We start from the raw sequence: 144179 nt of genomic DNA, 5'->3' as shown, positions 1-144179 counted from the left end.
GTGGCGTAGCTATCAGGCAGACTGGAAAGAGTATCTAAAAAATGTGTATTTGGGTGAAGAACTGGCCGGAATCTCTATGACTCTCTTGAGGTAGCCAATGCCTCCTCACCAGCAGAATAAAATCAGCTACTTCTAGAAACCCCTGGCAAAAGTAACGATGTTTCTCTTAAGATACACAACTAGTGGCGTATCGCTTCAGGCAGACTGTATCTCAAAATGTGTATTTGGGTGAGCAACTGGCAGGAAGCACTATGACTCTCTCAAAGTAGCCAATGCCTCGTCACCAACATAATCCCATCACTAACTTCAAGAAACCGCTTGCAAAGGTAACGAAGCTTCTCATAAGATACACAGCTAGTGGGGTGTCACTTGAGGCAGACTGGCCAAAGTATCAAAAAAATGTGTATTTGGGTGAGCAACTGGCAGGAATCACTATGACACTCATAGGGTAGCCAATGCCTCGTCACCATCATAATCACATCAGCAACTTCAAGAAACCCCTGGCAAAAGTTACAATGACTCTTAAGATACACAATTAGTGGCGTAGCTATCAGGCAGACTGGAAAGAGTATCTAAAAAATGGGTATTTGGGTGAAGAACTGGCAGGAATCTCCATGACTCTCTTGAGGTAGCCAATGCCTCGTCACCAGCAGAATAAAATCAGTAACTTCTAGAAACCCCTTTCAAAAGTAACGATGTTTCTCTTAAGATACACAACTAGTGGCGTATCGCTTCAGGCACACTGGAAACAGTATCTAAAAAATGTGTATTTGGGTGAGCAACTGGCAGGAAACACTGTGACTCTCTTAGGGTAGCCAATATCTCGTCACCAGTATAATCACATCTTCAAAGTCAAGAAACCGCTGGCAAGAGTAACGATGTTTCTCTTAAGATACACAACTAGTGGCGTATCGCTTTAGGCAGACTGGCAACAGTATCTCAAAATGTGTATTTGGGTGAGCAACTGGCAGGAAGCACTATGCTTCTCTTAAGGTAGCCAATGCCTCGTCAACAACATAATCCCATCACCAACTTCAAGAAACAGCTTGCAAAGGTCACGAAGCTTCTCACAAGATACACAGCTAGTGGGGTGTCACTTGAGGCAGACTGGCCAAAGTATCAAAAAAATGTGTATTTGGGTGATCAACTAGCAGGAATCACTATGACACTCATAGGGTAGCCAATGCCTCGTCACCAGCATAAGCACATCAGCAACTTCAAGAAACCCCTGGCAAAAGTTACAATGACTCTTAAGATACACAACTAGAGGCGTAGCTATCAGGCAGACTGGAAAGAGTATCTAAAAAATGTGTATTTGGTTGAAGAGTTGGCCGGAATCTCTATGACTCTCTTGAGGTAGCCAATGCCTCGTCACCAGCAGAATCAAATCAGCAACTTCTAGAAACCCCTGGCAAAAGTAACGATGTTTCTCTTAAGATACACAACTAGTGGCGTATCGCTTCAGGCAGACTGTATCTCAAAATGTGTATTTGGGTGAGCAACTGGCAGGAAGCACTATGACTCTCTCAAAGTAGCCAATGCCTCGTCACCAACATAATCCCATCACCAACTTCAAGAAACCGCTTGCAAAGGTAACGAAGCTTCTCATAAGATACACAGCTAGTGGGGTGTCACTTGAGGCAGACTGGCCAAAGTATCAAAAAAATGTGTATTTGGGTGAGCAACTAGCAGGAATCACTATGACACTCATAGGGTAGCCAATGCCTCGTCACCAGCATAATCACATCAGCAACTTCAAGAAACCCCTGGCAAAAGTTACAATGACTCTTAAGATACACAACTAGTGGCGTAGCTATCAGGCAGACTGGAAAGAGTATCTAAAAAATGTGTATTTGGGTGAAGAAGTGGCAGGAATCTCTATGACTCTCTTGAGGTAGCCAATGCCTCGTCACCAGCAGAATCAAATCAGCAACTTCTAGAAACCCCTGGCAAAAGTAACGATGTTTCTCTTAAGATACACAACTAGTGGCGTATCGCTTCAGGCACACTGGAAACAGTATCTAAAAAATGTGTATTTGGGTGAGCAACTGGCACGAAACACTGTGATTCTCTTAGGGTAACCAATATCTCGTCACCAGTATAATCACAGCTTCAAAGTCAAGAAACCGCTGGCAAGAGTAACGATGTTTCTCTTAAGATACACAACTAGTGGCGTATCGCTGCAGGCAGACACCCAGGATCTCAAAATGTGTATTTGGGTGAGCAACTGGCAGGAAGCACTATGACTCTCTTAAGGTAGCCAATGCCTCGTCACCAACATAATCCGATCACCAACTTCAAGAAACCGCTTGCAAAGGTAACGAAGCTTCTCATAAGATACACAGCTAGTGGGGTGTCACTTGAGGCAGACTGGCCAAAGTATCAAAAAAATGTGTATTTGGGTGAGCAACTAGCAGGAATCACTGTGACACTCATAGGGTAGCCAATGCCTCGTCACCATCATAATCACATCAGCAACTTCAAGAAACCCCTGGCAAAAGTTACAATGACTCTTAAGATACACAACTAGTGGCGTAGCTATCAGGCAGACTGGAAAGAGTATCTAAAAAATGTGTATTTGGGTGAAGAACTGGCAGGAATCTCTATGACTCTCTTGAGGTAGCCAATGCCTCGTCACCAGCAGAATCAAATCAGCAACTTCTAGAAACCCCTGGCAAAAGTAACGATGTTTCTCTTAAGATACACAACTAGTGGCGTATCGCTTCAGGCACACTGGAAACAGTATCTAAAAAATGTGTATTTGAGTGAGCAACTGGCATGAAACACTGTGACTCTCTTAGGGTAACCAATATCTCGTCACCAGTATAATCACAGCTTCAAAGTCAAGAAACCGCTGGCAAGAGTAACGATGTTTCTCGTAAGATACACAACTAGTGGCGTATCGGCTCAGGCAGACTGGCCACAGTATCTCAAAATGTGTATTTGGGTGAGCAACTGCCAGGAAGCACTATGACTCTCTTAAGGTCACCAATGCCTCGTCACCAACATAATCCCATCACCAACTTCAAGAAACCGCTTGCAAAGGTAACGAAGCTTCTCATAAGATACACAGCTAGTGGGGTGTCACTTGAGGCAGACTGGCCAAAGTATCAAAAAAATGTGTATTTGGGTGAGCAACTAGCAGGAATCACTATGACACTCATAGGGTAGCCAATGCCTCGTCACCAGCATAATCACATCAGCAACTTCAAGAAACCCCTGGCAAAAGTTACAATGACTCTTAAGATACACAACTAGTGGCGTAGCTATCAGGCAGACTGGAAAGAGTATCTAAAAAATGTGTATTTGGGTGAAGAACTGGCAGGAATCTCTATGACTCTCTTGAGGTAGCCAATGCCTCGTCACCAGCAGAATCAAATCAGCAACTTCTAGAAACCCCTTTCAAAAGTAACGATGTTTCTCTTAAGATACACAGCTAGTGGCGTATCGCTTCAGGCAGACTGTATCTCAAAATGTGTATTTGGGTGAGCAACTGGCAGGAAGCACTATGACTCTCTCAAAGTAGCCAATGCCTCGTCACCAACATAATCCCATCACCAACTTCAAGAAACCGCTTGCAAAGGTAACGAAGCTTCTCATAAGATACACAGCTAGTGGGGTGTCACTTGAGGCAGACTGGCCAAAATATCAAAAAAATGTGTATTTGGGTGAGCAACTAGCAGGAATCACTATGACACTCATAGGGTAGCCAATGCCTCGTCACCAGCATAATCACATCAGCAACTTCAAGAAACCCCTGGCAAAAGTTACAATGACTCTTAAGATACACAACTAGTGGCGTAGCTATCAGGCAGACTGGAAAGAGTATCTAAAAAATGTGTATTTGGGTGAAGAACTGGCAGGAATCTCTATGACTCTCTTGAGGTAGCCAATGCCTCGTCACCAGCAGAATCAAATCAGCAACTTCTAGAAACCCCTGGCAAAAGTAACGATGTTTCTCTTAAGATACACAACTAGTGGCGTATCGCTTCAGGCACACTGGAAACAGTATCTAAAAAATGTGTATTTGGGTGAGCAACTGGCACGAAACACTGTGATTCTCTTAGGGTAACCAATATCTCGTCACCAGTATAATCACAGCTTCAAAGTCAAGAAACCGCTGGCAAGAGTAACGATGTTTCTCTTAAGATACACAACTAGTGGCGTATCGCTGCAGGCAGACACCCAGGATCTCAAAATGTGTATTTGGGTGAGCAACTGGCAGGAAGCACTATGACTCTCTTAAGGTAGCCAATGCCTCGTCACCAACATAATCCGATCACCAACTTCAAGAAACCGCTTGCAAAGGTAACGAAGCTTCTCATAAGATACACAGCTAGTGGGGTGTCACTTGAGGCAGACTGGCCAAAGTATCAAAAAAATGTGTATTTGGGTGAGCAACTAGCAGGAATCACTGTGACACTCATAGGGTAGCCAATGCCTCGTCACCATCATAATCACATCAGCAACTTCAAGAAACCCCTGGCAAAAGTTACAATGACTCTTAAGATACACAACTAGTGGCGTAGCTATCAGGCAGACTGGAAAGAGTATCTAAAAAATGTGTATTTGGGTGAAGAACTGGCAGGAATCTCTATGACTCTCTTGAGGTAGCCAATGCCTCGTCACCAGCAGAATCAAATCAGCAACTTCTAGAAACCCCTGGCAAAAGTAACGATGTTTCTCTTAAGATACACAACTAGTGGCGTATCGCTTCAGGCACACTGGAAACAGTATCTAAAAAATGTGTATTTGAGTGAGCAACTGGCATGAAACACTGTGACTCTCTTAGGGTAACCAATATCTCGTCACCAGTATAATCACAGCTTCAAAGTCAAGAAACCGCTGGTAAGAGTAACGATGTTTCTCTTAAGATACACAACTAGTGGCGTATCGGCTCAGGCAGACTGGCCACAGTATCTCAAAATGTGTATTTGGGTGAGCAACTGCCAGGAAGCACTATGACTCTCTTAAGGTCACCAATGCCTCGTCACCAACATAATCCCATCACCAACTTCAAGAAACCGCTTGCAAAGGTAACGAAGCTTCTCATAAGATACACAGCTAGTGGGGTGTCACTTGAGGCAGACTGGCCAAAGTATCAAAAAAATGTGTATTTGGGTGAGCAACTAGCAGGAATCACTATGACACTCATAGGGTAGCCAATGCCTCGTCACCAGCATAATCACATCAGCAACTTCAAGAAACCCCTGGCAAAAGTTAATATGACTCTTAAGATACACAACTAGTGGCGTAGCTATCAGGCAGACTGGAAAGAGTATCTAAAAAATGTGTATTTGGGTGAAGAACTGGCAGGAATCTCTATGACTCTCTTGAGGTAGCCAATGCCTCGTCACCAGCAGAATCAAATCAGCAACTTCTAGAAACCCCTTTCAAAAGTAACGATGTTTCTCTTAAGATACACAGCTAGTGGCGTATCGCTTCAGGCAGACTGTATCTCAAAATGTGTATTTGGGTGAGCAACTGGCAGGAAGCACTATGACTCTCTCAAAGTAGCCAATGCCTCGTCACCAACATAATCCCATCACCAACTTCAAGAAACCGCTTGCAAAGGTAACGAAGCTTCTCATAAGATACACAGCTAGTGGGGTGTCACTTGAGGCAGACTGGCCAAAGTATCAAAAAAATGTGTATTTGGGTGAGCAACTAGCAGGAATCACTATGACACTCATAGGGTAGCCAATGCCTCGTCACCAGCATAATCACATCAGCAACTTCAAGAAACCCCTGGCAAAAGTTACAATGACTCTTAAGATACACAACTAGTGGCGTAGCTATCAGGCAGACTGGAAAGAGTATCTAAAAAATGTGTATTTGGGTGAAGAACTGGCAGGAATCTCTATGACTCTCTTGAGGTAGCCAATGCCTCGTCACCAGCAGAATCAAATCAGCAACTTCTAGAAAACCCTTTCAAAAGTAACGATGTTTCTCTTAAGATGCACAACTAGTGGCGTATCGCTTCAGGCACACTGGAAACAGTATCTAAAAAATGTGTATTTGGGTGAGCAACTGGCACGAAACACTGTGACTCTCTTAGGGTAGCCAATATCTCGTCACCAGTATAATCACATCTTCAAAGTCAAGAAACCGCTGGCAAGAGTAACGATGTTTCTCTTAAGATACACAACTAGTGGCGTATCGCTTCAGGCAGACTGGCCACAGTATCTCAAAATGTGTATTTGGGTGAGCAACTGGCAGGAAGCACTATGACTCTCTTAAGGTAGCCAATGCCTCGTCACCAACATTATCCCATCACCAACTTCAAGAAACTGCTTGCAAAGGTAACGAAGCTTCTCATAAGATACACAGCTAGTGGGGTGTCACTTGAGGCAGACTGGCCAAAGCATCAAAAAAATGTGTATTTGGGTGAGCAACTAGCAGGAATCACTGTGACACTCATAGGGTAGCCAATGCCTCGTCACCATCATAATCACATCAGCAACTTCAAGAAACCCCTGGCAAAAGTTACAATGACTCTTAAGATACACAACTAGTGGCGTAGCTATCAGGCAGACTGGAAAGAGTATCTAAAAAATGTGTATTTGGGTGAAGAACTGGCAGGAATCTCTATGACTCTCTTGAGGTAGCCAATGCCTCGTCACCAGCAGAATCAAATCAGCAACTTCTAGAAACCCCTGGCAAAAGTAACGATGTTTCTCTTAAGATACACAACTAGTGGCGTATCGCTTCAGGCACACTGGAAACAGTATCTAAAAAATGTGTATTTGGGTGAGCAACTGGCATGAAACACTGTGACTCTCTTAGGGTAACCAATATCTCGTCACCAGTATAATCACATCTTCAAAGTCAAGAAACCGCTGGCAAGAGTAACGATGTTTCTCTTAAGATACACAACTAGTGGCGTATCGGCTCAGGCAGACTGGCCACAGTATCTCAAAATGTGTATTTGGGTGAGCAACTGCCAGGAAGCACTATGACTCTCTCAAAGTAGCCAATGCCTCGTCACCAACATAATCCCATCACCAACTTCAAGAAACCGCTTGCAAAGGTAACGAAGCTTCTCATAAGATACACAGCTAGTGGGGTGTCACTTGAGGCAGACTGGCCAAAGTATCAAAAAAATGTGTATTTGGGTGAGCAACTAGCAGGAATCACTATGACACTCATAGGGTAGCCAATGCCTCGTCACCAGCATAATCACATCAGCAACTTCAAGAAACCCCTGGCAAAAGTTACAATGACTCTTAAGATACACAACTAGTGGCGTAGCTATCAGGCAGACTGGAAAGAGTATCTAAAAAATGTGTATTTGGGTGAAGAACTGGCAGGAATCTCTATGACTCTCTTGAGGTAGCCAATGCCTCGTCACCAGCAGAATCAAATCAGCAACTTCTAGAAACCCCTGGCAAAAGTAACGATGTTTCTCTTAAGATACACAACTAGTGGCGTATCGCTTCAGGCACACTGGAAACAGTATCTAAAAAATGTGTATTTGGGTGAGCAACTGGCAGGAAACACTGTGACTCTCTTAGGGTAGCCATTATCTCGTCACCAGTATAATCACAGCTTCAAAGTCAAGAAACCGCTGGCAAGAGTAACGATGTTTCTCTTAAGATACACAACTAGTGGCGTATCGCTTCAGGCAGACTGGCCACAGTATCTCAAAATGTGTATTTGGGTGAGCAACTGGCAGGAAGCACTATGACTCTCTTAAGGTAGCCAATGCCTCGTCACCAACATAATCCCATCACCAACTTCAAGAAACCGCTTGCAAAGGTAACGAAGCTTCTCATAAGATACACAGCTAGTGGGGTGTCACTTGAGGCAGACTGGCCAAAGTATCAAAAAAATGTGTATTTGGGTGAGCAACTAGCAGGAATCACTATGACACTCATAGGGTAGCCAATGCCTCGTCACCAGCATAATCACATCAGCAACTTCAAGAAACCCCTGGCAAAAGTTACAATGACTCTTAAGATACACAACTAGTGGCGTAGCTATCAGGCAGACTGGAAAGAGTATCTAAAAAATGTGTATTTGGTTGAAGAACTGGCAGGAATCTCTATGACTCTCTTGAGGTAGCCAATGCCTCGTCACCAGCAGAATCAAATCAGCAACTTCTAGAAACCCCTGGCAAAAGTAACGATTTTTCTCTTAAGATACACAACTAGTGGCGTATCGCTTCAGGCACACTGGAAACAGTATCCAAAAAATGTGTATTTGGGTGAGCAACTGGCACGAAACACTGTGACTCTCTTAGGGTAGCCAATATCTCGTCACCAGTATAATCACAGCTTCAAAGTCAAGAAACCGCTGGCAAGAGTAACGATGTTTCTCTTAAGATACACAACTAGTGGCGTATCGCTGCAGGCAGACGCCCCAGTATCTCAAAATGTGTATTTGGGTGAGCAACTGGCAAGAAGCACTATGACTCTCTTAAGGTAGCCAATTCCTCGTCACCAACATAATCCCATCACCAACTTCAAGAAACCGCTTGCAAAGGTAACGAAGCTTCTCATAAGATACACAGCTAGTGGGGTGTCACTTGAGGCAGACTGGCCAAAGTATCAAAAAAATGTGTATTTGGGTGAGCAACTAGCAGGAATCACTATGACACTCATAGGGTAGCCAATGCCTCGTCACCAGCATAATCACATCAGCAACTTCAAGAAACCCCTGGCAAAAGTTACAATGACTCTTAAGATACACAACTAGTGGCGTAGCTATCAGGCAGACTGGAAAGAGGATCTAAGAAATGTGTATTTGGGTGAAGAACTGGCAGGAATCTCTATGACTCTCTTGAGGTAGCCAATGCCTCGTCACCAGCAGAATAAAATCAGCAACTTCTAGAAACCCCTTTCAAAAGTAACGATGTTTCTCTTAAGATACACAACTAGTGGCGTATCGCTTCAGGCAGACTGGCCACAGTATCTCAAAATGTGTATTTGGGTGAGCAACTGGCAGGAAGCACTATGACTCTCTTAAGGTAGTCAATGCCTCGTCACCAACATAATCCCATCACCAACTTCAAGAAACCGCTTGCAAAGGTAACGAAGCTTCTCATAAGATACACAGCTAGTGGGGTGTCACTTGAGGCAGACTGGCCAAAGTATCAAAAAAATGTGTATTTGGGTGAGCAACTAGCAGGAATCACTATGACACTCATAGGGTAGCCAATGCCTCGTCACCAGCATAAGCACATCAGCAACTTCAAGAAACCCCTGGCAAAAGTTACAATGACTCTTAAGATACACAACTAGTGGCGTAGCTATCAGGCAGACTGGAAAGAGTATCTAAAAAATGTGTATTTGGGTGAAGAACTGGCAGGAATCTCTATGACTCTCTTGAGGTAGCCAATGCCTCGTCACCAGCACAATCACATCAGCAACTTCTAGAAACCCCTTTCAAAAGTAACGATGTTTCTCTTAAGATACACAACTAGTGGCGTATCGCTTCAGGCACACTGGAAACAGTATCTAAAATATGTGTATTTGGGTGAGCAACTGGCACGAAACACTGTGACTCTCTTAGGGTAGCCAATATCTCGTCACCAGTATAATCACAGCTTCAAAGTCAAGAAACCGCTGGCAAGAGTAACGATGTTTCTCTTAAGATACACAACTAGTGGCGTATCGCTTCAGGCAGACTGGCCACAGTATCTCAAAATGTGTATTTGGGTGAGCAACTGGCAGGAAGCACTATGACTCTCTTAAGGTAGCCAATGCCTCGTCACCAACATAATCCCATCACCAACTTCAAGAAACCGCTTGCAAAGGTAACGAAGCTTCTCATAAGATACACAGCTAGTGGGGTGTCACTTGAGGCAGACTGGCCAAAGTATCAAAAAAATGTGTATTTGGGTGAGCAACTAGCAGGAATCACTATGACACTCATAGGGTAGCCAATGCCTCGTCACCAGCATAATCACATCAGCAACTTCAAGAAACCCCTGGCAAAAGTTACAATGACTCTTAAGATACACAACTAGTGGCGTAGCTATCAGGCAGACTGGAAAGAGTATCTAAAAAATGTGTATTTGGGTGAAGAACTGGCAGGAATCTCTATGACTCTCTTGAGGTAGCCAATGCCCCGTCACCAGCAGAATCAAATCAGCAACTTCTAGAAACCCCTTTCAAAAGTAACGATGTTTCTCTTAAGATACACAACTAGTGGCGTATCGCTTCAGGCAGACTGTATCTCAAAATGTGTATTTGGGTGAGCAACTGGCAGGAAGCACTATGACTCTCTCAAAGTAGCCAATGCCTCGTCACCAACATAATCCCATCACCAACTTCAAGAAACCGCTTGCAAAGGTAACGAAGCTTCTCATAAGATACACAGCTAGTGGGGTGTCACTTGAGGCAGACTGGCCAAAGTATCAAAAAAATGTGTATTTGGGTGAGCAACTAGCAGGAATCACTATGACACTCATAGGGTAGCCAATGCCTCGTCACCAGCATAATCACATCAGCAACTTCAAGAAACCCCTGGCAAAAGTTACAATGACTCTTAAGATACACAACTAGTGGCGTAGCTATCAGGCAGACTGGAAAGAGTATCTAAAAAATGTGTATTTGGGTGAAGAACTGGCAGGAATCTCTATGACTCTCTTGAGGTAGCCAATGCCTCGTCACCAGCAGAATCAAATCAGCAACTTCTAGAAACCCCTGGCAAAAGTAACGATGTTTCTCTTAAGATGCACAACTAGTGGCGTATCGCTTCAGGCACACTGGAAACAGTATCTAAAAAATGTGTATTTGGGTGAGCAACTGGCACGAAACACTGTGACTCTCTTAGGGTAGCCAATATCTCGTCACCAGTATAATCACATCTTCAAAGTCAAGAAACCGCTGGCAAGAGTAACGATGTTTCTCTTAAGATACACAACTAGTGGCGTATCGCTTCAGGCAGACTGCCCACAGTATCTCAAAATGTGTATTTGGGTGAGCAACTGGCAGGAAGCATTATGACTCTCTTAAGGTAGCCAATGCCTCGTCACCAACATAATCCCATCACCAACTTCAAGAAACCGCTTGCAAAGGTAACGAAGCTTCTCATAAGATACACAGCTAGTGGGGTGTCACTTGAGGCAGACTGGCCAAAGTATCAAAAAAATGTGTATTTGGGTGAGCAACTAGCAGGAATCACTATGACACTCATAGGGTAACCAATGCCTCGTCACCAGCATAATCACATCAGCAACTTCAAGAAACCCCTGGCAAAAGTTACAAAGACTCTTAAGATACACAACTAGTGGCGTAGCTATCAGGCAGACTGGAAAGAGTATCTAAAAAATGTGTATTTGGGTGAAGAACTGGCAGGAATCTCTATGACTCTCTTGAGGTAGCCAATGCCTCGTCACCAGCAGAATCAAATCAGCAACTTCTAGAAACCCCTGGCAAAAGTAACGATGTTTCTCTTAAGATACACAACTAGTGGCGTATCGCTTCATGCACACTGGAAACAGTATCTAAAAAATGTGTATTTGGGTGAGCAACTGGCAGGAAACACTGTGACTCTCTTAGGGTAGCCAATATCTCGTCACCAGTATAATCACATCTTCAAAGTCAAGAAACCGCTGGCAAGAGTAACGATGTGTCTCTTAAGATACACAACTAGTGGCGTATCGCTTCAGGCAGACTGGCCACAGTATCTCAAAATGTGTATTTGGGTGAGCAACTGGCAGGAAGCACTATGACTCTCTTAAGGTAGCCAATGCCTCGTCACCAACATAATCCCATCACCAACTTCAAGAAACCGCTTGCAAAGGTAACGAAGCTTCTCATAAGATACACAGCTAGTGGGGTGTCACTTGAGGCAGACTGGCCAAAGTATCAAAAAAATGTGTATTTGGGTGAGCAACTAGCAGGAATCACTATGACACTCATAGGGTAGCCAATGCCTCGTCACCAGCATAATCACATCAGCAACTTCAAGAAACCCCTGGCAAAAGTTACAATGACTCTTAAGATACACAACTAGTGGCGTAGCTATCAGGCAGACTGGAAAGAGTATCTAAAAAATGTGTATTTGGGTGAAGAACTGGCAGGAATCTCTATGACTCTCTTGAGGTAGCCAATGCCTCGTCACCAGCAGAATCAAATCAGCAACTTCTAGAAACCCCTGGCAAAAGTAACGATGTTTCTCTTAAGATACACAACTAGTGGCGTATCGCTTCAGGCACACTGGAAACAGTATCTAAAAAATGTGTATTTGGGTGAGCAACTGGCACGAAACACTGTGGCTCTCTTAGGGTAACCAATATCTCGTCACCAGTATAATCACAGCTTCAAAGTCAAGAAACCGATGGCAAGAGTAACGATGTTTCTCTTAAGATACACAACTAGTGGCGTATCGCTTCAGGCAGACTGGCCAAAGTATCTCAAAATGTGTATTTGGGTGAGCAACTGGCAGGAAGCACTATGACTCTCTTAAGGAAGCCAATGCCTCGTCACCAACATAATCCCATCACCAACTTCAAGAAACCGCTTGCAAAGGTAACGAAGCTTCTCATAAGATACACAGCTAGTGGGGTGTCACTTGAGGCAGACTGGCCAAAGTATCAAAAAAATGTGTATTTGGGTGAGCAACTAGCAGGAATCACTATGACACTCATAGGGTAGCCAATGCTTCGTCACCAGTATAATCACATCAGCAACTTCAAGAAACCCCTGGCAAAAGTTACAATGACTCTTAAGATACACAACTAGTGGCGTAGCTATCAGGCAGACTGGAAAGAGTATCTAAAAAATGTGTATTTGGGTGAAGAACTGGCAGGAATCTCTATGACTCTCTTGAGGTAGCCAATGCCTCGTCACCAGCAGAATCAAATCAGCAACTTCTAGAAACCCCTGGCAAAAGTAACGATGTTTCTCTTAAGATACACAACTAGTGGCGTATCGCTTCAGGCACACTGGAAACAGTATCTAAAAAATGTGTATTTGGGTGAGCAACTGGCAGGAAACACTGTGACTCTCTTAGGGTAGCCATTATCTCGTCACCAGTATAATCACAGCTTCAAAGTCAAGAAACCGCTGGCAAGAGTAACGATGTTTCTCTTAAGATACACAACTAGTGGCGTATCGCTTCAGGCAGACTGGCCACAGTATCTCAAAATGTGTATTTGGGTGAGCAACTGGCAGGAAGCACTATGACTCTCTTAAGGTAGCCAATGCCTCGTCACCAACATAATCCCATCACCAACTTCAAGAAACCGCTTGCAAAGGTAACGAAGCTTCTCATAAGATACACAGCTAGTGGGGTGTCACTTGAGGCAGACTGGCCAAAGTATCAAAAAAATGTGTATTTGGGTGAGCAACTAGCAGGAATCACTATGACACTCATAGGGTAGCCAATGCCTCGTCACCAGCATAATCACATCAGCAACTTCAAGAAACCCCTGGCAAAAGTTACAATGACTCTTAAGATACACAACTAGTGGCGTAGCTATCAGGCAGACTGGAAAGAGTATCTAAAAAATGTGTATTTGGTTGAAGAACTGGCAGGAATCTCTATGACTCTCTTGAGGTAGCCAATGCCTCGTCACCAGCAGAATCAAATCAGCAACTTCTAGAAACCCCTGGCAAAAGTAACGATGTGTCTCTTAAGATACACAACTAGTGGCGTATCGCTTCAGGCACACTGGAAACAGTATCCAAAAAATGTGTATTTGGGTGAGCAACTGGCACGAAACACTGTGACTCTCCTAGGGTAGCCAATATCTCGTCACCAGTATAATCACAGCTTCAAAGTCAAGAAACCGCTGGCAAGAGTAACGATGTTTCTCTTAAGATACACAACTAGTGGCGTATCGCTGCAGGCAGACGCCCCAGTATCTCAAAATGTGTATTTGGGTGAGCAACTGGCAAGAAGCACTATGACTCTCTTAAGGTAGCCAATTACTCGTCACCAACATAATCCCATCACCAACTTCAAGAAACCGCTTGCAAAGGTAACGAAGCTTCTCATAAGATACACAGCTAGTGGGGTGTCACTTGAGGCAGACTGGCCAAAGTATCAAAAAAATGTGTATTTGGGTGAGCAACTAGCAGGAATCACTATGACACTCATAGGGTAGCCAATGCCTCGTCACCAGCATAATCACATCAGCAACTTCAAGAAACCCCTGGCAAAAGTTACAATGACTCTTAAGATACACAACTAGTGGCGTAGCTATCAGGCAGACTGGAAAGAGGATCTAAGAAATGTGTATTTGGGTGAAGAACTGGCAGGAATCTCTATGACTCTCTTGAGGTAGCCAATGCCTCGTCACCAGCAGAATAAAATCAGCAACTTCTAGAAACCCCTTTCAAAAGTAACGATGTTTCTCTTAAGATACACAACTAGTGGCGTATCGCTTCAGGCAGACTGGCCACAGTATCTCAAAATGTGTATTTGGGTGAGCAACTGGCAGGAAGCACTATGACTCTCTTAAGGTAGTCAATGCCTCGTCACCAACATAATCCCATCACCAACTTCAAGAAACCGCTTGCAAAGGTAACGAAGCTTCTCATAAGATACACAGCTAGTGGGGTGTCACTTGAGGCAGACTGGCCAAAGTATCAAAAAAATGTGTATTTGGGTGAGCAACTAGCAGGAATCACTATGACACTCATAGGGTAGCCAATGCCTCGTCACCAGCATAATCACATCAGCAACTTCAAGAAACCCCTGGCAAAAGTTACAATGACTCTTAAGATACACAACTAGTGGCGTAGCTATCAGGCAGACTGGAAAGAGGATCTAAGAAATGTGTATTTGGGTGAAGAACTAGCAGGAATCTCTATGAGTCTCTTGAGGTAGCCAATGCCCCGTCACCAGCAGAATCAAATCAGCAACTTCTAGAAACCCCTTTCAAAAGTAACGATGTTTCTCTTAAGATACACAACTAGTGGCGTATCGCTTCAGGCAGACTGTATCTCAAAATGTGTATTTGGGTGAGCAACTGGCAGGAAGCACTATGACTCTCTCAAAGTAGCCAATGCCTCGTCACCAACATAATCCCATCACCAACTTCAAGAAACCGCTTGCAAAGGTAACGAAGCTTCTCATAAGATACACAGCTAGTGGGGTGTCACTTGAGGCAGACTGGCCAAAGTATCAAAAAAATGTGTATTTGGGTGAGCAACTAGCAGGAATCACTATGACACTCATAGGGTAGCCAATGCCTCGTCACCAGCATAATCACATCAGCAACTTCAAGAAACCCCTGGCAAAAGTTACAATGACTCTTAAGATACACAACTAGTGGCGTAGCTATCAGGCAGACTGGAAAGAGTATCTAAAAAATGTGTATTTGGGTGAAGAACTGGCAGGAATCTCTATGACTCTCTTGAGGTAGCCAATGCCTCGTCACCAGCAGAATCAAATCAGCAACTTCTAGAAACCCCTGGCAAAAGTAACGATGTTTCTCTTAAGATGCACAACTAGTGGCGTATCGCTTCAGGCACACTGGAAACAGTATCTAAAAAATGTGTATTTGGGTGAGCAACTGGCACGAAACACTGTGACTCTCTTAGGGTAGCCAATATCTCGTCACCAGTATAATCACATCTTCAAAGTCAAGAAACCGCTGGCAAGAGTAACGATGTGTCTCTTAAGATACACAACTAGTGGCGTATCGCTTCAGGCAGACTGGCCACAGTATCTCAAAATGTGTATTTGGGTGAGCAACTGGCAGGAAGCACTATGACTCTCTTAAGGTAGCCAATGCCTCGTCACCAACATAATCCCATCACCAACTTCAAGAAACCGCTTGCAAAGGTAACGAAGCTTCTCATAAGATACACAGCTAGTGGGGTGTCACTTGAGGCAGACTGGCCAAAGTATCAAAAAAATGTGTATTTGGGTGAGCAACTAGCAGGAATCACTATGACACTCATAGGGTAGCCAATGCCTCGTCACCAGCATAATCACATCAGCAACTTCAAGAAACCCCTGGGATAAGTTACAATGACTCTTAAGATACACAACTAGTGGCGTAGCTATCAGGCAGACTGGAAAGAGTATCTAAAAAATGTGTATTTGGGTGAAGAACTGGCAGGAATCTCTATGACTCTCTTGAGGTAGCCAATGCCTCGTCACCAGCAGAATCAAATCAGCAACTTCTAGAAACCCCTGGCAAAAGTAACGATGTTTCTCTTAAGATGCACAACTAGTGGCGTATCGCTTCAGGCACACTGGAAACAGTATCTAAAAAATGTGTATTTGGGTGAGCAACTGGCACGAAACACTGTGACTCTCTTAGGGTAGCCAATATCTCGTCACCAGTATAATCACAGCTTCAAAGTCAAGAAACCGATGGCAAGAGTAACGATGTTTCTCTTAAGATACACAACTAGTGGCGTATCGCTTCAGGCAGACTGGCCAAAGTATCTCAAAATGTGTATTTGGGTGAGCAACTGGCAGGAAGCACTATGACTCTCTTAAGGAAGCCAATGCCTCGTCACCAACATAATCCCATCACCAACTTCAAGAAACCGCTTGCAAAGGTAACGAAGCTTCTCATAAGATACACAGCTAGTGGGGTGTCACTTGAGGCAGACTGGCCAAAGTATCAAAAAAATGTGTATTTGGGTGAGCAACTAGCAGGAATCACTATGACACTCATAGGGTAGCCAATGCTTCGTCACCAGTATAATCACATCAGCAACTTCAAGAAACCCCTGGCAAAAGTTACAATGACTCTTAAGATACACAACTAGTGGCGTAGCTATCAGGCAGACTGGAAAGAGTATCTAAAAAATGTGTATTTGGGTGAAGAACTGGCAGGAATCTCTATGACTCTCTTGAGGTAGCCAATGCCTCGTCACCAGCAGAATCAAATCAGCAACTTCTAGAAACCCCTGGCAAAAGTAACGATGTTTCTCTTAAGATACACAACTAGTGGCGTATCGCTTCAGGCACACTGGAAACAGTATCTAAAAAATGTGTATTTGGGTGAGCAACTGGCAGGAAACACTGTGACTCTCTTAGGGTAGCCATTATCTCGTCACCAGTATAATCACAGCTTCAAAGTCAAGAAACCGCTGGCAAGAGTAACGATGTTTCTCTTAAGATACACAACTAGTGGCGTATCGCTTCAGGCAGACTGGCCACAGTATCTCAAAATGTGTATTTGGGTGAGCAACTGGCAGGAAGCACTATGACTCTCTTAAGGTAGCCAATGCCTCGTCACCAACATAATCCCATCACCAACTTCAAGAAACCGCTTGCAAAGGTAACGAAGCTTCTCATAAGATACACAGCTAGTGGGGTGTCACTTGAGGCAGACTGGCCAAAGTATCAAAAAAATGTGTATTTGGGTGAGCAACTAGCAGGAATCACTATGACACTCATAGGGTAGCCAATGCCTCGTCACCAGCATAATCACATCAGCAACTTCAAGAAACCCCTGGCAAAAGTTACAATGACTCTTAAGATACACAACTAGTGGCGTAGCTATCAGGCAGACTGGAAAGAGTATCTAAAAAATGTGTATTTGGTTGAAGAACTGGCAGGAATCTCTATGACTCTCTTGAGGTAGCCAATGCCTCGTCACCAGCAGAATCAAATCAGCAACTTCTAGAAACCCCTGGCAAAAGTAACGATGTGTCTCTTAAGATACACAACTAGTGGCGTATCGCTTCAGGCACACTGGAAACAGTATCCAAAAAATGTGTATTTGGGTGAGCAACTGGCACGAAACACTGTGACTCTCCTAGGGTAGCCAATATCTCGTCACCAGTATAATCACAGCTTCAAAGTCAAGAAACCGCTGGCAAGAGTAACGATGTTTCTCTTAAGATACACAACTAGTGGCGTATCGCTGCAGGCAGACGCCCCAGTATCTCAAAATGTGTATTTGGGTGAGCAACTGGCAAGAAGCACTATGACTCTCTTAAGGTAGCCAATTACTCGTCACCAACATAATCCCATCACCAACTTCAAGAAACCGCTTGCAAAGGTAACGAAGCTTCTCATAAGATACACAGCTAGTGGGGTGTCACTTGAGGCAGACTGGCCAAAGTATCAAAAAAATGTGTATTTGGGTGAGCAAGTAGCAGGAATCACTATGACACTCATAGGGTAGCCAATGCCTCGTCACCAGCATAATCACATCAGCAACTTCAAGAAACCCCTGGCAAAAGTTACAATGACTCTTAAGATACACAACTAGTGGCGTAGCTATCAGGCAGACTGGAAAGAGTATCTAAAAAATGTGTATATGGGTGAAGAACTGGCAGGAATCTCTATGACTCTCTTGAGGTATGCAATGCCTCGTCACCAGCAGAATCAAATCAGCAACTTCTAGAAACCCCTGGCAAAAGTAACGATGTTTCTCTTAAGATACACAACTAGTGGCGTATCGCTTCAGGCACACTGGAAACAGTATCCAAAAAATTTGTATTTGGGTGAGCAACTGGCACGAAACACTGTGACTCTCTTAGGGTAACCAATATCTCGTCACCAGTATAATCACAGCTTCAAAGTCAAGAAACCGCTGGCAAGAGTAACGATGTTTCTCTTAAGATACACAACTAGTGGCGTATCGGCTCAGGCAGACTGGCCACAGTATCTCAAAATGTGTATTTGGGTGAGCAACTGGCAGGAAGCACTATGACTCTCTTAAGATAGCCAATGCCTCGTCACCAACATAATCCCATCACCAACTTCAAGAAACCGCTTGCAAAGGTAACGAAGCTTCTCATAAGATACACAGCTAGTGGGGTGTCACTTGAGGCAGACTGGCCAAAGTATCAAAAAAATGTGTATTTGGGTGAGCAACTAGCAGGAATCACTATGACACTCATAGGGTAGCCAATGCCTCGTCACCAGCATAATCACATCAGCAACTTCAAGAAACCCCTGGCAAAAGTTACAATGACTCTTAAGATACACAACTAGTGGCGTAGCTATCAGGCAGACTGGAAAGAGGATCTAAGAAATGTGTATTTGGGTGAAGAACTGGCAGGAATCTCTATGACTCTCTTGAGGTAGCCAATGCCTCGTCACCAGCAGAATAAAATCAGCAACTTCTAGAAACCCCTTTCAAAAGTAACGATGTTTCTCTTAAGATACACAACTAGTGGCGTATCGCTTCAGGCAGACTGGCCACAGTATCTCAAAATGTGTATTTGGGTGAGCAACTGGCAGGAAGCACTATGACTCTCTTAAGGTAGCCAATGCCTCGTCACCAACATAATCCCATCACCAACTTCAAGAAACCGCTTGCAAAGGTAACGAAGCTTCTCATAAGATACACAGCTAGTGGGGTGTCACTTGAGGCAGACTGGCCAAAGTATCAAAAAAATGTGTATTTGGGTGAGCAACTAGCAGGAATCACTATGACACTCATAGGGTAGCCAATGCCTCGTCACCAGCATAAGCACATCAGCAACTTCAAGAAACCCCTGGCAAAAGTTACAATGACTCTTAAGATACACAACTAGTGGCGTAGCTATCAGGCAGACTGGAAAGAGTATCTAAAAAATGTGTATTTGGGTGAAGAACTGGCAGGAATCTCTATGACTCTCTTGAGGTAGCCAATGCCTCGTCACCAGCACAATCACATCAGCAACTTCTAGAAACCCCTTTCAAAAGTAACGATGTTTCTCTTAAGATACACAACTAGTGGCGTATCGCTTCAGGCACACTGGAAACAGTATCTAAAATATGTGTATTTGGGTGAGCAACTGGCACGAAACACTGTGACTCTCTTAGGGTAGCCAATATCTCGTCACCAGTATAATCACATCTTCAAAGTCAAGAAACCGCTGGCAAGAGTAACGATGTTTCTCTTAAGATACACAACTAGTGGCGTATCGCTTCAGGCAGACTGGCCACAGTATCTCAAAATGTGTATTTGGGTGAGCAACTGGCAGGAAGCACTATGACTCTCTTAAGGTAGCCAATGCCTCGTCACCAACATAATCCCATCACCAACTTCAAGAAACCGCTTGCAAAGGTAACGAAGCTTCTCATAAGATACACAGCTAGTGGGGTGTCACTTGAGGCAGACTGGCCAAAGTATCAAAAAAATGTGTATTTGGGTGAGCAACTAGCAGGAATCACTATGACACTCATAGGGTAGCCAATGCCTCGTCACCAGCATAATCACATCAGCAACTTCAAGAAACCCCTGGCAAAAGTTACAATGACTCTTAAGATACACAACTAGTGGCGTAGCTATCAGGCAGACTGGAAAGAGTATCTAAAAAATGTGTATTTGGGTGAAGAACTGGCGGGAATCTCTATGACTCTCTTGAGGTAGCCAATGCCTCGTCACCAGCAGAATCAAATCAGCAACTTCTAGAAACCCCTGGCAAAAGTAACGATGTTTCTCTTAAGATACACAACTAGTGGCGTATCGCTTCAGGCACACTGGAAACAGTATCTAAAAAATGTGTATTTGGGTGAGCAACTGGCACGAAACACTGTGGCTCTCTTAGGGTAACCAATATCTCGTCACCAGTATAATCACAGCTTCAAAGTCAAGAAACCGATGGCAAGAGTAACGATGTTTCTCTTAAGATACACAACTAGTGGCGTATCGCTTCAGGCAGACTAGCCAAAGTATCTCAAAATGTGTATTTGGGTGAGCAACTGGCAGGAAGCACTATGACTCTCTTAAGGAAGCCAATGCCTCGTCACCAACATAATCCCATCACCAACTTCAAGAAACCGCTTGCAAAGGTAACGAAGCTTATCATAAGATACACAGCTAGTGGGGTGTCACTTGAGGCAGACTGGCCAAAGTATCAAAAAAATGTGTATTTGGGTGAGCAACTAGCAGGAATCACTATGACACTCATAGGGTAGCCAATGCTTCGTCACCAGTATAATCACATCAGCAACTTCAAGAAACCCCTGGCAAAAGTTACAATGACTCTTAAGATACACAACTAGTGGCGTAGCTATCAGGCAGACTGGAAAGAGTATCTAAAAAATGTGTATTTGGGTGAAGAACTGGCAGGAATCTCTATGACTCTCTTGAGGTAGCCAATGCCTCGTCACCAGCAGAATCAAATCAGCAACTTCTAGAAACCCCTGGCAAAAGTAACGATGTTTCTCTTAAGATACACAACTAGTGGCGTATCGCTTCAGGCACACTGGAAACAGTATCTAAAAAATGTGTATTTGGGTGAGCAACTGGCAGGAAACACTGTGACTCTCTTAGGGTAGCCATTATCTCGTCACCAGTATAATCACAGCTTCAAAGTCAAGAAACCGCTGGCAAGAGTAACGATGTTTCTCTTAAGATACACAACTAGTGGCGTATCGCTTCAGGCAGACTGGCCACAGTATCTCAAAATGTGTATTTGGGTGAGCAACTGGCAGGAAGCACTATGACTCTCTTAAGGTAGCCAATGCCTCGTCACCAACATAATCCCATCACCAACTTCAAGAAACCGCTTGCAAAGGTAACGAAGCTTCTCATAAGATACACAGCTAGTGGGGTGTCACTTGAGGCAGACTGGCCAAAGTATCAAAAAAATGTGTATTTGGGTGAGCAACTAGCAGGAATCACTATGACACTCATAGGGTAGCCAATGCCTCGTCACCAGCATAATCACATCAGCAACTTCAAGAAACCCCTGGCAAAAGTTACAATGACTCTTAAGATACACAACTAGTGGCGTAGCTATCAGGCAGACTGGAAAGAGTATCTAAAAAATGTGTATTTATGTGAAGAACTGGCAGGAATCTCTATGACTCTCTTGAGGTATGCAATGCCTCGTCACCAGCAGAATCAAATCAGCAACTTCTAGAAACCCCTGGCAAAAGTAACGATGTTTCTCTTAAGATACACAACTAGTGGCGTATCGCTTCAGGCACACTGGAAACAGTATCCAAAAAATTTGTATTTGGGTGAGCAACTGGCACGAACCACTGTGACTCTCTTAGGGTAACCAATATCTCGTCACCAGTATAATCACAGCTTCAAAGTCAAGAAACCGCTGGCAAGAGTAACGATGTTTCTCTTAAGATACACAACTAGTGGCGTATCGGCTCAGGCAGACTGGCCACAGTATCTCAAAATGTGTATTTGGGTGAGCAACTGGCAGGAAGCACTATGACTCTCTTAAGGTAGCCAATGCCTCGTCACCAACATAATCCCATCACCAACTTCAAGAAACCGCTTGCAAAGGTAACGAAGCTTCTCATAAGATACACAGCTAGTGGGGTGTCACTTGAGGCAGACTGGCCAAAGTATCAAAAAAATGTGTATTTGGGTGAGCAACTAGCAGGAATCACTATGACACTCATAGGGTAGCCAATGCCTCGTCACCAGCATAAGCACATCAGCAACTTCAAGAAACCCCTGGCAAAAGTTACAATGACTCTTAAGATACACAACTAGTGGCGTAGCTATCAGGCAGACTGGAAAGAGTATCTAAAAAATGTGTATTTGGGTGAAGAACTGGCAGGAATCTCTATGACTCTCTTGAGGTAGCCAATGCCTCGTCACCAGCACAATCACATCAGCAACTTCTAGAAACCCCTTTCAAAAGTAACGATGTTTCTCTTAAGATACACAACTAGTGGCGTATCGCTTCAGGCACACTGGAAACAGTATCTAAAATATGTGTATTTGGGTGAGCAACTGGCACGAAACACTGTGACTCTCTTAGGGTAGCCAATATCTCGTCACCAGTATAATCACAGCTTCAAAGTCAAGAAACCGCTGGCAAGAGTAACGATGTTTCTCTTAAGATACACAACTAGTGGCGTATCGCTTCAGGCAGACTGGCCACAGTATCTCAAAATGTGTATTTGGGTGAGCAACTGGCAGGAAGCACTATGACTCTCTTAAGGTAGCCAGTGCCTCGTCACCAACATAATCCCATCACCAACTTCAAGAAACCGCTTGCAAAGGTAACGAAGCTTCTCATAAGATACACAGCTAGTGGGGTGTCACTTGAGGCAGACTGGCCTAAGTATCAAAAAAATGTGTATTTGGGTGAGCAACTAGCAGGAATCACTATGACACTCATAGGGTAGCCAATGCCTCGTCACCAGCATAATCACATCAGCAACTTCAAGAAACCCCTGGCAAAAGTTACAATGACTCTTAAGATAGACAACTAGTGGCGTAGCTATCAGGCAGACTGGAAAGAGTATCTAAAAAATGTGTATTTGGTTGAAGAACTGGCAGGAATCTCTATGACTCTCTTGAGGTAGCAAATGCCTCGTCACTAGCAGAATCAAATCAGCAACTTCTAGAAACCCCTGGCAAAAGTAACGATGTTTCTCTTAAGATACACAACTAGTGGCGTATCGCTTCAGGCACACTGGAAACAGTATCTAAAAAATGTGTATTTGGGTGAGCAACTGGCACGAAACACTGTGACTCTCTTAGGGTAGCCAATATCTCGTCACCAGTATAATCACAGCTTCAAAGTCAAGAAACCGCTGGCAAGAGTAACGATGTTTCTCTTAAGATACACAACTAGTGGCGTATCGCTGCAGGCAGACGCCCCAGTATCTCAAAATGTGTATTTGGGTGAGCAACTGGCAGGAAGCACTATGACTCTCTTAAGGTAGCCAATGCCTCGTCACCAACATAATCCCATCACCAACTTCAAGAAACCGCTTGCAAAGGTAACGAAGCTTCTCATAAGATACACAGCTAGTGGGGTGTCACTTGAGGCAGACTGGCCAAAGTATCAAAAAAATGTGTATTTGGGTGAGCAACTAGCAGGAATCACTATGACACTCATAGGGTAGCCAATGCCTCGTCACCAGCATAATCACATCAGCAACTTCAAGAAACCCCTGGCAAAAGTTACAATGACTCTTAAGATACACAACTAGTGGCGTAGCTATCAGGCAGACTGGAAAGAGTATCTACAAAATGTGTATTTGGGTGAAGAACTGGCAGGAATCTCTAAGACTCTCTTGAGGTAGCCAATGCCTCGTCACCAGCAGAATCAAATCAGCAACTTCTAGAAACCCCTGGCAAAAGTAACGATGTTTCTCTTAAGATACACAACTAGTGGCGTATCGCTTCAGGCACACTGGAAACAGTATCTAAAAAATGTGTATTTGGGTGAGCAACTGGCAGGAAACACTGTGACTCTATTAGGGTAGCCAATATCTCGTCACCAGTATAATCACAGCTTCAAAGTCAAGAAACCGCTGGCAAGAGTAACGATGTTTCTCTTAAGATACACAACTAGTGGCGTATCGCTTCAGGTAGACTGGCCACAGTATCTCAAAATGTGTATTTGGGTGAGCATCTGGCAGGAAGCACTATGACTCTCTTACGGTAGCCAATGCCTCGTCACCAACATAATCCCATCACCAACTTCAAGAAACCGCTTGCAAAGGTAACGAAGCTTCTCATAAGATACACAGCTAGTGGGGTGTCACTTGAGGCAGACTGGCCAAAGTATCAAAAACAATGTGTATTTGGGTGAGCAACTAGCAGGAATCACTATGACACTCATAGGGTAGCCAATGCCTCGTCACCAGCATAATCACATCAGCAACTTCAAGAAATCCCTGGCAAAAGTTACAATGACTCTTAAGATACACAACTAGTGGCGTAGCTATCAGGCAGACTGGAAAGAGTATCTAAAAAATGTGTATTTATGTGAAGAACTGGCAGGAATCTCTATGACTCTCTTGAGGTAGCCAATGCCTCGTCACCAGCAGAATGAAATCAGCAACTTCTAGAAACCCCTGGCAAAAGTAACGATGTTTCTCTTAAGATACACAACTAGTGACGTATCGCTTCAGGCACACTGGAAACAGTATCTAAAAAATGTGTATTTGGGTGAGCAACTGGCACGAAACACTGTGACACTCTTAGGGTAGCCAATATCTCGTCACCAGTGTAATCACAGCTTCAAAGTCAAGAAACCGCTGGCAAGAGTAACGATGTTTCTCTTAAGATACACAACTAGTGGCGTATCGCTTCAGGCAGACTGGCCACAGTATCTCAAAATGTGTATTTGGGTGAGCAACTGGCAGGAAGCACTATGACTCTCTTAAGGTTGCCAATGCCTCGTCACCAACATAATCACATCATCAACTTCAAGAAACCGCTTGCAAGGGTAACGAAGCTTCTCATAAGATACACAGCTAGTGGGGTGTCACTTGAGGCAGACTGGCCAAAGTATCAAAAAAATGTGTATTTGGGTGAGCAACTAGCAGGAATCACTATGACACTCATAGGGTAGCCGATGCCTCGTCACCAGCATAATCACATCAGCAACTTCAAGAAACCCCTGGCAAAAGTTACAATGAATCTTAAGATAGACAACTAGTGGCGTAGCTATCAGGCAGACTGGAAAGAGTATCTAAAAATGTGTATTTGGGTGAAGAACTGGCAGGAATCTCTATGACTCTCTTGAGGTAACCAATGCCTCGTCACCAGCAGAATCAAATCAGCAACTTCTAGAAACCCCTGGCAAAAGTAACGATGTTTCTCTTAAGATACACAACTAGTGGCGTATCGCTTCAGGCACACTGGAAACAGTATCTAAAAATGTGTATTTGGGTGAGCAACTGGCACGAAACACTGTGACTCTCTTAGGGTAGCCAATATCTCGTCACCAGTATAATCACAGCTTCAAAGTCAAGAAACCGCTGGCAAGAGTAACGATGTTTCTCTTAAGATACACAACTAGTGGCGTATCGCTTCAGGTAGACTGGCCACAGTATCTCAAAATGTGTATTTGGGTGAGCAACTGGCAGGAAGCACTATGACTCTCTTACGGTAGCCAATGCCTCGTCACCAACATAATCCCATCACCAACTTCAAGAAACCGCTTGCAAAGGTAACGAAGCTTCTCATAAGATACACAGCTAGTGGGGTGTCACTTGAGGCAGACTGGCCAAAGTATCAAAAAAATGTGTATTTGGGTGAGCAACTAGCAGGAATCACTATGACACTCATAGGGTAGCCAATGCCTCGTCACCAGCATAATCACATCAGCAACTTCAAGAAATCCCTGGCAAAAGTTACAATGACTCTTAAGATACACAACTAGTGGCGTAGCTATCAGGCAGACTGGAAAGAGTATCTAAAAAATGTGTATCTGGGTGAAGAACTGGCAGGAATCTCTATGACTCTCTTGAGGTAGCCAATGCCTCGTCACCAGCAGAATCAAATCAGCAACTTCTAGAAACCCCTGGCAAAAGTAACGATGTTTCTCTTAAGATACACAACTAGTGACGTATCGCTTCAGGCACACTGGAAACAGTATCTAAAAAATGTGTATTTGGGTGAGCAACTGGCACGAAACACTGTGACACTCTTAGGGTAGCCAATATCTCGTCACCAGTGTAATCACAGCTTCAAAGTCAAGAAACCGCTGGCAAGAGTAACGATGTTTCTCTTAAGATACACAACTAGTGGCGTATCGCATCAGGCAGACTGGCCACAGTATCTCAAAATGTGTATTTGGGTGAGCAACTGGCAGGAAGCACTATGACTCTCTTAAGGTAGCCAATGCCTCGTCACCAACATAATCCCATCATCAACTTCAAGAAACCGCTTGCAAAGGTAACGAAGCTTCTCATAAGATACACAGCTAGTGGGGTGTCACTTGAGGCAGACTGGCCAAAGTATCAAAAAAATGTGTATTTGGGTGAGCAACTAGCAGGAATCACTATGACACTCATAGGGTAGCCGATGCCTCTTCACCAGCATAATCACATCAGCAACTTCAAGAAACCCCGGGCAAAAGTTACAATGAATCTTAAGATAGACAACTAGTGGCGTAGCTATCAGGCAGACTGGAAAGAGTATCTAAAAATGTGTATTTGGATGAAGAACTGGCAGGAATCTCTATGACTCTCTTGAGGTAGCCAATGCCTCGTCACCAGCAGAATCAAATCAGCAACTTCTAGAAACCCCTGGCAAAAGTAACGATGTTTCTCTTAAGATACACAACTAGTGGCGTATCGCTTCAGGCACACTGGAAACAGTATCTAAAAATGTGTATTTGAGTGAGCAACTGGCACGAAACACTGTGACTCTCTTAGGGTAGCCAATATCTCGTCACCAGTATAATCACAGCTTCAAAGTCAAGAAACTGCTGGCAAGAGTAACGATGTTTCTCTTAAGATACACAACTAGTGGCGTATCGCTTCAGGTAGACTGGCCACAGTATCTCAAAATGTGTATTTGGGTGAGCAACTGGCAGGAAGCACTATGACTCTCTTAAGGTAGCCAATGCCTCGTCACCAACATAATCCCATCACCAACTTCAAGAAACCGCTTGCAAAGGTAACGAAGCTTCTCATAAGATACACAGCTAGTGGGGTGTCACTTGAGGCAGACTGGCCAAAGTATCAAAAAAATGTGTATTTGGGTGAGCAACTAGCAGGAATCACTATGACACTCATAGGGTAGCCAATGCCTCGTGACCAGCATAATCACATCAGCAACTTCAAGAAACCCCTGGCAAAAGTTACAATGACTGTTAAGATACACAACTAGTGGCGTAGCTTTCAGGCAGACTGGAAAGAGTATCTTAAAAATGTGTATTTGGGTGAAGAACTGGCAGGAATCTCTATGACTCTCTTGAGGTAGCCAATGCCTCGTCACCAGCAGAATCAAATCAGCAACTTCTAGAAACCCCTGGCAAAAGTAACGATGTTTCTCTTAAGATACACAACTAGTGGCGTATCGCTTCAGGCACACTGGAAACAGTATCTAAAAATGTGTATTTGGGTGAGCAACTGGCACGAAACACTGTGACTCTCTTAGGGTAGCCAATATCTCGTCACCAGTATAATCACAGCTTCAAAGTCAAGAAACTGCTGGCAAGAGTAACGATGTTTCTCTTAAGATACACAACTAGTGGCGTATCGCTTCAGGTAGACTGGCCACAGTATCTCAAAATGTGTATTTGGGTGAGCAACTGGCAGGAAGCACTATGACTCTCTTAAGGTTGCCAATGCCTCGTCACCAACATAATCCCATCACCAACTTCAAGAAACCGCTTGCAAAGGTAACGAAGCTTCTCATAAGATACACAGCTAGTGGGGTGTCACTTGAGGCAGACTGGCCAAAGTATCAAAAAAATGAGTATTTGGGTGAGTAACTAGCAGGAATCACTATGACACTCATAGGGTAGCCAATGCCTCGTGACCAGCATAATCACATCAGCAACTTCAAGAAACCCCTGGCAAAAGTTACAATGACTCTTAAGATACACAACTAGTGGCGTAGCTATCAGGCAGACTGGAAACAGTATCTAAAAAATGTGTATTTGGGTGAAGAACTGGCAGGAATCTCTATGACTCTCTTGAGGTAGCCAATGCCTCGTCACCAGCAGAATCAAATCAGCAACTTCTAGAAACCCCTGGCAAAAGTAACGACGTTTCTCTTAAGATACACAACTAGTGGCGTATCGCTTCAGGCACACTAGAAACAGTATCTAAAAAATGTGTATTTGGGTGAGCAACTGACACGAAACACTGTGACTCTCTTAGGGTAGCCAATATCTCGTCACCAGTATAATCACAGCTTCAAAGTCAAGAAACCGCTGGCAAGAGTAACGATGTTTCTCTTAAGATACACAACTAGTGGCGTATCGCTTCAGGCAGACTGGCCACAGTATCTCAAAATGTGTATTTGGGTGAGCAACTGGCAGGAAGCACTATGACTCTCTTAAGGTAGCCAATGCCTCGTCACCAACATAATCCCATCACCAACTTCAAGAAACCGCTTGCAAAGGTAACGAAGCTTCTCATAAGATACACAGCTAGTGGGGTGTCACTTTAGGCAGACTGGCCAAAGTATCAAAAAAATGTGTATTTGGGTGAGCAAGTAGCAGGAATCACTATGACACTCATAGGGTAGCCAATGCCTCGTCACCAGCATAATCACATCAGCAACTTCAAGAAACCCCTGGCAAAAGTTACAATGACTCTTAAGATACACAACTTGTGGCGTAGCTATCAGGCAGACTGGAAAGAGTATCTAAAAATGTGTATTTGGGTGAAGAACTGGCAGGAATCTCTATGACTCTCTTGAGGTAGCCAATGCCTCGTCACCAGCAGAATCAAATCAGCAACTTCTAGAAACCCCTGGCAAAAGTAACGATGTTTCTCTTAAGATACACAACTAGTGGCGTATCGCTTCAGGCACACAGGAAACAGTATCTAAAAAATGTGTATTTGGGTGAGCAACTGGCACGAAACACTGTGACTCTCTTAGGGTAGCCAATATCTCGTCACCAGTATAATCACAGCTTCAAAGTCAAGAAACCGCTGGCAAGAGTAACGATGTTTCTCTTAAGATACACAACTAGTGGCGTATCGCTTCAGGCAGACTGGCCACAGTATCTCAAAATGTGTATTTGGGTGAGCAACTGGCAGGAAGCACTATGACTCTCTTACGGTAGCCAATGCCTCGTCACCAACATAATCCCATCACCAACTTCAAGAAACCGCTTGCAAAGGTAACGAAGCTTCTCATAAGATACACAGCTAGTGGGGTGTCACTTGAGGCAGACTGGCCAAAGTATCAAAAAAATGTGTATTTGGGTGAGCAACTAGCAGGAATCACTATGACACTCATAGGGTAGCCAATGCCTCGTCACCAGCATAATCACATCAGCAACTTCAAGAAATCCCTGGCAAAAGTTACAATGACTCTTAAGATACACAACTAGTGGCGTAGCTATCAGGCAGACTGGAAAGAGTATCTAAAAAATGTGTATTTATGTGAAGAACTGGCAGGAATCTCTATGACTCTCTTGAGGTAGCCAATGCCTCGTCACCAGCAGAATCAAATCAGCAACTTCTAGAAACCCCTGGCAAAAGTAACGATGTTTCTCTTAAGATACACAACTAGTGACGTATCGCTTCAGGCACACTAGAAACAGTATCTAAAAAATGTGTATTTGGGTGAGCAACTGGCACGAAACACTGTGACTCTCTTAGGGTAGCCAATATCTCGTCACCAGTGTAATCACAGCTTCAAAGTCAAGAAACCGCTGGCAAGAGTAACGATGTTTCTCTTAAGATACACAACTAGTGGCGTATCGCTTCAGGCAGACTGGCCACAGTATCTCAAAATGTGTATTTGGGTGAGCAACTGGCAGGAAGCACTATGACTCTCTTAAGGTAGCCAATGCCTCGTCACCAACATAATCACATCAACTTCAAGAAACCGCTTGCAAAGGTAACGAAGCTTCTCATAAGATACACAGCTAGTGGGGTGTCACTTGAGGCAGACTGGCCAAAGTATCAAAAAAATGTGTATTTGGGTGAGCAACTAGCAGGAATCACTATGACACTCATAGGGTAGCCGATGCCTCGTCACCAGCATAATCACATCAGCAACTTCAAGAAACCCCTGGCAAAAGTTACAATGAATCTTAAGATAGACAACTAGTGGCGTAGCTATCAGGCAGACTGGAAAGAGTATCTAAAAATGTGTATTTGGGTGAAGAACTGGCAGGAATCTCTATGACTCTCTTGAGGTAACCAATGCCTCGTCACCAGCAGAATCAGATCAGCAACTTCTAGAAACCCCTGGCAAAAGTAACGATGTTTCTCTTAAGATACACAACTAGTGGCGTATCGCTTCAGGCACACTGGAAACAGTATCTAAAAATGTGTATTTGGGTGAGCAACTGGCACGAAACACTGTGACACTCTTAGGGTAGCCAATATCTCGTCACCAGTGTAATCACAGCTTCAAAGTCAAGAAACCGCTGGCAAGAGTAACGATGTTTCTCTTAAGATACACAACTAGTGGCGTATCGCATCAGGCAGACTGGCCACAGTATCTCAAAATGTGTATTTGGGTGAGCAACTGGCAGGAAGCACTATGACTCTCTTAAGGTAGCCAATACCTCGTCACCAACATAATCCCATCACCAACTTCAAGAAACCGCTTGCAAAGGTAACGAAGCTTCTCATAAGATACACAGCTAGTGGGGTGTCACTTGAGGCAGACTGGCCAAAGTATCAAAAAAATGTGTATTTGGGTGAGCAACTAGCAGGAATCACTATGACACTCATAGGGTAGCCAATGCCTCGTGACCAGCATAATCACATCAGCAACTTCAAGAAACCCCTGGCAAAAGTTACAATGACTCTTAAGATACACAACTAGTGGCGTAGCTCTCAGGCAGACTGGAAAGAGTATCTAAAAAATGTGTATTTGGGTGAAGAACTGGCAGGAATCTCTATGACTCTCTTGAGGTAGCCAATGCCTCGTCACCAGCAGAATCAAATCAGCAACTTCTAGAAACCCCTGGCAAAAGTAACGATGTTTCTCTTAAGATACACAACTAGTGGCGTATCGCTTCAGGCACACTAGAAACAGTATCTAAAAAATGTGTATTTGGGTGAGCAACTGACACGAAACACTGTGACTCTCTTAGGGTAGCCAATATCTCGTCACCAGTATAATCACAGCTTCAAAGTCAAGAAACCGCTGGCAAGAGTAACGATGTTTCTCTTAAGATACACAACTAGTGGCGTATCGCATCAGGCAGACTGGCCACAGTATCTCAAAATGTGTATTTGGGTGAGCAACTGGCAGGAAGCACTATGACTCTCTTAAGGTAGCCAATGCCTCGTCACCAACATAATCACATCATCAACTTCAAGAAACCGCTTGCAAAGGTAACGAAGCTTCTCATAAGATACACAGCTAGTGGGGTGTCACTTGAGGCAGACTGGCCAAAGTATCAAAAAAATGAGTATTTGGGTGAGTAACTAGCAGGAATCACTATGACACTCATAGGGTAGCCAATGCCTCGTGACCAGCATAATCACATCAGCAACTTCAAGAAACCCCTGGCAAAAGTTACAATGACTCTTAAGATACACAACTAGTGGCGTAGCTATCAGGCAGACTGGAAAGAGTATCTAAAAAATGTGTATTTGGGTGAAGAACTGGCAGGAATCTCTATGACTCTCTTGAGGTAGCCAATGCCTCGTCACCAGCAGAATCAAATCAGCAACTTCTAGAAACCCCTGGCAAAAGTAACGACGTTTCTCTTAAGATACACAACTAGTGGCGTATCGCTTCAGGCACACTAGAAACAGTATCTAAAAAATGTGTATTTGGGTGAGCAACTGACACGAAACACTGTGACTCTCTTAGGGTAGCCAATATCTCGTCACCAGTATAATCACAGCTTCAAAGTCAAGAAACCGCTGGCAAGAGTAACGATGTTTCTCTTAAGATACACAACTAGTGGCGTATCGCTTCAGGCAGACTGGCCACAGTATCTCAAAATGTGTATTTGGGTGAGCAACTGGCAGGAAGCACTATGACTCTCTTAAGGTAGCCAATGCCTCGTCACCAACATAATCCCATCACCAACTTCAAGAAACCGCTTGCAAAGGTAACGAAGCTTCTCATAAGATACACAGCTAGTGGGGTGTCACTTGAGGCAGACTGGCCAAAGTATCAAAAAAATGTGTATTTGGGTGAGCAAGTAGCAGGAATCACTATGACACTCATAGGGTAGCCAATGCCTCGTCACCAGCATAATCACATCAGCAACTTCAAGAAACCCCTGGCAAAAGTTACAATGACTCTTAAGATACACAACTTGTGGCGTAGCTATCAGGCAGACTGGAAAGAGTATCTAAAAATGTGTATTTGGGTGAAGAACTGGCAGGAATCTCTATGACTCTCTTGAGGTAGCCAATGCCTAGTCACCAGCAGAATCAAATCAGCAACTTCTAGAAACCCCTGGCAAAAGTAACGATGGTTCTCTTAAGATACACAACTAGTGGCGTATCGCTTCAGGCACACTGGAAACAGTATCTAAAAAATGTGTATTTGGGTGAGCAACTGGCACGAAACACTGTGACTCTCTTAGGGTAGCCAATATCTCGTCACCAGTATAATCACAGCTTCAAAGTCAAGAAACCGCTGGCAAGAGTAACGATGTTTCTCTTAAGATACACAACTAGTGGCGTATCGCTTCAGGCAGACTGGCCACAGTATCTCAAAATGTGTATTTGGGTGAGCAACTGGCAGGAAGCATTATGACTCTCTTAAGGTAGCCAATGCCTCGTCACCAACATAATCCCATCACCAACTTCAAGAAACCGCTTGCAAAGGTAACGAAGCTTCTCATAAGATACACAGCTAGTGGGGTGTCACTTGAGGCAGACTGGCCAAAGTATCAAAAAAATGTGTATTTGGGTGAGCAACTAGCAGGAATCACTATGACACTCATAGGGTAGCCAAAGCCTCGTCACCAGCATAATCACATCAGCAACTTCAAGAAACCCCTGGCAAAAGTTACAATGACTCTTAAGATACACAACTAGTGGCGTAGCTATCAGGCAGACTGGAAAGAGTATCTAAAAAATGTGTACTTGGGTGAAGAACTGGCAGGAATCTCTATGACTCTCTTGAGGTAGCCAATGCCTCGTCACCAGCAGAATCAAATCAGCAACTTCTCGAAACCCCTGGCAAAAGTAACGATGTTTCTCTTAAGATACACAACTAGTGGCGTATCGCTTCAGGCACACTGGAAACAGTATCTAAAAATGTGTATTTGGGTGAGCAACTGGCACGAAACACTGTGACTCTCTTAGGGTAGCCAATATCTCGTCACCAGTATAATCACAGCTTCAAAGTCAAGAAACCGCTGGCAAGAGTAACGATGTTTCTCTTAAGATACACAACTAGTGGCGTATCGCCTCAGGTAGACTGGCCACAGTATCTCAAAATGTGTATTTGGGTGAGCAACTGGCAGGAAGCACTATGACTCTCTTAAGGTAGCCAATGCCTTGTCACCAACATAATCCCATCACCAACTTCAAGAAACCGCTTGCAAAGGTAACGAAGCTTCTCATAAGATACACAGCTAGTGGGGTGTCACTTGAGGCAGACTGGCCAAAGTATCAAAAAAATGTGTATTTGGGTGAGCAAGTAGCAGGAATCACTATGACACTCATAGGGTAGCCAATGCCTCGTCACCAGCATAATCACATCAGCAACTTCAAGAAACCCCTGGCAAAAGTTACAATGACTCTTACGATACACAACTAGTGGCGTAGCTATCAGGCAGACTGGAAAGAGTATCTAAAAATGTGTATTTGGGTGAAGAAGTGGCAGGAATCTCTATGACTCTCTTGAGGTAGCCAATGCCTCGTCACCAGCAGAATCAAATCAGCAACTTCTAGAAACCCCTTTCAAAAGTAACGTTGGTTCTCTTAAGATACACAACTAGTGGCGTATCGCTTCTGGCACACTGGAAACAGTATCTAAAAAATGTGTATTTGGGTGAGCAACTGGCACGAAACACTGTTACTCTCTTAGGGTAGCCAATATCTCGTCACCAGTATAATCACAGCTTCAAAGTCAAGAAACCGCTGGCAAGAGTAACGATGTTTCTCTTAAGATACACAACTATTGGCGTATCGCTTCAGGCAGACGCCACAGTATCTCAAAATGTGTATTTGGGTGAGCAACTGGCAGGAAGCACTATGACTCTCTTAAGGTAGCCAATGCCTCGTCACCAACATAATCCCATCACCAACTTCAAGAAACCGCTTGCAAAGGTAACGAAGCTACTCATAAGATACACAGCTAGTGGGGTGTCACTTGAGGCAGACTGGCCAAAGTATCAAAAAAATGTGTATTTGGGTGAGAAAGTAGCAGGAATCACTATGACACTCATAGGGTAGCCAATGCCTCGTCACCAGCATAATCACATCAGCAACTTCAAGAAACCCCTGGCAAAAGTTACAATGACTCTTAAGATACACAACTAGTGGCGTAGCTATCAGGCAGACTGGAAAGAGTATCTAAAGGATGTGTATTTGGGTGAAGAACTGGCAGGAATCTCTATGACTCTCTTGAGGTAGCCAATACCTCGTCACCAGCAGAATCAAATCAGCAACATCTAGAAACCCCTGGCAAAAGTAACGATGTTTCTCTTAAGATACACAACTAGTGGCGTATCGCTTCAGGCACACTAGAAACAGTATCTAAAAAATGTGTACTTGGGTGAGCAACTGACACGAAACACTGTGACTCTCTTAGGGTAGCCAATATCTCGTCACCAGTATAATCACAGCTTCAAAGTCAAGAAACCGCTGGCAAGAGTAACGATGTTTCTCTTACGATACACAACTAGTGGTGTATCGCTTCAGGCAGACTGGCCACAGTATCTCAAAATGTGTATTTGGGTGAGCAACTGGCAGGAAGCACTATGACTCTCTTAAGGTAGCCAATGCCTCGTCACCAACATAATCCCATCACCAACTTCAAGAAACCGCTTGCAAAGGTAACGAAGCTTCTCATAAGATACACAGCTAGTGGGGTGTCACTTGAGGCAGACTGGCCAAAGTATCAAAAAAATGTGTATTTGGGTGAGCAAGTAGCAGGAATCACTATGACACTCATAGGGTAGCCAATGCCTCGTCACCAGCATAATCACATCAGCAACTTCAAGAAACCCCTGGCAAAAGTTACAATGACTCTTACGATACACAACTAGTGGCGTAGCTATCAGGCAGACTGGAAAGAGTATCTAAAAATGTGTATTTGGGTGAAGAAGTGGCAGGAATCTCTATGACTCTCTTGAGGTAGCCAATGCCTCGTCACCAGCAGAATCAAATCAGCAACTTCTAGAAACCCCTTTCAAAAGTAACGATGGTTCTCTTAAGATACACAACTAGTGGCGTATCGCTTCTGGCACACTGGAAACAGTATCTAAAAAATGTGTATTTGGGTGAGCAACTGGCACGAAACACTGTTACTCTCTTAGGGTAGCCAATATCTCGTCACCAGTATAATCACAGCTTCAAAGTCAAGAAACCGCTGGCAAGAGTAACGATGTTTCTCTTAAGATACACAACTAGTGGCGTATCGCTTCAGGCAGACGCCACAGTATCTCAAAATGTGTATTTGGGTGAGCAACTGGCAGGAAGCACTATGACTCTCTTAAGGTAGCCAATGCCTCGTCACCAACATAATCCCATCACCAACTTCAAGAAACCGCTTGCAAAGGTAACGAAGCTACTCATAAGATACACAGCTAGTGGGGTGTCACTTGAGGCAGACTGGCCAAAGTATCAAAAAAATGTGTATTTGGGTGAGAAAGTAGCAGGAATCACTATGACACTCATAGGGTAGCCTATGCCTCGTCACCAGCATAATCACATCAGCAACTTCAAGAAACCCCTGGCAAAAGTTACAATGACTCTTAAGATACACAACTAGTGGCGTAGCTATCAGGCAGACTGGAAAGAGTATCTAAAAAATGTGTATTTGGGTGAAGAACTGGCAGGAATCTCTATGACTCTCTTGAGGTAGCCAATACCTCGTCACCAGCAGAATCAAATCAGCAACATCTAGAAACCCCTGGCAAAAGTAACGATGTTTCTCTTAAGATACACAACTAGTGGCGTATCGCTTCAGGCACACTAGAAACAGTATCTAAAAAATGTGTATTTGGGTGAGCAACTGACACGAAACACTGTGACTCTCTTAGGGTAGCCAATATCTCGTCACCAGTATAATCACAGCTTCAAAGTCAAGAAACCGCTGGCAAGAGTAACGATGTTTCTCTTAAGATACACAACTAGTGGCGTATCGCTTCAGGCAGACGCCACAGTATCTCAAAATGTGTATTTGGGTGAGCAACTGGCAGGAAGCAATATGACTCTCTTAAGGTAGCCAATGCCTCGTCACCAACATAATGCCATCACCAACTTCAAGAAACCGCTTGCAAAGGTAACGAAGCTACTCATAAGATACACAGCTAGTGGGGTGTCACTTGAGGCAGAATGGCCAAAGTATCAAAAAAATGTGTATTTGGGTGAGAAAGTAGCAGGAATCACTATGACACTCATAGGGTAGCCAATGCCTCGTCACCAGCATAATCACATCAGCAACTTCAAGAAACCCCTGGCAAAAGTTACAATGACTCTTAAGATACACAACTAGTGGCGTAGCTATCAGGCAGACTGGAAAGAGTATCTAAAAATGTGTATTTGGGTGAAGAACATGCAGGAATCTCTATGACTCTCTTGAGGTAGCCAATGCCTCGTCACCAGCAGAATCAAATCAGCAACTTCTAGAAACCCCTTTCAAAAGTAACGATGGTTCTCTTAAGATACACAACTAGTGGCGTATCGCTTCAGGCACACTGGAAACAGTATCTAAAAAATGTGTATTTGGGTGAGCAACTGGCACGAAACACTGTGACTCTCTTAGGGTAGCCAATATCTCGTCACCAGTATAATCACAGCTTCAAAGTCAAGAAACCGCTGGCAAGAGTAACGATGTTTCTCTTAAGATACACAACTAGTGGCGTATCGCTTCAGGCAGACTGGCCACAGTATCTCAAAATGTGTATTTGGGTGAGCAACTGGAAGGAAGCATTATGACTCTCTTAAGGTAGCCAATGCCTCGTCACCAACATAATCCCATCACCAACTTCAAGAAACCGCTTGCAAAGGTAACGAAGCTTCTCATAAGATACACAGCTAGTGGGATGTCACTTGAGGCAGACTGGCCAAAGTATCAAAAAAATGTGTATTTGGGTGAGCAACTAGCAGGAATCACTATGACACTCATAGGGTAGCCAATGCCTCGTCACCAGCATAATCACATCAGCAACTTCAAGAAACCCCTGGCAAAAGTTACAATGACTCTTAAGATACACAACTAGTGGCGTATCGCCTCAGGCAGACTGGCCACAGTATCTCAAAATGTGTATTTGGGTGAGCAACTGGCAGGAAGCATTATGACTCTCTTAAGGTAGACAATGCCTCGTCACCAACATAATCCCATCACCAACTTCAAGAAACCGCTTGCAAAGGTAACGAAGCTTCTCATAAGATACACAGCTACTGGGGTGTCACTTGAGGCAGACTGGCCAAAGTATCAAAAAAATGTGTATTTGGGTGAGCAACTAGCAGGAATCACTATGACACTCATAGGGTAGCCAATGCCTCGTCACCAGCATAATCACATCAGCAACTTCAAGAAACCCCTGGCAAAAGTTACAATGACTCTTAAGACACACAACTAGTGGCGTAGCTATCAGGCAGACTGGAAAGAGTATCTAAAAAATGTGTATTTGGGTGAAGAACTGGCAGGAATCTCTATGACTCTCTTGAGGTAGCCAATGCCTCGTCACCAGCAGAATCAAATCAGCAACTTCTAGAAACCCCTGGCAAAAGTAACGATGTTTCTCTTAAGATACACAACTAGTGGCGTATCGCTTCAGGCACACTGGAAACAGTATCTAAAAAATGTGTATTTGGGTGAGCAACTGGCACGAAACACTGTGACTCTCTTAGGGTAGCCAATATCTCGTCACCAGTATAATCACAGCTTCAAAGTCAAGAAACCGCTGGCAAGAGTAACGATGTTTCTCTTAAGATACACAACTAGTGGCGTATCGCTTCAGGTAGACTGGCCACAGTATCTCAAAATGTGTATTTGGGTGAGCAACTGGCAGGAAGCATTATGACTCTCTTAAGGTAGCCAATGCCTCGTCACCAACATAATCCCATCACCAACTTCAAGAAACCGCTTGCAAAGGTAACGAAGCTTCTGATAAGATACACAGCTAGTGGGGTGTCACTTGAGGCAGACTGGCCAAAGTATAAAAAAAATGTGTATTTGGGTGAGCAACTAACAGGGATCACTATGACACTCATAGGGTAGCCAATGCCTCGTCACCAGCATAATCACATCAGCAACTTCAAGAAACCCCTGGCAAAAGTTACAATGACTCTTAAGATACACAACTAGTGGCGTAGCTATCAGGCAGACTGGAAAGAGTATCTAAAAAATGTGTATTTGGGTGAAGAACTGGCAGGAATCTCTATGACTCTCTTGAGGTAGCCAATGCCTCGTCACCAGCAGAATCAAATCAGCAACTTCTAGAAACCCCTGGCAAAAGTAACGATGTTTCCCTTAAGATACACAACTAGTGGCGTATCGCTTCAGGCACACTGGAAACAGTATCTAAAAAATGTGTGGTTGGGTGAGCAACTGGCAGGAAACACTGTGACTCTCTTAGGGTAGCCAATATCTCGTCACCAGTATAATCACAGCTTCAAAGTCAAGAAACCGCTGGCAAGAGTAACGATGTTTCTCTTAAGATACACAACTAGTGGCGTATCGCTTCAGGCAGACTGGCCACAGTATCTCAAAATGTGTATTTGGGTGAGCAACTGGCAGGAAGCACTATGACTCTCTTAAGGTAGCCAATGCCTCGTCACCAACATAATCCCATCACCAACTTCAAGAAACCGCTTGCAAAGGTAACGAAGCTTCTCATAAGATACACAGCTAGTGGGGTGTCACTTGAGGCAGACTTGCCAAAGTATCAAAAAAAATGTGTATTTGGGTGAGCAACTAGCAGGAATCACGCTGACCCTCATAGGGTAGCCAATGCCTCGTCACCAGCATAATCACATCAGCAACTTCAAGAAACCCCTGGCAAAAGTTACAATGACTCTTAAGATACACAACTAGTGGCGTAGCTATCAGTCAGACTGGAAAGAGTATCTAAAAAATGTGTATTTGGGTGAAGAACTGGCAGGAAACTCTATGACTCTCTTGAGGTAGCCAATGCCTCGTCACCAGCAGAATCAAATCAGCAACTTCTAGAAACCCCTTTCAAAAGTAACGATGTTTCTCTTAAGATACACAACTAGTGGCGTATCGTTCAGGCACACTGGAAACAGTATCTAAAAAATGTGTATTTGGGTGAGCAACTGGCACGAAACACTGTGACTCTCTTAGGGTAGCCAATATCTCTTCACCAGTATAATCACATCTTCAAAGTCAAGAAACCGCTGGCAAGAGTAACGATGTTTCTCTTAAGATGCACAACTAGTGGCGTATCGCTTCAGGCAGACTGGCCACAGTATCTCAAAATGTGTATTTGGGTGAGCAACTGGCAGGAAGCACTATGACTCTCTTATGGTGGCCAATGCCTCGTCACCAACATAATCCCATCACCAACTTCAAGAAACCGCTTCCAAAGGTAACGAAGCTTCTCATAAGATACTCAGCTAGTGGGGTGTCACTTGACGCAGACTGGCATAAGTATCAAAAAAATGTGTATTTGGGTGAGCAACTAGCAGGAATCACTATGACACTCATAGGGTAGCCAATGCCTCGTCACCAGCATAATCACATCAGCAACTTCAAGAAACCCCTGGCAAAAGTTACAATGACTCTTAAGATACACAACTAGTGGCGTAGCTATCAGGCAGACTGGAAAGAGTATCTAAAAAATGTGTATGTGGGTGAAGAACTGGCAGGAATCTCTATGACTCTCTTGAGGTAGCCAATGCCTCGTCACCAGCAGAATCAAATCAGCAACTTCTAGAAACCCCTGGCAAAAGTAACGATGTTTCGCTTAAGATACACAACTAGTGGCGTATCGCTTCAGGCACACTGGAAACAGTATCTAAAAAATGTGTATTTGGGTGAGCAACTGGGACGAAACACTGTGACTCTCTTAGGGTAGCCAATATCTCGTCACCAGTATAATCACAGCTTCAAAGTCAAGAAACCGCTGGCAAGAGTAACGATGTTTCTCTTAAGATACACAACTAGTGGCGTATCGCTTCAGGCAGACTGGCCACAGTATCTCAAAATGTGTATTTGGGTGAGCAACTGGCAGGAAGCACTATGACTCTCTTAAGGTAGCCAATGCCTCGTCACCAACATAACCCCATCACCAACTTCAAGAAACCGCTTGCAAAGGTAACGAAGCTTCTCATAAGATACACAGCTAGTGGGGTGTCACTTGAGGCAGACTGGCCAAAGTATCAAAAAAATGTGTATTTGGGTGAGCAACTAGCAGGAATCACTATGACACTCATAGGGTAGCCAATGCCTCGTCACCAGCATAATCACATCAGCAACTTCAAGAAACCCCTGGCAAAAGTTACAATGACTCTTAAGACACACAACTAGTGGCGTAGCTATCAGGCAGACTGGAATGAGTATCTAAAAAATGTGTATTTGGGTGAAGAACTGGCAGGAATATCTATGACTCTCTTGAGGTAGCCAATGCCTCGTCACCAGCAGAATCAAATCAGCAACTTCTAGAAACCCCTGGCAAAAGTAACGATGTTTCCCTTAAGATACACAACTAGTGGCGTATCGCTTCAGGCACACTGGAAACAGTATCTAAAAAATGTGTGGTTGGGTGAGCAACTGGCAGGAAACACTGTGACTCTCTTAGGGTAGCCAATATCTCGTCACCAGTATAATCACAGCTTCAAAGTCAAGAAACCGCTGGCAAGAGTAACGATGTTTCTCTTAAGATACACAACTAGTGGCGTATCGCTTCAGGCAGACTGGCCACAGTATCTCAAAATGTGTATTTGGGTGAGCAACTGGCAGGAAGCACTATGACTCTCTTAAGGTAGCCAATGCCTCGTCACCAACATAATCCCATCACCAACTTCAAGAAACCGCTTGCAAAGGTAACGAAGCTTCTCATAAGATACACAGCTAGTGGGGTGTCACTTGAGGCAGACTTGCCAAAGTATCAAAAAAAATGTGTATTTGGGTGAGCAACTAGCAGGAATCACGCTGACCCTCATAGGGTAGCCAATGCCTCGTCACCAGCATAATCACATCAGCAACTTCAAGAAACCCCTGGCAAAAGTTACAATGACTCTTAAGATACACAACTAGTGGCGTAGCTATCAGTCAGACTGGAAAGAGTATCTAAAAAATGTGTATTTGGGTGAAGAACTGGCAGGAAACTCTATGACTCTCTTGAGGTAGCCAATGCCTCGTCACCAGCAGAATCAAATCAGCAACTTCTAGAAACCCCTTTCAAAAGTAACGATGTTTCTCTTAAGATACACAACTAGTGGCGTATCGTTCAGGCACACTGGAAACAGTATCTAAAAAATGTGTATTTGGGTGAGCAACTGGCACGAAACACTGTGACTCTCTTAGGGTAGCCAATATCTCTTCACCAGTATAATCACATCTTCAAAGTCAAGAAACCGCTGGCAAGAGTAACGATGTTTCTCTTAAGATACACAACTAGCGGCGTATCGCTTCAGGCAGACGCCACAGTATCTCAAAATGTGTATTTGTGTGAGCAACTGGCAGGAAGCACTATGACTCTCTTATGGTAGCCAATGCCTCGTCACCAACATAATCCCATCACCAACTTCAAGAAACCGCTTGCAAAGGTAACGAAGCTTCTCATAAGATACACAGCTAGTGGAGTGTCACTTGAGGCAGACTGGCCAAAGTATCAAAAAAATGTGTATTTGGGTGAGCAACTAGCAGGAATCACTATGACACTCATAGGGTAGCCAATGCCTCGTCACCAGCATAATCACATCAGCAACTTCAAGAAACCCCTGGCAAAAGTTACAATGACTCTTAAGATACACAACTAGTGGCGTAGCTATCAGGCAGACTGGAAAGAGTATCTAAAAAATGTGTACTTGGGTGAAGAACTGGGAGGAATCTCTATGACTCTCTTGAGGTAGCCAATGCCTCGTCACCAGCAGAATCAAATCAGCAACTTCTAGAAACCCCTGGCGAAAGTAACGATGTTTCTCTTAAGATACACAACTAGTGGCGTATCGCTTCAGGCAGACTGGCCACAGTATCTCAAAATGTGTATTTGGGTGAGCAACTGGCAGGAAGCACTATGACTCTCTTATGGTGGCCAATGCCTCGTCACCAACATAATCCCATCACCAACTTCAAGAAACCGCTTCCAAAGGTAACGAAGCTTCTCATAAGATACTCAGCTAGTGGGGTGTCACTTGACGCAGACTGGCATAAGTATCAAAAAAATGTGTATTTGGGTGAGCAACTAGCAGGAATCACTATGACACTCATAGGGTAGCCAATGCCTCGTCACCAGCATAATCACATCAGCAACTTCAAGAAACCCCTGGCAAAAGTTACAATGACTCTTAAGATACACAACTAGTGGCGTAGCTATCAGGCAGACTGGAAAGAGTATCTAAAAAATGTGTATGTGGGTGAAGAACTGGCAGGAATCTCTATGACTCTCTTGAGGTAGCCAATGCCTCGTCACCAGCAGAATCAAATCAGCAACTTCTAGAAACCCCTGGCAAAAGTAACGATGTTTCGCTTAAGATACACAACTAGTGGCGTATCGCTTCAGGCACACTGGAAACAGTATCTAAAAAATGTGTATTTGGGTGAGCAACTGGGACGGAACACTGTGACTCTCTTAGGGTAGCCAATATCTCGTCACCAGTATAATCACAGCTTCAAAGTCAAGAAACCGCTTTCAAGAGTAACGATGTTTCTCTTAAGATACACAACTAGTGGCGTATCGCTTCAGGTAGACTGGCCACAGTATCTCAAAATGTGTATTTGGGTGAGCAACTGGCAGGAAGCACTATGACTCTCTTAAGGTAGCCAATGCCTCGTCACCAACATAATCCCATCACCAACTTCAAGAAACCGCTTGCAAAGGTAACGAAGCTTCTCATAAGATACACAGCTAGTGGGGTGTCACTTGAGGCAGACTGGCCAAAGTATCAAAAAAATGTGTATTTGGGTGAGCAACTAGCAGGAATCACTATGACACTCATAGGGTAGCCAATGCCTCGTGACCAGCATAATCACATCAGCAACTTTAAGAAACCCCTGGCAAAAGTTACAATGACTCTTAAGATACACAACTAGTGGCGTAGCTATCAGGCAGACTGGAAAGAGTATCTAAAAAATGTGTATTTGGGTGAAGAACTGGCAGGAATCTCTATGACTCTCTTGAGGTAGCCAATGCCTCGTCACCAGCAGAATCAAATCAGCAACTTCTAGAAACCCCTGGCAAAAGTAACGATGTTTCTCTTAAGATACACAACTAGTGGCGTATCGCTTCAGGCACACTAGAAACAGTATCTAAAAAATGTGTATTTGGGTGAGCAACTGACACGAAACACTGTGACTCTCTTAGGGTAGCCAATATCTCGTCACCAGTATAATCACATCTTCAAAGTCAAGAAACCGCTGGCAAGAGTAACGATGTTTCTCTTAAGATACACAACTAGTGGCGTATCGCTTCAGGCAGACTGGCCACAGTATCTCAAAATGTGTATTTGGGTGAGCAACTGGCAGGAAGCACTATGACTCTCTTAAGGTAGCCAATGCCTCGTCACCAACATAATCCCATCACCAACTTCAAGAAACCGCTTGCAAAGGTAACGAAGCTTCTCATAAGATACACAGCTAGTGGGGTGTCACTTGAGGCAGACTGGCCAAAGTATCAAAAAAATGTGTATTTGGGTGAACAACTAGCAGAAATCACTATGACACTTATAGGGTAGCCAATGCCTCGTCACCAGCATAATCACTTCAGCAACTTCAAGAAACCCCTGGCAAAAGTTACAATGACACTTAAGATACACAACTAGAGGCCTAGCTATCAGGCAGACTGGAAAGAGTATCTAAAAATGTGTATTTGGGTGAAGAACTGGCAGGAATCTCTATGACTCTCTTGAGATAGCCAATGCCTCGTAACCAGCAGAATCTAATCAGCAACTTCTAGAAACCCCTGGCAAAAGTAACGATGTTTCTCTTAAGATACACAACTAGTGGCGTATCGCTTCAGGCACACTGGAAACAGTATCTAAAAAATGTGTATTTGGGTGAGCAACTGGCAGGAAACACTGTGACTCTCTTAGGGTAGCCAATATCTCGTCACCAGTATAATCACAGCTTCAAAGTCAAGAAACCGCTGGCAAGAGTAACGATGTTTCTCTTAAGATACACAACTAGTGGCGTATCGCTTCAGGCAGACTGGCCACAGTATCTCAAAATGTGTATTTGGGTGAGCAACTGGCAGGAAGCAATATGACTCTCTTAAGGTAGCCAATGCCTCGTCACCAACATAATCCCATCACCAACTTCAATAAACCGCTTGCAAAGGTAACGAAGCTTCTCATAAGATACACAGCTAGTGGGGTGTCACTTGAGGCAGACTGGCCAAAGTATCAAAAAAATGTGTATTTGGGTGAGCAACTAGCAGGAATCACTATGACACTCATAGGGTAGCCAATGCCTCGTCACCAGCATAATCACATCAGCAACTTCAAGAAACCCCTGGCAAAAGTTACAATGACTCTTAAGATACACAACTAGAGGCGTAGCTATCAGGCAGACTGGAAAGAGTATCTAAAAAATGTGTATTTGGGTGAAGAACTGGCAGGAATCTCTATGACTCTCTTGAGGTAGCCAATGCCTCGTCACCAGCAGAATCAAATCAGCAACTTCTAGAAATCCCTGGCAAAGTAACGATGTTTCTCTTAAGATACACAACTAGTGGCGTATCGCTTCAGGCACACTGGAAACAGTATCTAAAAAATGTGTATTTGGGTGAGCAACTGGCATGAAAAACTGTGACTCTCTTAGGGTAGCCAATATCTCGTCACCAGTATAATCACAGCTTCAAAGTCAAGAACCGCTGGCAAGAGTAACGATGTTTCTCTTAAGATACACAACTAGTGGCGTATCGCTTCAGGCAGACTGGCCACAGTATCTCAAAATGTGTATTTGGGTGAGCAACTGGCAGGAAGCACTATGACTCTCTTAAGGTAGCCAATGCCTCGTCACCAACATAATCCCATCACCAACTTCAAGAAACCGCTTGCAAAGGTAACGAAGCTTCTCATAAGATACACAGCTAGTGGGGTGTCATTTGAGGCACACTGGCCAAAGTATCAAAAAATGTGTATTTGGGTGAGCAACTAGCAGGAATCACTATGACACTCATAGGGTAGCCAATGCCTCGTCACCAGCATAATCACATCAGCAACTTCAAGAAACCCCTGGCAAAAGTTACAATGACTCTTAAGATACACAACTAGTGGCGTAGCTATCAGGCAGACTGGAAAGAGTATCTAAAGGATGTGTATTTGGGTGAAGAACTGGTAGGAATCTCTATGACTCTCTTGAGGTAGCCAATGCCTCGTCACCAGCAGAATCAAATCAGCAACTTCTAGAAACCCCTTTCAAAAGTAACGATGTATCTCTTAAGATACACAACTAGTGGCGTATCGCTTCAGGCACACTGGAAACAGTATCTAAAAAATGTGTATTTGGGTGAGCAACTGGCACGAAACACTGTGACTCTCTTAGGGTAGCCAATATCTCGTCACCAGTATAATCACATCTTCAAAGTCAAGAAACCGCTGCCAGGAGTAACGATGTTTCTCTTAAGATACACAACTAGCGGCGTATCGCTTCAGGCAGACGCCACAGTATCTCAAAATGTGTATTTGGGTGAGCAACTGGCAGGAAGCACTATGACTCTCTTATGGTAGCCAATGCCTCGTCACCAACATAATCCCATCACCAACTTCAAGAAACCGCTTGCAAAGGTAACGAAGCTTCTCATAAGATACACAGCTAGTGGGGTGTCACTTGAGGCAGACTGGCCAAAGTATCAAAAAAATATGTATTTGGGTGAGCAACTAGCAGGAATCACTATGACACTCATAGGGTAGCCAATGCCTCGTCACCAGCATAATCACATCAGCCACTTCAAGAAACCCCTGGCAAAAGTTACAATGACTCTTAAGATACACAACTAGTGGCGTAGCTATCAGGCAGACTGGAAAGAGTATCTAAAAAATGTGTATTTGGGTGAAGAACTGGCAGGAATCTCTATGACTCTCTTGAGGTAGCCAATGCCTCGTCACCAGCAGAATCAAATCAGCAACTTCTAGTAACCCCTTTCAAAAGTAACGATGTTTCTCTTAAGATACACAACTAGTGGCGTATCGCTTCAGGCACACTGGAAACAGTATCTAAAAAATGTGTATTTGGGTGAGCAACTGGCACGAAACACTGTGACTCTCTTAGGGTAGCCAATATCTCGTCACCAGTATAATCACAGCTTCAAAGTCAAGAAACCGCTGGCAAGAGTAACGATGTTTCTCTTAAGATACACAACTAGTAGCGTATCGCTTCAGGCAGACTGGCCACAGTATCTCAAAATGTGTATTTGGGTGAGCAACTGGCAGGAAGCACTATGACTCTCTTAAGGTAGCCAATGCCTCGTCACCAACATAATCCCATCACCAACTTCAAAAAACCGCTTGCAAAGGTAACAAAGCTTCTCATAAGATACACAGCTAGTGGGGTGCCACTTGAGGCAGACTGGCCAAAGTATCAAAAAAATGTGTATTTGGGTGAGCAACTAGCAGGAATCACTATGACACTCATAGGGTAGCCAATGCCTCGTCACCAGCATAATCACATCAGCCACTTCAAGAAACCCCTGGCAAAAGTTACAATGACTCTTAAGATACACAACTAGTGGCGTAGCTATCAGGCAGACTGGAAAGAGTATCTAAAAAATGTGTATCTGGGTGAAGAACTGGCAGGAATCTCTATGACTCTCTTGAGGTAGCCAATGCCTCGTCACCAGCAGAATCAAATCAGCAACTTCTAGTAACCCCTTTCAAAAGTAACGATGTTTCTCTTAAGATACACAACTAGTGGCGTATCGCTTCAGGCACACTGGAAACAGTATCTAAAAATGTGTATTTGGGTGAGCAACTGGCACGAAACACTGTGACTCTCTTAGGGTAGCCAATATCTCGTCACCAGTATAATCACATCTTCAAAGTCAAGAAACCGCTGGCAAGAGTAACGATGTTTCTCTTAAGATACACAACTAGTGGCGTATCGCTTCAGGCAGACTGGCCACAGTATCTCAAAATGTGTATTTGGGTGAGCAACTGGCAGGAAGCACTATGACTCTCTTATGGTAGCCAATGCCTCGTCACCAACATAATCCCATCACCAACTTCAAGAAATCGCTTGCAAAGGTAACGAAGCTCCTCATAAGATACACAGCTAGTGGGGTGTCACTTGAGGCAGACTGGCCAAAGTATCAAAAAAATGTGTATTTGGGTGAGCAACTAGCAGGAATCACTATGACACTCATAGGGTAGCCAATGCCTCGTCACCAGCATAATCACATCAGCAACTTCAAGAAACCCCTGGCAAAAGTTACAATGACTCTTAAGATACACAACTAGTGGCGTAGCTATCAGGCAGACTGGAAAGAGTATCTAAAAAATGTGTATTTGGGTGAAGAACTGGCAGGAATCTCTATGACTCTCTTGAGGTAGCCAATGCCTCGTCACCAGCAGAATCAAATCAGCAACTTCTAGAAACCCCTGGCAAAAGTAACGATGTTTCTCTTAAGATACACAACTAGTGACGTATCGCTTCAGGCACACTGGAAACAGTATCTAAAAAATGTGTATTTGGGTGAGCAACTGGCACGAAACACTGTGACTCTCTTAGGGTAGCCAATATCTCGTCACCAGTATAATCACAGCTTCAAAGTCAAGAAACCGCTGGCAAGAGTAACGATGTTTCTCTTAAGATACACAACTAGTGGCGTATCGCTTCAGGCAGACTGGCCACAGTATCTCAAAATGTGTATTTGGGTGAGCAACTGGCAGGAAGCACTATGACTCTCTTATGGTAGCCAATGCCTCGTCACCAACATAATCCCATCACCAACTTCAAGAAATCGCTTGCAAAGGTAACGAAGCTCCTCATAAGATACACAGCTAGTGGGGTGTCACTTGAGGCAGACTGGCCAAAGTATCAAAAAAATGTGTATTTGGGTGAGCAACTAGCAGGAATCACTATGACACTCATAGGGTAGCCAATGCCTCGTCACCAGCATAATCACATCAGCAACTTCAAGAAACCCCTGGCAAAAGTTACAATGACTCTTAAGATACACAACTAGTGGCGTAGCTATTAGGCAGACTGGAAAGAGTATCTAAAAAATGTGTATCTGGGTGAAGAACTGGCAGGAATCTCTATGACTCTCTTGAGGTAGCCAATGCCTCGTCACCAGCAGAATCAAATCAGCAACTTCTAGTAACCCCTTTCAAAAGTAACGATGTTTCTCTTAAGATACACAACTAGTGGCGTATCGCTTCAGGCACACTGGAAACAGTATCTAAAAATGTGTATTTGGGTGAGCAACTGGCACGAAACACTGTGACTCTCTTAGGGTAGCCAATATCTCGTCACCAGTATAATCACATCTTCAAAGTCAAGAAACCGCTGGCAAGAGTAACGATGTTTCTCTTAAGATACACAACTAGTGGCGTATCGCTTCAGGCAGACTGGCCACAGTATCTCAAAATGTGTATTTGGGTGAGCAACTGGCAGGAAGCACTATGACTCTCTTATGGTAGCCAATGCCTCGTCACCAACATAATCCCATCACCAACTTCAAGAAATCGCTTGCAAAGGTAACGAAGCTCCTCATAAGATACACAGCTAGTGGGGTGTCACTTGAGGCAGACTGGCCAAAGTATCAAAAAAATGTGTATTTGGGTGAGCAACTAGCAGGAATCACTATGACACTCATAGGGTAGCCAATGCCTCGTCACCAGCATAATCACATCAGCAACTTCAAGAAACCCCTGGCAAAAGTTGCAATGACTCTTAAGATACACAACTAGTGGCGTAGCTATCAGGCAGACTGGAAAGAGTATCTAAAAAATGTGTATTTGGGTGAAGAACTGGCAGGAATCTCTATGACTCTCTTGAGGTAGCCAATGCCTCGTCACCAGCAGAATCAAATCAGCAACTTCTAGAAACCCCTGGCAAAAGTAACGATGTTTCTCTTAAGATACACAACTAGTGACGTATCGCTTCAGGCACACTGGAAACAGTATCTAAAAAATGTGTATTTGGGTGAGCAACTGGCACGAAACACTGTGACTCTCTTAGGGTAGCCAATATCTCGTCACCAGTATAATCACAGCTTCAAAGTCAAGAAACCGCTGGCAAGAGTAACGATGTTTCTCTTAAGATACACAACTAGTGGCGTATCGCTTCAGGCAGACTGGCCACAGTATCTCAAAATGTGTATTTGGGTGAGCAACTGGCAGGAAGCACTTTGACTCTCTTAAGGTAGCCAATGCCTCGTCACCAACATAATCCCATCACCAACTTCAAAAAACCGCTTGCAAAGGTAACGAAGCTTCTCATAAGATACACAGCTAGTGGGGTGCCACTTGAGGCAGACTGGCCAAAGTATCAAAAAAATGTGTATTTGGGTGAGCAACTAGCAGGAATCACTATGACACTCATAGGGTAGCCAATGCCTCGTCACCAGCATAATCACATCAGCAACTTCAAGAAACCCCTGGCAAAAGTTACAATGACTCTTAAGATACACAACTAGTGGCGTAGCTATCAGGCAGACTGGAAAGAGTATCTAAAAAATGTGTATTTGGGTGAAGAACTGGCAGGAATCTCTATGACTCTCTTGAGGTAGCCAATGCCTCGTCACCAGCAGAATCAAATCAGCAACTTCTAGAAACCCCTGGCAAAAGTAACGATGTTTCTCTTAAGATACACAACTAGTGGCGTATCGCTTCAGGCACACTGGAAACAGTATCTAAAAAATGAGTATTTGGGTGAGCAACTGGCAGGAAACACTGTGACTCTCTTAGGGTAGCCAATATCTCGTCACCAGTATAAACACAGCTTCAAAGTCAAGAAACCGCTGGCAAGAGTAACGATGTTTCTCTTAAGATACACAACTAGTGGCGTATCGCTTCAGGCAGACTGGCCACAGTATCTCAAAATGTGTATTTGGGTGAGCAACTGGCAGGAAGCACTATGACTCTCTTATGGTAGCCAATGCCTCGTCACCAACATAATCCCATCACCAACTTCAAGAAATCGCTTGCAAAGGTAACGAAGCTCCTCATAAGATACACAGCTAGTGGGGTGTCACTTGAGGCAGACTGGCCAAAGTATCAAAAAAATGTGTATTTGGGTGAGCAACTAGCAGGAATCACTATGACACTCATAGAGTAGCCAATGCCTCGTCACCAGCATAATCACATCAGCAACTTCAAGAAACCCCTGGCAAAAGTTACAATGACTCTTAAGATACACAACTAGTGGCGTAGATATCAGGCAGACTGGAAAGAGTATCTAAAAAATGTGTATTTGGGTGAAGAACTGGCAGGAATCTCTATGACTCTCTTGAGGTAGCCAATGCCTCGTCACCAGCAGAATCAAATCAGCAACTTCTAGAAACCCCTGGCAAAAGTAACGATGTTTCTCTTAAGATACACAACTAGTGGCGTATCGCTTCAGGCACACTGGAAACAGTATCTAAAAAATGTGTATTTGGGTGAGCAACTGGCAGGAAACACTGTGACTCTCTTAGGGTAACCAATATCTCGTCACCAGTATAATCACAGCTTCAAAGTCAAGAAACCGCTGGCAAGAGTAACGATGTTTCTCTTAAGATACACAACTAGTGGCGTATCGCTGCAGGCAGACGCCACAGTATCTCAAAATGTGTATTTGGGTGAGCAACTGGCAGGAAGCACTATGACTCTCTTAAGGTAGCCAATGCCTCGTCACCAACATAATCCCATCACCAACTTCAAGAAACCGCTTGCAAAGGTAACGAAGCTTCTCATATGATACACAGCTAGTGGGGTGTCACTTGAGGCAGACTGGCCAAAGTATCAAAAAAATGTGTATTTGGGTGAGCAACTAGCAGGAATCACTATGACACTCATAGGGTAGCCAATGCCTCGTCACCAGCATAATCACATCAGCAACTTCAAGAAACCCCTGGCAAAAGTTACAATGACTCTTAAGATACACAACTAGTGGCGTAGCTATCAGGCAGACTGGAAAGAGTATCTAAAAAATTTTTATTTGGGTGAAGAACTGGCAGGAATCTCTATGACTCTCTTGAGGTAGCCAATGCCTCGTCACCAGCAGAATCAAATCAGCAACTTCTAGAAACCCCTGGCAAAAGTAACGATGTTTCTCTTAAGATACACAACTAGTGGCGTATCGCTTCAGGCACACTGGAAACAGTATCTAAAAAATGTGTATTTGGGTGTGCAACTGGCAGGAAACACTGTGACTCTCTTAGGGTAGCCAATATCTCGTCACCAGTATAATCACAGCTTCAAAGTCAAGAAACCGCTGGCAAGAGTAACGATGTTTCTCTTAAGATACACAACTAGTGGCGTATCGCTTCAGGCAGACTGGCCACAGTATCTCAAAATGTGTATTTGGGAGAGCAACTGGCAGGAAGCACTATGACTCTCTTAAGGTAGCCAATGCCTCGTCACCAGCAGAATCAAATCAGCAACTTCTAGAAACCCCTTTCAAAAGTAACGATGTTTCTCTTAAGATACACAACTAGTGGCGTATCGCTTCAGGCACACTGGAACAGTATCTAAAAAATGTGTATTTCGGTGAGCAACTGGCACAAAACACTGTGACTCTCTTAGGGTAGCCAATATCTCGTCACAAGTATAATCACATCTTCAAAGTCAAGAAACCGCTGGCAAGAGTAACGATGTTTCTCTTAAGATACACAACTAGCGGCGTATCGCTTCAGGCAGACGCCACAGTATCTCAAAATGTGTATTTGGGTGAGCAACTGGCAGGAAGCACTATGACTCTCTTAAGGAAGCCAATGCCTCGTCACCAACATAATCCCATCACCAACTTCAAGAAACCGCTTGCAAAGGTAACGAAGCTTCTCATAAGATACACAGCTAGTGGGGTGTCACTTGAGGCAGACTGGCCAAAGTATCAAAAAAAATATGTATTTGGGTGAGCAACTAGCAGGAATCACTATGACACTCATAGGGTAGCCAATGCCTCGTCACCAGCATAATCACATCAGCCACTTCAAGAAACCCCTGGCAAAAGTTACAATGACTCTTAAGATACACAACTAGTGGCGTAGCTATCAGGCAGACTGGACAGAGTATCTAAAAAATGTGTATTTGGGTGAAGAACTGTCAGGAATCTCTATGACTCTCTTGAGGTAGCCAATGCCTCGTCACCAGCAGAATCAAATCAGCAACTTCTAGAAACCCCTTTCAAAAGTAACGATGTTTCACTTAAGATACACAACTAGTGGCGTATCGCTTCAGGCACACTGGAAACAGTATCTAAAAATGTGTATTTGGGTGAGCAACTGGCACGAAACACTGTGACTCTCTTAGGGTAGCCAATATCTCGTCACCAGTATAATCACATCTTCAAAGTCAAGAAACCGCTGGCAAGAGTAACGATGTTTCTCTTAAGATACACAACTAGTGACGTATCGCTTCAGGCACACTGGAAACAGTATCTAAAAAATGTGTATTTGGGTGAGCAACTGGCACGAAACACTGTGACTCTCTTAGGGTAGCCAATATCTTGTCACCAGTATAATCACAGCTTCAAAGTCAAGAAACCGCTGGCAAGAGTAACGATGTTTCTCTTAAGATACACAACTAGTGGCGTATCGCTTCAGGCAGACTGGCCACAGTATCTCAAAATGTGTATTTGGGTGAGCAACTGGCAGGAAGCACTTTGACTCTCTTAAGGTAGCCAATGCCTCGTCACCAACATAATCCCATCACCAACTTCAAAAAACCGCTTGCAAAGGTAACGAAGCTTCTCATAAGATACACAGCTAGTGGGGTGCCACTTGAGGCAGACTGGCCAAAGTATCAAAAAAATGTGTATTTGGGTGAGCAACTAGCAGGAATCACTATGACACTCATAGGGTAGCCAATGCCTCGTCACCAGCATTATCACATCAGCAACTTCAAGAAACCCCTGGCAAAAGTTACAATGACTCTTAAGATACACAACTAGTGGCGTAGCTATCAGGCAGACTGGAAAGAGTATCTAAAAAATGTGTATTTGGGTGAAGAACTGGCAGGAATCTCTATGACTCTCTTGAGGTAGCCAATGCCTCGTCACCAGCAGAATCAAATCAGCAACTTCTAGAAACCCCTGGCAAAAGTAACGATGTTTCTCTTAAGATACACAACTAGTGGCGTATCGCTTCAGGCACACTGGAAACAGTATCTAAAAAATGAGTATTTGGGTGAGCAACTGGCAGGAAACACTGTGACTCTCTTAGGGTAGCCAATATCTCGTCACCAGTATAAACACAGCTTCAAAGTCAAGAAACCGCTGGCAAGAGTAACGATGTTTCTCTTAAGATACACAACTAGTGGCGTATCGCTTCAGGCAGACTGGCCACAGTATCTCAAAATGTGTATTTGGGTGAGCAACTGGCAGGAAGCACTATGACTCTCTTATGGTAGCCAATGCCTCGTCACTAACATAATCCCATCACCATCTTCAAGAAATCGCTTGCAAAGGTAACGAAGCTCCTCATAAGATACACAGCTAGTGGGGTGTCACTTGAGGCAGACTGGCCAAAGTATCAAAAAAATGTGTATTTGGGTGAGCAACTAGCAGGAATCACTATGACACTCATAGGGTAGCCAATGCCTCGTCACCAGCATAATCACATCAGCAACTTCAAGAAACCCCTGGCAAAAGTTACAATGACTCTTAAGATACACAACTAGTGGCGTAGCTATCAGGCAGACTGGAAAGAGTATCTAAAAAATGTGTATTTGGGTGAAGAACTGGCAGGAATCTCTATGACTCTCTTGAGGTAGCCAATGCCTCGTCACCAGCAGAATCAAATCAGCAACTTCTAGAAACCCCTGGCAAAAGTAACGATGTTTCTCTTAAGATACACAACTAGTGACGTATCGCTTCAGGCACACTGGAAACAGTATCTAAAAAATGTGTATTTGGGTGAGCAACTGGCACGAAACACTGTGACTCTCTTAGGGTAGCCAATATCTCGTCACCAGTATAATCACAGCTTCAAAGTCAAGAAACCGCTGGCAAGAGTAACGATGTTTCTCTTAAGATACACAACTAGTGGCGTATCGCTTCAGGCAGACTGGCCACAGTATCTCAAAATGTGTATTTGGGTGAGCAACTGGCAGGAAGCACTTTGACTCTCTTAAGGTAGCCAATGCCTCGTCACCAACATAATCCCATCACCAACTTCAAAAAACCGCTTGCAAAGGTAACGAAGCTTCTCATAAGATACACAGCTAGTGGGGTGCCACTTGAGGCAGACTGGCCAAAGTATCAAAAAAATGTGTATTTGGGTGAGCAACTAGCAGGAATCACTATGACACTCATAGGGTAGCCAATGCCTCGTCACCAGCATAATCACATCAGCAACTTCAAGAAACCCCTGGCAAAAGTTACAATGACTCTTAAGATACACAACTAGTGGCGTAGCTATCAGGCAGACTGGAAAGAGTATCTAAAAAATGTGTATTTGGGTGAAGAACTGGCAGGAATCTCTATGACTCTCTTGAGGTAGCCAATGCCTCGTCACCAGCAGAATCAAATCAGCAACTTCTAGAAACCCCTGGCAAAAGTAACGATGTTTCTCTTAAGATACACAACTAGTGGCGTATCGCTTCAGGCACACTGGAAACAGTATCTAAAAAATGAGTATTTGGGTGAGCAACTGGCAGGAAACACTGTGACTCTCTTAGGGTAGCCAATATCTCGTCACCAGTATAAACACAGCTTCAAAGTCAAGAAACCGCTGGCAAGAGTAACGATGTTTCTCTTAAGATACACAACTAGTGGCGTATCGCTTCAGGCAGACTGGCCACAGTATCTCAAAATGTGTATTTGGGTGAGCAACTGGCAGGAAGCACTATGACTCTCTTATGGTAGCCAATGCCTCGTCACCAACATAATCCCATCACCAACTTCAAGAAATCGCTTGCAAAGGTAACGAAGCTCCTCATAAGATACACAGCTAGTGGGGTGTCACTTGAGGCAGACTGGCCAAAGTATCAAAAAAATGTGTATTTGGGTGAGCAACTAGCAGGAATCACTATGACACTCATAGAGTAGCCAATGCCTCGTCACCAGCATAATCACATCAGCAACTTCAAGAAACCCCTGGCAAAAGTTACAATGACTCTTAAGATACACAACTAGTGGCGTAGATATCAGGCAGACTGGAAAGAGTATCTAAAAAATGTGTATTTGGGTGAAGAACTGGCAGGAATCTCTATGACTCTCTTGAGGTAGCCAATGCCTCGTCACCAGCAGAATCAAATCAGCAACTTCTAGAAACCCCTGGCAAAAGTAACGATGTTTCTCTTAAGATACACAACTAGTGGCGTATCGCTTCAGGCACACTGGAAACAGTATCTAAAAAATGTGTATTTGGGTGAGCAACTGGCAGGAAACACTGTGACTCTCTTAGGGTAACCAATATCTCGTCACCAGTATAATCACAGCTTCAAAGTCAAGAAACCGCTGGCAAGAGTAACGATGTTTCTCTTAAGATACACAACTAGTGGCGTATCGCTGCAGGCAGACGCCACAGTATCTCAAAATGTGTATTTGGGTGAGCAACTGGCAGGAAGCACTATGACTCTCTTAAGGTAGCCAATGCCTCGTCACCAACATAATCCCATCACCAACTTCAAGAAACCGCTTGCAAAGGTAACGAAGCTTCTCATATGATACACAGCTAGTGGGGTGTCACTTGAGGCAGACTGGCCAAAGTATCAAAAAAATGTGTATTTGGGAGAGCAACTAGCAGGAATCACTATGACACTCATAGGGTAGCCAATGCCTCGTCACCAGCATAATCACATCAGCAACTTCAAGAAACCCCTGGCAAAAGTTACAATGACTCTTAAGATACACAACTAGTGGCGTAGCTATCAGGCAGACTGGAAAGAGTATCTAAAAAATTTTTATTTGGGTGAAGAACTGGCAGGAATCTCTATGACTCTCTTGAGGTAGCCAATGCCTCGTCACCAGCAGAATCAAATCAGCAACTTCTAGAAACCCCTGGCAAAAGTAACGATGTTTCTCTTAAGATACACAACTAGTGGCGTATCGCTTCAGGCACACTGGAAACAGTATCTAAAAAATGTGTATTCGGGTGTGCAACTGGCAGGAAACACTGTGACTCTCTTAGGGTAGCCAATATCTCGTCACCAGTATAATCACAGCTTCAAAGTCAAGAAACCGCTGGCAAGAGTAACGATGTTTCTCTTAAGATACACAACTAGTGGCGTATCGCTTCAGGCAGACTGGCCACAGTATCTCAAAATGTGTATTTGGGAGAGCAACTGGCAGGAAGCACTATGACTCTCTTAAGGTAGCCAATGCCTCGTCACCAGCAGAATCAAATCAGCAACTTCTAGAAACCCCTTTCAAAAGTAACGATGTTTCTCTTAAGATACACAACTAGTGGCGTATCGCTTCAGGCACACTGGAACAGTATCTAAAAAATGTGTATTTCGGTGAGCAACTGGCACAAAACACTGTGACTCTCTTAGGGTAGCCAATATCTCGTCACAAGTATAATCACATCTTCAAAGTCAAGAAACCGCTGGCAAGAGTAACGATGTTTCTCTTAAGATACACAACTAGCGGCGTATCGCTTCAGGCAGACGCCACAGTATCTCAAAATGTGTATTTGGGTGAGCAACTGGCAGGAAGCACTATGACTCTCTTAAGGAAGCCAATGCCTCGTCACCAACATAATCCCATCACCAACTTCAAGAAACCGCTTGCAAAGGTAACGAAGCTTCTCATAAGATACACAGCTAGTGGGGTGTCACTTGAGGCAGACTGGCCAAAGTATCAAAAAAATATGTATTTGGGTGAGCAACTAGCAGGAATCACTATGACACTCATAGGGTAGCCAATGCCTCGTCACCAGCATAATCACATCAGCCACTTCAAGAAACCCCTGGCAAAAGTTACAATGACTCTTAAGATACACAACTAGTGGCGTAGCTATCAGGCAGACTGGACAGAGTATCTAAAAAATGTGTATTTGGGTGAAGAACTGTCAGGAATCTCTATGACTCTCTTGAGGTAGCCAATGCCTCGTCACCAGCAGAATCAAATCAGCAACTTCTAGAAACCCCTTTCAAAAGTAACGATGTTTCACTTAAGATACACAACTAGTGGCGTATCGCTTCAGGCACACTGGAAACAGTATCTAAAAATGTGTATTTGGGTGAGCAACTGGCACGAAACACTGTGACTCTCTTAGGGTAGCCAATATCTCGTCACCAGTATAATCACATCTTCAAAGTCAAGAAACCGCTGGCAAGAGTAACGATGTTTCTCTTAAGATACACAACTAGTGACGTATCGCTTCAGGCACACTGGAAACAGTATCTAAAAAATGTGTATTTGGGTGAGCAACTGGCACGAAACACTGTGACTCTCTTAGGGTAGCCAATATCTTGTCACCAGTATAATCACAGCTTCAAAGTCAAGAAACCGCTGGCAAGAGTAACGATGTTTCTCTTAAGATACACAACTAGTGGCGTATCGCTTCAGGCAGACTGGCCACAGTATCTCAAAATGTGTATTTGGGTGAGCAACTGGCAGGAAGCACTTTGACTCTCTTAAGGTAGCCAATGCCTCGTCACCAACATAATCCCATCACCAACTTCAAAAAACCGCTTGCAAAGGTAACGAAGCTTCTCATAAGATACACAGCTAGTGGGGTGCCACTTGAGGCAGACTGGCCAAAGTATCAAAAAAATGTGTATTTGGGTGAGCAACTAGCAGGAATCACTATGACACTCATAGGGTAGCCAATGCCTCGTCACCAGCATTATCACATCAGCAACTTCAAGAAACCCCTGGCAAAAGTTACAATGACTCTTAAGATACACAACTAGTGGCGTAGCTATCAGGCAGACTGGAAAGAGTATCTAAAAAATGTGTATTTGGGTGAAGAACTGGCAGGAATCTCTATGACTCTCTTGAGGTAGCCAATGCCTCGTCACCAGCAGAATCAAATCAGCAACTTCTAGAAACCCCTGGCAAAAGTAACGATGTTTCTCTTAAGATACACAACTAGTGGCGTATCGCTTCAGGCACACTGGAAACAGTATCTAAAAAATGAGTATTTGGGTGAGCAACTGGCAGGAAACACTGTGACTCTCTTAGGGTAGCCAATATCTCGTCACCAGTATAAACACAGCTTCAAAGTCAAGAAACCGCTGGCAAGAGTAACGATGTTTCTCTTAAGATACACAACTAGTGGCGTATCGCTTCAGGCAGACTGGCCACAGTATCTCAAAATGTGTATTTGGGTGAGCAACTGGCAGGAAGCACTATGACTCTCTTATGGTAGCCAATGCCTCGTCACTAACATAATCCCATCACCATCTTCAAGAAATCGCTTGCAAAGGTAACGAAGCTCCTCATAAGATACACAGCTAGTGGGGTGTCACTTGAGGCAGACTGGCCAAAGTATCAAAAAAATGTGTATTTGGGTGAGCAACTAGCAGGAATCACTATGACACTCATAGGGTAGCCAATGCCTCGTCACCAGCATAATCACATCAGCAACTTCAAGAAACCCCTGGCAAAAGTTACAATGACTCTTAAGATACACAACTAGTGGCGTAGCTATCAGGCAGACTGGAAAGAGTATCTAAAAAATGTGTATTTGGGTGAAGAACTGGCAGGAATCTCTATGACTCTCTTGAGGTAGCCAATGCCTCGTCACCAGCAGAATCAAATCAGCAACTTCTAGAAACCCCTGGCAAAAGTAACGATGTTTCTCTTAAGATACACAACTAGTGACGTATCGCTTCAGGCACACTGGAAACAGTATCTAAAAAATGTGTATTTGGGTGAGCAACTGGCACGAAACACTGTGACTCTCTTAGGGTAGCCAATATCTCGTCACCAGTATAATCACAGCTTCAAAGTCAAGAAACCGCTGGCAAGAGTAACGATGTTTCTCTTAAGATACACAACTAGTGGCGTATCGCTTCAGGCAGACTGGCCACAGTATCTCAAAATGTGTATTTGGGTGAGCAACTGGCAGGAAGCACTTTGACTCTCTTAAGGTAGCCAATGCCTCGTCACCAACATAATCCCATCACCAACTTCAAAAAACCGCTTGCAAAGGTAACGAAGCTTCTCATAAGATACACAGCTAGTGGGGTGCCACTTGAGGCAGACTGGCCAAAGTATCAAAAAAATGTGTATTTGGGTGAGCAACTAGCAGGAATCACTATGACACTCATAGGGTAGCCAATGCCTCGTCACCAGCATAATCACATCAGCAACTTCAAGAAACCCCTGGCAAAAGTTACAATGACTCTTAAGATACACAACTAGTGGCGTAGCTATCAGGCAGACTGGAAAGAGTATCTAAAAAATGTGTATTTGGGTGAAGAACTGGCAGGAATCTCTATGACTCTCTTGAGGTAGCCAATGCCTCGTCACCAGCAGAATCAAATCAGCAACTTCTAGAAACCCCTGGCAAAAGTAACGATGTTTCTCTTAAGATACACAACTAGTGGCGTATCGCTTCAGGCACACTGCAAACAGTATCTAAAAAATGTGTATTTGGGTGAGCAACTGGCAGGAAACACTGTGACTCTCTTAGGGTAGCCAATATCTCGTCACCAGTATAATCACAGCTTCAAAGTCAAGAAACCGCTGGCAAGAGTAACGATGTTTCTCTTAAGATACACAACTAGTGGCGTATCGCTTCAGGCAGACTGGCCACAGTATCTCAAAATGTGTATTTGGGAGAGCAACTGGCAGGAAGCACTATGACTCTCTTAAGGTAGCCAATGCCTCGTCACCAGCAGAATCAAATCAGCAACTTCTAGAAACCCCTTTCAAAAGTAACGATGTTTCTCTTAAGATACACAACTAGTGGCGTATCGCTTCAGGCACACTGGAACAGTATCTAAAAAATGTGTATTTGGGTGAGCAACTGGCACAAAACACTGTGACTCTCTTAGGGTAGCCAATATCTCGTCACAAGTATAATCACATCTTCAAAGTCAAGAAACCACTGGCAAGAGTAACGATGTTTCTCTTAAGATACACAACTAGCGGCGTATCGCTTCAGGCAGACGCCACAGTATCTCAAAATGTGTATTTGGGTGAGCAACTGGCAGGAAGCACTATGACTCTCTTAAGGTAGCCAATGCCTCGTCACCAACATAATCCCATCACCAACTTCAAGAAACCGCTTGCAAAGGTAACGAAGCTTCTCATAAGATACACAGCTAGTGGGGTGTCACTTGAGGCAGACTGGCCAAAGTATCAAAAAAATATGTATTTGGGTGAGCAACTAGCAGGAATCACTATGACACTCATAGGGTAGCCAATGCCTCGTCACCAGCATAATCACATCAGCCACTTCAAGAAACCCCTGGCAAAAGTTACAATGACTCTTAAGATACACAACTAGTGGCGTAGCTATCAGGCAGACTGGAAAGAGTATCTAAAATATGTGTATTTGGGTGAAGAACTGGCAGGAATCTCTATGACTCTCTTGAGGTAGCCAATGCCTCGTCACCAGCAGAATCAAATCAGCAACTTCTAGAAACCCCTTTCAAAAGTAACGATGTTTCACTTAAGATACACAACTAGTGGCGTATCGCTTCAGGCACACTGGAAACAGTATCTAAAAATGTGTATTTGGGTGAGCAACTGGCACGAAACACTGTGACTCTCTTAGGGTAGCCAATATCTCGTCACCAGTATAATCACATCTTCAAAGTCAAGAAACCGCTGGCAAGAGTAACGATGTTTCTCTTAAGATACACAACTAGTGACGTATCGCTTCAGGCACACTGGAAACAGTATCTAAAAAATGTGTATTTGGGTGAGCAACTGGCACGAAACACTGTGACTCTCTTAGGGTAGCCAATATCTCGTCACCAGTATAATCACAGCTTCAAAGTCAAGAAACCGCTGGCAAGAGTAACGATGTTTCTCTTAAGATACACAACTAGTGGCGTATCGCTTCAGGCAGACTGGCCACGGTATCTCAAAATGTGTATTTGGGTGAGCAACTGGCAGGAAGCACTTTGACTCTCTTAAGGTAGCCAATGCCTCGTCACCAACATAATCCCATCACCAACTTCAAAAAACCGCTTGCAAAGGTAACGAAGCTTCTCATAAGATACACAGCTAGTGGGGTGCCACTTGAGGCAGACTGGCCAAAGTATCAAAAAAATGTGTATTTGGGTGAGCAACTAGCAGGAATCACTATGACACTCATAGGGTAGCCAATGCCTCGTCACCAGCATAATCACATCAGCAACTTCAAGAAACCCCTGGCAAAAGTTACAATGACTCTTAAGATACACAACTAGTGGCGTAGCTATCAGGCAGACTGGAAAGAGTATCTAAAAAATGTGTATTTGGGTGAAGAACTGGCAGGAATCTCTATGACTCTCTTGAGGTAGCCAATGCCTCGTCACCAGCAGAATCAAATCAGCAACTTCTAGAAACCCCTGGCAAAAGTAACGATGTTTCTCTTAAGATACACAACTAGTGGCGTATCGCTTCAGGCACACTGCAAACAGTATCTAAAAAATGTGTATTTGGGTGAGCAACTGGCACAAAACACTGTGACTCTCTTAGGGTAGCCAATATCTCGTCACCAGTATAATCACATCTTCAAAGTCAAGAAATCGCTGGCAAGAGTAACGATGTTTCTCTTAAGATACACAACTAGCGGCGTATCGCTTCTGGCAGACGCCACAGTATCTCAAAATGTGTATTTGGGTGAGCAACTGGCAGGAAGCACTATGACTCTCTTAAGGTAGCCAATGCCTCGTCACCAACATAATCCGATCACAAACTTCAAGAAACCGCTTGCAAAGGTAACGAAGCTTCTCATAAGATACACAGCTAGTGGGGTATCACTTGAGGCACACTGGCCAAAGTATCAAAAAAATGTGTATTTGGGTGAGCAACTAGCAGGAATCACTATGACACTCATAGGGTAGCCAATGCCTCGTCATTAGCATAATCACATCAGCAACTTCAAGAAACCCCTGGCAAATGTTACAATGACTCTTAAGATACACAACTAGTGGCGTAGCTATCAGGCAGACTGGAAAGAGTATCTAAAAAATGTGTATTTGGGTGAAGAACTGGCAGGAATCTCTATGACTCTCTTGAGGTAGCCAATGCATCGTCACCAGCACAATCAAATCAGCAACTTCTAGAAACCCCTTTCAAAAGTAACGATGTTTCTCTTAAGATACACAACTAGTGGCGTATCGCTTCAGGCACACTGGAACAGTATCTAAAAAATGTGTATTTGGGTGAGCAACTGGCACAAAACACTGTGACTCTCTTAGGGTAGCCAATATCTCGTCACCAGTATAATCACATCTTCAAAGTCAAGAAATCGCTGGCAAGAGTAACGATGTTTCTCTTAAGATACACAACTAGCGGCGTATCGCTTCAGGCAGACGCCACAGTATCTCAAAATGTGTATTTGGATGAGCAACTGGCAGGAAGCACTATGACTCTCTTAAGGTAGCCAATGCCTCGTCACCAACATAATCCGATCACCAACTTCAAGAAACCGCTTGCAAAGGTAACGAAGCTTCTCATAAGATACACAGCTAGTGGGGTATCACTTGAGGCACACTGGCCAAAGTATCAAAAAAATGTGTATTTGGGTGAGCAACTAGCAGGAATCACTATGACACTCATAGGGTAGCCAATGCCTCGTCACCAGCATAATCACATCAGCAACTTCAAGAAACCCCTGGCAAAAGTTACAATGACTCTTAAGATACACAACTAGTGGCGTAGCTATCAGGCAGACTGGAAAGAGTATCTAAAAAATGTGTATTTGGGTGAAGAACTGGCAGGAATCTCTATGACTCTCTTGAGGTAGCCAATGCCTCGTCACCAGCAGAATCAAATCAGCAACTTCTAGAAACCCCTGGCAAAAGTAACGATGTTTCCCTTAAGATACACAACTAGTGGCGTATAGCTTCAGGCACACTGGAAACAGTATCTAAAAAATGTGTATTTGGGTGAGCAACTGGCAGGAAACACTGTGACTCTCTTAGGGTAGCCAATATCTCGTCACCAGTATAATCACAGCTTCAAAGTCAAGAAACCGCTGGCAAGAGTAACGATGTTTCTCTTAAGATACACAACTAGTGGCGTATCGCTTCAGGCAGACTGGCCACAGTATCTCAAAATGTGTATTTGGGTGAGCAACTGGCAGGAAGCACTATGACTCTCTTAAGGTAGCCAATGCCTCGTCACCTACATAATCCCATCACCAACTTCAAGAAACCGCTTGCAAAGGTAACGAAGCTTCTCATAAGATACACAGCTAGTGGGGTGTCACTTGAGGCAGACTGGCCAAAGTATCAAAAAATGTGTATTTGGGTGAGCAACTAGCAGGAATCACTATGACACTCATACGGTAGCCAATGCCTCGTCACCAGCATAATCACATCAGCAACTTCAAGAAACCCCTGGCAAAAGTTACAATGACTCTTAAGATACACAACTAGTGGCGTAGCTATCAGGCAGACTGGAAAGAATATCTAAAAAATGTGTATTTGGGTGAAGAACTGGCAGGAATCTCTATGACTCTCTTGAGGTAGCCAATGCCTCGTCACCAGCAGAATCAAATCAGCAACTTCTAGTAACCCCTTTCAAAAGTAACGATGTTTCTCTTAAGATACACAACTAGTGGCGTATCGCTTCAGGCACACTGGAAACAGTATCTAAAAAATGTGTATTTGGGTGAGCAACTGGCACGAAACACTGTGACTCTCTTAGTGTAGCCAATATCTCGTCACAAGTATAATCACATCTTCAAAGTCAAGAAACTGCTGGCAAGAGTAACGATGTTTCTCTTAAGATACACAACTAGTGGCGTATCGCTTCAGGCAGACTGGCCACAGTATCTCAAAATGTGTATTTGGGTGAGCAACTGGCAGGAAGCACTATGAATCTTTTAAGGTAGCCAATGCCTCGTCACCAACATAATCCCATCACCAACTTCAAGAAACCGCTTGCAAAGGTAACGAAGCTAGTGGGGTGTCACTTGAGGCAGACTGGCCAAAGTATCAAAAAAAAGGTGTATTTGGGTGAGCAACTAGCAGGAATCACTATGACACTCATAGGGTAGCCAATGCCTCGTCACCAGCATAATCACATCAGCAACTTCAAGAAACCCCTGGCAAAAGTTACAATGACTCTTAAGATACACAACTAGTGGCGTAGCTATCAGGCAGACTGGAAAGAGTATCTAAAAAATGTGTATTTGGGTGAAGAACTGGCAGGAATCTCTATGACTCTCTTGAGGTAGCCAATGCCTCGTCACCAGCAGAATCAAATCAGCAACTTCTAGAAACCCCAGGCAAAGTAACGATGTTTCTCTTAAGATACACAACTAGCGGCGTATCGCTTCAGGCACACTGGAAACAGTATCTAAAAAATGTGTATTCGGGTGAGCAACTGGCATGAAACACTGTGACTCTCTTAGGGTAGCCAATATCTCGTCACCAGTATAATCACAGCTTCAAAGTCAAGAAACCGCTGGCAAGAGTAACGATGTTTCTCTTAAGATACACAACTAGTGGCGTATCGCTTCAGGCAGACTGGCCACAGTATCTCAAAATGTGTATTTGGGTGAGCAACTGGCAGGAAGCACTATGACTCTCTTAAGGTAGCCAATGCCTCGTCACCAACATAATCCCATCACCAACTTCAAGAAACCGCTTGCAAAGGTAACGAAGCTTCTCATAAGATACACAGCTAGTGGGGTGTCACTTGAGGCACACTGGCCAAAGTATCAAAAAATGTGTATTTGGGTGAGCAACTAGCAGGAATCACTATGACACTCATAGGGTAGCCAATGCCTCGTCACCAGCATAATCACATCAGCAACTTCAAGAAACCCCTGGCAAAAGTTACAATGACTCTTAAGATACACAACTAGTGGCGTAGCTATCAGGCAGACTGGAAAGAGTATCTAAAAAATGTGTATTTGGGTGAAGAACTGGCAGGAATCTCTATGACTCTCTTGAGGTAGCCAATGCCTCGTCACCAGCAGAATCAAATCAGCAACTTCTAGTAACCCCTTTCAAAAGTAACGATGTTTCTCTTAAGATACACAACTAGTGGCGTATCGCTTCAGGCACACTGGAAACAGTATCTAAAAAATGTGTATTTGGGTGAGCAACTGGCACGAAACACTGTGACTCTCTTAGGGTAGCCAATATCTCGTCACCAGTATAATCACATCTTCAAAGTCAAGAAACTGCTGGCAAGAGTAACGATGTTTCTCTTAAGATACACAACTAGTGGCGTATCGCTTCAGGCAGACTGGCCACAGTATCTCAAAATGTGTATTTGGGTGAGCAACTGGCAGGAAGCACTATGAATCTTTTAAGGTAGCCAATGCCTCGTCACCAACATAATCCCATCACCAACTTCAAGAAACCGCTTGCAAAGGTAACGAAGCTTCTCATAAGATACACAGCTAGTGGGGTGTCACTTGAGGCAGACTGGCCAAAGTATCAAAAAAATATGTATTTGGGTGAGCAACTAGCAGGAATCACTATGACACTCATAGGGTAGCCAATGCCTCGTCACCAGCATAATCACATCAGCAACTTCAAGAAACCCCTGGCAAAAGTTACAATGACTCTTAAGATACACAACTAGTGGCGTAGCTATCAGGCAGACTGGAAAGAGTATCTAAAAAATGTGTATTTGGGTGAAGAACTGGCAGGAATCTCTATGACTCTCTTGAGGTAGCCAATGCCTCGTCACCAGCAGAATCAAATCAGCAACTTCTAGTAACCCCTTTCAAAAGTAACGATGTTTCTCTTAAGATACACAACTAGTGGCGTATCGCTTCAGGCACACTGGAAACAGTATCTAAAAAATGTGTATTTGGGTGAGCAACTGGCACGAAACACTGTGACTCTCTTAGGGTAGCCAATATCTCGTCACCAGTATAATCACATCTTCAAAGTCAAGAAACCGCTGGCAAGAGTAACGATGTTTCTCTTAAGATACACAACTAGTGGCGTATCGCTTCAGGCAGACTGGCCACAGTATCTCAAAATGTGTATTTGGGTGAGCAACTGGCAGGAAGCACTATGACTCTCTTATGGTAGCCAATGCCTCGTCACCAACATAATGCCATCACCAACTTCAAGAAACCGCTTGCAAAAGTAACGAAGCTTCTCATAAGATACACAGCTAGTGGAGTGTCACTTGAGGCAGACTGGCCAAAGTATCAAAAAAATGTGTATTTGGGTGAGCAACTAGCAGGAATCACTATGACACTCATAGGGTAGCCAATGCATCGTCACCAGCATAATCACATCAGCAACTTCAAGAAACCCCTGGCAAAAGTTACAATGACTCTTAAGATACACAACTAGTGGCGTAGCTATCAGGCAGACTGGAAAGAGTATCTAAAAAATGTGTATTTGGGTGAAGAACTGGCAGGAATCTCTATGACTCTCTTGAGGTAGCCAATGCCTCGTCACCAGCAGAATCAAATCAGCAACTTCTAGAAACCCCTGGCAAAAGTAACGATGTTTCTCTTAAGATACACAACTAGTGGCGTATCGCTTCAGGCACACTGGAAACAGTATCTAAAAAATGTGTATTTGGGTGAGCAACTGGCACGAAACACTGTGACTCTCTTAGGGTAGCCAATATCTCGTCACCAGTATAATCACAGCTTCAAAGTCAAGAAACCGCTGGCAAGAGTAACGATGTTTCTCTTAAGATACACAACTAGTAGCGTATCGCTTCAGGCAGACTGGCCACAGTATCTCAAAATGTGTATTTGGGTGAGCAACTGGCAGGAAGCACTATGACTCTCTTAAGGTAGCCAATGCCTCGTCACCAACATAATCCCATCACCAACTTCAAAAAACCGCTTGCAAAGGTAACAAAGCTTCTCATAAGATACACAGCTAGTGGGGTGCCACTTGAGGCAGACTGGCCAAAGTATCAAAAAAATGTGTATTTGGGTGAGCAACTAGCAGGAATCACTGTGACACTCATAGGGTAGCCAATGCCTCGTCACCAGCATAATCACATCAGCAACTTCAAGAAACCCCTGGCAAAAGTTACAATGACTCTTAAGATACACAACTAGTGGCGTAGCTATCAGGCAGACTGGAAGGAGTATCTAAAAAATGTGTATTTGGGTGAAGAACTGGCAGGAATCTCTATGACTCTCTTGAGGTAGCCAATGCCTCGTCACCAGCAGAATCAAATCAGCAACTTCTAGAAACCCCTGGCAAAAGAAACGATGTTTCTCTTAAGATACACAACTAGTGACGTATCGCTTCAGGCACACTGGAAACAGTATCTAAAAAATGTGTATTTGGGTGAGCAACTGGCAGGAAACACTGTGACTCTCTTAGGGTAGCCAATATCTCGTCACCAGTATAATCACATCTTCAAAGTCAAGAAATCGCTGGCAAGAGTAACGATGTTTCTGTTAAGATACACAACTCGCGGCGTATCGCTTCAGGCAGACGCCACAGTATCTCAAAATGTGTATTTGGGTGAGCAACTGGCAGGAAGCACTATGACTCTCTTAAGGTAGCCAATGCCTCGTCACCAACATAATCCCATCACCAACTTCAAAAAACCGCTTGCAAAGGTAACGAAGCTTCTCATAAGATACACAGCTAGAGGGGTATCACTTGAGGCACACCGGCCAAAGTATCAAAAAAATGTGTATTTGGGTGAGCAACTAGCAGGAATCACTATGACACTAATTAGGGTAGCCAATGCCTCGTCACCAGCATAATCACATCAGCAACTTCAAGAAACCCCTGGAAAAAGTTACAATGACTCTTAAGATACACAACTAGTGGCGTAGCTATCAGGCAGACTGGAAAGAGTATCTAAAAAAATGTGTATTTGGGTGAAGAACTGGCAGGAATCTCTATGACTCTCTTGAGGTAGCCAATGCCTCGTCACCAGCAGAATCAAATCAGCAACTTCTAGAAACCCCTGGCAAAAGTAACGATGTTTCCCTTAAGATACACAACTAGTGGCGTATAGCTTCAAGCACACTGGAAACAGTATCTAAAAAATGTGTATTTGGGTGAGCAACTGGCAGGAAACACTGTGACTCTCTTAGGGTAGCCAATATCTCGTCACCAGTATAATCACAGCTTCAAAGTCAAGAAACCGCTGGCAAGAGTAACGATGTTTCTCTTAAGATACACAACTAGTGGCGTATCGCTTCAGGCAGACTGGCCACAGTATCTCAAAATGTGTATTTGGGTGAGCAACTGGCAGGAAGCACTATGACTCTCTTAAGGTAGCCAATGCCTCGTCACCAACATAATCCCATCACCAACTTCAAGAAACCGCTTGCAAAGGTAACGAAGCTTCTCATAAGATACACAGCTAGTGGGGTGTCACTTGAGGCAGACTGGCCAAAGTATCAAAAAAATGTGTATTTGGGTGAGCAACTAGCAGGAATCACTATGACACTCATAGGGTAGCCAATGCCTCGTCACCAGCATAATCACATCAGCAACTTCAAGAAACCCCTGGAAAAAGTTACAATGACTCTTAAGATACACAACTAGTGGCGTAGCTATCAGGCAGACTGGAAAGAGTATCTAAAAAATGTGTATTTGGGTGAAGAACTGGCAGGAATCTCTATGACTCTCTTGAGGTAGCCAATGCCTCGTCACCAGCAGAATCAAATCAGCAACTTCTAGAAACCCCTGGCAAAAGTAACGATGTTTCCCTTAAGATACACAACTAGTGGCGTATAGCTTCAAGCACACTGGAAACAGTATCTAAAAAATGTGTATTTGGGTGAGCAACTGGCAGGAAACACTGTGACTCTCTTAGGGTAGCCAATATCTCGTCACCAGTATAATCACAGCTTCAAAGTCAAGAAACCGCTGGCAAGAGTAACGATGTTTCTCTTAAGATACACAACTAGTGGCGTATCGCTTCAGGCAGACTGGCCACAGTATCTCAAAATGTGTATTTGGGTGAGCAACTGGCAGGAAGCACTATGACTCTCTTAAGGTAGCCAATGCCTCGTCACCAACATAATCCCATCACCAACTTCAAGAAACCGCTTGCAAAGGTAACGAAGCTTCTCATAAGGTACACAGCTAGTGGGGTGTCACTTGAGGCAGACTGGCCAAAGTATCAAAAAAATGTGTATTTGGGTGAGCAACTAGCAGGAATCACTATGACACTCATAGGGTAGCCAATGCCTCGTCACCAGCATAATCACATCAGCAACTTCAAGAAACCCCTGGCAAAAGTTACAATGACTCTTAAGATACACAACTAGTGGCGTAGCTATCAGGCAGACTGGAAAGAGTATCTAAAAAATGTGTATTTGGGTGAAGAACTGGCAGGAATATCTATGACTCTCTTGAGGTAGCCAATGCCTCGTCACCAGCAGAATCAAATCAGCAACTTCTAGAAACCCCTGGCAAAGTAACGATGTTTCTCTTAAGATACACAACTAGTGGCGTATCGCTTCAGGCACACTGGGAAACAGTATCTAAAAAATGTGTATTTGGGTGAGCAACTGGCATGAAACACTGTGACTCTCTTAGGGTAGCCAATATCTCGTCACCAGTATAATCACAGCTTCAAAGTCAAGAAACCGCTGGCAAGAGTAACGATGTTTCTCGTAAGATACACAACTAGTGGCGTATCGCTTCAGGCAGACTGGCCACAGTATCTCAAAATGTGTATTTGGGTGAGCAACTGGCAGGAAGCACTATGACTCTCTTAAGGTAGCCAATGCCTCGTCAACAACATAATCCCATCACCAACTTCAAGAAACCGCTTGCAAAGGTAACGAAGCTTCTCATAAGATACACAGCTAGTGGGGTGTCACTTGAGGCACACTGGCCAAAGTATCAAAAAATGTGTATTTGGGTGAGCAACTAGCAGGAATCACTATGACACTCATACGGTAGCCAATGCCTCGTCACCAGCATAATCACATCAGCAACTTCAAGAAACCCCTGGCAAAAGTTACAATGACTCTTAAGATACACAACTAGTGGCGTAGCTATCAGGCAGACTGGAAAGAGTATCTAAAAAATGTGTATTTGGGTGAAGAACTGGCAGGAATCTCTATGACTCTCTTGAGGTAGCCAATGCCTCGTCACCAGCAGAATCAAATCAGCAACTTCTAGAAACCCCTGGCAAAAGAAACGATGTTTCTCTTAAGATACACAACTAGTGGCGTGTCACTTGAGGCAGACTGGCCAAAGTATCAAAAAAATGTGTATTTGGGTGAGCAACTAGCAGGAATCACTATGACACTCATAGGGTAGCCAATGCCTCGTCACCAGCATAATCACATCAGCAACTTCAAGAAACCCCTGGCAAAAGTTACAATGACTCTTAAGATACACAACTAGTGGCGTAGCTATCAGGCAGACTGGAAAGAGTATCTAAAAAATGTGTATTTGGGTGAAGAACTGGCAGGAATATCTATGACTCTCTTGAGGTAGCCAATGCCTCGTCACCAGCAGAATCAAATCAGCAACTTCTAGAAACCCCTGGCAAAGTAACGATGTTTCTCTTAAGATACACAACTAGTGGCGTATCGCTTCAGGCACACTGGGAAACAGTATCTAAAAAATGTGTATTTGGGTGAGCAACTGGCATGAAACACTGTGACTCTCTTAGGGTAGCCAATATCTCGTCACCAGTATAATCACAGCTTCAAAGTCAAGAAACCGCTGGCAAGAGTAACGATGTTTCTCTTAAGATACACAACTAGTGGCGTATCGCTTCAGGCAGACTGGCCACAGTATCTCAAAATGTGTATTTGGGTGAGCAACTGGCAGGAAGCACTATGACTCTCTTAAGGTAGCCAATGCCTCGTCACCAACATAATCCCATCACCAACTTCAAGAAACCGCTTGCAAAGGTAACGAAGCTTCTCATAAGATACACAGCTAGTGGGGTGTCACTTGAGGCAGACTGGCCAAAGTATCAAAAAAATGTGTATTTGGGTGAGCAACTAGCAGGAATCACTATGACACTCATAGGGTAGCCAATGCCTCGTCACCAGCATAATCACATCAGCAACTTCAAGAAACCCCTGGCAAAAGTTACAATGACTCTTAAGATACACAACTAGTGGCGTAGCTATCAGGCAGACTGGAAAGAGTATCTAAAAAATGTGTATTTGGGTGAAGAACTGGCAGGAATATCTATGACTCTCTTGAGGTAGCCAATGCCTCGTCACCAGCAGAATCAAATCAGCAACTTCTAGAAACCCCTGGCAAAGTAACGATGTTTCTCTTAAGATACACAACTAGTGGCGTATCGCTTCAGGCACACTGGGAAACAGTATCTAAAAAATGTGTATTTGGGTGAGCAACTGGCATGAAACACTGTGACTCTCTTAGGGTAGCCAATATCTCGTCACCAGTATAATCACAGCTTCAAAGTCAAGAAACCGCTGGCAAGAGTAACGATGTTTCTCGTAAGATACACAACTAGTGGCGTATCGCTTCAGGCAGACTGGCCACAGTATCTCAAAATGTGTATTTGGGTGAGCAACTGGCAGGAAGCACTATGACTCTCTTAAGGTAGCCAATGCCTCGTCAACAACATAATCCCATCACCAACTTCAAGAAACCGCTTGCAAAGGTAACGAAGCTTCTCATAAGATACACAGCTAGTGGGGTGTCACTTGAGGCACACTGGCCAAAGTATCAAAAAATGTGTATTTGGGTGAGCAACTAGCAGGAATCACTATGACACTCATACGGTAGCCAATGCCTCGTCACCAGCATAATCACATCAGCAACTTCAAGAAACCCCTGGCAAAAGTTACAATGACTCTTAAGATACACAACTAGTGGCGTAGCTATCAGGCAGACTGGAAAGAGTATCTAAAAAATGTGTATTTGGGTGAAGAACTGGCAGGAATCTCTATGACTCTCTTGAGGTAGCCAATGCCTCGTCACCAGCAGAATCAAATCAGCAACTTCTAGTAACCCCTTTCAAAAGTAACGATGTTTCTCTTAAGATACACAACTAGTGGCGTATCGCTTCAGGCACACTGGAAACAGTATCTAAAAAATGTGTATTTGAGTGAGCAACTGGCACGAAACACTGTGACTCTCTTAGGGTAGCCAATATCTCGTCACAAGTATAATCACATCTTCAAAGTCAAGAAACTGCTGGCAAGAGTAACGATGTTTCTCTTAAGATACACAACTAGTGGCGTATCGCTTCAGGCAGACTGGCCACAGTATCTCAAAATGTGTATTTGGGTGAGCAACTGGCAGGAAGCACTATGAATCTTTTAAGGTAGCCAATGCCTCGTCACCAACATAATCCCATCACCAACTTCAAGAAACCGCTTGCAAAGGTAACGAAGCTAGTGGGGTGTCACTTGAGGCAGACTGGCCAAAGTATCAAAAAAAAAGGTGTATTTGGGTGAGCAACTAGCAGGAATCACTATGACACTCATAGGGTAGCCAATGCCTCGTCACCAGCATAATCACATCAGCAACTTCAAGAAACCCCTGGCAAAAGTTACAATGACTCTTAAGATACACAACTAGTGGCGTAGCTATCAGGCAGACTGGAAAGAGTATCTGAAAAATGTGTATTTGGGTGAAGAACTGGCAGGAATCTCTATGACTCTCTTGAGGTAGCCAATGCCTCGTCACCAGCAGAATCAAATCAGCAACTTCTAGAAACCCCTGGCAAAGTAACGATGTTTCTCTTAAGATACACAACTAGCGGCGTATCGCTTCAGGCACACTGGAAACAGTATCTAAAAAATGTGTATTTGGGTGAGCAACTGGCATGAAACACTGTGACTCTCTTAGGGTAGCCAATATCTCGTCACCAGTATAATCACAGCTTCAAAGTCAAGAAACCGCTGGCAAGAGTAACGATGTTTCTCTTAAGATACACAACTAGTGGCGTATCGCTTCAGGCAGACTGGCCACAGTATCTCAAAATGTGTATTTGGGTGAGCAACTGGCAGGAAGCACTATGACTCTCTTAAGGTAGCCAATGCCTCGTCACCAACATAATCCCATCACCAACTTCAAGAAACCGCTTGCAAAGGTAACGAAGCTTCTCATAAGATACACAGCGAGTGGGTTGTCACTTGAGGCACACTGGCCAAAGTATCAAAAAATGTGTATTTGGGTGAGCAACTAGCAGGAATCACTATGACACTCATAGGGTAGCCAATGCCTCGTCACCAGCATAATCACATCAGCAACTTCAAGAAACCCCTGGCAAAAGTTACAATGACTCTTAAGATACACAACTAGTGGCGTAGCTATCAGGCAGACTGGAAAGAGTATCTAAAAAATGTGTATTTGGGTGAAGAACTGGCAGGAATCTCTATGACTCTCTTGAGGTAGCCAATGCCTCGTCACCAGCAGAATCAAATCAGCAACTTCTAGTAACCCCTTTCAAAAGTAACGATGTTTCTCTTAAGATACACAACTAGTGGCGTATCGCTTCAGGCACACTGGAAACAGTATCTAAAAAATGTGTATTTGGGTGAGCAACTGGCACGAAACACTGTGACTCTCTTAGGGTAGCCAATATCTCGTCACCAGTATAATCACATCTTCAAAGTCAAGAAACTGCTGGCAAGAGTAACGATGTTTCTCTTAAGATACACAACTAGTGGCGTATCGCTTCAGGCAGACTGGCCACAGTATCTCAAAATGTGTATTTGGGTGAGCAACTGGCAGGAAGCACTATGAATCTTTTAAGGTAGCCAATGCCTCGTCACCAACATAATCCCATCACCAACTTCAAGAAACCGCTTGCAAAGGTAACGAAGCTTCTCATAAGATACACAGCTAGTGGGGTGTCACTTGAGGCAGACTGGCCAAAGTATCAAAAAAATGTGTATTTGGGTGAGCAACTAGCAGGAATCACTATGACACTCATAGGGTAGCCAATGCCTCGTCACCAGCATAATCACATCAGCAACTTCAAGAAACCCCTGGCAAAAGTTACAATGACTCTTAAGATACACAACTAGTGGCGTAGCTATCAGGCAGACTGGAAAGAGTATCTAAAGAATGTGTATTTGGGTGAAGAACTGGCAGGAATCTCTATGACTCTCTTGAGGTAGCCAATGCCTCGTCACCAGCAGAATCAAATCAGCAACTTCTAGAAACCCCTTTCAAAAGTAACGATGTTTCTCTTAAGATACACAACTAGTGGCGTATCGCTTCAGGCACACTGGAAACAGTATCTAAAAAATGTGTATTTGGGTGAGCAACTGGCACGAAACACTGTGACTCTCTTAGGGTAGCCAATATCTCGTCACCAGTATAATCACATCTTCAAAGTCAAGAAACCGCTGCCAAGAGTAACGATGTTTTTCTTAAGATACACAACTAGCGGCGTATCGCTTCAGGCAGACGCCACAGTATCTCAAAATGTGTATTTGGGTGAGCAACTGGCAGGAAGCACTATGACTCTCTTATGGTAGCCAATGCCTCGTCACCAACATAATCCCATCACCAACTTCAAGAAACCGCTTGCAAAGGTAACGAAGCTTCTCATAAGATACACAGCTAGTGGGGTGTCACTTGAGGCAGACTGGCCAAAGTATCAAAAAAATATGTATTTGGGTGAGCAACTAGCAGGAATCACTATGACACTCATAGGGTAGCCAATGCCTCGTCACCAGCATAATCACATCAGCAACTTCAAGAAACCCCTGGCAAAAGTTACAATGACTCTTAAGATACACAACTAGTGGCGTAGCTATCAGGCAGACTGGAAAGAGTATCTAAAAAATGTGTATTTGGGTGAAGAACTGGCAGGAATCTCTATGACTCTCTTGAGGTAGCCAATGCCTCGTCACCAGCAGAATCAAATCAGCAACTTCTAGAAACCCCTGGCAAAAGTAACGATGTTTCTCTTAAGATACACAACTAGTGGCGTATCGCTTCAGGCACACTGGAAACAGTATCTAAAAAATGTGTATTTGGGTGAGCAACTGGCACGAAACACTGTGACTCTCTTAGGGTAGCCAATATCTCGTCACCAGTATAATCACAGCTTCAAAGTCAAGAAACCGCTGGCAAGAGTAACGATGATTCTCTTAAGATACACAACTAGTAGCGTATCGCTTCAGGCAGACTGGCCACAGTATCTCAAAATGTGTATTTGGGTGAGCAACTGGCAGGAAGCACTATGACTCTCTTAAGGTAGCCAATGCCTCGTCACCAACATAATCCCATCACCAACTTCAAAAAACCGCTTGCAAAGGTAACAAAGCTTCTCATAAGATACACAGCTAGTGGGGTGCCACTTGAGGCAGACTGGCCAAAGTATCAAAAAAATGTGTATTTGGGTGAGCAACTAGCAGGAATCACTATGACACTCATAGGGTAGGCAATGCCTCGTCACCAGCATAATCACATCAGCAACTTCAAGAAACCCCTGGCAAAAGTTACAATGACTCTTAAGATACACAACTAGTGGCGTAGCTATCAGGCAGACTGGAAAGAGTATCTAAAAAATGTGTATTTGGGTGAAGAACTGGCAGGAATCTCTATGACTCTCTTGAGGTAGCCAATGCCTCGTCACCAGCACAATCAAATCAGCAACTTCTAGAAACCCCTGGCAAAAGTAACGATGTTTCTCTTAAGATACACAACTAGTGGCGTATCGCTTCAGGCACACTGGAAACAGTATCTAAAAAATGTGTATTTGGGTGAGCAACTGGCACAAAACACTGTGACTCTCTTAGGGTAGCCAATATCTCGTCACAAGTATAATCACATCTTCAAAGTCAAGAAACCGCTGGCAAGAGTAACGATGTTTCTCTTAAGATACACAACTAGCGGCGTATCGCTTCAGGCAGACGCCACAGTATCTCAAAATGTGTTTTTGGGTGAGCAACTGGCAGGAAGCACTATGACTCTCTTAAGGTAGCCAATGCCTCGTCACCAACATAATCCCATCACCAACTTCAAGAAACCGCTTGCAAAGGTAACGAAGCTTCTCATAAGATACACAGATAGTGGGGTGTCACTTGAGGCAGACTGGCCAAAGTATCAAAAAAATATGTATTTGGGTGAGCAACTAGCAGGAATCACTATGACACTCATAGGGTAGCCAATGCCTCGTCACCAGCATAATCACATCAGCCACTTCAAGAAACCCCTGGCAAAAGTTACAATGACTCTTAAGATACACAACTAGTGGCGTAGCTATCAGGCAGACTGGAAAGAGTATCTAAAAAATGTGTATCTGGGTGAAGAACTGGCAGGAATCTCTATGACTCTCTTGAGGTAGCCAATGCCTCGTCACCAGCAGAATCAAATCAGCAACTTCTAGTAACCCCTTTCAAAAGTAACGATGTTTCTCTTAAGATACACAACTAGTGGCGTATCGCTTCAGGCACACTGGAAACAGCATCTAAAAATGTGTATTTGGGTGAGCAACTGGCACGAAACACTGTGACTCACTTAGGGTAGCCAATATCTCGTCACCAGTATAATCACATCTTCAAAGTCAAGAAACCGCTGGCAAGAGTAACGATGTTTCTCTTAAGATACACAACTAGTGACGTATCGCTTCAGGCACACTGGAAACAGTATCTAAAAAATGTTTATTTGGGTGAGCAACTGGCACGAAACACTGTGACTCTCTTAGGGTAGCCAATATCTCGTCACCAGTATAATCACAGCTTCAAAGTCAAGAAACCGCTGGCAAGAGTAACGATGTTTCTCTTAAGATACACAACTAGTGGCGTATCGCTTCAGGCAGACTGGCCACAGTATCTCAAAATGTGTATTTGGGTGAGCAACTGGCAGGAAGCACTTTGACTCTCTTAAGGTAGCCAATGCCTCGTCACCAACATAATCCCATAACCAACTTCAAAAAACCGCTTGCAATGGTAACGAAGCTTCTCATAAGATACACAGCTAGTGGGGTGCCACTTGAGGCAGACTGGCCATAGTATCAAAAAAATGTGTATTTGGGTGAGCAACTAGCAGGAATCACTATGACACTCATAGGGTAGCCAATGCCTCGTCACCAGCATAATCACATCAGCAACTTCAAGAAACCCCTGGCAAAAGTTACAATGACTCTTAAGATACACAACTAGTGGCGTAGCTATCAGGCAGACTGGAAAGAGTATCTAAAAAATGTGTATTTGGGTGAAGAACTGGCAGGAATCTCTATGACTCTCTTGAGGTAGCCAATGCCTCGTCACCAGCAGAATCAAATCAGCAACTTCTAGAAACCCCTGGCAAAAGTAACGATGTTTCTCTTAAGATACACAACTAGTGACGTATCGCTTCAGGCACACTGGAAACAGTATCTAAAAAATGTGTATTTGGGTGAGCAACTGGCACGAAACACTGTGACTCTCTTAGGGTAGCCAATATCTCGTCACCAGTATAATCACAGCTTCAAAGTCAAGAAACCGCTGGCAAGAGTAACGATGTTTCTCTTAAGATACACAACTAGTGGCGTATCGCTTCAGGCAGACTGGCCACAGTATCTCATAATGTGTATTTGGGTGAGCACCTGGCAGGAAGCACTTTGACTCTCTTAAGGTAGCCAATGCCTCGTCACCAACATAATCCCATCACCAACTTCAATAAATCGCTTGCAAAGGTAACGAAGCTCCTCATAAGATACACAGCTAGTGGGGTGTCACTTGAGGCAGACTGGCCAAAGTATCAAAAAAATGTGTATTTGGGTGAGCAACTAGCAGGAATCACTATGACACTCATAGGGTAGCCAATGCCTCGTCACCAGCATAATCACATCAGCAACTTCAAGAAACCCCTGGCAAAAGTTACAATGACTCTTAAGATACACAACTAGTGGCGTAGCTATCAGGCAGACTGGAAAGAGTATCTAAAAAATGTGTATTTGGGTGAAGAACTGGCAGGAATCTCTATGACTCTCTTGAGGTAGCCAATGCCTCGTCACCAGCAGAATCAAATCAGCAACTTCTAGAAACCCCTGGCAAAAGTAACGATGTTTCTCTTAAGATACACAACTAGTGACGTATCGCTTCAGGCACACTGGAAACAGTATCTAAAAAATGTGTATTTCGGTGAGCAACTGGCACGAAACACTGTGACTCTCTTAGGGTAGCCAATATCTCGTCACCAGTATAATCACAGCTTCAAAGTCAAGAAACCGCTGGCAAGAGTGACGATGTTTCTCTTAAGATACACAACTAGTGGCCTATCGCTTCAGGCAGACTGGCCACAGTATCTCAAAATGTGTATTTGGATGAGCAACTGGCAGGAAGCACTATGACTCTCTTAAGGTAGCCAATGCCTCGTCACCAACATAATCCCATCACCAACTTCAAGAAACCGCTTGCAAAGGTAACGAAGCTTCTCATAAGATACACAGCTAGTGGGGTGTCACTTGAGGCAGACTGGCCAAAGTATCAAAAACAATGTGTATTTGGGTGAGCAACTAGCAGGAATCACTATGACACTCATAGGGTAGCCAATGCCTCGTCACCAGCATAATCACATCAGCAACTTCAAGAAACCCCTGGCAAAAGATACAATGACTCTTAAGATACACAACTAGTGGCGTAGCTATCGGGCAGACTGGAAAGAGTATCTAAAAAATGTGTATTTTGGTGAAGAACTGGCAGGAATCTCTATGACTCTCTTGAGGTAGCCAATGCCTCGTCACCAGCAGAATCAAATCAGCAACTTCTAGAAACCCCTGGCAAAAGTAACGATGTTTCTCTTAAGATACACAACTAGTGGCGTATCGCTTCAGGCACACTGGGAAACAGTATCTAAAAAATGTGTATTTGGGTGAGCAACTGGCACGAAACACTGTGACTCTCTTAGGGTAGCCAATATCTCGTCACCAGTGTGATCACATCTTCAAAGTCAAGAAACTGCTGGCAAGAGTAACGATGTTTCTCTTAAGATACATAACTAGTGGCGCATCGCTTCAGGCAGACTGGCCACAGCATCTCAAAATGTTTATTTGGGTGAGCAACTGGCAGGAAGTACTATGACTCTCTTAAGGTAGCCAATGCCTCGTCACCAACATAATCCCATCACCAACATCAAGAAACCGCTTGCAAAGGTAACGAAGCTTCTCATAAGATACACAGCTAGTGGGGTGTCACTTGAGGCAGACTGGCCAAAGTATCAAAAAAATGTGTATTTGGGTGAGCAACTAGCAGGAATCACTATGACACTCATAGGGTAGCCAATGCCTCGTCACCAGCATAATCACGTCAGCAACTTCAAGAAACCCCTGGCAAAAGTTACAATGACTCTTAAGATACACAACTAGTGGCGTAGCTATCAGGCAGACTGGAAAGTGTATCTAAAAAATGTGTATTTGGGTGAAGAACTGGCAGGAATCTCTATGACTCTCTTGAGGTAGCCAATGCCTCGTCACCAGCAGAATTAAATCAGCAACTTCTAGAAACCCCTTTCAAAAGTAACGATGTTTCTCTTAAGATACACAACTAGTGGCGTATCGCTTCAGGCACACTGGGAAACAGTATCTAAAAAATGTGTATTTGGGTGAGCAACTGGCACGAAACACTGTGACTCTCTTAGGGTGGCCAATATCTCGTCACCAGTATAATCACAGCTTCAAAGTCAAGAAACCGCTGGCAAGAGTATCGATGTTTCTCTTAAGATACACAACTAGTGGCGTATCGCTTCAGGCAGACTGGCCACAGTATCTCAAAATGTGTATTTGGGTGAGCAACTGGCAGGAAGCACTATGACTCTCTTAAGGTAGCCAATGCCTCGTCACCAACATAATCCCATCACCAACTTCAAGAAACCGCTTGCAAAGGTAACGAAGCTTCTCATAAGATACACAGCTAGTGGGGTGTCACTTGAGGCAGACTGGCCAAAGTATCAAAAAAATGTGTATTTGGGTGAGCAACTAGCAGGAATCACTATGACACTCATAGGGTAGCCAATGCTTCGTCACCAGCATAATCACATCAGCAACTTCAAGAAACCCCTGGCAAAAGTTACAATGACTCTTAAGATACACAACTAGTGGCGTAGCTATCAGGCAGACTGGAAAGTGTATCTAAAAAATGTGTATTTGGGTGAAGAACTGGCAGGAATCTCTATGACTCTCTTGAGGTAGCCAATGCCTCGTCACCAGCAGAATCAAATCAGCAACTTCTAGAAACCCCTTTCAAAAGTAATGATGTTTCTCTTAAGATACACAACTAGTGGCGTATCGCATCAGGCACACTGGGAAACAGTATCTAAAAAATGTGTATTTGGGTGAGCAACTGGCACGAAACACTGTGACTCTCTTAGGGTGGCCAATATCTCGTCACCAGTATAATCACAGCTTCAAAGTCAAGAAACCGCTGGCAAGAGTAACGATGTTTCTCTTAAGATACACAACTAGTGGCGTATCGCTTCAGGCAGACTGGCCACAGTATCTCAAAATGTGTATTTGGGTGTGCAACTGGCAGGAAGCACTATGACTCTCTTAAGGTAGCCAATGCCTCGTCACCAACATAATCTCATCACCAACTTCAAGAAACCGCTTGCAAAGGTAACGAAGCTTCTGATAAGATACACAGCTAGTGGGGTGTCACTTGAGGCAGACTGGCCAAAGTATCAAAAAAATGTGAATTTGGGTGAGCAACTAGCAGGAATCACTATGACACTCATAGGGTAGCCAATGCTTCGTCACCAGCATAATCACATCAGCAACTTCAAGAAACCCCTGGCAAAAGTTACAATGACTCTTAAGATACACAACTAGTGGCGTAGCTATCAGGCAGACTGGAAAGAGTATCTAAAAAATGTGTATTTGGGTGAGCAACTGGCACAAAACACTGTGACTCTCTTAGGGTAGCCAATATCTCGTCACCAGTATAATCACATCTTCAAAGTCAAGAAACCGCTGGCAAGAGTAACGATGTTTCTCTTAAGATACACAACTAGTGGCGTATCGCTTCAGGCACACTGGAAACAGTATCTAAAAAATGTGTATTTGGGTGACCAACTGGCACGAAACACTGTGACTCTCTTAGGGTAGCCAATATCTCGTCACCAGTATAATCACAGCTTCAAAGTCATGAAACCGCTGGTAAGAGTAACGATGTTTCTCTTAAGATACACAACTAGTGGCGTATCGCTTCAGGCAGACTGGCCACAGTATCTCAAAATGTGTATTTGGGTGAGCAACTGGCAGGAAGCACTATGACTCTCTTAAGGTAGCCAATGCCTCGTCACCAACATAATCCCATCACCAACTTCAAGAAACCTCTTGCAAAGGTAACGAAGCTTCTCATAAGATACACAGCTAGTGGGGTGTCACTTGAGGCAGACTGGCCAAAGTATCAAAAAAATGTGTATTTGGGTGAGCAACTAGCAGGAATCACTATGACACTCATAGGGTAGCCAATGCTTCGTCACCAGCATAATCACATCAGCAACTTCAAGAAAACCCCTGGCAAAAGTTACAATGACTCTTAAGATACACAACTAGTGGCGTAGCTATCAGGCAGACTGGAAAGAGTATCTAAAAAATGTGTATTTGGGTGAAGAACTGGCAGGAATCTCTATGACTCTCTTGAGGTAGCCAATGCCTCGTCACCAGCAGAATCAAAACAGCAACTCCTAGAAACCCCTGGCAAAAGTAACGATGTTTCTCTTAAGATACACAACTAGTGGCGTATCGCTTCAGGCACACTGGAAACAGTATCTAAAAAATGTGTATTTGGGTGAGCAACTGGCACGAAACACTGTGACTCTCTTAGGGTAGCCAATATCTCGTCACCAGTATAATCACAGCTTCAATGTCAAGAAACCGCTGGCAAGAGTAACGATGTTTCTCTTAAGATACACAACTAGTGGCGTATCGCTTCAGGCAGACGCCACAGTATCTCAAAATGTGTATTTGGGTGAGCAACCGGCAGGAAGCACTATGACTCTCTTAAGGTAGCCAATGCCTCGTCACCAACATAATCCCATCACCAACTTCAAGAAACCGCTTGCAAAGGTAACGAAGCTTCTCATAAGATACACAGCTAGTGGGGTGTCACTTGAGGCAGACTGGCCAAAGTATCAAGAAAATTTGTATTTGGGTGAGCAACTAGCAGGAATCACTATGTCACTCATAAGGTAGCCAATGCCTCGTCACCAGCATAATCACATCAGCAACTTCAAGAAACCCCTGGCAAAAGTTACAATGACTCTTAAGATACACAACTAGTGGCGTAGCTATCAGGCAGACTGGAAAGAGTATCTAAAAATGTGTATTTGGGTGAAGAACTGGCAGGAATCTCTATGACTCTCTTGAGGTAGCCAATGCCTCGTCACCAGCAGAATCAAAACAGCAACTCCTAGAAACCCCTGGCAAAAGTAACGATGTTTCTCTTAAGATACACAACTAGTGGCGTATCGCTTCAGGCACACTGGAAACAGTATCTAAAAAATGTGTATTTGGGTGAGCAACTGGCACGAAACACTGTGACTCTCTTAGGGTAGCCAATATCTCGTCACCAGTATAATCACAGCTTCAATGTCAAGAAACCGCTGGCAAGAGTAACGATGTTTCTCTTAAGATACACAACTAGTGGCGTATCGCTTCAGGCAGACGCCACAGTATCTCAAAATGTGTATTTGGGTGAGCAACTGGCAGGAAGCACTATGACTCTCTTAAGGTAGCCAATGCCTCGTCACCAACATAATCCCATCACCAACTTCAAGAAACCGCTTGCAAAGGTAACGAAGCTTCTCATAAGATACACAGCTAGTGGGGTGTCACTTGAGGCAGACTGGCCAAAGTACAAAAAAAATGTGTATTTGGGTGAGCAACTAGCAGGAATCACTATGACACTCATAGGGTAGCCAATGCCTCGTCACCAGCATTATCACATCAGCAACTTCAAGAAACCCCTGGCAAAAGTTACAATGACTCTTAAGATACACAACTAGTGGCGTAGCTATCAGGCAGACTGGAAAGAGTATCTAAAAAATGTGTATTTGGGTGAAGAACTGGCAGGAATCTCTATGACTCTCTTGAGGTAGCCAATGCCTCGTCACCAGCAGAATCAAATCAGCAACTTCTAGAAACCCCTGGCAAAAGTTACAATGACTCTTAAGATACACAACTAGTGGCGTAGCTATCAGGCAGACTGGAAAGAGTATCTAAAAAATGTGTATTTGGGTGAAAACTGGCAGGAATCTCTATGACTCTCTTGAGGTAGCCAATGCCTCGTCACCAGCAGAATCAAATCAGCAACATCTAGAAACCCCTGGCAAAAGTAACGATGTTTCTCTTAAGATACACAACTAGTGGCGTATCGCTTCAGGCAGATTGGCCACAGTATCTCAAAATGTGTATTTGGGTAAGCAACTGGCAGGAAGCACTATGACTCTCTTAAGGTAGCCGATGCCTCGTCACCAACATAATCCCATCACCAACTTCAAGAAACCGCTTGCAAAGGTAACGAAGCTTCTCATAAGATACACAGCTAGTGGGGTGTCACTTGAGGCAGACTGGCCAAAGTATCAAAAAAATGTGTATTTGGGTGAGCAACTAGCAGGAATCACTATGACAGTCATAGGGTAGCCAATGCCTCGTCACCAGCATAATCACATCAGCAACTTCAAGAAACCCCTGGCAAAAGTTACAATGACTCTTAAGATACACAACTAGTGGCGTAGCTATCAGGAAGACTGGAAAGAGTATCTAAAAAATGTGTATTAGGGTGAAGAACTGGCAGGAATCTCTATGACTCTCTTGAGGTAGCCAATGCCTCGTCACCAGCACAATCAAATCAGCAACTTCTAGAAACCCCTGGCAAAAGTAACGATGTTTCTCTTATGATACACAACTAGTGGCGTATCGCTTCAGGCACACTGGAAACAGTATCTAAAAAATGTGTATTTGGGTGAGCAACTGGCACGAAACACTGTGACTCTCTTAGGGTAGCCAATATCTCGTCACCAGTATAATCACAGCTTCAAAGTCAAGAAACCGCTGGCCAGAGTAACGATGTTTCTCTTAAGATACACAACTAGTGGCGTATCGCTTCAGGCACACTGGCCACAGTATCTCAAAATGTTAATTTGGGTGAGCAACTGGCAGGAAGCACTATGACTCTCTTAAGTTAGCCGATGCCTCGTCACCAACATAATCCCATCACCAACTTCAAGAAACCGCTTGCAAAGGTAACGAAGCTTCTCATAAGATACACAGCTAGTGGGGTGTCACTTGAGGCAGACTGGCCAAAGTATCAAAAAAAATGTGTATTTGGGTGAGCAACTAGCAGGAATCACTATGGCACTCATAGGGTAGCCAATGCCTCGTCACCAGCATAATCACATCAGCAACTTCAAGAAACCCCTGGCAAAGTTACAATGACTCTTAAGATACACAACTAGTGGCGTAGCTATCAGGCAGACTGGAAAGAGTATCTAAAAAATGTGTATTTGGGTGAAGAACTGGCAGGAATCTCTATGACTCTCTTGAGGTAGCCAATGCCTCGTCACCAGCAGAATCAAATCAGCAACTTCTAGAAACCCCTTTCAAAAGTAACGATGTTTCTCTTAAGATACACAACTAGTGGCGTATCGCTTCAGGCACACTGGAAACAGTATCTAAAAAATGTGTATTTGGGTGAGCAACTGGCAGGAAACACTGTGACTCTCTTAGGGTAACCAATATCTCGTCACCAGTATAATCACAGCTTCAAAGTCAAGAAACCGCTGGCAAGAGTAACGATGTTTCTCTTAAGATACACAACTAGTGGCGTATCGCTTCAGGCAGACTGGCCACAGTATCTCAAAATGTGTATTTGGGTGAGCAACTGGCAGGAAGCACTATGACTCTCTTAAGGAAGCCAGTGCCTCGTCACCAACATAATCCCATCACCAACTTCAAGAAACCGCTTGCAAAGGTAACGAAGCTTCTCATAAGATACAAAGCTAGTGGGGTGTCACTTGAGGCAGACTGGCCAAAGTATCAAAAAAATGTGTATTTGGGTGAGCAACTAGCAGGAACACTATGACACTCATAGGGTAGCCAATGCCTCGTCACCAGCATAATCACATCAGCAACTTCAAGAAACCCCTGGCAAAAGTTACAATGACTCTTAAGATACACAACTAGTGGCGTAGCTATCAGGCAGACTGGAAAGAGTATCTAAAAAATGTGTATTTGGGTGAAGAACTGGCAGGAATCTCTATGACTCTCTTGAGGTAGCCAATGCCTCGTCACCAGCAGAATCAAATCAGCAACTTCTAGAAATCCCTGGCAAAAGTAACGAAGTTTCTCATAAGATACACAACTAGTGGCGTATCGCTTCAGGCACACTGGAAACAGTATCTAAAAATGTGTATTTGGGTGAGCAACTGGCACGAAACACTGTGACTGTCTTAGGGTAGCAAATATCTCGTCACCAGTATAATCACAGCTTCAAAGTCAAGAAACCGCTGGCAAGAGTAACGTTGTTTCTCTTAAGATAAACAACTAGAGGCGTATCGCTTAAGGCACACTGGAAACAGTATCTAAAAAATGTGTATTTGGGTGAGCAACTGGCACGAAACACTGTGACTCTCTTAGGGTAGCCAATATCTAGTCACCAGTATAATCACAGCTTCAAAGTCAAGAAACCGCTGGCAAGAGTAACGATGTTTCTCTTAAGATAAACAACTAGTGGCGTATCGCCTCAGGCAGACTGGCCACAGTATCTCAAAATGTGTATTTGGGTGAGCAACTGGCAGGAAGCACTATGACTCTCTTAAGGTAGCCGATGCCTCGTCACCAACATAATCCCATCACCAACTTCAAGAAACCGCTTGCAAAGGTAACGAAGCTTCTCATAAGATACACAGCTAGTGGGGTGTCACTTGAGGCAGGCTGGCCAAAGTATCAAAAAAATGTGTATTTGGGTGAGCAACTAGCAGGAATCACTATGACACTCATAGGGTAGCCAATGCCTCGTCACCAGCATAATCTCATCAGCAACTTCAAGAAACCCCTGGCAAAAGTTACAATGACTCTTAAGATACACAACTAGTGGCGTAGCTATCAGGCAGACTGGAAAGAGTATCTAAAAAATGTGTATTTGGGTGAAGAACTGGCAGGAATCTCTATGACTCTCTTGAGGTAGCCAATGCCTCGTCACCAGCAGAATCAAATCAGCAACTTCTAGAAACCCCTGGCAAAAGTAACGATGTTTCTCTTAAGATACACAACTAGTGGCGTATCGCTTCAGGCAGATTGGCCACAGTATCTCAAAATGTGTATTTGGGTAAGCAACTGGCAGGAAGCACTATGACTCTCTTAAGGTAGCCGATGCCTCGTCACCAACATAATCCCATCACCAACTTCAAGAAACCGCTTGCAAAGGTAACGAAGCTTCTCATAAGATACACAGCTAGTGGGGTGTCACTTGAGGCAGACTGGCCAAAGTATCAAAAAAATGTGTATTTGGGTGAGCAACTAGCAGGAATCACTATGACAGTCATAGGGTAGCCAATGCCTCGTCACCAGCATAATCACATCAGCAACTTCAAGAAACCCCTGGCAAAAGTTACAATGACTCTTAAGATACACAACTAGTGGCGTAGCTATCAGGAAGACTGGAAAGAGTATCTAAAAAATGTGTATTAGGGTGAAGAACTGGCAGGAATCTCTATGACTCTCTTGAGGTAGCCAATGCCTCGTCACCAGCAGAATCAAATCAGCAACTTCTAGAAACCCCTGGCAAAAGTAACGATGTTTCTCTTATGATACACAACTAGTGGCGTATCGCTTCAGGCACACTGGAAACAGTATCTAAAAAATGTGTATTTGGGTGAGCAACTGGCACGAAACACTGTGACTCTCTTAGGGTAGCCAATATCTCGTCACCAGTATAATCACAGCTTCAAAGTCAAGAAACCGCTGGCCAGAGTAACGATGTTTCTCTTAAGATACACAACTAGTGGCGTATCGCCTCAGGCACACTGGCCACAGTATCTCAAAATGTTAATTTGGGTGAGCAACTGGCAGGAAGCACTATGACTCTCTTAAGTTAGCCGATGCCTCGTCACCAACATAATCCCATCACCAACTTCAAGAAACCGCTTGCAAAGGTAACGAAGCTTCTCATAAGATACACAGCTAGTGGGGTGTCACTTGAGGCAGACTGGCCAAAGTATCAAAAAAATGTGTATTTGGGTGAGCAACTAGCAGGAATCACTATGGCACTCATAGGGTAGCCAATGCCTCGTCACCAGCATAATCACATCAGCAACTTCAAGAAACCCCTGGCAAAGTTACAATGACTCTTAAGATACACAACTAGTGGCGTAGCTATCAGGCAGACTGGAAAGAGTATCTAAAAAATGTGTATTTGGGTGAAGAACTGGCAGGAATCTCTATGACTCTCTTGAGGTAGCCAATGCCTCGTCACCAGCAGAATCAAATCAGCAACTTCTAGAAACCCCTTTCAAAAGTAACGATGTTTCTCTTAAGATACACAACTAGTGGCGTATCGCCTCAGGCACACTGGAAACAGTATCTAAAAAATGTGTATTTGGGTGAGCAACTGGCACGAAACACTGTGACTCTCTTAGGGTAACCAATATCTCGTCACCAGTATAATCACAGCTTCAAAGTCAAGAAACCGCTGGCAAGAGTAACGATGTTTCTCTTAAGATACACAACTAGTGGCGTATCGCTTCAGGCAGACTGGCCACAGTATCTCAAAATGTGTATTTGGGTGAGCAACTGGCAGGAAGCACTATGACTCTCTTAAGTTAGCCGATGCCTCGTCACCAACATAATCCCATCACCAACTTCAAGAAACCGCTTGCAAAGGTAACGAAGCTTCTCATAAGATACACCGCTAGTGGGGTGTCACTTGAGGCAGACTGGCCAAAGTATCAAAAAAAATGTGTATTTGGGTGAGCAACTAGCAGGAATCACTATGGCACTCATAGGGTAGCCAATGCCTCGTCACCAGCATAATCACATCAGCAACTTCAAGAAACCCCTGGCAAAGTTACAATGACTCTTAAGATACACAACTAGTGGCGTAGCTATCAGGCAGACTGGAAAGAGTATCTAAAAAATGTGTATTTGGGTGAAGAACTGGCAGGAATCTCTATGACTCTCTTGAGGTAGCCAATGCCTCGTCACCAGCAGAATCAAATCAGCAACTTCTAGAAACCCCTTTCAAAAGTAACGATGTTTCTCTTAAGATACACAACTAGTGGCGTATCGCTTCAGGCACACTGGAAACAGTATCTAAAAAATGTGTATTTGGGTGAGCAACTGGCAGGAAACACTGTGACTCTCTTAGGGTAACCAATATCTCGTCACCAGTATAATCACAGCTTCAAAGTCAAGAAACCGCTGGCAAGAGTAACGATGTTTCTCTTAAGATACACAACTAGTGGCGTATCGCTTCAGGCAGACTGGCCACAGTATCTCAAAATGTGTATTTGGGTGAGCAACTGGCAGGAAGCACTATGACTCTCTTAAGGAAGCCAGTGCCTCGTCACCAACATAATCCCATCACCAACTTCAAGAAACCGCTTGCAAAGGTAACGAAGCTTCTCATAAGATACAAAGCTAGTGGGGTGTCACTTGAGGCAGACTGGCCAAAGTATCAAAAAAATGTGTATTTGGGTGAGCAACTAGCAGGAACACTATGACACTCATAGGGTAGCCAATGCCTCGTCACCAGCATAATCACATCAGCAACTTCAAGAAACCCCTGGCAAAAGTTACAATGACTCTTAAGATACACAACTAGTGGCGTAGCTATCAGGCAGACTGGAAAGAGTATCTAAAAAATGTGTATTTGGGTGAAGAACTGGCAGGAATCTCTATGACTCTCTTGAGGTAGCCAATGCCTCGTCACCAGCAGAATCAAATCAGCAACTTCTAGAAATCCCTGGCAAAAGTAACGAAGTTTCTCATAAGATACACAACTAGTGGCGTATCGCTTCAGGCACACTGGAAACAGTATCTAAAAATGTGTATTTGGGTGAGCAACTGGCACGAAACACTGTGACTGTCTTAGGGTAGCAAATATCTCGTCACCAGTATAATCACAGCTTCAAAGTCAAGAAACCGCTGGCAAGAGTAACGTTGTTTCTCTTAAGATAAACAACTAGAGGCGTATCGCTTAAGGCACACTGGAAACAGTATCTAAAAAATGTGTATTTGGGTGAGCAACTGGCACGAAACACTGTGACTCTCTTAGGGTAGCCAATATCTAGTCACCAGTATAATCACAGCTTCAAAGTCAAGAAACCGCTGGCAAGAGTAACGATGTTTCTCTTAAGATAAACAACTAGTGGCGTATCGCCTCAGGCAGACTGGCCACAGTATCTCAAAATGTGTATTTGGGTGAGCAACTGGCAGGAAGCACTATGACTCTCTTAAGGTAGCCGATGCCTCGTCACCAACATAATCCCATCACCAACTTCAAGAAACCGCTTGCAAAGGTAACGAAGCTTCTCATAAGATACACAGCTAGTGGGGTGTCACTTGAGGCAGACTGGCCAAAGTATCAAAAAAATGTGTATTTGGGTGAGCAACTAGCAGGAATCACTATGACACTCATAGGGTAGCCAATGCCTCGTCACCAGCATAATCTCATCAGCAACTTCAAGAAACCCCTGGCAAAAGTTACAATGACTCTTAAGATACACAACTAGTGGCGTAGCTATCAGGCAGACTGGAAAGAGTATCTAAAAAATGTGTATTTGGGTGAAGAACTGGCAGGAATCTCTATGACTCTCTTGAGGTAGCCAATGCCTCGTCACCAGCAGAATCAAATCAGCAACTTCTAGAAACCCCTGGCAAAAGTAACGATGTTTCTCTTAAGATACACAACTAGTGGCGTATCGCTTCAGGCAGATTGGCCACAGTATCTCAAAATGTGTATTTGGGTAAGCAACTGGCAGGAAGCACTATGACTCTCTTAAGGTAGCCGATGCCTCGTCACCAACATAATCCCATCACCAACTTCAAGAAACCGCTTGCAAAGGTAACGAAGCTTCTCATAAGATACACAGCTAGTGGGGTGTCACTTGAGGCAGACTGGCCAAAGTATCAAAATAATGTGTATTTGGGTGAGCAACTAGCAGGAATCACTATGACAGTCATAGGGTAGCCAATGCCTCGTCACCAGCATAATCACATCAGCAACTTCAAGAAACCCCTGGCAAAAGTTACAATGACTCTTAAGATACACAACTAGTGGCGTAGCTATCAGGAAGACTGGAAAGAGTATCTAAAAAATGTGTATTAGGGTGAAGAACTGGCAGGAATCTCTATGACTCTCTTGAGGTAGCCAATGCCTCGTCACCAGCAGAATCAAATCAGCAACTTCTAGAAACCCCTGGCAAAAGTAACGATGTTTCTCTTATGATACACAACTAGTGGCGTATCGCTTCAGGCACACTGGAAACAGTATCTAAAAAATGTGTATTTGGGTGAGCAACTGGCACGAAACACTGTGACTCTCTTAGGGTAGCCAATATCTCGTCACCAGTATAATCACAGCTTCAAAGTCAAGAAACCGCTGGCCAGAGTAACGATGTTTCTCTTAAGATACACAACTAGTGGCGTATCGCCTCAGGCACACTGGCCACAGTATCTCAAAATGTTAATTTGGGTGAGCAACTGGCAGGAAGCACTATGACTCTCTTAAGTTAGCCGATGCCTCGTCACCAACATAATCCCATCACCAACTTCAAGAAACCGCTTGCAAAGGTAACGAAGCTTCTCATAAGATACACAGCTAGTGGGGTGTCACTTGAGGCAGACTGGCCAAAGTATCAAAAAAATGTGTATTTGGGTGAGCAACTAGCAGGAATCACTATGGCACTCATAGGGTAGCCAATGCCTCGTCACCAGCATAATCACATCAGCAACTTCAAGAAACCCCTGGCAAAGTTACAATGACTCTTAAGATACACAACTAGTGGCGTAGCTATCAGGCAGACTGGAAAGAGTATCTAAAAAATGTGTATTTGGGTGAAGAACTGGCAGGAATCTCTATGACTCTCTTGAGGTAGCCAATGCCTCGTCACCAGCAGAATCAAATCAGCAACTTCTAGAAACCCCTTTCAAAAGTAACGATGTTTCTCTTAAGATACACAACTAGTGGCGTATCGCTTCAGGCACACTGGAAACAGTATCTAAAAAATGTGTATTTGGGTGAGCAACTGGCACGAAACACTGTGACTCTCTTAGGGTAACCAATATCTCGTCACCAGTATAATCACAGCTTCAAAGTCAAGAAACCGCTGGCAAGAGTAACGATGTTTCTCTTAAGATACACAACTAGTGGCGTATCGCTTCAGGCAGACTGGCCACAGTATCTCAAAATGTGTATTTGGGTGAGCAACTGGCAGGAAGCACTATGACTCTCTTAAGGAAGCCAGTGCCTCGTCACCAACATAATCCCATCACCAACTTCAAGAAACCGCTTGCAAAGGTAACGAAGCTTCTCATAAGATACAAAGCTAGTGGGGTGTCACTTGAGGCAGACTGGCCAAAGTATCAAAAAAATGTGTATTTGGGTGAGCAACTAGCAGGAACACTATGACACTCATAGGGTAGCCAATGCCTCGTCACCAGCATAATCACATCAGCAACTTCAAGAAACCCCTGGCAAAAGTTACAATGACTCTTAAGATACACAACTAGTGGCGTAGCTATCAGGCAGACTGGAAAGAGTATCTAAAAAATGTGTATTTGGGTGAAGAACTGGCAGGAATCTCTATGACTCTCTTGAGGTAGCCAATGCCTCGTCACCAGCAGAATCAAATCATCAACTTCTAGAAACCCTTTTCAAAAGTAACGATGTTTCTCTTAAGATACACAACTAGTGGCGTATCGCTTCAGGCACACTGGAAACAGTATCTAAAAAATGTGTATTTGGGTGAGCAACTGGCACGAAACACTGTGACTCTCTTAGGGTAGCCAATATCTCGTCACCAGTATAATCACAGCTTCAAAGTCAAGAAACCGCTGGCAAGAGTAACGTTGTTTCTCTTAAGATAAACAACTAGAGGCGTATCGCTTCAGGCACACTGGAAACAGTATCTAAAAAATGTGTATTTGGGTGAGCAACTGGCACGAAACACTGTGACTCTCTTAGGGTAGCCAATATCTAGTCACCAGTATAATCACAGCTTCAAAGTCAAGAAACCGCTGGCAAGAGTAACGATGTTTCTCTTAAGATAAACAACTAGTGGCGTATCGCTTCAGGCAGACTGGCCACAGTATCTCAAAATGTGTATTTGGGTGAGCAACTGGCAGGAAGCACTATGACTCTCTTAAGGTAGTCAATGCCTCGTCACCAACATAATCCCATCACCAACTTCAAGAAACCGCTTGCAAAGGTAACGAAGCTTCTCATAAGATACACAGCTAGTGGGGTGTCACTTGAGGCAGACTGGCCAAAGTATCAAAAAAATGTGTATTTGGGTGAGCAACTAGCAGGAATCACTATGATACTCATAGGGTAGCCAATGCCTCGTCACCAGCATAATCACATCAGCAACTTCAAGAAACCCCTGGCAAATGTTACAATGACTCTTAAGATACACAAATAGTGGCGTAGCTATCAGGCAGACTGGAAGGAGTATCTAAAAAATGTGTATTTGGGTGAAGAACTGGCAGGAATCTCTATGACTCTCTTGAGGTAGCCAATGCCTCGTCACCAGCAGAATCAAATCAGCAACTTCTAGAAATCCCTGGCAAAAGTAACGATGTTTCTCATAAGATACACAACTAGTGGCGTATCGCTTCTGGCACACTGGAAACAGTATCTAAAAAATGTGTATTTGGGTGAGCAACTGGCACGAAACACTGTGACTCTCTTAGGGTAGCCAATATCTCGTCACCAGTATAATCACAGCTTCAAAGTCAAGAAACCGCTGGCAAGAGTAACGTTGTTTCTCTTAAGATAAACAACTAGAGGCGTATCGCTTCAGGCACACTGGAAACAGTATCTAAAAAATGTGTATTTGGGTGAGCAACTGGCACGAAACACTGTGACTCTCTTAGGGTAGCCAATATCTAGTCACCAGTACAATCACAGCTTCAAAGTCAAGAAACCGCTGGCAAGAGTAACGATGTTTCTCTTAAGATAAACAACTAGTGGCGTATCGCTTCAGGCAGACTGGCCACAGTATCTCAAAATGTGTATTTGGGTGAGCAACTGGCAGGAAGCATTATGACTCTCTTAAGGTAGCCAATGCCTCGTCACCAACATAATCCCATCACCAACTTCAAGAAACCGCTTGCAAAGGTAACGAAGCTTCTCATAAGATACACAGCTAGTGGGGTGTCACTTGAGGCAGACTGGCCAAAGTATCAAAAAAATGTGTATTTGGGTGAGCAACTAGCAGGAATCACTATGATACTCATAGGGTAGCCAATGCCTCGTCACCAGCATAATCACATCAGCAACTTCAAGAAACCCCTGGCAAAAGTTAAAATGACTCTTAAGATACACAACTAGTGGCGTAGCTATCAGGCAGACTGGAAAGAGTATCTAAAAAATGTGTATTTGGGTGAAGAACTGGCAGGAATCTCTATGACTCTCTTGAGGTAGCCAATGCCTCGTCACCAGCAGAATCAAGTCAGCAACTTCTAGAAACCCCTGGCAAAAGTAACGATGTTTCTCTTAAGATACACAACTAGTGGCGTATCGCTTCAGGCACACTGGAAACAGTATCTAAAAAATGTTTATTTGGGTGAGCAACTGGCACGAAACACTGTGACTCTCTTAGGGTAACCAATATCTCGTCACCAGTATAATCACAGCTTCAAAGTCAAGAAACCGCTGGCAAGAGTAACGATGTTTCTCTTAAGATACACAACTAGTGGCGTATCGCTTCAGGCAGACTGGCCACAGTATCTCAAAATGTGTATTTGGGTGAGCAACTGGCAAGAAGCACTATGACTCTCTTAAGGTAGCCAATGCCTCGTCATCAACATAATCCCATCACCAACTTCAAGAAACCGCTTGCAAAGGTAACGAAGCTTCTCATAAGATACACAGCTAGTGGGGTGTCACTTGAGGCAGACTGGCCAAAGTATCAAAAAAATGTGTATTTGGGTGAGCAACTAGCAGGAATCACTATGACACTCATAGGGTAGCCAATGCCTCGTCACCAGCATAATCACATCAGCAACTTCAAGAAACCCCTGGCAAAAGTTACAATGACTCTTAAGATACACAACTAGTGGCGTAGCTATCAGGCAGACTGGAAAGAGTATCTAAAAAATGTGTATTTGGGTGAAGAACTGGCAGGAATCTCTATGACTCTCTTGAGGTAGCCAATGCCTCGTCACCAGCAGAATAAAATCAGCAACTTCTAGAAATCCCTGGCAAAAGTAACGATGTTTCTCATAAGATACACAACTAGTGGCGTATCGCTTCAGGCACACTGGAAACAGTATCTAAAAAATGTGTATTTGGGTGACCAACTGGCACGAAACACTGTGACTCTCTTAGGGTATCCAATATCTCGTCACCAGTATAATCACATCTTCAAAGTCAAGAAACCGCTGGCAAGAGTAACGATGTTTCTCTTAAGATACACAACTAGTGGCATATCGCTTCAGGCAGACTGGCCACAGTATCTCAAAATGTGTATTTGGGTGAGCAACTGGCAGGAAGCACTATGACTCTCTTAAGGTAGCCAATGACTCGTCACCAACATTATCCCATCACCAACTTCAAGAAACCGCATGCAAAGGTAACGAAGCTTCTCATAAGATACACAGCTAGTGGGGTGTCACTTGAGGCAGACTGGCCAAAGTATCAAAAAAATGTGTATTTGGGTGAGCAACTAGCAGGAATCACTATGACACTCATAGGGTAGCCAATGCCTCGTCACCAGCATAATCACATCAGCAACTTCAAGAAACCCCTGGCAAAAGTTACAATGACTCTTAAGATACACAACTAGTGGCGTAGCTATCAGGCAGACTGGAAAGAGTATCTAAAAAATGTGTATTTGGGTGAAGAACTGGCAGGAATCTCTATGACTCTCTTGAGGTAACCAATGCCTCGTCACCAGCAGAATCAAATCATCAACTTCTAGAAACCCTTTTCAAAAGTAACGATGTTTCTCTTAAGATACACAACTAGTGGCGTATCGCTTCAGGCACACTGGAAACAGTATCTAAAAAATGTGTATTTGGGTGAGCAACTGGCACGAAACACTGTGACTCTCTTAGGGTAGCCAATATCTCGTCACCAGTATAATCACAGCTTCAAAGTCAAGAAACCGCTGGCAAGAGTAACGTTGTTTCTCTTAAGATAAACAACTAGAGGCGTATCGCTTCAGGCACACTGGAAACAGTATCTAAAAAATGTGTATTTGGGTGAGCAACTGGCACGAAACACTGTGACTCTCTTAGGGTAGCCAATATCTAGTCACCAGTATAATCACAGCTTCAAAGTCAAGAAACCGCTGGCAAGAGTAACGATGTTTCTCTTAAGATAAACAACTAGTGGCGTATCGCTTCAGGCAGACGGGCCACAGTATCTCAAAATGTGTATTTGGGTGAGCAACTGGCAGGAAGCACTATGACTCTCTTAAGGTAGCCGATGCCTCGTCACCAACATAATCCCATCACCAACTTCAAGAAACCCCTTGCAAAGGGAACGAAGCTTCTCATAAGATACACAGCTAGTGGGGTGCCACTTGAGGCAGACTGGCCAAAGTATCAAAAGAATGTGTATTTGGGTGAGCAACTAGCAGGAATCACTATGACACTCATAGGGTAGCCAATGCCTCGTCACCAGCATAATCACATCAGCAACTTCAAGAAACCCCTGGCAAAAGTTACAATGACTCTTAAGATACACAACTAGTGGCGTAGCTATCAGGCAGACAGGAAAGAGTATCTAAAAAATGTGTATTTGGGTGAAGAACTGGCAGGAATCTCTATGACTCTCTTGAGGTAGACAATGCCTCGTCACCAGCAGAATCAAATCAGCAACCTCTAGAAATCCCTGGCAAAAGTAACGATGTTTCTCATAAGATACACAACTAGTGGCGTATCGCTTCAGGCACACTGGAAACAGTATCTAAAAAATGTGTATTTGGGTGACCAACTGGCACGAAACACTGTGACTCTCTTAGGGTAGCCAATATCTCGTCACCAGTATAATCACATCTTCAAAGTCAAGAAACCGCTGGCAAGAGTAACGATGTTTCTCTTAAGATACACAACTAGTGGCGTATCGCTTCAGGCAGACTGGCCACAGTATCTCAAAATGTGTATTTGGGTGAGCAACTGGCAGGAAGCACTATGACTCTCTTAAGGTAGTCAATGCCTCGTCACCAACATAATCCCATCACCAACTTCAAGAAACCGCTTGCAAAGGTAACGAAGCTTCTCATAAGATACACAGCTAGTGGGGTGTCACTTGAGGCAGACTGGCCAAAGTATCAAAAAAATGTGTATTTGGGTGAGCAACTAGCAGGAATCACTATGATACTCATAGGGTAGCCAATGCCTCGTCACCAGCATAATCACATCAGCAACTTCAAGAAACCCCTGGCAAAAGTTAAAATGACTCTTAAGATACACAACTAGTGGCGTAGCTATCAGGCAGACTGGAAAGAGTATCTAAAAAATGTGTATTTGGGTGAAGAACTGGCAGGAATCTCTATGACTCTCTTGAGGTAGCCAATGCCTCGTCACCAGCAGAATCAAATCAGCAACTTCTAGAAATCCCTGGCAAAAGTAACGATGTTTCTCATAAGATACACAACTAGTGGCGTATCGCTTCTGGCACACTGGAAACAGTATCTAAAAAATGTGTATTTGGGTGAGCAACTGGCACGAAACACTGTGACTCTCTTAGGGTAGCCAATATCTCGTCACCAGTATAATCACAGCTTCAAAGTCAAGAAACCGCTGGCAAGAGTAACGTTGTTTCTCTTAAGATAAACAACTAGAGGCGTATCGCTTCAGGCACACTGGAAACAGTATCTAAAAAATGTGTATTTGGGTGAGCAACTGGCACGAAACACTGTGACTCTCTTAGGGTAGCCAATATCTAGTCACCAGTATAATCACAGCTTCAAAGTCAAGAAACCGCTGGCAAGAGTAACGATGTTTCTCTTAAGATAAACAACTAGTGGCGTATCGCTTCAGGCAGACTGGCCACAGTATCTCAAAATGTGTATTTGGGTGAGCAACTGGCAGGAAGCATTATGACTCTCTTAAGGTAGCCAATGCCTCGTCACCAACATAATCCCATCACCAACTTCAAGAAACCGCTTGCAAAGGTAACGAAGCTTCTCATAAGATACACAGCTAGTGGGGTGTCACTTGAGGCAGACTGGCCAAAGTATCAAAAAAATGTGTATTTGGGTGAGCAACTAGCAGGAATCACTATGATACTCATAGGGTAGCCAATGCCTCGTCACCAGCATAATCACATCAGCAACTTCAAGAAACCCCTGGCAAAAGTTAAAATGACTCTTAAGATACACAACTAGTGGCGTAGCTATCAGGCAGACTGGAAAGAGTATCTAAAAAATGTGTATTTGGGTGAAGAACTGGCAGGAATCTCTATGACTCTCTTGAGGTAGCCAATGCCTCGTCACCAGCAGAATCAAATCAGCAACTTCTAGAAATCCCTGGCAAAAGTAACGATGTTTCTCTTAAGATACACAACTAGTGGCGTATCGCTTCAGGCACACTGGAAACAGTATCTAAAAAATGTGTATTTGGGTGAGCAACTGGCAGGAAACACTGTGACTCTCTTAGGGTAACCAATATCTCGTCACCAGTATAATCACAGCTTCAAAGTCAAGAAACCGCTGGCAAGAGTAACGATGTTTCTCTTAAGATACACAACTAGTGGCGTATCGCTTCAGGCAGACTGGCCACAGTATCTCAAAATGTGTATTTGGGTGAGCAACTGGCAAGAAGCACTATGACTCTCTTAAGGTAGCCAATGCCTCGTCATCAACATAATCCCATCACCAACTTCAAGAAACCGCTTGCAAAGGTAACGAAGCTTCTCATAAGATACACAGCTAGTGGGGTGTCACTTGAGGCAGACTGGCCAAAGTATCAAAAAAATGTGTATTTGGGTGAGCAACTAGCAGGAATCACTATGACACTCATAGGGTAGCCAATGCCTCGTCACCAGCATAATCACATCAGCAACTTCAAGAAACCCCTGGCAAAAGTTACAATGACTCTTAAGATACACAACTAGTGGCGTAGCTATCAGGCAGACTGGAAAGAGTATCTAAAAAATGTGTATTTGGGTGAAGAACTGGCAGGAATCTCTATGACTCTCTTGAGGTAGCCAATGCCTCGTCACCAGCAGAATCAAATCAGCAACTTCTAGAAACCCCTGGCAAAAGTAAAGATGTTTCTCTTAAGATACACAACTAGTGGCGTATCGCTTCAGGCACACTGGAAACAGTATCTAAAAAATGTGTATTTGGGTGAGCAACTGGCACGAAACACTGTGACTCTCTTAGGGTAGCCAATATCTCGTCACCAGTATAATCATAGCTTCAAAGTAAAGAAACCGCTGAAAGAGTAACGATGTTTCTCTTAAGATACACAACTAGTGGCGCATCGCTTCAGGCAGACTGGCCACAGTATCTCAAAATGTGTATTTGGGTGAGCAACTGGCAGGAAGCACTATGACTCTCTTAAGGTAGCCAATGCCTCGTCACCAACATAATCCCATCACCAACTTCAAGAAACCGCTTGCAAAGGTAACGAAGCTTCTCATAAGATACACAGCTAGTGGGGTGTCACTTGAGGCAGACTGGCCAAAGTATCAAAAGAATGTGTATTTGGGTGAGCAACTAGCAGGAATCACTATGACACTCATAGGGTAGCCAATGCTTCGTCACCAGCATAATCACATCAGCAACTTCAAGAAACCCCTGGCAAAAGTTACAATGACTCTTAAGATACACAACTAGTGGCGTAGCTATCAGGCAGACTGGAAAGAGTATCTAAAAAATGTGTATTTGGGTGAAGAACTGGCAGGAATCTCTATGACTCTCTTGAGGTAGCCAATGCCTCGTCACCAGCAGAATCAAATCAGCAACTTCTAGAAACCCCTGGCAAAAGTAACGATGTTTCTCTTAAGATACACAACTAGTGGCGTATCGCTTCAGGCACACTGGAAACAGTATCTAAAAAATGTGTATTTGGGTGAGCAACTGGCACGAAACACTGTGACTCTCTTAGGGTAGCCAATATCTCGTCACCAGTATAATCACAGCTTCAAAGTCAAGAAACCGCTGGCAAGAGTAACGATGTTTCTCTTAAGATACACAACTAGGGGCGTATCGTTTCAGGCAGACTGGCCACAGTATCTCAAAATGTGTATTTGGGTGAGCAATTGGCAGGAAGCACTATGACTCTCTTAAGGTAGCCAATGCCTCGTCACCAACATAATCCCATCACCAAATTCAAGAAACCGCTTGCAAAGGTAACGAAGCTTCTCATAAGATACACAGCTAGTGGGGTGTCACTGGAGGCAGACTGGCCAAAGTATCAAAAAAATGTGTATTTGGGTGAGCAACTAGCAGGAATCACTATGACACTCATAGGGTAGCCAATGCCTCGTCACCAGCATAATCACATCAGCAACTTCAGGAAACCCCTGCCAAAAGTTACAATGACTCTTAAGATACACAACTAGTGGCGTAGCTATCAGGCAGACGGGAAAGAGTATCTAAAAAATGTGTATTTGGGTGAAGAACTGGCAGGAATCTCTATGACTCTCTTGAGGTAGCCAACGCCTCGTCACCAGCAGAATCAAATCAGCAACTTCTAGAAACCCCTGGCAAAAGTAACGATGTTTCTCTTAAGATACACAACTAGTGGCGTATCGCTTCAGGCACACTGGAAACAGTATCTAAAAAATGTGTATTTGGGTGAGCAACTGGCACGAAACACTGTGACTCTCTTAGGGTAGCCAATATCTCGTCACCAGTATAATCATAGCTTCAAAGTCAAGAAACCGCTGAAAGAGTAACGATGTTTCTCTTAAGATACACAACTAGTGGCGCATCGCTTCAGGCAGATTGGCCACAGTATCTCAAAATGTGTATTTGGGTGAGCAACTGGCAAGAAGCACTATGACTCTCTTAAGGTAGCCAATGCCTCGTCACCAACATAATCCCATCACCAACTTCAAGAAACCGCTTGCAAAGGTAACGAAGCTTCTCTAAGATACACAGCTAGTGGGGTGTCACTTGAGGCAGACTGGCCAAAGTATCAAAAGAATGTGTATTTGGGTGAGCAACTAGCAGGAATCACTATGACACTCATAGGGTAGCCAATGCCTCGTCACCAGCATAATCACATCAGCAACTTCAAGAAACCCCTGGCAAAAGTTACAATGACTCTTAAGATACACAACTAGTGGCGTAGCTATCAGGCAGACTGGAAAGAGTATCTAAAAAATGTGTATTTGGGTGAAGAACTGGCAGGAATCTCTGTGACTCTCTTGAGGTAGCCAACGCCTCGTCACCAGCAGAATCAAATCAGCAACTTCTAGAAACCCCTGGCAAAAGTAACGATGCTTCTCTTAAGATACACAACTAGTGGCGTATCGCTTCAGGCACACTGGAAACAGTATCTAAAAATTTTGTATTTGGGTGAGCAACTGGCACGAAACACTGTGACTCTCTTAGGTTAACCAATATCTCGTCACCAGTATAATCACAGCTTCAAAGTCAAGAAACCGCTGGCAAGAGTAACGATGTTTCTCTTAAGATACACAACTAGTGGCGTATCGTTTCAGGCAGACTGGCCACAGTATCTCAAAATGTGTATTTGGGTGAGCAACTGGCAGGAAGCACTATGACTCTCTTAAGATAGCCAATGCCTCGTCACCAACATAATCCCATCACCAAATTCAAGAAACCGCTTGCAAAGGTAACGAAGCTTCTCATAAGATACACAGCTAGTGGGGTGTCACTGGAGGCAGACTGGCCAAAGTATCAAAAAAATGTGTATTTGGGTGAGCAACTAGCAGGAATCACTATGACACTCATAGTGTAGCCAATGCCTCGTCACCAGCATAATCACATCAGCAACTTCAGGAAACCCCTGCCAAAAGTTACAATGACTCTTAAGATACACAACTAGTGGCGTAGCTATCAGGCAGACGGGAAAGAGTATCTAAAAAATGTGTATTTGGGTGAAGAACTGGCAGGAATCTCTATGACTCTCTTGAGGTAGCCAACGCCTCGTCACCAGCAGAATCATATCAGCAACTTCTAGAAACCCCTGGCAAAAGTAACGATGTTTCTCTTAAGATACACAACTAGTGGCGTATCGCTTCAGGCACACTGGAAACAGTATCTAAAAAATTTGTATTTGGGTGAGCAACTGGCACGAAACACTGTGACTCTCTTAGGTTAACCAATATCTCGTCACCAGTATAATCACAGCTTCAAAGTCAAGAAACCGCTGGCAAGAGTAACGATGTTTCTCTTAAGATACACAACTAGTGGGGTGTCACTTGAGGCAGACTGGCCAAAGTATCAAAAAAATGTGTATTTGGGTGAGCAACTAGCAGGAATCACTATGACACTCATAGGGTAGCCAATGCCTCGTCACCAGCATTATCACATCAGCAACTTCAATAAACCCCTGGCAAAAGTTACAATGACTCTTAAGATACACAACTAGTGGCGTAGCTATCAGGCACACTGGAAACAGTATCTAAAAACGTGTATTTGGGTGAGCAACTGGCAGGAAACACTGTGACTCTCTTAGGGTAGCCAATATCTCGTCACCAGTATAATCACAGCTTCAAAGTCAAGAAACCGATGGCAAGAGTAACGATGTTTCTCTTAAGATACACAACTAGTGGCGTATCGCTTCAGGCAGACGCCACAGTATCTCAAAATGTGTATTTGGGTGAGCAACTGGCAGGAAGCATTATGACTCTCTTAAGGTAGCCAATGCCTCGTCACCAACATAATCCCATCACCAACTTCAAGAAACCGCTTGCAAAGGTAACGAAGCTTCTCATAAGATACACAGCTAGTGGGGTGTCACTTGAGGCAGACTGGCAAAAGCATCAAAAAAATGTGTATTTGGGTGAGCAACTAGCAGGAATCACTATGACAATCATAGGGTAGCCAATGCCTCGTCACCAGCATAATCACATCAGCAACTTCAAGAAACCCCTGGCAAAAGTTACAATGACTCTTAAGATACACATCTAGTGGCGTAGCTATCAGGCAGACTGGAAAGAGTATCTAAAAAATGTGTATTTGGGTGAAGAACTGGCAGGAATCTCTATGACTCTCTTGTGGTAGCCAATGCCTCGTCACCAGCAGAATCAAATCAGCAACTTCTAGAAACCCCTGGCAAAAGTAACGATGTTTCTCTTAAGATACACAACTAGTGGCGTATCGCTTCAGGCACACTGGAAACAGTATCTAAAAAATTTGTATTTGGGTGAGCAACTGGCACGAAACACTGTGACTCTCTTAGGTTAACCAATATCTCGTCACCAGTATAATCACAGCTTCAAAGTCAAGAAACCGCTGGCAAGAGTAACGATGTTTCTCTTAAGATACACAACTAGTGGGGTGTCACTTGAGGCAGACTGGCCAAAGTATCAAAAAAATGTGTATTTGGGTGAGCAACTAGCAGGAATCACTATGACACTCATAGGGTAGCCAATGCCTCGTCACCAGCATTATCACATCAGCAACTTCAATAAACCCCTGGCAAAAGTTACAATGACTCTTAAGATACACAACTAGTGGCGTAGCTATCAGGCACACTGGAAACAGTATCTAAAAACGTGTATTTGGGTGAGCAACTGGCAGGAAACACTGTGACTCTCTTAGGGTAGCCAATATCTCGTCACCAGTATAATCACAGCTTCAAAGTCAAGAAACCGATGGCAAGAGTAACGATGTTTCTCTTAAGTTACTCAACTAGTGGCGTATCGCTTCAGGCAGACGCCACAGTATCTCAAAATGTGTATTTGGGTGAGCAACTGGCAGGAAGCATTATGACTCTCTTAAGGTAGCCAATGCCTCGTCACCAACATAATCCCATCACCAACTTCAAGAAACCGCTTGCAAAGGTAACGAAGCTTCTCATAAGATACACAGCTAGTGGGGTGTCACTTGAGGCAGACTGGCAAAAGCATCAAAAAAATGTGTATTTGGGTGAGCAACTAGCAGGAATCACTATGACAATCATAGGGTAGCCAATGCCTCGTCACCAGCATAATCACATCAGCAACTTCAAGAAACCCCTGGCAAAAGTTACAATGACTCTTAAGATACACATCTAGTGGCGTAGCTATCAGGCAGACTGGAAAGAGTATCTAAAAAATGTGTATTTGGATGAAGAACTGGCAGGAATCTCTATGACTCTCTTGTGGTAGCCAATGCCTCGTCACCAGCAGAATCAAATCAGCAACTTCTAGAAACCCCTGGCAAAAGTAACGATGTTTCTCTTAAGATACACAACTAGTGGCCTATCGCTTCAGGCACACTGGAAACAGTATCTAAAAAATGTGTATTTGGGTGAGCAACTGGCACGAAACTCTGTGACTCTCTTAGGGTAGCCAATATCTCGTCACCAGTATAATCATAGCTTCAAAGTCAAGAAACCGCTGGCAAGAGTAACGATGTTTCTCTTAAGATACACAACTAGTGGCGCATCGCTTCAGGCAGACTGGCCACAGTATCTCAAAATGTGTATTTGGGTGAGCAACTGGCAGGAAGCACTATGACTCTCTTAAGGTAGCCAATGCCTCGTCACCAACATAATCCCATCACGAACTTCAAGAAACCGCTTGCAAAGGTAACGAAGCTTCTCTAAGATACACAGCTAGTGGGGTGTCACTTGAGGCAGACTGGCCAAAGTATCAAAAAAATTTGTATTTGGGTGAGCAACTAGCAGGAATAACTATGACACTCATAGGGTAGCCAATGCCTCGTCACCAGCATAATCACATCAGCAACTTCAAGAAACCCCTGGCAAAAGTTACAATGACTCTTAAGATACACAACTAGTGGCGTAGCTATCAGGCAGACTGGAAAGAGTATCTAAAAAATGTGTATTTGGGTGAAGAACTGGCAGGAATCTCTATGACTCTCTTGAGGTAGCCAACGCCTCGTCACCAGCAGAATCAAATCAGCATCTTCTAGAAACCCCTGGCAAAAGTAACGATGTTTCTCTTAAGATACACAACTAGTGGCGTATCGCTTCAGGCACACTGGAAACAGTATCTAAAAAATTTGTATTTGGGTGAGCAACTGGCACGAAACACTGTGACTCTCTTAGGTTAACCAATATCTCGTCACCAGTATAATCACAGCTTCAAAGTCAAGAAACCGCTGGCAAGAGTAACGATGTTTCTCTTAAGATACACAACTAGTGGCGTATCGCTTCAGGCAGACTGGCCACAGTATCTCAAAATGTGTATTTGGGTGAGCAACTGGCAGGAAGCACTATGACTCTCTTAAGGTAGCCAATGCCTCGTCACCAACATAATCCCATCACCAAATTCAAGAAACCGCTTGCAAAGGTAACGAAGCTTCTCATATGATACACAGCTAGTGGGGTGTCACTGGAGGCAGACTGGCCAAAGTATCAAAAAAATGTGTATTTGGGTGAGCAACTAGCAGGAATCACTATGACACTCATAGGGTAGCCAATGCCTCGTCACCAGCATAATCACATCAGCAACGTCAGGAAACCCCTGCCAAAAGTTACAATGACTCTTAAGATACACAACTAGTGGCGTAGCTATCAGGCAGACGGGAAAGAGTATCTAAAAAATGTGTATTTGGGTGAAGAACTGGCAGGAATCTCTATGACTCTCTTGAGGTAGCCAACGCCTCGTCACCAGCAGAATCAAATCGGCAACTTCTAGAAACCCCTGGCAAAAGTAACGATGTTTCTCTTAAGATACACAACTAGTGGCGTATCGCTTCAGGCACACTGGAAACAGTATCTAAAAAATTTGTATTTGGGTGAGCAACTGGCACGAAACACTGTGACTCTCTTAGGTTAACCAATATCTCGTCACCAGTATAATCACAGCTTCAAAGTCAAGAAACCGCTGGCAAGAGTAACGATGTTTCTCTTAAGATACACAACTAGTGGGGTGTCACTTGAGGCAGACTGGCCAAAGTATCAAAAAAATGTGTATTTGGGTGAGCAACTAGCAGGAATCACTATGACACTCATAGGGTAGCCAATGCCTCGTCACCAGCATTATCACATCAGCAACTTCAATAAACCCCTGGCAAAAGTTACAATGACTCTTAAGATACACAACTAGTGGCGTAGCTATCAGGCACACTGGAAACAGTATCTAAAAACGTGTATTTGGGTGAGCAACTGGCAGGAAACACTGTGACTCTCTTAGGGTAGCCAATATCTCGTCACCAGTATAATCACAGCTTCAAAGTCAAGAAACCGATGGCAAGAGTAACGATGTTTCTCTTAAGATACACAACTAGTGGCGTATCGCTTCAGGCAGACGCCACAGTATCTCAAAATGTGTATTTGGGTGAGCAACTGGCAGGAAGCATTATGACTCTCTTAAGGTAGCCAATGCCTCGTCACCAACATAATCCCATCACCAACTTCAAGAAACCGCTTGCAAAGGTAACGAAGCTTCTCATAAGATACACAGCTAGTGGGGTGTCACTTGAGGCAGACTGGCAAAAGCATCAAAAAAATGTGTATTTGGGTGAGCAACTAGCAGGAATCACTATGACAATCATAGGGTAGCCAATGCCTCGTCACCAGCATAATCACATCAGCAACTTCAAGAAACCCCTGGCAAAAGTTACAATGACTCTTAAGATACACATCTAGTGGCGTAGCTATCAGGCAGACTGGAAAGAGTATCTAAAAAATGTGTATTTGGGTGAAGAACTGGCAGGAATCTCTATGACTCTCTTGTGGTAGCCAATGCCTCGTCACCAGCAGAATCAAATCAGCAACTTCTAGAAACCCCTGGCAAAAGTAACGATGTTTCTCTTAAGATACACAACTAGTGGCCTATCGCTTCAGGCACACTGGAAACAGTATCTAAAAAATGTGTATTTGGGTGAGCAACTGGCACGAAACACTGTGACTCTCTTAGGGTAGCCAATATCTCGTCACCAGTATAATCATAGCTTCAAAGTCAAGAAACCGCTGGCAAGAGTAACGATGTTTCTCTTAAGATACACAACTAGTGGCGCATCGCTTCAGGCAGACTGGCCACAGTATCTCAAAATGTGTATTTGGGTGAGCAACTGGCAGGAAGCACTATGACTCTCTTAAGGTAGCCAATGCCTCGTCACCAACATAATCCCATCACCAACTTCAAGAAACCGCTTGCAAAGGTAACGAAGCTTCTCTAAGATACACAGCTAGTGGGGTGTCACTTGAGGCAGACTGGCCAAAGTATCAAAAAAATTTGTATTTGGGTGAGCAACTAGCAGGAATAACTATGACACTCATAGGGTAGCCAATGCCTCGTCACCAGCATAATCACATCAGCAACTTCAAGAAACCCCTGGCAAAAGTTACAATGACTCTTAAGATACACAACTAGTGGCGTAGCTATCAGGCAGACTGGAAAGAGTATCTAAAAAATGTGTATTTGGGTGAAGAACTGGCAGGAATCTCTATGACTCTCTTGAGGTAGCCAACGCCTCGTCACCAGCAGAATCAAATCAGCAACTTCTAGAAACCCCTGGCAAAAGTAACGATGTTTCTCTTAAGATACACAACTAGTGGCGTATCGCTTCAGGCACACTGGAAACAGTATCTAAAAAATTTGTATTTGGGTGAGCAACTGGCACGAAACACTGTGACTCTCTTAGGTTAACCAATATCTCGTCACCAGTATAATCACAGCTTCAAAGTCAAGAAACCGCTGGCAAGAGTAACGATGTTTCTCTTAAGATACACAACTAGTGGCGTATCGCTTCAGGCAGACTGGCCACAGTATCTGAAAATGTGTATTTGGGTGAGCAACTGGCAGGAAGCACTATGACTCTCTTAAGGTAGCCAATGCCTCGTCACCAACATAATCCCATCACCAACTTCAAGAAACCGCTTGCAAAGGTAACGAAGCTTCTCATAAGATACACAGCTAGTGGGGTGTCACTTGAGGCAGACTGGCCAAAGTATCAAAAGAATGTGTATTTGGGTGAGCAACTAGCAGGAATCACTATGACACTCATAGGGTAGCCAATGCTTCGTCACCAGCATAATCACATCAGCAACTTCAAGAAACCCCTGGCAAAAGTTACAATGACTCTTAAGATACACAACTAGTGGCGTAGGTATCAGGCAGACTGGAAAGAGTATCTAAAAAATGTGTATTTGGGTGAAGAACTGGCAGGAATCTCTATGACTCTCTTGAGGTAGCCAATGCCTCGTCACCAGCAGAATCAAATCAGCAACTTCTAGAAACCCCTGGCAAAAGTAACGATGTTTCTCTTAAGATACACAACTAGTCTCTTATCGCTTCAGGCACACTGGAAACAGTATCTAAAAAATGTGTATTTGGGTGAGCAACTGGCACGAAACACTGTGACTCTCTTAGGGTAGCCAATATCTCGTCACCAGTATAATCACATCTTCAAAGTCAAGAAACCGCTGGCAAGAGTAACGATGTTTCTCTTAAGATACACAACTAGTGGCGTATCGTTTCAGGCAGACTGGCCACAGTATCTCAAAATGTGTATTTGGGTGAGCAACTGGCAGGAAGCACTATGACTCTCTTAAGGTAGCCAATGCCTCGTCACCAACATAATCCCATCACCAAATTCAAGAAACCGCTTGCAAAGGTAACGAAGCTTCTCATAAGATACACAGCTAGTGGGGTGTCACTTGAGGCAGACTGGCCAAAGTATCAAAAAAATGTGTATTTGGGTGAGCAACTAGCAGGAATCACTATGACACTCATAGGGTAGCCAATGCCTCGTCACCAGCATAATCACATCAGCAACTTCAAGAAACCCCTGGCAAAAGTTACAATGACTCTTAAGATACACAACTAGTGGCGTAGCTATCAGGCAGACGGGAAAGAGTATCTAAAAAATGTGTAATTGGGTGAAGAACAGGCAGGAATCTCTATGACTCTCCTGAGGTAGCCAACGCCTCGTCACCAGCAGAATCAAATCAGCAACTTCTAGAAACCCCTGGCAAAAGTAACGATGTTTCTCTTAAGATACACAACTAGTGGCGTATCGCTTCAGGCACACTGGAAACAGCATCTAAAAAATTTGTATTTGGGTGAGCAACTGGCACGAAACACTGTGACTCTCTTAGGTTAACCAATATCTCGTCACCAGTATAATCACAGCTTCAAAGTCAAGAAACCGCTGGCAAGAGTAACGATGTTTCTCTTAAGATACACAACTAGTGGGGTGTCACTTGAGGCAGACTGGCCAAAGTATCAAAAAAATGTGTATTTGGGTGAGCAACTAGCAGGAATCACTATGACACTCATAGGGTAGCCAATGCCTCGTCACCAGCATTATCACATCAGCAACTTCAAGAAACCCCTGGCAAAAGTTACAATGACTCTTAAGATACACAACTAGTGACGTAGCTATCAGGCACACTGGAAACAGTATCTAAAAACGTGTATTTGGGTGAGCAACTGGCAGGAAACACTGTGACTCTCTTAGGGTAGCCAATATCTCGTCACCAGTATAATCACAGCTTCAAAGTCAAGAAACCGATGGCAAGAGTAACGATGTTTCTCTTAAGATACACAACTAGTGGCGTATCGCTTCAGGCAGACTGGCCACAGTATCTCAAAATGTGTATTTGGGTGAGCAACTGGCAGGAAGCATTATGACTCTCTTAAGGTAGCCAATGCCTCGTCACCAACATAATCCCATCACCAACTTCAAGAAACCGCTTGCAAAGGTAACGAAGCTTCTCATAAGATACACAGCTAGTGGGGTGTCACTTGAGGCAGACTGGCGAAAGCATCAAAAAAATGTGTATTTGGGTGAGCAACTAGCAGGAATCACTATGACACTCATAGGGTAGCCAATGCCTCGTCACCAGCATAATCACATTAGCAACTTCAAGAAACCCCTGGCAAAAGTTACAATGACTCTTAAGATACACATCTAGTGGCGTAGCTATCAGGCAGACTGGAAAGAGTATCTAAAAAATGTGTATTTGTATGAAGAACTGGCAGGAATCACTATGACTCTCTTGAGGTAGCCAATGCCTCGTCACCAGCAGAATCAAATCAGCAACTTCTAGAAACCCCTGGCAAAAGTAACGATGTTTCTCTTAAGATACACAACTAGTGGCGTATCGCTTCAGGCACACTGGAAACAGTATCTAAAAAATGTGTATTTGGGTGAGCAACTGGCACGAAACACTGTGACTCTCTTAGGGTAACCAATATCTCGTCACCAGTATAATCACAGCTTCAAAGTCAAGAAACCGCTGGCAAGAGTAACGATGTTTCTCTTAAGATACACAACTAGTGGCGTATCGCTTCAGGCAGACTGGCCACAGTATCTGAAAATGTGTATTTGGGTGAGCAACTGGCAGGAAGCACTATGACTCTCTTAAGGTAGTCAATGCCTCGTCACCAACATAATCCCATCACCAACTTCAAGAAACCGCTTGCAAAGGTAACGAAGCTTCTCATAAGATACACAGCTAGTGGGGTGTCACTTGAGGCAGACTGGCCAAAGTATCAAAAGAATGTGTATTTGGGTGAGCAACTAGCAGGAATCTCTATGACACTCATAGGGTAGCCAATGCTTCGTCACCAGCATAATCACATCAGCAACTTCAAGAAACCCCTGGCAAAAGTTACAATGACTCTTAAGATACACAACTAGTGGCGTAGCTATCAGGCAGACTGGAAAGAGTATCTAAAAAATGTGTATTTCTGTGAAGAACTGGCAGGAATCTCTATGACTCTCTTGAGGTAGCCAATGCCTCGTCACCAGCAGAATCAAATCAGCAACTTCTAGAAACCCCTGGCAAAAGTAACGATGTTTCTCTTAAGATACACAACTAGTGGCGTATCGCTTCAGGCACACTGGAAACAGTATCTAAAAAATGTGTATTTGGGTGAGCAACTGGCGCGAAACACTGTGACTCTCTTAGGGTAGCCAATATCTCGTCACCAGTATAATCACAGCTTCAAAGTCAAGAAACGGCTGGCAAGAGTAACGATGTTTCTCTTAAGATACACAACTAGTGGCGTATCGTTTCAGGCAGACTGGCCACAGTATCTCAAAATGTGTATTTGGGTGAGCAACTGGCAGGAAGCACTATGACTCTCTTAAGGTAGCCAATGCCTCGTCACCAACATAATCCCATCACCAAATTCAAGAAACCGCTTGCAAAGGTAACGAAGCTTCTCATAAGATACACAGCTAGTGGGGTGTCACTTGAGGCAGACTGGCCAAAGTATCAAAAAAATGTGTATTTGGGTGAGCAACTAGCAGGAATCACTATGACACTCATAGGGTAGCCAATGCCTCGTCACCAGCATAATCACATCAGCAACTTCAAGAACCCCCTGGCAAAAGTTACAATGACTCTTAAGATACACAACTAGTGGCGTAGCTATCAGGCAGACGGGAAAGAGTATCTAAAAAATGTGTATTTGGGTGAAGAACTGGCAGGAATCTCTATGACTCTCTTGAGGTAGCCAACGCCTCGTCACCAGCAGAATCAAATCAGCAACTTCTAGAAACCCCTGGCAAAAGTAACGATGTTTCTCTTAAGATACACAACTAGTGGCGTATCGCTTCAGGCACACTGGAAACAGCATCTAAAAAATTTGTATTTGGGTGAGCAACTGGCACGAAACACTGTGACTCTCTTAGGTTAACCAATATCTCGTCACCAGTATAATCACAGCTTCAAAGTCAAGAAACCGCTGGCAAGAGTAACGATGTTTCTCTTAAGATACACAACTAGTGGGGTGTCACTTGAGGCAGACTGGCCAAAGTATCAAAAAAATGTGTATTTGGGTGAGCAACTAGCAGGAATCACTATGACACTCATAGGGTAGCCAATGCCTCGTCACCAGCATTATCACATCAGCAACTTCAAGAAACCCCTGGCAAAAGTTACAATGACTCTTAAGATACACAACTAGTGGCGTAGCTATCAGGCAGACTGGAAAGAGTATCTAAAAAATGTGTATTTGGGTGAAGAACTGGCAGGAATCTCTATGACTCTCTTGAGGTAGCCAATGCCTCGTCACCAGCACAATCAAATCAGCAACTTCTAGAAACCCCTGGCAAAAGTAACGATGTTTCTCTTAAGATACACAACTAGTGGCGTATCGCTTCAGGCACACTGGAAACAGTATCTAAAAAATGTGTATTTGGGTGAGCAACTGGCACGAAACACTGTGACTCTCTTAGGGTAACCAATATCTCGTCACCAGTATAATCACAGCTTCAAAGTCAAGAAACCGCTGGCAAGAGTAACGATGTTTCTCTTAAGATACACAACTAGTGGCGTATCGCTTCAGGCAGACTGGCCACAGTATCTGAAAATGTGTATTTGGGTGAGCAACTGGCAGGAAGCACTATGACTCTCTTAAGGTAGTCAATGCCTCGTCACCAACATAATCCCATCACCAACTTCAAGAAACCGCTTGCAAAGGTAACGAAGCTTCTCATAAGATACACAGCTAGTGGGGTGTCACTTGAGGCAGACTGGCCAAAGTATCAAAAGAATGTGTATTTGGGTGAGCAACTAGCAGGAATCACTATGACACTCATAGGGTAGCCAATGCTTCGTCACCAGCATAATCACATCAGCAACTTCAAGAAACCCCTGGCAAAAGTTACAATGACTCTTAAGATACACAACTAGTGGCGTAGCTATCAGGCAGACTGGAAAGAGTATCTAAAAAATGTGTATTTCTGTGAAGAACTGGCAGGAATCTCTATGACTCTCTTGAGGTAGCCAATGCCTCGTCACCAGCAGAATCAAATCAGCAACTTCTAGAAACCCCTGGCAAAAGTAACGATGTTTCTCTTAAGATACACAACTAGTGGCGTATCGCTTCAGGCACACTGGAAACAGTATCTAAAAAATGTGTATTTGGGTGAGCAACTGGCACGAAACACTGTGACTCTCTTAGGGTAGCCAATATCTCGTCACCAGTATAATCTCAGCTTCAAAGTCAAGAAACCGCTGGCAAGAGTAACGATGTTTCTCTTAAGATACACAACTAGTGGCGTATCGTTTCAGGCAGACTGGCCACAGTATCTCAAAATGTGTATTTGGGTGAGCAACTGGCAGGAAGCACTATGACTCTCTTAAGGTAGCCAATGCCTCGTCACCAACATAATCCCATCACCAAATTCAAGAAACCGCTTGCAAAGGTAACGAAGCTTCTCATAAGATACACAGCTAGTGGGGTGTCACTTGAGGCAGACTGGCCAAAGTATCAAAAAAATGTGTATTTGGGTGAGCAACTAGCAGGAATCACTATGACACTCATAGGGTAGCGAATGCCTCGTCACCAGCATAATCACATCAGCAACTTCAAGAACCCCCTGGCAAAAGTTACAATGACTCTTAAGATACACAACTAGTGGCGTAGCTATCAGGCAGACGGGAAAGGGTATCTAAAAAATGTGTATTTGGGTGAAGAACTGGCAGGAATCTCTATGACTCTCTTGAGGTAGCCAACGCCTCGTCACCAGCAGAATCAAATCAGCAACTTCTAGAAACCCCTGGCAAAAGTAACGATGTTTCTCTTAAGATACACAACTAGTGGCGTATCGCTTCAGGCACACTGGAAACAGCATCTAAAAAATTTGTATTTGGGTGAGCAACTGGCACGAATCACTGTGACTCTCTTAGGTTAACCAATATCTCGTCACCAGTATAATCACAGCTTCAAAGTCAAGAAACCGCTGGCAAGAGTAACGATGTTTCTCTTAAGATACACAACTAGTGGGGTGTCACTTGAGGCAGACTGGCCAAAGTATCAAAAAAATGTGTATTTGGGTGAGCAACTAGCAGGAATCACTATGACACTCATAGGGTAGCCAATGCCTCGTCACCAGCATTATCACATCAGCAACTTCAAGAAACCCCTGGCAAAAGTTACAATGACTCTTAAGATACACAACTAGTGGCGTAGCTATCAGGCACACTGGAAACAGTATCTAAAAACGTGTATTTGGGTGAGCAACTGGCAGGAAACACTGTGACTCTCTTAGGGTAGCCAATATCTCGTCACCAGTATAATCACAGCTTCAAAGTCAAGAAACCGATGGCAAGAGTAACGATGTTTCTCTTAAGATACACAACTAGTGGCGTATCGCTTCAGGCAGACTGGCCACAGTATCTCAAAATGTGTATTTGGGTGAGCAACTGGCAGGAAGCATTATGACTCTCTTAAGGTAGCCAATGCCTCGTCACCAACATAATCCCATCGCCAACTTCAAGAAACCGCTTGCAAAGGTAACGAAGCTTCTCATAAGATACACAGCTAGTGGGGTGTCACTTGAGGCAGACTGGCGAAAGCATCAAAAAAATGTGTATTTGGGTGAGCAACTAGCAGGAATCACTATGACACTCATAGGGTAGCCAATGCCTCGTCACCAGCATAATCACATCAGCAACTTCAAGAAACCCCTGGCAAAAGTTACAATGACTCTTAAGATACACAACTAGTGGCGTAGCTATCAGGCAGACTGGAAAGAGTATCTAAAAAATGTGTATTTGGGTGAAGAACTGGCAGGAATCTCTATGACTCTCTTGAGGTAGCCAATGCCTCGTCACCAGCAGAATCAAATCAGCAACTTCTAGAAACCCCTGGCAAAAGTAACGATGTTTCTCTTAAGATACACAACTAGTGGCGTATCGCTTCAGGCACACTGGAAACAGTATCTAAAAAATGTGTATTTGGGTGAGCAACTGGCACGAAACACTGTGACTCTCTTAGGGTAACCAATATCTCGTCACCAGTATAATCACAGCTTCAAAGTCAAGAAACCGCTGGCAACAGTAACGATGTTTCTCTTAAGATACACAACTAGTGGCGTATCGCTTCAGGCAGACTGGCCACAGTATCTCAAAATGTGTATTTGGGTGAGCAACTGGCAGGGAGCACTATCACTCTCTTAAGGTAGCCAATGCCTCGTCACCAACATAATCCCATCACCAACTTCAAGAAACCGCTTGCAAAGATAACGAAGCTTCTCATAAGATACACAGCTAGTGGGGTGTCACTTGAGGCACACTGGCCAAAGTATCAAAAAAATGTGTATTTGGGTGAGCAACTAGCAGGAATCACTATGACACTCATAGGGTAGCCAATGCCTCGTCACCAGCATAATCACATCAGCAACTTCAAGAAACCCCTGGCAAAAGTTACAATGACTCTTAAGATACACAACTAGTGGCGTAGCTATCAGGCAGACTGGAAAGAGTATCTAAAAAATGTGTATTTGGGTGAAGAACTGGCAGGAATCTCTATGACTCTCTTGAGGTAGCCAATGCCTCGTCACCAGCAGAATCAAATCAGCAACTTCTAGAAACCCCTGGCAAAAGTAACGATGTTTCTCTTAAGATACACAACTAGTGGCGTATCGCTTCAGGCACACTGGAAACAGTATCTAAAAAATGTGTATTTGGGTGAGCAACTGGCACGAAACACTGTGACTCTCTTAGGGTAACCAATATCTCGTCACCAGTATAATCACAGCTTCAAAGTCAAGAAACCGCTGGCAACAGTAACGATGTTTCTCTTAAGATACACAACTAGTGGCGTATCGCTTCAGGCAGACTGGCCACAGTATCTCAAAATGTGTATTTGGGTGAGCAACTGGCAGGGAGCACTATCACTCTCTTAAGGTAGCCAATGCCTCGTCACCAACATAATCCCATCACCAACTTCAAGAAACCGCTTGCAAAGATAACGAAGCTTCTCATAAGATACACAGCTAGTGGGGTGTCACTTGAGGCACACTGGCCAAAGTATCAAAAAAATGTGTATTTGGGTGAGCAACTAGCAGGAATCACTATGACACTCATAGGGTAGCCAATGCCTCGTCACCAGCATAATCACATCAGCAACTTCAAGAAACCCCTGGCAAAAGTTACAATGACTCTTAAGATACACAACTAGTGGCGTAGCTATCAGGCAGACTGGAAAGAGTATCTAAAAAATGTGTATTTGGGTGAAGAACTGGCAGGAATCTCTATGACTCTCTTGAGGTAGCCAATGCCTCGTCACCAGCAGAATCAAATCAGCAACTTCTAGAAACCCCTGGCAAAAGTAACGATGTTTCTCTTAAGATACACAACTAGTGGCGTATCGCTTCAGGCACACTGGAAACAGTATCTAAAAAATGTGTATTTGGGTGAGCAACTGGCACGAAACACTGTGACTCTCTTAGGGTAACCAATATCTCGTCACCAGTATAATCACATCTTCAAAGTCAAGAAACCGCTGGCAAGAGTAACGATGTTTCTCTTAAGATACACAACTAGTGGCGTATCGCTTCAGGCAGACTGGCCACAGTATCTCAAAATGTGTATTTGGGTGAGCAACTGGCAGGAAGCACTATGACTCTCTTAAGGTAGCCAATGCCTCGTCACCAACATAATCCCATCACCAAATTCAAGAAACCGCTTGCAAAGGTAACGAAGCTTCTCATAAGATACACAGCTAGTGGGGTGTCACTTGAGGCAGACTGGCCAAAGTATCAAAAAAATGTGTATTTGGGTGAGCAACTAGCAGGAATCACTATGACACTCATAGGGTAGCCAATGCCTCGTCACCAGCATAATCACATCAGCAACTTCAAGAACCCCCTGGCAAAAGTTACAATGACTCTTAAGATACACAACTAGTGGCGTAGCTATCAGGCAGACGGGAAAGAGTACCTAAAAAATGTGTATTTGGGTGAAGAACTGGCAGGAATCTCTATGACTCTCTTGAGGTAGCCAACGCCTCGTCACCAGCAGAATCAAATCAGCAACTTCTAGAAACCCCTGGCAAAAGTAACGATGTTTCTCTTAAGATACACAACTAGTGGCGTATCGCTTCAGGCACACTGGAAACAGCATCTAAAAAATTTGTATTTGGGTGAGCAACTGGCACGAAACACTGTGACTCTCTTAGGTTAACCAATATCTCGTCACCAGTATAATCACAGCTTCAAAGTCAAGAAACCGCTGGCAAGAGTAACGATGTTTCTCTTAAGATACACAACTAGTGGGGTGTCACTTGAGGCAGACTGGCCAAAGTATCAAAAAAATGTGTATTTGGGTGAGCAACTAGCAGGAATCACTATGACACTCATAGGGTAGCCAATGCCTCGTCACCAGCATTATCACATCAGCAACTTCAAGAAACCCCTGGCAAAAGTTACAATGACTCTTAAGATACACAACTAGTGGCGTAGCTATCAGGCAGACTGGAAAGAGAATCTAAAAAATGTGTATTTGGGTGAAGAACTGGCAGGAATCTCTATGACTCTCTTGAGGTAGCCAATGCCTCGTCACCAGCACAATCAAATCAGCAACTTCTAGAAACCCCTGGCAAAAGTAACGATGTTTCTCTTAAGATACACAACTAGTGGCGTATCGCTTCAGGCACACTGGAAACAGTATCTAAAAAATGTGTATTTGGGTGAGCAACTGGCACGTAACACTGTGACTCTCTTAGGGTAACCAATATCTCGTCACCAGTATAATCACAGCTTCAAAGTCAAGAAACCGCTGGCAAGAGTAACGATGTTTCTCTTAAGATACACAACTAGTGGCGTATCGCTTCAGGCAGACTGGCCACAGTATCTGAAAATGTGTATTTGGGTGAGCAACTGGCAGGAAGCACTATGACTCTCTTAAGGTAGTCAATGCCTCGTCACCAACATAATCCCATCACCAACTTCAAGAAACCGCTTGCAAAGGTAACGAAGCTTCTCATAAGATACACAGCTAGTGGGGTGTCACTTGAGGCAGACTGGCCAAAGTATCAAAAGAATGTGTATTTGGGTGAGCAACTAGCAGGAATCACTATGACACTCATAGGGTAGCCAATGCTTCGTCACCAGCATAATCACATCAGCAACTTCAAGAAACCCCTGGCAAAAGTTACAATGACTCTTAAGATACACAACTAGTGGCGTAGCTATCAGGCAGACTGGAAAGAGTATCTAAAAAATGTGTATTTCTGTGAAGAACTGGCAGGAATCTCTATGACTCTCTTGAGGTAGCCAATGCCTCGTCACCAGCAGAATCAAATCAGCAACTTCTAGAAACCCCTGGCAAAAGTAACGATGTTTCTCTTAAGATACACAACTAGTGGCGTATCGCTTCAGGCACACTGGAAACAGTATCTAAAAAATGTGTATTTGGGTGAGCAACTGGCACGAAACACTGTGACTCTCTTAGGGTAGCCAATATCTCGTCACCAGTATAATCACAGCTTCAAAGTCAAGAAACCGCTGGCAAGAGTAACGATGTTTCTCTTAAGATACACAACTAGTGGCGTATCGTTTCAGGCAGACTGGCCACAGTATCTCAAAATGTGTATTTGGGTGAGCAACTGGCAGGAAGCACTATGACTCTCTTAAGGTAGCCAATGCCTCGTCACCAACATAATCCCATCACCAAATTCAAGAAACCGCTTGCAAAGGTAACGAAGCTTCTCATAAGATACACAGCTAGTGGGGTGTCACTTGAGGCAGACTGGCCAAAGTATCAAAAAAATGTGTATTTGGGTTAGCAACTAGCAGGAATCACTATGACACTCATAGGGTAGCGAATGCCTCGTCACCAGCATAATCACATCAGCAACTTCAAGAACCCCCTGGCAAAAGTTACAATGACTCTTAAGATACACAACTAGTGGCGTAGCTATCAGGCAGACGGGAAAGAGTATCTAAAAAATGTGTATTTGGGTGAAGAACTGGCAGGAATCTCTATGACTCTCTTGAGGTAGCCAACGCCTCGTCACCAGCAGAATCAAATCAGCAACTTCTAGAAACCCCTGGCAAAAGTAACGATGTTTCTCTTAAGATACACAACTAGTGGCGTATCGCTTCAGGCACACTGGAAACAGCATCTAAAAAATTTGTATTTGGGTGAGCAACTGGCACGAAACACTGTGACTCTCTTAGGTTAACCAATATCTCGTCACCAGTATAATCACAGCTTCAAAGTCAAGAAACCGCTGGCAAGAGTAACGATGTTTCTCTTAAGATACACAACTAGTGGGGTGTCACTTGAGGCAGACTGGCCAAAGTATCAAAAAAATGTGTATTTGGGTGAGCAACTAGCAGGAATCACTATGACACTCATAGGGTAGCCAATGCCTCGTCACCAGCATTATCACATCAGCAACTTCAAGAAACCCCTGGCAAAAGTTACAATGACTCTTAAGATACACAACTAGTGGCGTAGCTATCAGGCACACTGGAAACAGTATCTAAAAACGTGTATTTGGGTGAGCAACTGGCAGGAAACACTGTGACTCTCTTAGGGTAGCCAATATCTCGTCACCAGTATAATCACAGCTTCAAAGTCAAGAAACCGCTGGCAAGAGTAACGATGTTTCTCTTAAGATACACAACTAGTGGGGTGTCACTTGAGGCAGACTGGCCAAAGTATCAAAAAAATGTGTATTTGGGTGAGCAACTAGCAGGAATCACTATGACACTCATAGGGTAGCCAATGCCTCGTCACCAGCATAATCACATCAGCAACTTCAAGAAACCCCTGGCAAAAGTTACAATGACTCTTAAGATACACAACTAGTGGCGTAGCTATCAGGCAGACTGGAAAGAGTATCTAAAAAATGTGTATTTGGGTGAAGAACTGGCAGGAATCTCTATGACTCTCTTGAGGTAGCCAATGCCTCGTCACCAGCACAATCAAATCAGCAACTTCTAGAAACCCCTGGCAAAAGTAACGATGTTTCTCTTAAGATACACAACTAGTGGCGTATCGCTTCAGGCACACTGGAAACAGTATCTAAAAAATGTGTATTTGGGTGAGCAACTGGCACGAAACACTGTGACTCTCTTAGGGTAACCAATATCTCGTCACCAGTATAATCACAGCTTCAAAGTCAAGAAACCGCTGGCAACAGTAACGATGTTTCTCTTAAGATACACAACTAGTGGCGTATCGCTTCAGGCAGACTGGCCACAGTATCTCAAAATGTGTATTTGGGTGAGCAACTGGCAGGGAGCACTATCACTCTCTTAAGGTAGCCAATGCCTCGTCACCAACATAATCCCATCACCAACTTCAAGAAACCGCTTGCAAAGATAACGAAGCTTCTCATAAGATACACAGCTAGTGGGGTGTCACTTGAGGCAGACTGGCCAAAGTATCAAAAAAATGTGTATTTGGGTGAGCAACTAGCAGGAATCACTATGACACTCATAGGGTAGCCAATGCCTCGTCACCAGCATAATCACATCAGCAACTTCAAGAAACCCCTGGCAAAAGTTACAATGACTCTTAAGATACACAACTAGTGGCGTAGCTATCAGGCAGACTGGAAAGAGTATCTAAAAAATGTGTATTTGGGTGAAGAACTGGCAGGAATCTCTATGACTCTCTTGAGGTAGCCAATGCCTCGTCACCAGCAGAATCAAATCAGCAACTTCTAGAAACCCCTGGCAAAAGTAACGATGTTTCTCTTAAGATACACAACTAGTGGCGTATCGCTTCAGGCACACTGGAAACAGTATCTAAAAAATGTGTATTTGGGTGAGCAACTGGCACGAAACACTGTGACTCTCTTAGGGTAGCCAATATCTCGTCACCAGTATAATCATAGCTTCAAAGTCAAGAAACCGCTGGCAAGAGTAACGATGTTTTTCTTAAGATACACAACTAGTGGCGCATCGCTTCAGGCAGACTGGCCACAGTATCTCAAAATGTGTATTTGGGTGAGCAACTGGCAGGAAGCACTATGACTCTCTTAAGGTAGCCAATGCCTCGTCACCAACATAATCCCATCACCAACTTCAAGAAACCGCTTGCAAAGGTAACGAAGCTTCTCATAAGATACACAGCTAGTGGGGTGTCCCTTGAGGCAGACTGGCCAAAGTATCAAAAAAATGTGTATTTGGGTGAGCAACTAGCAGGAATCACTATAACACTCATAGGGTAGCCAATGCCTCGTCACCAGCATAATCACATCAGCAACTTCAAGAAACCCCTGGCAAAAGTTACAATGACTCTTAAGATACACAACTAGTGGCGTAGCTATCAGGCAGACTGGAAAGAGTATCTAAAAAATGTGTATTTGGGTGAAGAACTGGCAGGAATCTCTATGACTCTCTTGAGGTAGCCAACGCCTCGTCACCAGCAGAATCAAATCAGCAACTTCTAGAAACCCCTGGCAAAAGTAACGATGTTTCTCTTAAGATACACAACTAGTGGCGTATCGCTTCAGGCACACTGGAAACAGTATCTAAAAAATTTGTATTTGGGTGAGCAACTGGCACGAAACACTGTGACGCTCTTAGGTTAACAAATATCTCGTCACCAGTATAATCACAGCTTCAAAGTCAAGAAACCGCTGGCAAGAGTAACGATGTTTCTCTTAAGATACACAACTAGTGGCGTATCGCTTCAGGCAGACTGGCCACAGTATCTCAAAATGTGTATTTGGGTGAGCAACTGGCAGGAAGCACTATGACTCTCTTAAGGTAGCCAATGCCTCGTCACCAACATAATCCCATCACCAACTTCAAGAAACCGCTTGCAAAGGTAACGAAGCTTCTCATAAGATACACAGCTAGTGGGGTGTCACTTGAGGCAGACTGGCCAAAGTATCAAAAGAATGTGTATTTGGGTGAGCAACTAGCAGGAATCACTATGACACTCATAGGGTAGCCAATGCTTCGTCACCAGCATAATCACATCAGCAACTTCAAGAAACCCCTGGCAAAAGTTACAATGACTCTTAAGATACACAACTAGTGGCGTAGCTATTAGCAGACTGGAAAGAGTATCTAAAAAATGTGTATTTGGGTGAAGAACTGGCAGGAATCTCTATGACTCTCTTGAGGTAGCCAATGCCTCGTCACCAGCAGAATCAAATCAGCAACTTCTAGAAACCCCTGGCAAAAGTAACGATGTTTCTCTTAAGATACACAACTAGTGGCGTATCGCTTCAGGCACACTGGAAACAGTATCTAAAAAATGTGTATTTGGGTGAGCAACTGGCACGAAACACTGTGACTCTCTTAGGGTAGCCAATATCTCGTCACCAGTATAATCATAGCTTCAAAGTCAAGAAACCGCTGGCAAGAGTAACGATGTTTTTCTTAAGATACACAACTAGTGGCGCATCGCTTCAGGCAGACTGGCCACAGTATCTCAAAATGTGTATTTGGGTGAGCAACTGGCAGGAAGCACTATGACTCTCTTAAGGTAGCCAATGCCTCGTCACCAACATAATCCCATCACCAACTTCAAGAAACCGCTTGCAAAGGTAACGAAGCTTCTCATAAGATACACAGCTAGTGGGGTGTCCCTTGAGGCAGACTGGCCAAAGTATCAAAAAAATGTGTATTTGGGTGAGCAACTAGCAGGAATCACTATAACACTCATAGGGTAGCCAATGCCTCGTCACCAGCATAATCACATCAGCAACTTCAAGAAACCCCTGGCAAAAGTTACAATGACTCTTAAGATACACAACTAGTGGCGTAGCTATCAGGCAGACTGGAAAGAGTATCTAAAAAATGTGTATTTGGGTGAAGAACTGGCAGGAATCTCTATGACTCTCTTGAGGTAGCCAACGCCTCGTCACCAGCAGAATCAAATCAGCAACTTCTAGAAACCCCTGGCAAAAGTAACGATGTTTCTCTTAAGATACACAACTAGTGGCGTATCGCTTCAGGCACACTGGAAACAGTATCTAAAAAATTTGTATTTGGGTGAGCAACTGGCACGAAACACTGTGACGCTCTTAGGTTAACAAATATCTCGTCACCAGTATAATCACAGCTTCAAAGTCAAGAAACCGCTGGCAAGAGTAACGATGTTTCTCTTAAGATACACAACTAGTGGCGTATCGTTTCAGGCAGACTGGCCACAGTATCTCAAAATGTGTATTTGGGTGAGCAACTGGCAGGAAGCACTATGACTCTCTTAAGGTAGCCAATGCCTCGTCACCAACTTAATCCCATCACGAACTTCAAGAAACCGCTTGCAAAGGTAACGAAGCTTCTCATAAGATACACAGCTAGTGGGGTGTCACTTGAGGCAGACTGGCCAAAGTATCAAAAAAATGTGTATTTGGGTGAGCAACTAGCAGGAATCACTATGACACTCATAGGGTAGCCAATGCCTCGTCACCAGCATAATCACATCAGCAACTTCAAGAAACCCCTGGCAAAAGTTACAATGACTCTTAAGATACACAACTAGTGGCGTAGCTATCAGGCCGACGGGAAAGAGTATCTAAAAAATGTGTATTTGGGTGAAGAACTGGCAGGAATCTCTATGACTCTCTTGAGGTAGCCAACGCCTCGTCACCAGCAGAATCAAATCAGCAACTTCTAGAAACCCCTGGCAAAAGTAACGATGTTTCTCTTAAGATACACAACTAGTGGCGTATCGCTTCAGGCACACTGGAAACAGTATCTAAAAAATTTGTATTTGGGTGAGCAACTGGCACGAAACACTGTGACTCTCTTAGGTTAACAAATATCTCGTCACCAGTATAATCACAGCTTCAAAGTCAAGAAACCGCTGGCAAGAGTAACGATGTTTCTCTTAAGATACACAACTAGTGGGGTGTCACTTGAGGCAGACTGGCCAAAGTATCAAAAAAATGTGTATTTGGGTGAGCAACTAGCAGGAATCACTATGACACTCATAGGGTAGCCAATGCCTCGTCACCAGCATAATCACATCAGCAACTTCAAGAAACCCCTGGCAAAAGTTACAATGACTCTTAAGATACACAACTAGTGGCGTAGCTATCAGGCACACTGGAAACAGTATCTAAAAACGTGTATTTGGGTGAGCAACTGGCAGGAAACACTGTGACTCTCTTAGGGTAGCCAATATCTCGTCACCAGTATAATCACAGCTTCAAAGTCAAGAAACCGATGGCAAGAGTAACGATGTTTCTCTTAAGATACACAACTAGTGGCGTATCGCTTCAGGCAGACTGGCCACAGTATCTCAAAATGTGTATTTGGGTGAGCAACTGGCAGGAAGCATTATGACTCTCTTAAGGTAGCCAATGCCTCGTCACCAACATAATCCCATCACCAACTTCAAGAAACCGCTTGCAAAGGTAACGAAGCTTCTCATAAGATACACAGCTAGTGGGGTGTCACTTGAGGCAGACTGGCGAAAGCATAAAAAAAATGTGTATTTGGGTGAGCAACTAGCAGGAATCACTATGACACTCATAGGGTAGCCAATGCCTTGTCACCAGCATAATCACATCAGCAACTTCAAGAAACCCCTGGCAAAAGTTACAATGACTCTTAAGATACACATCTAGTGGCGTAGCTATCAGGCAGACTGGAAAGAGTATCTAATAAATGTGTATTTGTGTGAAGAACTGGCAGGAATCACTATGACTCTCTTGAGGTAGCCAATGCCTCGTCACCAGCAGAATCAAATCAGCAACTTCTAGAAACCCCTGGCAAAAGTAACGATGTTTCTCTTAAGATACACAACTAGTGGCGTATCGCTTCAGGCACACTGGAAACAGTATCTAAAAAATGTGTATTTGGGTGAGCAACTGGCAGGAAACACTGTGACTCTCTTAGGGTAGCCAATATCTCGTCACCAGTATAATCACAGCTTCAAAGTCAAGAAACCGCTGGCAAGAGTAACGATGTTTCTCTTAAGATACACAACTAGTGGCGTATCGCTTCAGGCAGACTGGTCACAGTATCTCAAAATGTGTATTTGGGTGAGCAACTGGCAGGAAGCACTATGACTCTCTTAAGGTAGCCAATGCCTCGTCACCAACATAATCCCATCACCAACTTCAAGAAACCGCTTGCAAAGGTAACGAAGCTTCTCATAAGATACACAGCTAGTGGGGTGTCACTTGAGGCAGACTGGCCAAAGTATCAAAAAAATGTGTATTTGGGTGAGCAACTAGCAGGAATCACTATGACACTCATAGGGTAGCCAATGCCTCGTCACCAGCATAATCACATCAGCAACTTCAAGAAACCCCTGGCAAAAGTTACAATGACTCTTAAGATACACAACTAGTGGCGTAGCTATCAGGCAGACTGGAAAGAGTATCTAAAAAATGTGTATTTGGGTGAAGAACTGGCAGGAATCTCTATGACTCTCTTGAGGTAGCCAATGCCTCGTCACCAGCAGAATCAAATCAGCAACTTCTAGAAACCCCTGGCAAAAGTAACGATGTTTCTCTTAAGATACACAACTAGTGGCGTATCGCTTCAGGCACACTGGAAACAGTATCTAAGAAATGTGTATTTGGGTGAGCAACTGGCACGAAACACTGTGACTCTCTTAGGGTAGCCAATATCTCGTCACCAGTATAATCATAGCTTCAAAGTCAAGAAACCGCTGGCAAGAGTAACGATGTTTTTCTTAAGATACACAACTAGTGGCGCATCGCTTCAGGCAGACTGGCCACAGTATCTCAAAATGTGTATTTGGGTGAGCAACTGGCAGGAAGCACTATGACTCTCTTAAGGTAGCCAATGCCTCGTCACCAACATAACCCCATCACCAACTTCAAGAAACCGCTTGCAAAGGTAACGAAGCTTCTCATAAGATACACAGCTAGTGGGGTGTCCCTTGAGGCAGACTGGCCAAAGTATCAAAAAAATGTGTATTTGGGTGAGCAACTAGCAGGAATCACTATAACACTCATAGGGTAGCCAATGCCTCGTCACCAGCATAATCACATCAGCAACTTCAAGAAACCCCTGGCAAAAGTTACAATGACTCTTAAGATACACAACTAGTGGCGTAGCTATCAGGCAGACTGGAAAGAGTATCTAAAAAATGTGTATTTGTGTGAAGAACTGGCAGGAATCTCTATGACTCTCTTGAGGTAGCCAACGCCTCGTCACCAGCAGAATCAAATCAGCAACTTCTAGAAACCCCTGGCAAAAGTAACGATGTTTCTCTTAAGATACACAACTAGTGGCGTATCGCTTCAGGCACACTGGAAACAGTATCTAAATAATTTGTATTTGGGTGAGCAACTGGCACGAAACACTGTGACGCTCTTAGGTTAACAAATATCTCGTCACCAGTATAATCACAGCTTCAAAGTCAAGAAACCGCTGGCAAGAGTAACGATGTTTCTCTTAAGATACACAACTAGTGGCGTATCGCTTCAGGCAGACTGGCCACAGTATCTCAAAATGTGTATTTGGGTGAGCAACTGGCAGGAAGCACTATGACTCTCTTAAGGTAGCCAATGCCTCGTCACCAACATAATCCCATCACCAACTTCAAGAAACCGCTTGCAAAGGTAACGAAGCTTCTCATAAGATACACAGCTAGTGGGGTGTCACTTGAGGCAGACTGGCCAAAGTATCAAAAAAATGTGTATTTGGGTGAGCAACTAGCAGGAATCACTATGACACTCATAGGGTAGCCAATGCTTCGTCACCAGCATAATCACATCAGCAACTTCAAGAAACCCCTGGCAAAAGTTACAATGACTCTTAAGATACACAACTAGTGGCGTAGCTATCAGGCAGACTGGAAAGAGTATCTAAAAAATGTGTATTTGGGTGAAGAACTGGCAGGAATCTCTATGACTCTCTTGAGGTAGCCAATGCCTCGTCACCAGCAGAATCAAATCAGCAACTTCTAGAAACTCTGGCAAAAGTAACGATGTTTCTCTTAAGATACACAACTAGTGGCGTATCGCTTCAGGCACACTGGAAACAGTATCTAAAAAATGTGTATTTGGGTGAGCAACTGGCACGAAACACTGTGACTCTCTTAGGGTAGCCAATATCTCGTCACCAGTATAATCATAGCTTCAAAGTCAAGAAACCGCTGGCAAGAGTAACGATGTTTTTCTTAAGATACACAACTAGTGGCGCATCGCTTCAGGCAGACTGGCCACAGTATCTCAAAATGTGTATTTGGGTGAGCAACTGGCAGGAAGCACTATGACTCTCTTAAGGTAGCCAATGCCTCGTCACCAACATAATCCCATCACCAACTTCAAGAAACCGCTTGCAAAGGTAACGAAGCTTCTCATAAGATACACAGCTAGTGGGGTGTCCCTTGAGGCAGACTGGCCAAAGTATCAAAAAAATGTGTATTTGGGTGAGCAACTAGCAGGAATCACTATAACACTCATAGGGTAGCCAATGCCTCGTCACCAGCATAATCACATCAGCAACTTCAAGAAACCCCTGGCAAAAGTTACAATGACTCTTAAGATACACAACTAGTGGCGTAGCTATCAGGCAGACTGGAAAGAGTATCTAAAAAATGTGTATTTGTGTGAAGAACTGGCAGGAATCTCTATGACTCTCTTGAGGTAGCCAACGCCTCGTCACCAGCAGAATCAAATCAGCAACTTCTAGAAACCCCTGGCAAAAGTAACGATGTTTCTCTTAAGATACACAACTAGTGGCGTATCGCTTCAGGCACACTGGAAACAGTATCTAAAAAATTTGTATTTGGGTGAGCAACTGGCACGAAACACTGTGACGCTCTTAGGTTAACAAATATCTCGTCACCAGTATAATCACAGCTTCAAAGTCAAGAAACCGCTGGCAAGAGTAACGATGTTTCTCTTAAGATACACAACTAGTGGCGTATCGCTTCAGGCAGACTGGCCACAGTATCTCAAAATGTGTATTTGGGTGAGCAACTGGCAGGAAGCACTATGACTCTCTTAAGGTAGCCAATGCCTCGTCACCAACATAATCCCATCACCAACTTCAAGAAACCGCTTGCAAAGGTAACGAAGCTTCTCATAAGATACACAGCTAGTGGGGTGTCACTTGAGGCAGACTGGCCAAAGTATCAAAAAAATGTGTATTTGGGTGAGCAACTAGCAGGAATCACTATGACACTCATAGGGTAGCCAATGCTTCGTCACCAGCATAATCACATCAGCAACTTCAAGAAACCCCTGGCAAAAGTTACAATGACTCTTAAGATACACAACTAGTGGCGTAGCTATCAGGCAGACTGGAAAGAGTATCTAAAAAATGTGTATTTGGGTGAAGAACTGGCAGGAATCTCTATGACTCTCTTGAGGTAGCCAACGCCTCGTCACCAGCAGAATCAAATCAGCAACTTCTAGAAACCCCTGGCAAAAGTAACGATGTTTCTCTTAAGATACACAACTAGTGGCGTATCGCTTCAGGCACACTGGAAACAGTATCTAAAAATTTGTATTTGGGTGAGCAACTGGCACGAAACACTGTGACTCTCTTAGGTTAACAAATATCTCGTCACCAGTATAATCACAGCTTCAAAGTCAAGAAACCGCTGGCAAGAGTAACGATGTTTCTCTTAAGATACACAACTAGTGGGGTGTCACTTGAGGCAGACTGGCCAAAGTATCAAAAAAATGTGTATTTGGGTGAGCAACTAGCAGGAATCACTATGACACTCATAGGGTAGCCAATGCCTCGTCACCAGCATAATCACATCAGCAACTTCAAGAAACCCCTGGCAAAAGTTACAATGACTCTTAAGATACACAACTAGTGGCGTAGCTATCAGGCACACTGGAAACAGTATCTAAAAACGTGTATTTGGGTGAGCAACTGGCAGGAAACACTGTGACTCTCTTAGGGTAGCCAATATCTCGTCACCAGTATAATCACAGCTTCAAAGTCAAGAAACCGATGGCAAGAGTAACGATGTTTCTCTTAAGATACACAACTAGTGGCGTATCGCTTCAGGCAGACTGGCCACAGTATCTCAAAATGTGTATTTGGGTGAGCAACTGGCAGGAAGCATTATGACTCTCTTAAGGTAGCCAATGCCTCGTCACCAACATAATCCCATCACCAACTTCAAGAAACCGCTTGCAAAGGTAACGAAGCTTCTCATAAGATACACAGCTAGTGGGGTGTCACTTGAGGCAGACTGGCGAAAGCATCAAAAAAATGTGTATTTGGGTGAGCAACTAGCAGGAATCACTATGACACTCATAGGGTAGCCAATGCCTTGTCACCAGCATAATCACATCAGCAACTTCAAGAAACCCCTGGCAAAAGTTACAGTGACTCTTAAGATACACATCTAGTGGCGTAGCTATCAGGCAGACTGGAAAGAGTATCTAATAAATGTGTATTTGTGTGAAGAACTGGCAGGAATCACTATGACTCTCTTGAGGTAGCCAATGCCTCGTCACCAGCAGAATCAAATCAGCAACTTCTAGAAACCCCTGGCAAAAGTAACGATGTTTCTCTTAAGATACACAACTAGTGGCGTATCGCTTCAGGCACACTGGAAACAGTATCTAAAAAATGTGTATTTGGGTGAGCAACTGGCAGGAAACACTGTGACTCTCTTAGGGTAGCCAATATCTCGTCACCAGTATAATCACAGCTTCAAAGTCAAGAAACCGCTGGCAAGAGTAACGATGTTTCTCTTAAGATACACAACTAGTGGCGTATCGCTTCAGGCAGACTGGTCACAGTATCTCAAAATGTGTATTTGGGTGAGCAACTGGCAGGAAGCACTATGACTCTCTTAAGGTAGCCAATGCCTCGTCACCAACATAATCCCATCACCAACTTCAAGAAACCGCTTGCAAAGGTAACGAAGCTTCTCATAAGATACACAGCTAGTGGGGTGTCACTTGAGGCAGACTGGCCAAAGTATCAAAAAAATGTGTATTTGGGTGAGCAACTAGCAGGAATCACTATGACACTCATAGGGTAGCCAATGCCTCGTCACCAGCATAATCACATCAGCAACTTCAAGAAACCCCTGGCAAAAGTTACAATGACTCTTAAGATACACAACTAGTGGCGTAGCTATCAGGCAGACTGGAAAGAGTATCTAAAAAATGTGTATTTGGGTGAAGAACTGGCAGGAATCTCTATGACTCTCTTGAGGTAGCCAATGCCTCGTCACCAGCAGAATCAAATCAGCAACTTCTAGAAACCCCTGGCAAAAGTAACGATGTTTCTCTTAAGATACACAACTAGTGGCGTATCGCTTCAGGCACACTGGAAACAGTATCTAAAAAATGAGTATTTGGGTGAGCAACTGGCAGGAAACACTGTGACTCTCTTAGGGTAGCCAATATCTCGTCACCAGTATAATCATAGCTTCAAAGTCAAGAAACCGCTGGCAAGAGTAACGATGTTTTTCTTAAGATACACAACTAGTGGCGCATCGCTTCAGGCAGACTGGCCACAGTATCTCAAAATGTGTATTTGGGTGAGCAACTGGCAGGAAGCACTATGACTCTCTTAAGGTAGCCAATGCCTCGTCACCAACATAATCCCATCACCAACTTCAAGAAACCGCTTGCAAAGGTAACGAAGCTTCTCATAAGATACACAGCTAGTGGGGTGTCCCTTGAGGCAGACTGGCCAAAGTATCAAAAAAATGTGTATTTGGGTGAGCAACTAGCAGGAATCACTATAACACTCATAGGGTAGCCAATGCCTCGTCACCAGCATAATCACATCAGCAACTTCAAGAAACCCCTGGCAAAAGTTACAATGACTCTTAAGATACACAACTAGTGGCGTAGCTATCAGGCAGACTGGAAAGAGTATCTAAAAAATGTGTATTTGTGTGAAGAACTGGCAGGAATCTCTATGACTCTCTTGAGGTAGCCAACGCCTCGTCACCAGCAGAATCAAATCAGCAACTTCTAGAAACCCCTGGCAAAAGTAACGATGTTTCTCTTAAGATACACAACTAGTGGCGTATCGCTTCAGGCACACTGGAAACAGTATCTAAAAAATTTGTATTTGGGTGAGCAACTGGCACGAAACACTGTGACGCTCTTAGGTTAACAAATATCTCGTCACCAGTATAATCACAGCTTCAAAGTCAAGAAACCGCTGGCAAGAGTAACGATGTTTCTCTTAAGATACACAACTAGTGGCGTATCGCTTCAGGCAGACTGGCCACAGTATCTCAAAATGTGTATTTGGGTGAGCAACTGGCAGGAAGCACTATGACTCTCTTAAGGTAGCCAATGCCTCGTCACCAACATAATCCCATCACCAACTTCAAGAAACCGCTTGCAAAGGTAACGAAGCTTCTCATAAGATACACAGCTAGTGGGGTGTCACTTGAGGCAGACTGGCCAAAGTATCAAAAAAATGTGTATTTGGGTGAGCAACTAGCAGGAATCACTATGACACTCATAGGGTAGCCAATGCTTCGTCACCAGCATAATCACATCAGCAACTTCAAGAAACCCCTGGCAAAAGTTACAATGACTCTTAAGATACACAACTAGTGGCGTAGCTATCAGGCAGACTGGAAAGAGTATCTAAAAAATGTGTATTTGGGTGAAGAACTGGCAGGAATCTCTATGACTCTCTTGAGGTAGCCAATGCCTCGTCACCAGCAGAATCAAATCAGCAACTTCTAGAAACTCTGGCAAAAGTAACGATGTTTCTCTTAAGATACACAACTAGTGGCGTATCGCTTCAGGCACACTGGAAACAGTATCTAAGAAATGTGTATTTGGGTGAGCAACTGGCACGAAACACTGTGACTCTCTTAGGGTAGCCAATATCTCGTCACCAGTATAATCACAGCTTCAAAGTCAAGAAACCGCTGGCAAGAGTAACGATGTTTCTCTTAAGATACACAACTAGTGGCGTATCGTTTCAGGCAGACTGGCCACAGTATCTCAAAATGTGTATTTGGGTGAGCAACTGGCAGGAAGCACTATGACTCTCTTAAGGTAGCCAATGCCTCGTCACCAACTTAATCCCATCACGAACTTCAAGAAACCGCTTGCAAAGGTAACGAAGCTTCTCATAAGATACACAGCTAGTGGGGTGTCACTTGAGGCAGACTGGCCAAAGTATCAAAAAAATGTGTATTTGGGTGAGCAACTAGCAGGAATCACTATGACACTCATAGGGTAGCCAATGCCTCGTCACCAGCATAATCACATCAGCAACTTCAAGAAACCCCTGGCAAAAGTTACAATGACTCTTAAGATACACAACTAGTGGCGTAGCTATCAGGCAGACGGGAAAGAGTATCTAAAAAATGTGTATTTGGGTGAAGAACTGGCAGGAATCTCTATGACTCTCTTGAGGTAGCCAACGCCTCGTCACCAGCAGAATCAAATCAGCAACTTCTAGAAACCCCTGGCAAAAGTAACGATGTTTCTCTTAAGATACACAACTAGTGGCGTATCGCTTCAGGCACACTGGAAACAGTATCTAAAAAATTTGTATTTGGGTGAGCAACTGGCACGAAACACTGTGACTCTCTTAGGTTAACAAATATCTCGTCACCAGTATAATCACAGCTTCAAAGTCAAGAAACCGCTGGCAAGAGTAACGATGTTTCTCTTAAGATACACAACTAGTGGGGTGTCACTTGAGGCAGACTGGCCAAAGTATCAAAAAAATGTGTATTTGGGTGAGCAACTAGCAGGAATCACTATGACACTCATAGGGTAGCCAATGCCTCGTCACCAGCATAATCACATCAGCAACTTCAAGAAACCCCTGGCAAAAGTTACAATGACTCTTAAGATACACAACTAGTGGCGTAGCTATCAGGCAGACTGGAAAGAGTATCTAAAAAATGTGTATTTGGGTGAAGAACTGGCAGGAATCTCTATGACTCTCTTGAGGTAGCCAATGCCTCGTCACCAGCAGAATCAAATCAGCAACTTCTAGAAACCCCTGGCAAAAGTAACGATGTTTCTCTTAAGATACACAACTAGTGGCGTATCGCTTCAGGCACACTGGAAACAGTATCTAAAAAATGTGTATTTGGGTGAGCAACTGGCACGAAACACTGTGACTCTCTTAGGGTAGCCAATATCTCGTCACCAGTATAATCATAGCTTCAAAGTCAAGAAACCGCTGGCAAGAGTAACGATGTTTTTCTTAAGATACACAACTAGTGGCGCATCGCTTCAGGCAGACTGGCCACAGTATCTCAAAATGTGTATTTGGGTGAGCAACTGGCAGGAAGCACTATGACTCTCTTAAGGTAGCCAATGCCTCGTCACCAACATAATCCCATCACCAACTTCAAGAAACCGCTTGCAAAGGTAACGAAGCTTCTCATAAGATACACAGCTAGTGGGGTGTCCCTTGAGGCAGACTGGCCAAAGTATCAAAAAAATGTGTATTTGGGTGAGCAACTAGCAGGAATCACTATAACACTCATAGGGTAGCCAATGCCTCGTCACCAGCATAATCACATCAGCAACTTCAAGAAACCCCTGGCAAAAGTTACAATGACTCTTAAGATACACAACTAGTGGCGTAGCTATCAGGCAGACTGGAAAGAGTATCTAAAAAATGTGTATTTGGGTGAAGAACTGGCAGGAATCTCTATGACTCTCTTGAGGTAGCCAACGCCTCGTCACCAGCAGAATCAAATCAGCAACTTCTAGAAACCCCTGGCAAAAGTAACGATGTTTCTCTTAAGATACACAACTAGTGGCGTATCGCTTCAGGCAGACTGGCCACAGTATCTCAAAATGTGTATTTGGGTGAGCAACTGGCAGGAAGCACTATGACTCTCTTAAGGTAGCCAATGCCTCGTCACCAACATAATCCCATCACCAACTTCAAGAAACCGCTTGCAAAGGTAACGAAGCTTCTCATAAGATACACAGCTAGTGGGGTGTCACTTGAGGCAGACTGGCCAAAGTATCAAAAGAATGTGTATTTGGGTGAGCAACTAGCAGGAATCACTATGACACTCATAGGGTAGCCAATGCTTCGTCACCAGCATAATCACATCAGCAACTTCAAGAAACCCCTGGCAAAAGTTACAATGACTCTTAAGATACACAACTAGTGGCGTAGCTATCAGGCAGACTGGAAAGAGTATCTAAAAAATGTGTATTTGGGTGAAGAACTGGAAGGAATCTCTATGACTCTCTTGAGGTAGCCAATGCTTCGTCACCAGCAGAATCAAATCAGCAACTTCTAGAAACCCCTGGCAAAAGTAACGATGTTTCTCTTAAGATACACAACTAGTGGCGTATCGCTTCAGGCACACTGGAAACAGTATCTAAAAAATGTGTATTTGGGTGAGCAACTGGCACGAAACACTGTGACTCTCTTAGGGTAGCCAATATCTCGTCACCAGTATAATCACAGCTTCAAAGTCAAGAAACCGCTGGCAAGAGTAACGATGTTTCTCTTAAGATACACAACTAGTGGCGTATCGTTTCAGGCAGACTGGCCACAGTATCTCAAAATGTGTATTTGGGTGAGCAACTGGCAGGAAGCACTATGACTCTCTTAAGGTAGCCAATGCCTCGTCACCAACTTAATCCCATCACGAACTTCAAGAAACCGCTTGCAAAGGTAACGAAGCTTCTCATAAGATACACAGCTAGTGGGGTGTCACTTGAGGCAGACTGGCCAAAGTATCAAAAAAATGTGTATTTGGGTGAGCAACTAGCAGGAATCACTATGACACTCATAGGGTAGCCAATGCCTCGTCACCAGCATAATCACATCAGCAACTTCAAGAAACCCCTGGCAAAAGTTACAATGACTCTTAAGATACACAACTAGTGGCGTAGCTATCAGGCAGACGGGAAAGAGTATCTAAAAAATGTGTATTTGGGTGAAGAACTGGCAGGAATCTCTATGACTCTCTTGAGGTAGCCAACGCCTCGTCACCAGCAGAATCAAATCAGCAACTTCTAGAAACCCCTGGCAAAAGTAACGATGTTTCTCTTAAGATACACAACTAGTGGCGTATCGCTTCAGGCACACTGGAAACAGTATCTAAAAAATTTGTATTTGGGTGAGCAACTGGCACGAAACACTGTGACTCTCTTAGGTTAACAAATATCTCGTCACCAGTATAATCACAGCTTCAAAGTCAAGAAACCGCTGGCAAGAGTAACGATGTTTCTCTTAAGATACACAACTAGTGGGGTGTCACTTGAGGCAGACTGGCCAAAGTATCAAAAAAATGTGTATTTGGGTGAGCAACTAGCAGGAATCACTATGACACTCATAGGGTAGCCAATGCCTCGTCACCAGCATAATCACATCAGCAACTTCAAGAAACCCCTGGCAAAAGTTACAATGACTCTTAAGATACACAACTAGTGGCGTAGCTATCAGGCAGACTGGAAAGAGTATCTAAAAAATGTGTATTTGGGTGAAGAACTGGCAGGAATCTCTATGACTCTCTTGAGGTAGCCAATGCCTCGTCACCAGCAGAATCAAATCAGCAACTTCTAGAAACCCCTGGCAAAAGTAACGATGTTTCTCTTAAGATACACAACTAGTGGCGTATCGCTTCAGGCACACTGGAAACAGTATCTAAAAAATGTGTATTTGGGTGAGCAACTGGCACGAAACACTGTGACTCTCTTAGGGTAGCCAATATCTCGTCACCAGTATAATCATAGCTTCAAAGTCAAGAAACCGCTGGCAAGAGTAACGATGTTTTTCTTAAGATACACAACTAGTGGCGCATCGCTTCAGGCAGACTGGCCACAGTATCTCAAAATGTGTATTTGGGTGAGCAACTGGCAGGAAGCACTATGACTCTCTTAAGGTAGCCAATGCCTCGTCACCAACATAATCCCATCACCAACTTCAAGAAACCGCTTGCAAAGGTAACGAAGCTTCTCATAAGATACACAGCTAGTGGGGTGTCCCTTGAGGCAGACTGGCCAAAGTATCAAAAAAATGTGTATTTGGGTGAGCAACTAGCAGGAATCACTATAACACTCATAGGGTAGCCAATGCCTCGTCACCAGCATAATCACATCAGCAACTTCAAGAAACCCCTGGCAAAAGTTACAATGACTCTTAAGATACACAACTAGTGGCGTAGCTATCAGGCAGACTGGAAAGAGTATCTAAAAAATGTGTATTTGGGTGAAGAACTGGCAGGAATCTCTATGACTCTCTTGAGGTAGCCAACGCCTCGTCACCAGCAGAATCAAATCAGCAACTTCTAGAAACCCCTGGCAAAAGTAACGATGTTTCTCTTAAGATACACAACTAGTGGCGTATCGCTTCAGGCACACTGGAAACAGTATCTAAAAAATGTGTATTTGGGTGAGCAACTGGCACGAAACACTGTGACTCTCTTAGGGTAGCCAATATCTCGTCACCAGTATAATCACAGCTTCAAAGTCAAGAAACCGCTGGCAAGAGTAACGATGTTTCTCTTAAGATACACAACTAGTGGCGTATCGTTTCAGGCAGACTGGCCACAGTATCTCAAAATGTGTATTTGGGTGAGCAACTGGCAGGAAGCACTATGACTCTCTTAAGGTAGCCAATGCCTCGTCACCAACTTAATCCCATCACGAACTTCAAGAAACCGCTTGCAAAGGTAACGAAGCTTCTCATAAGATACACAGCTAGTGGGGTGTCACTTGAGGCAGACTGGCCAAAGTATCAAAAAAATGTGTATTTGGGTGAGCAACTAGCAGGAATCACTATGACACTCATAGGGTAGCCAATGCCTCGTCACCAGCATAATCACATCAGCAACTTCAAGAAACCCCTGGCAAAAGTTACAATGACTCTTAAGATACACAACTAGTGGCGTAGCTATCAGGCAGACGGGAAAGAGTATCTAAAAAATGTGTATTTGGGTGAAGAACTGGCAGGAATCTCTATGACTCTCTTGAGGTAGCCAATGCCTCGTCACCAGCAGAATCAAATCAGCAACTTCTAGAAACCCCTGGCAAAAGTAACGATGTTTCTCTTAAGATACACAACTAGTGGCGTATCGCTTCAGGCACACTGGAAACAGTATCTAAAAAATTGGTATTTGGGTGAGCAACTGGCACGAAACACTGTGACTCTCTTAGGGTAACCAATATCTCGTCACCAGTATAATCACAGCTTCAAAGTCAAGAAACCGCTGGCAACAGTAACGATGTTTCTCTTAAGATACACAACTAGTGGCGTATCGCTTCAGGCAGACTGGCCACAGTATCTCAAAATGTGTATTTGGGTGAGCAACTGGCAGGGAGCACTATCACTCTCTTAAGGTAGCCAATGCCTCGTCACCAACATAATCCCATCACCAACTTCAAGAAACCGCTTGCAAAGATAACGAAGCTTCTCATAAGATACACAGCTAGTGGGGTGTCACTTGAGGCAGACTGGCCAAAGTATCAAAAAAATGTGTATTTGGGTGAGCAACTAGCAGGAATCACTATGACACTCATAGGGTAGCCAATGCCTCGTCACCAGCATAATCACATCAGCAACTTCAAGAAACCCCTGGCAAAAGTTACAATGACTCTTAAGATACACAACTAGTGGCGTAGCTATCAGGCAGACTGGAAAGAGTATCTAAAAAATGTGTATTTGGGTGAAGAACTGGCAGGAATCTCTATGACTCTCTTGAGGTAGCCAATGCCTCGTCACCAGCAGAATCAAATCAGCAACTTCTAGAAACCCCTGGCGAAAGTAACGATGTTTCTCTTAAGATACACAACTAGTGGCGTATCGCTTCAGGCACACTGGAAACAGTATCTAAAAAATGTGTATTTGGGTGAGCAACTGGCACGAAACACTGTGACTCTCTTAGGGTAGCCAATATCTCGTCACCAGTATAATCATAGCTTCAAAGTCAAGAAACCGCTGGCAAGAGTAACGATGTTTTTCTTAAGATACACAACTAGTGGCGCATCGCTTCAGGCAGACTGGCCACAGTATCTAAAAATGTGTATTTGGGTGAGCAACTGGCAGGAAGCACTATGACTCTCTTAAGGTAGCCAATGCCTCGTCACCAACATAATCCCATCACCAACTTCAAGAAACCGCTTGCAAAGGTAACGAAGCTTCTCATAAGATACACAGCTAGTGGGGTGTCCCTTGAGGCAGACTGGCCAAAGTATCAAAAAAATGTGTATTTGGGTGAGCAACTAGCAGGAATCACTATAACACTCATAGGGTAGCCAATGCCTCGTCACCAGCATAATCACATCAGCAACTTCAAGAAACCCCTGGCAAAAGTTACAATGACTCTTAAGATACACAACTAGTGGCGTAGCTATCAGGCAGACTGGAAAGAGTATCTAAAAAATGTGTATTTGGGTGAAGAACTGGCAGGAATCTCTATGACTCTCTTGAGGTAGCCAACGCCTCGTCACCAGCAGAATCAAATCAGCAACTTCTAGAAACCCCTGGCAAAAGTAACGATGTTTCTCTTAAGATACACAACTAGTGGCGTATCGCTTCAGGCACACTGGAAACAGTATCTAAAAAATTTGTATTTGGGTGAGCAACTGGCACGAAACACTGTGACGCTCTTAGGTTAACAAATATCTCGTCACCAGTATAATCACAGCTTCAAAGTCAAGAAACCGCTGGCAAGAGTAACGATGTTTCTCTTAAGATACACAACTAGTGGCGTATCGCTTCAGGCAGACTGGCCACAGTATCTCAAAATGTGTATTTGGGTGAGCAACTGGCAGGAAGCACTATGACTCTCTTAAGGTAGCCAATGCCTCGTCACCAACATAATCCCATCACCAACTTCAAGAAACCGCTTGCAAAGGTAACGAAGCTTCTCATAAGATACACAGCTAGTGGGGTGTCACTTGAGGCAGACTGGCCAAAGTATCAAAAGAATGTGTATTTGGGTGAGCAACTAGCAGGAATCACTATGACACTCATAGGGTAGCCAATGCTTCGTCACCAGCATAATCACATCAGCAACTTCAAGAAACCCCTGGCAAAAGTTACAATGACTCTTAAGATACACAACTAGTGGCGTAGCTATCAGGCAGACTGGAAAGAGTATCTAAAAAATGTGTATTTGGGTGAAGAACTGGCAGGAATCTCTATGACTCTCTTGAGGTAGCCAATGCCTCGTCACCAGCAGAATCAAATCAGCAACTTCTAGAAACCCCTGGCAAAAGTAACGATGTTTCTCTTAAGATACACAACTAGTGGCGTATCGCTTCAGGCACACTGGAAACAGTATCTAAAAAATGTGTATTTGGGTGAGCAACTGGCACGAAACACTGTGACTCTCTTAGGGTAGCCAATATCTCGTCACCAGTATAATCACAGCTTCAAAGTCAAGAAACCGCTGGCAAGAGTAACGATGTTTCTCTTAAGATACACAACTAGTGGCGTATCGTTTCAGGCAGACTGGCCACAGTATCTCAAAATGTGTATTTGGGTGAGCAACTGGCAGGAAGCACTATGGCTCTCTTAAGGTAGCCAATGCCTCGTCACCAACTTAATCCCATCACGAACTTCAAGAAACCGCTTGCAAAGGTAACGAAGCTTCTCATAAGATACACAGCTAGTGGGGTGTCACTTGAGGCAGACTGGCCAAAGTATCAAAAAAATGTGTATTTGGGTGAGCAACTAGCAGGAATCACTATGACACTCATAGGGTAGCCAATGCCTCGTCACCAGCATAATCACATCAGCAACTTCAAGAAACCCCTGGCAAAAGTTACAATGACTCTTAAGATACACAACTAGTGGCGTAGCTATCAGGCAGACGGGAAAGAGTATCTAAAAAATGTGTATTTGGGTGAAGAACTGGCAGGAATCTCTATGACTCTCTTGAGGTAGCCAACGCCTCGTCACCAGCAGAATCAAATCAGCAACTTCTAGAAACCCCTGGCAAAAGTAACGATGTTTCTCTTAAGATACACAACTAGTGGCGTATCGCTTCAGGCACACTGGAAACAGTATCTAAAAAATTTGTATTTGGGTGAGCAACTGGCACGAAACACTGTGACTCTCTTAGGTTAACAAATATCTCGTCACCAGTATAATCACAGCTTCAAAGTCAAGAAACCGCTGGCAAGAGTAACGATGTTTCTCTTAAGATACACAACTAGTGGGGTGTCACTTGAGGCAGACTGGCCAAAGTATCAAAAAAATGTGTATTTGGGTGAGCAACTAGCAGGAATCACTATGACACTCATAGGGTAGCCAATGCCTCGTCACCAGCATAATCACATCAGCAACTTCAAGAAACCCCTGGCAAAAGTTACAATGACTCTTAAGATACACAACTAGTGGCGTAGCTATCAGGCAGACTGGAAAGAGTATCTAAAAAATGTGTATTTGGGTGAAGAACTGGCAGGAATCTCTATGACTCTCTTGAGGTAGCCAATGCCTCGTCACCAGCAGAATCAAATCAGCAACTTCTAGAAACCCCTGGCAAAAGTAACGATGTTTCTCTTAAGATACACAACTAGTGGCGTATCGCTTCAGGCACACTGGAAACAGTATCTAAAAAATGTGTATTTGGGTGAGCAACTGGCACGAAACACTGTGACTCTCTTAGGGTAGCCAATATCTCGTCACCAGTATAATCATAGCTTCAAAGTCAAGAAACCGCTGGCAAGAGTAACGATGTTTTTCTTAAGATACACAACTAGTGGCGCATCGCTTCAGGCAGACTGGCCACAGTATCTCAAAATGTGTATTTGGGTGAGCAACTGGCAGGAAGCACTATGACTCTCTTAAGGTAGCCAATGCCTCGTCACCAACATAATCCCATCACCAACTTCAAGAAACCGCTTGCAAAGGTAACGAAGCTTCTCATAAGATACACAGCTAGTGGGGTGTCCCTTGAGGCAGACTGGCCAAAGTATCAAAAAAATGTGTATTTGGGTGAGCAACTAGCAGGAATCACTATAACACTCATAGGGTAGCCAATGCCTCGTCACCAGCATAATCACATCAGCAACTTCAAGAAACCCCTGGCAAAAGTTACAATGACTCTTAAGATACACAACTAGTGGCGTAGCTATCAGGCAGACTGGAAAGAGTATCTAAAAAATGTGTATTTGGGTGAAGAACTGGCAGGAATCTCTATGACTCTCTTGAGGTAGCCAACGCCTCGTCACCAGCAGAATCAAATCAGCAACTTCTAGAAACCCCTGGCAAAAGTAACGATGTTTCTCTTAAGATACACAACTAGTGGCGTATCGCTTCAGGCACACTGGAAACAGTATCTAAAAAATTTGTATTTGGGTGAGCAACTGGCACGAAACACTGTGACGCTCTTAGGTTAACAAATATCTCGTCACCAGTATAATCACAGCTTCAAAGTCAAGAAACCGCTGGCAAGAGTAACGATGTTTCTCTTAAGATACACAACTAGTGGCGTATCGCTTCAGGCAGACTGGCCACAGTATCTCAAAATGTGTATTTGGGTGAGCAACTGGCAGGAAGCACTATGACTCTCTTAAGGTAGCCAATGCCTCGTCACCAACATAATCCCATCACCAACTTCAAGAAACCGCTTGCAAAGGTAACGAAGCTTCTCATAAGATACACAGCTAGTGGGGTGTCACTTGAGGCAGACTGGCCAAAGTATCAAAAGAATGTGTATTTGGGTGAGCAACTAGCAGGAATCACTATGACACTCATAGGGTAGCCAATGCTTCGTCACCAGCATAATCACATCAGCAACTTCAAGAAACCCCTGGCAAAAGTTACAATGACTCTTAAGATACACAACTAGTGGCGTAGCTATCAGGCAGACTGGAAAGAGTATCTAAAAAATGTGTATTTGGGTGAAGAACTGGCAGGAATCTCTATGACTCTCTTGAGGTAGCCAATGCCTCGTCACCAGCAGAATCAAATCAGCAACTTCTAGAAACCCCTGGCAAAAGTAACGATGTTTCTCTTAAGATACACAACTAGTGGCGTATCGCTTCAGGCACACTGGAAACAGTATCTAAAAAATGTGTATTTGGGTGAGCAACTGGCACGAAACACTGTGACTCTCTTAGGGTAGCCAATATCTCGTCACCAGTAAAATCACAGCTTCAAAGTCAAGAAACCGCTGGCAAGAGTAACGATGTTTCTCTTAAGATACACAACTAGTGGCGTATCGTTTCAGGCAGACTGGCCACAGTATCTCAAAATGTGTATTTGGGTGAGCAACTGGCAGGAAGCACTATGACTCTCTTAAGGTAGCCAATGCCTCGTCACCAACTTAATCCCATCACGAACTTCAAGAAACCGCTTGCAAAGGTAACGAAGCTTCTCATAAGATACACAGCTAGTGGGGTGTCACTTGAGGCAGACTGGCCAAAGTATCAAAAAAATGTGTATTTGGGTGAGCAACTAGCAGGAATCACTATGACACTCATAGGGTAGCCAATGCCTCGTCACCAGCATAATCACATCAGCAACTTCAAGAAACCCCTGGCAAAAGTTACAATGACTCTTAAGATACACAACTAGTGGCGTAGCTATCAGGCAGACGGGAAAGAGTATCTAAAAAATGTGTATTTGGGTGAAGAACTGGCAGGAATCTCTATGACTCTCTTGAGGTAGCCAACGCCTCGTCACCAGCAGAATCAAATCAGCAACTTCTAGAAACCCCTGGCAAAAGTAACGATGTTTCTCTTAAGATACACAACTAGTGGCGTATCGCTTCAGGCACACTGGAAACAGTATCTAAAAAATTTGTATTTGGGTGAGCAACTGGCACGAAACACTGTGACTCTCTTAGGTTAACAAATATCTCGTCACCAGTATAATCACAGCTTCAAAGTCAAGAAACCGCTGGCAAGAGTAACGATGTTTCTCTTAAGATACACAACTAGTGGGGTGTCACTTGAGGCAGACTGGCCAAAGTATCAAAAAAATGTGTATTTGGGTGAGCAACTAGCAGGAATCACTATGACACTCATAGGGTAGCCAATGCCTCGTCACCAGCATAATCACATCAGCAACTTCAAGAAACCCCTGGCAAAAGTTACAATGACTCTTAAGATACACAACTAGTGGCGTAGCTATCAGGCACACTGGAAACAGTATCTAAAAACGTGTATTTGGGTGAGCAACTGGCAGGAAACACTGTGACTCTCTTAGGTTAGCCAATATCTCGTCACCAGTATAATCACAGCTTCAAAGTCAAGAAACCGATGGCAAGAGTAACGATGTTTCTCTTAAGATACACAACTAGTGGCGTATCGCTTCAGGCAGACTGGCCACAGTATCTCAAAATGTGTATTTGGGTGAGCAACTGGCAGGAAGCATTATGACTCTCTTAAGGTAGCCAATGCCTCGTCACCAACATAATCCCATCACCAACTTCAAGAAACCGCTTGCAAAGGTAACGAAGCTTCTCATAAGATACACAGCTAGTGGGGTGTCACTTGAGGCAGACTGGCGAAAGCATCAAAAAAATGTGTATTTGGGTGAGCAACTAGCAGGAATCACTATGACACTCATAGGGTAGCCAATGCCTTGTCACCAGCATAATCACATCAGCAACTTCAAGAAACCCCTGGCAAAAGTTACAATGACTCTTAAGATACACATCTAGTGGCGTAGCTATCAGGCAGACTGGAAAGAGTATCTAATAAATGTGTATTTGTGTGAAGAACTGGCAGGAATCACTATGACTCTCTTGAGGTAGCCAATGCCTCGTCACCAGCAGAATCAAATCAGCAACTTCTAGAAACCCCTGGCAAAAGTAACGATGTTTCTCTTAAGATACACAACTAGTGGCGTATCGCTTCAGGCACACTGGAAACAGTATCTAAAAAATGTGTATTTGGGTGAGCAACTGGCAGGAAACACTGTGACTCTCTTAGGGTAGCCAATATCTCGTCACCAGTATAATCACAGCTTCAAAGTCAAGAAACCGCTGGCAAGAGTAACGATGTTTCTCTTAAGATACACAACTAGTGGCGTATCGCTTCAGGCAGACTGGTCACAGTATCTCAAAATGTGTATTTGGGTGAGCAACTGGCAGGAAGCACTATGACTCTCTTAAGGTAGCCAATGCCTCGTCACCAACATAATCCCATCACCAACTTCAAGAAACCGCTTGCAAAGGTAACGAAGCTTCTCATAAGATACACAGCTAGTGGGGTGTCACTTGAGGCACACTGGCCAAAGTATCAAAAAAATGTGTATTTGGGTGAGCAACTAGCAGGAATCACTATGACACTCATAGGGTAGCCAATGCCTAGTCACCAGCATAATCACATCAGCAACTTCAAGAAACCCCTGGCAAAAGTTACAATGACTCTTAAGATACACAACTAGTGGCGTAGCTATCAGGCAGACTGGAAAGAGTATCTAAAAAATGTGTATTTGGGTGAAGAACTGGCAGGAATCTCTATGACTCTCTTGAGGTAGCCAATGCCTCGTCACCAGCACAATCAAATCAGCAACTTCTAGAAACCCCTGGCAAAAGTAACGATGTTTCTCTTAAGATACACAACTAGTGGCATATCGCTTCAGGCACACTGGAAACAGTATCTAAAAAATGTGTATTTGGGTGAGCAACTGGCACGAAACACTGTGACTCTCTTAGGGTAACCAATATCTCGTCACCAGTATAATCACAGCTTCAAAGTCAAGAAACCGCTGGCAACAGTAACGATGTTTCTCTTAAGATACACAACTAGTGGCGTATCGCTTCAGGCAGACTGGCCACAGTATCTCAAAATGTGTATTTG

Source organism: Schistocerca nitens, chromosome 3, assembly GCF_023898315.1.
Source record: "Schistocerca nitens isolate TAMUIC-IGC-003100 chromosome 3, iqSchNite1.1, whole genome shotgun sequence".
NCBI classification, from domain to species: domain Eukaryota; kingdom Metazoa; phylum Arthropoda; class Insecta; order Orthoptera; family Acrididae; genus Schistocerca; species Schistocerca nitens.
Note: the sequence above shows the minus strand (reverse complement) of the source record.